This window comes from Alligator mississippiensis, chromosome 12 (genome assembly GCF_030867095.1).
Source record: "Alligator mississippiensis isolate rAllMis1 chromosome 12, rAllMis1, whole genome shotgun sequence".
Lineage (NCBI taxonomy): Eukaryota > Metazoa > Chordata > Crocodylia > Alligatoridae > Alligator > Alligator mississippiensis.
Genome location: NC_081835.1, coordinates 26,511,675 through 26,638,996, shown reverse-complemented (window position 1 = coordinate 26,638,996; position 127,322 = coordinate 26,511,675). Strand labels below are relative to the sequence as shown.

The 127,322-nt window shown below is 41.6% G+C and overlaps 1 protein-coding gene across 3 annotated transcripts; it reads right to left on the bottom strand.

Moving 5' to 3' along the window:
- Positions 1-5,680: 5,680 nt before the first annotated feature.
- On the bottom strand, positions 5,681-76,445 carry FAM120A (family with sequence similarity 120 member A). 3 transcript variants are annotated; one of them, XM_006271520.4, is made up of 18 exons: positions 75,559-76,443; positions 68,806-69,052; positions 61,543-61,625; positions 49,727-49,855; positions 47,518-47,614; positions 45,022-45,119; positions 44,445-44,728; positions 43,039-43,126; positions 39,152-39,376; positions 35,677-35,851; positions 25,748-25,997; positions 24,397-24,511; positions 18,214-18,423; positions 16,974-17,157; positions 15,889-16,026; positions 13,946-14,087; positions 10,647-10,743; positions 5,681-7,573 (listed from the first exon to the last, which is right to left on the bottom strand). In XM_006271520.4, the coding sequence occupies exons 1-18, from the start codon at positions 76,030-76,032 to the stop codon at positions 7,262-7,264; spliced, it is 3,348 nt and encodes a 1,115-aa protein (XP_006271582.1). In that variant the 5' UTR covers positions 76,033-76,443; the 3' UTR covers positions 5,681-7,261. The 3 variants fall into 3 exon arrangements, with proteins under 3 accessions (XP_006271582.1, XP_006271583.1, XP_059571497.1); XM_006271521.4 differs by lacking the exon at positions 15,889-16,026 and having other exon boundaries at positions 75,559-76,445; XM_059715514.1 differs by lacking the exons at positions 43,039-43,126; positions 44,445-44,728 and having other exon boundaries at positions 39,152-39,372; positions 45,018-45,119; positions 75,559-76,444.
- Positions 76,446-127,322: the final 50,877 nt, after the last annotated feature.

Genomic DNA, 127,322 nt, shown 5'->3' with positions numbered 1-127,322 from the left:
ACAATGATGCCCTTATTACAGGGGAACAAAGCCCTGAAGTAGAGCGGGTACTGTGGACTCCACTGGCATGATGTTCCCTGGCTGATGAAAACAGAAGGCTGCCTCTGGTAGAAAAGCTCTTTCCCTTCTGCCTCATTAAATTCTCCTTTCAACCTTTTTCTTGAACTTCCTTCCCAGCTGTCGCACCTTCTGCAATGATGTCGCCACATTGATTTAATCAGGATTTAGTTCTTATAGCAGATTAAGACACATCACATATCAGATATGGAGGCCAAAAAAGAAGACACAGGACTCTAGGGAGCCAGACTACATTCAGAGAGCAGAGGTGCAAAATATACAATAAAGATGCAGAGTAAGGAGGGAGCACTCCCAGGGCAAATACGGCTGCCAGTGTGTCCATTGAGGTTATTAGACTGATTTAGCAACAAAATGTTTCTTTGAAGAATGGTATTGCTAAAATCATATTGTGTATGTTTAATGCAAACTCCCCTCCCTCTTTTTTGTTATTAATTTGAATTAGAGTGACAGCTGCAGGATGAAGCTTGGACCATGGCCTGATGTGCTGTGCTTTTAAAGCATTCCCAACAGTAAGGGTGCAAAACTTAACTGTGAAAGCAGAGCTTCAAAAATGGCCAAAACATTTCAAAATTACCTTAAAAAAAGAGAGGATCATCTTCCTGAAGCATGTGTACCCTTCAATGGAGCATGACAGGGGGTTGCCCAGTATTTTGGTATCCCATAGTGCTCTGTTCCTGCTCCCGCTCCCCACTTCAGGCAGAATGGTAGAAGAGCAGGACAGACAACCAGTGACTGTTCTCCTGTGTGTCTGGCTGTCCTCAGAAGCTGAGGCATGTAGGGAATCCTGCTCTCTAGCTCCTTGGCTGGAGATACCCATCACTGCTTGCCTTTGTGACTATTTTGCCATGCTTGGAGTGGGAGGAGGGCACATCTGAACAGCGCTAGAACACAGAGCTTGGAATTTATATATGGTAAAAACACAGTAAGAGACAGCCCTGGTCATAAAAAAGCTTACATTCAAAAGGCAAATGAGAGAACAGAATGCAAAAAAATTAGAAATTGCTGAAAAGATGCAGCCAGTCATGCAACAGTTCAGCAGTAGTCAGGAAGAGAATTCAGGGGTAAATCCTCAGGTTTCAATAGGGCCAGTGTTTAATTGCAGGTCCCTTGACAGTCCAGAGCTCTATTCAGCAGATTATGTTGTCCGTCAATCACACATTGTTCAAGTGTCAGCAGGAACCATTCGTGGACAAGCATACAGGTATTTGTGATGCAGTGCTCATTGCTTCAACATCAAGGCTTCCCTGACACCCAAAAGTCAAAGACTAACCCTAGCACGGCTCCTAGGTATTGTCAAATGCATATCCATAAAGATGAAAATATACTCCTAAGACTCCAAAGATTTGAGGGTCACCAACCCTGTCCTTCAGGGGAAACCTGTTCTATAGCCTAGGGCATTCTGCTTATAAAACACTAAAGATGGTGGTATAGTTATCTGAGGACCGATTACTTAGTGTTTCCTGTTTTCTACTTTAATAGCAGCTACAACCTTAACACACTGCAAACTGCTACAAAAATCAATGTAGGTTGGGGGTTAGTTACACCACTACAGTTAAAGCTGAAACAAACTTGTAGCTTCACAATTTAATCAAGTGATGCCAATCTCTGGTTAAATGCAACTATGTTCAGTGAAAACAAAATAAAGGATTTTCCTAAATCCCAGTGTACAATCCACATGTACCCATGGGTGAGGAGGATATGTACAAATTATTCACTCATGTTCTATGTCACTTCTCAAGTCACTTAAGCCCTCTGGTCCTGAACCTCCTCACTATAAAATAGAAATAATAAAGATTAGCTATTACCTATGAAAGGACTGCTTGAAATCTTTGATGAAAATGCTGCAGCTTACAAGAGCTAGGTACTATCATTGTAGCTAGCAGCATTTTTTGCAAAAATCTGGTTGGTCTAATAAAAGATATCACCTCTGTCCACGAGCCCTGATTGCTTTTTCCTCTACACCAATACAGCTACTACCTAGCTATCAGGTACTATCATCATAATCTGTTCTCTTCAGAAATTTCCAATCTGTGTTCCCAAACTCCATTCCCTTCAGGAAGGGAGTCAGTGTATTGAAGACCCTAAATCCCAGCTGTCAGAAATTACTTAACTGTCTGCTTTTAAAGATATAGGATGTACAAAACAAACAAACAAACAAACAACCCCCCCCCCACCACGAAGGTGACAAATTCTTGCATGAATGGGCAGGCTGTCATTAAACAGTTAACAACATTGTTAAAAACAAATAGTAACTAATTATAAAAAACCTAAAGAGCGGGGAGGGGCAATTCAGGCAACAAAGTTCATTCCAACCAGATAATTTGAGGACTCCTGTTGCTTTATTGCTTCTAGTTGGGAATTGTTTCTTGCTTCTGCTTAGCACTTCCAAAGACACTTAGATTTTTAGCTGCTTGAAAAGCAGAAGACTCAGCAGAGCTCTATCTTCACTGAAAAGTGTATTCACATGAAACCTGATCTAAAATTCTAGTGGAGACCAAATACATTTTTTTCTCTTTACTTAACAGTAATGTAGCTAGTTGACGTCAACCCTACGTGGGGTAAAAGGCACAGGTTTAGCCCTCAGATAGTTATATCAACCTAAAAAGCTAGAGGGTTTGTAGAGAGCAAACTCCATAAAGCTACCTCGACATAGAAGTTAGCCTTCACTGAAAAAAGCAGTCTAGAACATTTTCAATCCAACTCGCATCTTAGAGATAGCAAGCAATCACAGCCCTTGAAGCAAGTGTTGTCAGGCTGACACAGCGCACAGATTCAAGCACGATGTCTACTTCAAAAAAAGGTCTTGGGTCTTCCCAATCTCCTCACCACTCACCATGGAGAGAGGGAAGGAAACAAAACACATGAACCAACCTCCAGTCTGGCCACATTCCCTAACGAGACCTACTATTGTTTATTATCCCACTGGGCTTTGTGTACTGTTCTCTGCAGGGTCTTAACAGGTCACACACCAGCAATGAAGACAAAACAGATCACAGTTGGCTTCAGCCTTTCCACAGTGCCTGAAGCAATCTTCCTGGGCATCAGTAATCTCAGAGGTGATGTTGGGTGGCCTGAATTGGTGATTAACATACTGCATCTCCCCACAAGGCACAATCTGTCTTCATAAGCTCAGGGAGATGCAGTCTGAGTATGGATCACCTCTGGCGAGGAGAACAGAATAGTAGGACAAGGAGAGGGGGAGGGGGCTGCCAAAAAAATCCAATAGTTAGCAGCCTGCATACCCCATGAGCCAGATACTATGCAGAGCTCTTAGTTAAGGTAAGTAGAAGATTGTGATACCATTCCAGGGTTTATATAGACTCTGAGGCTAGACAAATGGATCTTGTTTTAAAGCATCTTAAATGGTTTAACACATTTTCAAAATAGCAGGTAGTTCATCACCTTTAAAAAAAAGTCACCTATCACATGGGCTCATCGACACCGAAAATTATTCTGGTATAGCTATTTCCTATAATCTATGTGGATTAAACAATATGGAATAAAGTACTGTAACCCAGAAAAAGCTTTCATGGAAGGAATCAGTCAGGAAGAGTTAGTTTATCTGTTTTAAAAACCAACACCCTGATTTTCATCCTGTATTAATTTTCATGTCCTGACTTGGTACACACTTGAAATATTTTAATTATAGCGACTAGGAACATGGGGGGAAAAAAGTTATGTTCCAAAGATATTGTTATACCAACAAAAGATCTAAAGACAGCACAGGTGGGAAATCCTTTTTGTTGATACTTATTCCATACCAGACACTAGTTTAAGCCATACCAGGGAAACTTTTTTTTGACAATGTAAGATCTGCCAGTTACTTTCTGAAACACCATTGTATATACCAGTAAACTGAATTTAATGGAAATTTCAAAATAAAACCATTGTGTGTTTGCTGTTCATTTACTGAACTACAGCACTACTTTAAATAGACGTATACAATGACATTGGACAACGCTGCCAGCGTTCCCTGCTGCTGTGTAGTTTGCTGTTTTTAGCACACAAAATATTTATTTTAAAATTGATGCTACTTTCTGAAACACCCTCCTGTTTAGTAAAAGAGAATACTGGCAAAAGTGTAGACAAGTCCCAAAAATGTATCACCTGTTCAAAGCACAAGTATTAAGACCATGCCTACTCTTCAGGCTTCTACCATGTCAAAGATGGAAAGAGGCAATCAGCATAAGTCCCTGATGTAAATGCAGTTATATCAGCAAAACTGCTGATATATTTTTCCTGATATAACTGGTTTCATTGATAGGGGTGGGAAGGGGAGAAGCATTTTCCTGTTCATGTACAAAGCATAGCTGTTATGTTATACTTGTAATTCTAAAGAAGTTCGAGTAGACATAACCTAAAACTGACTCTTAGGGTCTTATAAGTTATCACGTTAACTTGCAACAGTTGCAAATTGTTGTAATGTAATAACCTATTAAAGCAGGGATCAAACACATCCAGCCCTGAAGACCTGATGAGGGTCACTGGACCCATCTGCAGGCCAGACTGGGACAACCCTCTGTACTGTGCATGCTCAGGGCCAGGGTCAGGATGTAGGGTCAATCCAGCAATCCATGACCCAGATCATATGGCTCCATGTGCCATCTGGCCCCTAGGCCATACGTCTGACACCCCCATATTAGTATGTTAGAAGATAACCCTTATCTGAAAGGTAACAACTTTGTGAAGCTACAAGGGCACTTAACATGTGCTGCACTGCTTGAATGTGCGTGTGCTTGCATTTCAACTGCACTAAGTCAAATATGACACCTCCTATAGATAGCCTAACCATGCAATTGGTGTATATCCCAAGTTTTGCCTTCTGGTCTAACCAGTACTAGTAGTGGCTGTTGATCATGAGTCTGAGATGCTTTGTGATTTTGCTTATTGAGATAAGAAAGTATGTCATCTTGAACTGATGGGGCCCCATACTTGTTCTGAGAGTAAAGAATGAGGAGGAATTCTGCCAGAGATGCCATGCAGAAATAACTTTTCCTTGGGTAGCAGCATTTTTTATTTGCAGAGATTCAGTACAAGGCACTGACCACAACTCCTTTTGAGAGTAAGAAAATGCTGAGAGTTGAGTCTGTTCTTCATAAGGCTGAGGGGGAAAAAAATTCAGCTGTGCCAATATTTCATCCATATTTCTCTCTATTACAGTAGTTTCTGAAATAAGCAAAGATTGTTTTGCTTTTCTATTATACGGTCTACTTCACTCTTATTGTGGCAGCCAGGATGGTTTTGGAGATGTGGGACTTGATGACCTCTATATTTCAGACAGTAGTGTGTTTAACGTCCCCCCCCGTCCCAGTCTCAGATTTATGTCCATTTTTTTTGTAACTTCTTTCAAGATTTAAAGTGAACATTTGTATGTTATTGATCATTTGGTATTTTATATTTCACAGTGAGAAACTTAGTAGTTTTACAATACAGACAGGATGAAGCACTGTTCTCAAAGGCAACAATTCACTTTGGGATTATGTTTAAGTTTTCTTTCCTGGTAAAGAGATCATGTTATCTGCTAACTCAATCAATTTATTTGGGCATAGGAAAACTTTTATTTTAAACATACTAAAATATTTGACAAAAAAAGCATACAGTATTTTATACTAAAAGAATAAAGATTTTTATTAAGCACTGTAAGTTGCATTCAATAGCCTTCAAATACACCACACCACAATCCATCTACAACCAATCAAACCCAACAGTAGTTCATTCTTGCACAATCCATGAGTTGGGGCAGAACTCCCTTCAACTTACATTAAGATACCTACTTAGCTCTTGCGGGCAGGGAATGGGGAATTACACCTCATTTCTGATCACTAATGTGTGATGAAGAGCATCAGGAGAATTATATGAAAACGAATATAAAGAAATGATTCTGATTTTGAAGTACATTAAGTTTGGAAACACTAACAAAAACATCAAAATGATACAGGTATATTTGCTTATACTAAATTCTTGATGGGAAAGTTCTCAAGAACAAGCCATTTGTTTCCTGCTACAGAAGGGGGGTATTTTTTTTTTGAAGATCAAAGCTTTTTTTTTGTTTTTCACAGATTTCATATTTGCTAATATGAAGGCATAAAACAGCAACAGAGAACAATAATGCATACAGCAATGAGTACACCAGGGTAACGTTGATATTCAAAACGGCTAGATAATTTTTTTTAAGTTTTAGAATAAATGCAACAGAGGTCAATAATCACAAAATTTTAAGGTTAGAGCAAGATCAGTCAATGACTAAACATAGTTAACATCTTTTATAGGACTATTACTGATTATTAGCTTTTCTTGTTTTGCAAATGGGCACAGTACTTGTAAGAATGGAAGAAAGAGGACAATAACATGCATAATATTAACTACACACTTTAAAAATTATGAACCATGCAGAAGTTTAGCTCAAATAGTAGTACTAATGGTCTACGTCTGATTCAAAACCACATAGTTCATTGATCACGGATGCATGGTATTAGTCACAAAAAGTTTCAGAACACATTGTGTTTATTTTGAAAGGTCATTTGTATCTTCTATGATTTCAAGTTTATCTCCATTTAACTTGCTTGTAAAGTATGTATGATGTATATTTAAAATCAGCAGAACTGCAATATTACTCTATAATTTTTAGTTTCGATAGTTTGCACATTTGAACACAAAAGAACCACATCAACAGTGATGAAATTTAAGAAAGAAAAACTGTGGTTGTGCCTTTTTCCCCCCATAATCATGAAATCAAAGCCTTAAAGAAAGCTTTATTGTGACACAGTAATGCAAAATCAAATATAATGGCATACATATGGTGCCAAGTACTAAAAATTATATTTTAAGCTATATATACTTAAAGACTGCCAAAATTTGTTTTCTTTATATTTCAAGAAACAAAACTACAAGCTTTTGTCATAACCAGTTTAAACTTTATGTATACTTCATTTTAAGTGCGGGAGTCAAATGCTCTTCATTCTCTTTCTTTTTTTGTTTTATTGTAGCATTTTGACTACAACTGGTTAAAACTAAAAAAAGTGTTGTTTAAATCTCTGACATCAAAGAGGGATCCGAATTTCCAAAGTCCTCATTTTTCTCTTACGGAAAGGAAAAAATGTACGTAACTGTAGGCTCTCTTTCTTTCCAGATATTCCTAATCCTGACCCTTCCCAACATCCTTCACCCTCTATAAAAAATAAGTTTACTCTTCTTTTTTTAAGACAGTGGCCTCAAGAGTATCATCTTTATGGCAAACACTGTCTGCATTTAGTGCATTTAAGTGAGGATTTGTATTGCACATTTTAGAGTCATTACTCAAGGCACTTTCAGACTGGTTGGAAGCCCTGATGTCTCCTGTATTCCCATTCATCTGGGAAGCTGGTTTTTCCTCATTCACTACTCCATTTTCAGCCAGGGATCCATCTGAAGACACAAGTGAGGATTTAGATTCCTCTGATTTTGACTTAAGTTCTTTGGCTACTTCTTCTGCTGAAGCAGCATAAGGAGGTTTGCCCTATTAAAAAAAAAAAAATTAGGACTCTACATTTGTGATTAAGGTGTCACTATTTCCAACAGCATGCAAAAAGTAACATTGAGCATTCCCAACAAATACTGGAATAACAAGAATTACCATATGAAACTAAAGTCCTAAATTAGCACAGATTTGGAATAATTATAGTCCTTAAGAGAGATTCACGTGAATGCCTTTTAGTCCAGTTTTCTGAAGTCCTCATTGTAAATTGCTCTTTTTGCCAGGTAGAAGAAAAGGTGGCATTCAGACTATACAGTTAAGTCAGGAAATTCCAATATTAAGATTCAGCACACAACCTTAACTCTGCCTCCTTGTTTACATGCAACAGTTAAAAGTCATTACATACTATTTCTCAAATACAGTACAAAATACTTCTCTAACACTTTGAGGTATGGGTAGAGTCAGGTAGCTACTACATACTATGCATAAAACAGATTATGACAGTGACACAGACTCATGTGAAGTGCACAGTAAACTTTCAAAACATACAGATGAATCAGAGAAAAGCTACAGTTTTGGGGGGTTTTGGAATAAAACAAAATATTTTTCAACAACTACAATAAATTTCATATCCAAAAAAGCATAAAAACCCCATCAGTTCTACAATGAGGTTGATAAAAGACACTAATGTACACTGTAACACATCAGATGAGTCATCAAGCCCAAGCACTTAAATGAAACAAAATGAAATAGTTCTATATACTTTAGGCAGGGGTGGGCAAAATGCGGCCCGGCCCACCAGGCCATTCTATCTGGCCTGCGGGCCCCCTAAAAAAATCTAGAAAATTAATATTAATCTGCCCTGGGCTGCCTGTCATGCAGCCCTTGATGGCTTATTGAAACTCAGTAAGTGGCCCTCTGCCCAAAATAATTGGTTCGTCTCACACACACACACACTTTCCCCCCCAAAATAAATCTTGAATCCAGGAAACAACTGTTAATATTTTCAATTCTGAACATAGGGGCTTTTTTTGATTTAAAAAACCCTATAATCACTGTATTACTACTATTATAATAGTAATAATATTACTATTATTTAGCTTGCTAGCAAAGTACATCGTAACAATCTGTAGTAAAACTAAATAAGTGGGTTTACATTTGAGTAATAACATTTCTATCAATTTTCTTTTCTGGTTGTATTTTGAGGATACTAAAGAGAAATACCTTTTATTTTTAATAACAGCATTTATTTTCCATTTTAATTTTACACATACATGCACTTCAGTTATGTCACTGGGACCCACAGAGTTAAAATGTTGCTTATTGTGAGTAAGGCTATCACAGAATCTGGCCCTACTTGAACAATGGAAGATTTACCCTAGGGCAGTTAAAAACCACTGTAAATGATGTTGTAGCTGTAACGCTCCAGAAATTATGTGAGGAGGTGAGGGTATCTTAGGATGATATCTTTTATTGGCTCAATAAAGAAATCACTCCAAAAAATCGTTAATTATCCTTGTATTTCCATGCTTCAGGTATTCAGCTTTATAAAGGATACAACTGATAAGCATATTGTCACTATTTACTGGAACTAGAATAAGGTCCTTTGTCTATGGAATCTATCTCTTGCATACTCCTCTTTTAAAACTTTTTTTTCCTCTAAAGAAATTGAGACATTGTTTTAAAAAATCTATTAATAAATGACAGGACAGTAAACACAATAGCTCAGCAGATAGTTTACAGGAACAGCCATCTTTCCTCCTTGATCTCTAAAGCAAAGGCACAATTCTAGCTCAAGATGTTTGTAACACCAAGTGTTTACCATCTTCACTTTCCACATCATTTATAGAAATCAATGGCAAACTGGCAGAAAGCCCAAGTAGTGCAACAGCATGGAGGCTGATCTAGCCTCTTGCTTCTAAAAGTTACTGTCTCTGAAAGCATCTTATGAAACCAGCAAGCTTGGACAGCTGCTGCATGTACTTTATTGTTTCTATGGGTAAACACAGACCTGCCATCACTAGGCTTGTTGATTTTGTAACTTTCCTGAGAGCTACAACTGCTGTGAATTAAAATAATAAATACAGACTGTGACTCAACCAATTTATTGAATAGAAATTGAGAGGGAAAATTAAGAAAACTGAAGCTAACCCCCCCCCCCCCCAATTAATATGCAGCCACCATATACAGTGAAATTTAAATCAGTCTAATTCAATGGAATTTAATGAGAAGACAGATAGTTTTATTTAAAATTAGGAGTTCCCTCATCACCCACAAGAGAGCACTCCTCTTCCATTTGAGGTGTGTACACACCACCTACTAACCTTCCTATACTGATATCCATCTGATAACTTTCAGAGCCATGTGATAACTTTTATCAGGCACTTCTGTCCATCTCATCTACTGACTAATGTATCTCCCTGGGAAACTGGTGAGCAACTGGAATGAAAAACTTAGCAAAAAACAGGGGAAGTGTCAAGCTACAGCAAACTGCAATTGTATGTGTAACACTAATTTGCTCTAGCCAATTTGGTTTAAAAAAAATCAAGGGAAAAATGAAGTGGACTTTTCAGTGGACACCTCCCCACCCAATCCTTCATCTCTGATTATGGACTCTTAATGTCACTACCAAACAATACAGCAGCACACTTGCATATGAGGCAAAGATTATTCCATAATTTCTCAGAAGTATTCAGAGCATATATTCCAAGGTGAAACTCTGTAGAGGGACCAGGATCCCACAGTGAAAGTTACAAGGGGGAGGCAACAGAATACAAATTGACAATTTACTTCAGCTTTGTTTCCACCTCTTTTATGCTTTTTTATGTTCTTTTCATTTCAGACTCTATATCACTTTCCTTCTCAGCCTAACCTTCATATGAAAGAACATTTTTCTCCTCTAATTCCATCATCAAATTTGTTTATGAATAAGATGTACCATGGGCCATATCACCATCTATCTATACAGCTTACAGTTTCAGTGAACAGCAAGTACTATGGTACCTAAAGGTAGTGCTGTAATTCAGCCTTCTCCCCAAGAGCTATGATCACAAACACCTGTTGGCTTAGGAAGCTTGTAAACTACTGTCTTGGAAGTAATTCACACCACTATTACCTGCATTGCTCCCTGGCTTTTGTAACCTCTCCCATAGTACCTTCCACCTCTTCCAAATGTTCTTATCACTGGAGTGGAAATAATTCCTCTGGGACGCCTAGGAGCGGTAAAAGGAAAATGGGGAAAAGAAAAATACATGTGACCTTTGTGGTAAAATACCTTAAACCAAATAAAATAAAGGTTTTGTTAAAACAATTTATTCCTAAGAAAAGTAGAACATTCTATAGTAACAACCAGTTCAATATCAATCAATTCAGTATTTTAGGAATGTATTTCCTGTGAAAGTATAAATCACCATTTTTGTTTTCTTAAAAAATAGCTACTACTCTGATTCACTTCAAGTCAAGCAATGATGAAGTACTTTTAAGCTCTGCAAAAGTGCCTTAAAATGAATATAAAATGGTCATTAAAACCCATAGAAATACCATATATAAATCAGCCTGGCAACAAGTTATTATGAACTATATTTATAAGACTATCTTTTCCATTTACTGAAATGCAAGGCCTATAAACAAAGATAAAAATATTATTTTTAAAATGTGAAACAGCTCAAGCACTGGATTAAGTACTATCATTGCTGAATGGCTATGGAAAGAAGGGGACAGGCTTGAACCAACCCTGGTACAGGTTTAATGACAGTACCATTACACTCCAAGTTACATCCAGCTTTGGGTTGCTCTCAAGTGAAGACCTCCCATCTTACAGGGCATTCTATCTAGCCATATACACATACATGTATGTGACATACAAATGGCAACAGGTTGCTCCACCTTCACTCCAAGCATGTAGATCAGTGATTCTCAGTAAGGATGCCATAACACCCTGAGGTGCCTTTTAAGTGGTGATGCTTTCAAGGGTGCTACAAAATATTAGCACTGTTAGGTTTACAAACATAATTCACAAGATAGACCCAACCATTTCAAATAGAAAACCACAGTTGTGGTCTTTTGAGTTCTTTGTAACAAAATCTCTATTATTTTTCTGTAGACAAAAAGAGTGAAAACTAAGAGCTGGCATTTTCCAAGGGGTGCCTCGAATCTATCCAGGAGGGTCTTGAGTCTAAAAAAGTTGAAAACCACTGGTGTAGATCTAAAACCAAGGGGGCGTGAGTTTAGGACTGGCCCCTTTAAACCTAGCGGAGAATGGAAAACAGGACTTCCACACCTGACCAGGTAGAGAAAACGACTTGGAACCACCTTAATGCTATTTCAAGTTTCACTAGCTGCAGCTGCCACCAGTGAACCATTCTGACAGCTGGCTATCACTGCAGCACTCCAACAATAGTTACTTTCTTGCACAAGCAAGCTCTATGCCAGGAAAGTCTCTGGACCAGTGATTCTCCACCAGGATTCCACAGCACCTTGGTGTAACACAAGATCTTTCTGAGTGTGGTACAGGGTGCTATGCACTATTAACACGGTTACGTGTTCTAACACTTACTTATGATCCAGAAGATAAACCCAGGGATTTCAAATAGGAATCGACTGTGTCAAAAACATTCTGATCTGCTGTGGTTTGAGATCTTTGCAACAGAAGTGATCTACTTTTTGTATTCAAGAAAGGAGTGAAAACTAAGAGCTGGGGATTTTCTAAGAGGTACCTTAAGTCTGAAGAAGGGTTACTAGAGCCTAAAAAAGGTTGAAGAATCACTGCTCTAGATAGCTGATTTTGCCAGCTTAAAAGATCACTTTGTATTGCTGAGGGGCACAAAACTGCTTGAGCAGGAAGCAAAATCTGGTCCAATGATTCCAGTTAACCACGTTTTTACAAACTGTGATCATTCTTGGTATCTTATAAAGATCTAAATGATAACTACCACAACAGTTTTGATTATTCATTGCCATACCAGTCTTTGTGCTCCCCCACATTCTTCATCCAAAAAATAATAAATAATGGAATTAGAAAGAAAAAGGGAAGTGGCGGTTTTTTTCCTTTTTTATTTTAAAGTAATATCTGACTCTTCCTATTGTATTCTGGTATGCATCATTCTTTTGGATTTTAAAGATTACAAAACAAACCAGTCTCATTTAATAATTGTAATTAAGCTGGTATGTACGCGCTCCAGACAGCTAAGAGGAAGATTTTTGTAAGTCACATTCATAGCTCACTGGATACTGATGGATCACAATTAATCAAACGCAAGTCAAACTTAATATAAATGGAGAAGACAGAAAATTAGGCTGCAGAGAACAAAGAGAAAAGGTGAAGGTGACTTAATCCACTCCACTAAAATAGTACTGAAGAGAGTTCTAAATACATGGGACAAAGCAATGAGGCTTGGGGTCACTATCTCTGAACATCAGCTGAAGGATAACTATTCCCTCTCACTAGGAATCAAGCTCAAAGATGAGGTTGCCAATCATTCATTTTTTTTGTTAAAGAAAGCACTGAAAACAGTGTTTACTTTCTTTTGGCCCTTTCTATGGGCTGCTACGGTGAATTGGTGACCTCTCCGCAAACAGCATTTTCCCCATTCTAAATGAACCATTTTTTGTAACTCTAGATGTAAAGAGGTTAGCATCAATTATGATCTGACTGATGAAGGCAGGCCTGGCACTGTAAAAAGTTACATCCCATCCAAAAAGTTGAATCTCTGATGTAGGGCAGATGGAAATCATGCATCGCCCTTCTTCATACCACTTGGATGGTATATCTGCATTTCTCTGCCATGTACAGGTAGGTGTGATTATATCCTTGCAGTTATTTCCCCAGTACTTCCAAGGATAAGCAGTGAAACTAAGCGTTAGCCTTAAGCTGTAGTTTATGTTTTGACTATATCAGGGGCATCAAAGTCTCTTGGGCCTTGAGGCTGAATCTAGAGGTGGAGGCCTCCTTGCAAGACAGCAGCAGGGGCTATTGCTTGCCCCCTCACTACGGTTCTATATATGGGAATTCAGTTACAGGCCCTTCTGCTCATCCTGCCCTCAAACTCCAGGCCCATCCACAAGCCCTGTGGGTCAGGTGATACAGATCTGTGGGCCATAGATTTGATACTCCAGACTTATTCCTCCAACAGACGTTCAGTTTTAAGTGTGATGGGATCTAAGCTACAATCCCAATAATTGTGCCCCCTAGTATGCCACATGTGCATGGCAGGACGCACAATTTTTGGATTGGGGATTAGATCCCTATCATGCCTTAGTTGTCATTGCAGAGGGAGCCTGAGATAGAGATAAGTATTAAAAAGTCCAGACATACCATGTGATCTCTATTGCTGTTTCTGTCTGCCTTTGAAGAAATAAAAGAATCCAGAAATCACTGAATTACATGAAGAATAAATTTCAGGGTATTGCACTTACCCTCTTGCTGGTCCTCCAACAGAAACTACCTGTAGAGGAAATGGCCCTCTACCTCCTCGTCCACGCCTGCTTCCAGCCCAGTGGCCGACTACAGTGCCGGCAATTTCAAGTTTCCCTCCCTGAGAAGGAATAGGTTGGACGCCTGTACATAAAAGCAAAATCAAAATTTGTTCTTTATAATCATAAAACTAAAGTTACTAATGAGTGGAAAACATGCTCCAGCAACCTCCAGTACAAAAACTGTACTGAACTGCTATAAGAATTGCTTTCTCTTTGGATAGTAGATATCCAATTTTCATGGTATGATTGTTTAAAGGAATTAAAACTAAGATTCAATTTTAGGGGGCCTTCATCTAAATAAATACATTCTGAACTAAAAGAAAAATACTATGATATTATTACTTTAGGTTTAGGAATTTCAAACATGCATAGGTGACAAGAAATTTAAGTGCAATTTTTCAAAATACACAGACCATTTCCCCTTCATGTTTACAAGATGGGGGAATTGGGTAATACAGGAGGAATTGTTTTTATATTTTGTTGTCCCAAATACAGTTCTATATGTAATTCCAGATATCAGCATAAAAGACACAAAGGTCATTTACTATATTTAAACTTCTTATGCTGAATTGTCTTTACAAATTCTAGAGTACAGTAATATAGAAAAACTGTATTTAAGTTTACTAGATTATAAATTCTATATTTACCTTTAAAAATATAGGAAACAAATAACTTAATTATCCCAATAGCTGAGAAAGTATCAGTTTCATGCATGTTTTAAATGTGCATTTTATATCCCTCTAATGTCCTTAAAACTCATGCTGGATCAGGGCATAACAGATATTTCCAGAAAACCAGATAAGCATATTAGAGCCAGATGTCATTGGTTATGAACCATCAGCAATGAAAGGGTTAAAAACGAGCATTTATGCAGCTATAATTAGTCATCAAAAGGTTAATCCACTAAAAACTATATTACTGGTTAAATTCAGAAAGGATCATACTTCTCTGTGCAATTTTTACCTTTTACTGCATATAGTTTATGCTGGTTATTTTTACCATGAAGCACTAGAAGTATTTTTTTTTTAAACTAGAAGCTTAGAGAGTAGTAACTATATCTAACTCAGTGGAAAACAACTCAAATTAGAAATTGGAACTCAATAAAATATCTATTTTCCCATTTTATACGAGGAGAAAATGGGCAATGGTATCTAAAAAAAGTGATATAAACTGACATGAGGCACGAGATAAGGGATATATTAGTAGTAACACAAACCTCGCAACTGTTTCACTTTCTCAAGATGCCTTATTCTCTCCTTCAATTTTAGAAGGTTTTGACAAATCCAAAGTTGAACTTATACTGCCCATCCTAGGACCAGATCCTATGCCACCTACACCAAGTAGCCTTGGAGACTGGAACGTCACTTAAAATGTCACCAGATTCCACTCAGTCCCTGAAAAACCATGAACACAAGATGTAAGTGGGTCCCCCTCCTCCTCCTCCTTGCTGTTTCTTTTCCCTTGATCTTAAAGCGAAGATGATGGCACGTTAAAAAAAGTGGCTGTATTAATAGTTTTTCAGGGACTGGAGCTGGGTGGAATAGGATTTCTGGAACCTACCAGGTGGAATAGGATCTGACCCCTGACGTTTTGAAGGGAGAAGCTCAAATTAAAATCGAAAGGTATTTTACACTTGAAGAAAAGATTTAAGTTAATGTAAGGAGCAGCCTGGCCCTGAGACCAGTTTGCCACCGGGAGAAGACTCGAGTAGAGCAGAGCAGGCAGTGAGCGACTCCACCGCACCCTGAGAAGGTTCTAGACGAGCGATAGCTGGAGACAGTTAGGTAGAGAGGAAAACTGGCAGTCAGTGAAAAGCCTCAGACCAGACTGGAGTGAAGGACGCTGTTGCCAGAAGCTCTAAGAAAAGGGTTTGGTATAATTACCGCCCTGAAACTTGCTAGTCCTGTTGCTGTCATTGCCAGAGAAGGCTCCGGAGTGTCCTGCTGCTGCTGCCACCCGGAAGGCCCGGTAAGCGCCTGTTGCTACTGTTTCCCCATAAGGGCCTCCAAAGCCATAGACTCCTGTTAGACCCAGGGTAAAGAAAGACAGGGGAAAAGCTGTGAGGGGGCCAGGCATACGGGAGTTCCCCTGAAAAAGAAGCTGCTGCCATGTTGCTTTTAGAGTCACAGCATTTCTGAACACTTTAAAGATTATCGTTTAGCAGCCACGGGGATTACAGCACCATTGGGGCCCAAATGCCCAGGCAGATCAGAGGCTGATGAAATGTTGAAGCAGCTCAGCACCAGGTTAGAGGGTCCTGCCAAAAGAGTAACTGCAACCTTGGTCTACATGTCCTCTAACCACTAAGTGCAGTCCTTTGCTTGGAACAGGATTTGCAAATTTGGAGAGCTGAACTTCCAACGCATAAGTAGCGTCAACACCCTCATAACAATTTGGGAGGCTACAAAGCTTCAGTGATTGCATTTTCTGCATTTAAAAAAAAGCTATTCATCTTTCTGTTTGTCCAATATAAGTACAAGTAGAGCACTCTGGGGCTACTGTTACAAAGAAGGAGATTCAATTTAGAAATGGGTGAAAAGGTACACTCAGCTCTCTGGGACTTGCTCTAAGAGGTGCCACTGGTTAAGTAACTGTAGAAAAATGGGAAGCAGCGTTCTCCATTCTTTTAATGACAGTATTCTCAGTCTAGATTTATAAACGTAAACCAGTTTAAAAGGCAGTCTTATAATTGTACCTTTCATTATTTTTGTGCAGATTCATTCCTTTTTTTTTTTTCCTCTTTACATTCGAAAAATATCCATCAAGGTATTTTAGGATTGCTATAGCTACATCCATATTTACTAGGGCATAACTAATAAAAATAACAGGCATGCTGGACCACATTCAGACCGTTTATTTTACTGTATTATTAAATTGATGGATTAACAACTTTGGAAGGGAATTGACATGACAATATTTCATACCAGTCTGATTCTGTGACTGTGGACATGGTCTTCCACATACTTACCAGCAAAGCCTCTCCCCCTGCCCTGAGGTGGTGGGACTGGCCCAAAGTGTCGAGGATACATAGAAGCTGGATAGAAAGGCATGGCAGGTGGAGGTGGGAAAGGAAGTGGATGGTTCTGCCTGGAGAAATTTAATCCTTCTAGGATGCTCTGACGCATCTTTTCCACCTTGGCAGCCTGCTCAGCCTACAAGTAAAGAAAGAGACAGACATGCATGTTAAAATCCTCCACACAAACTAGACAAGTTATAGCTTTTTTGTAAAACCAACCTGAAGAATGCATAAGGATAGATATCTACTGCAACACACCTATTTTTCCCTCAGTAGAGTTAATTTACAGTAGACAAATAAGAATTTTCTACAGTGTAGAATTGCCTATATATTTCCTTGGTGCAAAAGAAATGCCCCCACGTTCCCAAATCTACAATCTTTTTCAATAACATCAAAAACAAACAAAGCCAAATGGTGGCTCTTCCTTCTCTAGGTTTCTAATGCTGTCAAAAATAGGCTATTACTATTCACTTTATTATAGTATCCATTATTTCTAAAAACAGAGGTAAACTTAATTATCACGGGCAATACAGAGATTTTTCAGGTACCTACCTATCATGCGTCAAAAGTTCTGTTAAAAACAAACCAAACAAACAAATGAAAAAAAAACCCTCTTAAGGAGAATTTTTGTGCAAAGGTGCTTTAAAACTGATTTCAATTCCCTGTTGAGTAAATTAGGGACAGTATCTTGTTTCTTTTTAAAACAATATTGGGTTCACTTTTTTTTGACAGCATTGCCATCTTGATGCAAAACAAGATGCTGTTGCTATAAAGAATGAAGACAGCTGCCAGCTCTACTTTATTTCCTCCTTACTTCTGGAATATACACAGATTTCAATTTCCAGTTAATATTACATACGTGTATTTATGACAATCTTTGATAAACTGAATTTAGGTACACCCTCAAAGTAATCAGTGCAGGCTCAAGGTATATACAGTGAAATGATGATAATGTTAAAAAATGAACTCATTCTATTTCTTCCAAAAAATCTATTACAATTTAAAATGTCATCTCCCTTCCCTAAAAAGAGATGAATGAGACAGACTTGCACAGAGTGCAAATAATTAAGAGCCATCCCCACCCTAATAGTCACATTCTAGATAGGAAGTATACACAATGACTGATTCAATATATAACAATTACAAAAGCTCAGTATTTGCCTCTTAACACCACATCTCTTAAACTACATACCTGACCATCACAGAGGTCAATAAGAGGAACTTTCTCCCGGCTTGCTTTAATCAGCTTGGTCTGGAACAGCTTTCCATCAAAATACATCCATGGACAGCAGTGCTCCCATGGGATTGGCTGTCCACAAGCATCGTTTGCAAAGAGTGCCATATCCACACCACTCATAAACAAAGCAGACAGCTGAATTCCCCGGGGATCTAGATTCTCAATCTGTAAGAGAAGATGAATTTTCAAAGGATGAAACTGGGGAAGTACCAGGTAGAATTCCAAGTTTTTCAATATGCCAATTATTTTGAAAATAAAATGATTAGGGGGAGAGAGAGAGAGACAGAGATTTAATTAAGTGGACTTTTGTGAGAAACTTATACATACACTTAATTACCTTTGTACTCAGTTTCTGGTGTCTGACCCATGCTTGCAAACCTACAAGGATCAAGGAGCCTCTAATCCTAAACTGAACCCTCCCATCCTCCCACTCCCCCACCCACACAAAATTTAAGCACAAAAACAATCAAACTGTGTTTCTAGACATCTACAAAGAAAGAAAAGGAAAAAAATTGTGAGCTGTTGCTCAAGAAAGCTTGTGTGTATCTGATTCAGTCCATAAGGTGTACCTCTCCCCTGCATTTTTTGCCTGACTTCAGACTACTTCTTTCTTGATATTTTTGTTCCTGAACCAACGCCAAGAATTTACTGCAAGATCAAGGAGCCAGTGCAAGTTTAAAGGGATACTGCATGAATCACTCCACTTAGAAACTAATATTTTTCCATTGCTGTAAAGTGGAGAATATTTTACCTTTTTAATGGGATACAGAAACTACCTTTCTATCTAGTACGGTAAATGCTATCAAATTTTAAAAAAAGTTCTGATCACCAGAGTTCTTTCCCATCTTACATTTAGCTTTATTTTTAGCTGCCGTTACTTTAAGAACTGCTAGTTAAAAAAACTGCTCGGCCATTTATTTTTAAAAGTTTGAAATCTTGCTTCTTAGTTGTAGACAAAAAGAAAAACTTTAGTGAGATAATTTTCACTAAAAGCACGTTGAGAACGGATTGAAAGAGATAAAAAACGAGAGGAGCAATAACATTTTCAGTATGTCGTACCATACCTAATATCAAAGTAAAAATATCAACAGACCAATACAAACTTTCCAAGTCAAGTCAAAGTTCTAAGGATTACTCCTGGACCAGTACTCCAAAAGGGGTAGGAGGGGGTAAGATCTCTTATATTGCAAATTTATATTTCAGATTTTAATATTCAGTCTTAAGTCATGACAGGTAGAAGAGCTGTAGAATGTAAGAATGAGAGAAAATTCATATCAGAGTAAAACTCAAATGATAACAGCAGAGGAAAGAAATTATGACTGGACTAAGAAGAATGCTTTACTAAATAATACATTAAATAATATGTTTTGCATTGATAACAGTTTACCTTTAGGTAGCCACCATTAAAAAAAAAAACAACACTTAGACTAATTTACACATGTTGTCCAACTGGACCCATTAGGAGATTTAAAGTCATATTTGCAATCTACCAACTGAAAACTAAAAAGCTGTTGTTTGGCTTTACCACAAGACTACTATAAAAACAACATCTTCAAACAAAATTGGACTAGAAATATTTAAAAAAGCTGGAGTTTTGGTTAAGAAGTCTCAATAATCTACTTCCACCGTCTCTCCAAAGATCCTTACAATGAATATTTTTATTTCATGCTATAAACTGTAATTCATTGAAAAGTCAAGGAGCTACTCCACTTAAAATTCTTTTTTTTTTTTTGTTTAGAGAATACAATTTTGAAATCAGTACATCCACCAAAATCCAGCTTTAACTTATCCACATTCATTCTGAAAGAAGGTGCATTCAATTACAGCAGTCCCTAATGAAACTCTCAAATTTCCTTGGGGCTGAAATAAATTACAAGAGGTAAACCTGCCCTGAACTGAGGATGCAAGAATGAAGTCACTGTTGTCTCTCAGCTACCCAGGTCCGTCACTGGAAGCTGTAGGACCCAAGTTTTGTGGCCTGATGTACAAGCAATGTCTGATGCACACTAACTTGGTGCTGTATTAAGACCAAATACACTTTGGTATGCTGTAGATTACACAATTTTTCAAGTTCTGTGTTATAGCATAGAGAAGTTACTATGGCCATGTACAGACATTCAGTTTTTCCTGTGAGAGTTGTTGCTCTCCCAGGACCAACTATGAATGTACAGAAACTTGAGATTTTCTTCCCACAACAAAAATAGTTACTCCAGAAGAAAAGTATCTTGGGAACAACCAGGGTAAAAATCACTTTTGGGAGAGTTTCTCCTAGAAGAGCAAAAGTCTGTATACTTTCTCTTCCGAGAGAATCCACACCACAGTTCTCCCAGCATCCCAGGGTGCTTTGTCCCTTCCCTCCAAACAATGTATTGCTCACTGGATTCTACTGCTACAGTCAAACAGGTGCAGAACACACCCTCTTCAAAATCCCTGCTTTGTACTTCAGGCTGACACTGATCAATCTAGGTCAGTCATTCAGGACTGTCCTGGTGCACTGCTGCTACTTGTCTTCAGGCACACTGAGGGAGCCTGCAGAGCACGCTGAGATGTGTGCACAGGGGGCTCCCTGGCTGCACAGCGACAGCATTACATGCTCTCTACTCTTCAGGGACTCCGCATTTGAGTGTCTGTTCAGGCATATCTGTGTAAGGTTTTCTACGAAGAGAACAAACCCAGGAGAATTCTCTCAGATTAGCTGAATGTGATTGAAGAGACTTCAATCTTATTTTGACAGAAAATTTAATGGACTTGTAAACCTGATGGTTTTAGTGCATTGTGCTTCTGTAATTTTCTCCTAGAAGGTTGTATTAGTGGTCAACTTTAGCTTGCCGAGTTGTATCATGTTCTGAAATATTCTACCCCCCACTCCCCCAATTCATTTTCACTATAAGTGAACTTTTATTAGTTCTAGGCTATCATCTTTGAAAAACTCTCTCTCAGAATGCTTACAAAGTTAGGAGAAGTCAGTAAAAATCCCTAAATTATTACAAATACATGAAGGCCTGTGGTTAAAGAAATGCTGAATGGATATATGGCATTAGAAGAATTATGAAATGAAACGAAAAAAAAATTGCTTGCAGCGTATGTTTTTAGTGTGGAAACAAAATGTCATTGTCTCTAATTTCCACCCCCCACCCTTTCAGCATGTGAAGATGTCAATCCTTTGTGGGAAACATTTTTAAAAGGAAGACTTTGCCATTAAATTTCAAAAGTAATTAAACTGCATTACCTGTCTTATGCATAAGAAATCTGCAAGATCAAAAAGACAATCCAAATCACTTTGTAGATATGCAGTTGTGTTAAAACTCAGCTGCTCCTTCTGTGTCTGACTTCAACAGAAAGAGAAGCAGCAGCTGCATATGAAGACACTAACAACATAGCAAGAAATATAACATTTGCAGTTACTAACATGTAGTATGGAAATCATCTGTATTAATCCCATTCACAATCCAAAATAAAAAAAAGTGGGAGAAAATTTTTCATAAAGAAAATAAAGATAAAAGCTTTAAAGATAAAATATCCTATCAGTCCTCATGTCCCTGATGCTCATTTCCCTGCAGAAGTGGAAACAGTTATCTGAGAATTCTTTTCCTAAATCCTTCACTTTTCACAGTAGGTTTTCCTCCTCTCTGCCAAAATTGGAGGCAAAGGCAAAACTTTTTTCTTTGATAATACTTATAAGCATTTTTGTTAAAATATGTACCCAGAGAAGATATTATGTCCACACTTGTGGATTATGAGACCAGGTAAAATAAAGACCACGTTACTGTCTTGCAAGTTTCCTAGTATAGGATATCCAACCTTTTTGCTCATAAAATTGCTATTTTGGTATTCAGCGATAGCCATTAGCAAAGTTGCCCAACCAACCGAGAGCCAGATAAATACAACTTTATCCATCCTGCCATGAAGGATTTCTTCCTACTGCTCTGCTGGAGTACTCGTGTCGCCTTTTTGTAGGTCCCGAACAAGAGCTTCCTTAACATGTCAGGTGACACATTTAAGTCACATTAATGATTAGAACAGAAACTGGCATTTTTAAAAATAAAGTACAACTATGTCGGTCCTCCGATCACAATTAAAGTTTGGCTAAATGATAGACACACTTATATCGGCTGCTTTCCTGTTGGACTCGGTTCAGGCTCCATGTAGGTAATTGTAAGTGGCAAGACGTTTTAAATTATATTATTTTTAGGAATCTGGCCCATTTGTTTAGGCTTCCTGCAGCCTGATCACTCCTCCCACAATGAAACAGGATTCTTGGGAGCTTTTGGTTTAAGTCACATATGAGCAATCTTGCAGAAGCCAGCTCATGCTCATTTTATCTGCCTGTGCTCCGTCCCAACTCCAGTATTGAAAAGTTGGAAGAGGAAGATGACAATGAAAAAATATTTTACTTTCCTTTTTTTTGGATTTTGAGGCATCAACACCTTAATGACTTTAGTGACTTAAAATTAATGATTTTTTTTTGTTTAAACTGATCTCACTTCTCTTGACCTTTGAGAATTCTGTAAAATGCACTTCTCTACTTGGTGAGTGAAAATTCCAGAAAAGGATTATCTTCTTACCCTTTATTGAATATTTTTTCCTTTTTCTAAACCAAAACCAATTTATTTGGTTTGCTTGGACTATTCACCTGGTTAAATTTATTTTCATGCCTCGATATGAGCCCAAGGAACCTTCCTGCTGCGAGGATCTCTCTCTACTTGCTTACATGTTGACAGTGAGAAAACCCTGCTGAAATGCTAACAGTAAATGTAAGGCAGGTAAGGCTCTGGCAAGTCTGTTTGCCAACCCAAATAACAAGCAACTAATTTGTGGCCCACAGAGCACTCTTGTTGACTGCATCAAGGGGACTCAGTTTTCTGAAATTAGAGAACTGACGTTTATGCAAGCTGACTCTATTATTAGCAATGCTAGGATAGCTGTTTTTCTCTGTGCCTCTTCCTCCAAATGCGAATGTGAAACTGGAAAAACAAAAGAACTTCTGGTGTCTGCCCATCTACCTCAGGTACAGCACTATCTATGTACTGGCTTGTAGGAAGACCAATCTCCTTTCAAATCATTACAAGAGAACACAGGCCTTCTTGCCTGGCTACAAGATCCACTACAAAAGAGTATTCCTTTAGGACAAGGCTGCAGCAGCTGAATATCTGCTCTTCACTTTCTTCTCCTCTCAGATGGCCATCTTCCAAGCCACATAGAGGAGCTGTTAAATGTCATCCAGTCTCTGTTCCTCATGAAAAATCCTTCATAGCTTCCAGTTGAGAGAGAGTTGACTCAGATTTCAGGTGTGGAGAATGAAAGAGAATAACTTCAGATCTCAAAGAAAAACTGTGCTACAAATGGAGGACTGCCTCTGTTCTACGGCAGATTAATTCTGGATAGGTTTTCCAAGAGGATGTCTAAAGCCAAGAAAGATCAAAAAATACCTCATGCCTCCAAACTCCAAGGCAAGAAGAGGAAACTTCACTATGAAGTTGAAGGTCTAGGGAAAAATTCTACGCAGAAACCCCAAGATGTTGCACTAGGAGATTAGCATTCTATATTGTACAGTATCCCACTGATTATCTAACAACTATATTTATTTCATATAGTGTAATTGCATCTAAAAAGATGAGCATCTTAACTAAATTCCTTTGTAATGATGTAAATTCATATTTATATAAAACGATCAGTGCTGAAAGAATGTTTCCCTGACCCTCTTTATGTTAATGGGTATGAAATTGTCTCTGCATTTTGTCCACATGAAACATCTGTTACAAGGTTCTACTGACCCTTAAAATCTATTTACTCAGAGTTAACCAAGATCAGCATTTCAGAGAAGTCTCAAAAAATTCTATATGGAAACAGATTTATTTTAAAGCTTCCAAAGGGTCACTATAAAAATAGAAATAAGAAAACCTCACAATGCACATTTTATTTATGTAAATGTAAACAAAAACAGTTAAATATAACTGAGCATTAACCTCTGACTAATGAAAATGTTGGCATTTTACATACTGATTTATATCATTGTAAGGAACTGTAAATACTTAACGATGTTAGAGAAAAGATAAAATTTTTGCATGACTTACGTTAACGTTATGGATGTCCTGGGGTTAGATATGTTTAACGAAAGAAGTTAGGGTTAAGAATTACCTTAAGTTCTTGTAGCTGGTCAGGTTCATAGAGCTTTGGAGACAATGCTTGAGCAAGGAAAGCATCAAGTTCCTGGCGACGAAGTATACGAACCCCTGGCCACTGCACCATGTACCTAAAACAAAAGCAAAGAACCTCTGTTCATTTTACTAATAAGCTAAAGGAAATGGCATTATTAGTATTATTCAACAGACTAGTTACCAAATAGTATTAAAGCCTTTTCTTTAAAAAAAAAAAAGAAAGCCTGAAAAAGTAGCTTAAATTTTTAAACAGATTTTAAGCGTACTGCCAAATTTTTATTTTGGTAAGGCCGATAAATACAAATGAAAAAAGTTATCTGCTATAGTTGGTCCTATTTCAAATATTTGAAGCACGGCATAAAATATGTATTTTGTCAAAATTAATTACTTAAGAAAAAGTAGAAAAATAATTTCAAATGACATTTATTAAATTGTATCTTCTGAGCTAGCGACTAACAGGAAAAATATTCATTAGCTGATGCAGTGTCCAAACAAAACACCCTGCATGTAAACTCATTCAACGGCATGCATCATTAAATTACTATACCCCCTTTACACAAGGCAAGAACCAGCCATAACAACAGTCTAAGACTGGAATGAATTCTAATCCATATAAAAGTTATAATGATGTGGTTCTAACCTTTCATCAATGCGAGTTTGAGATGAACATGCTCCTCCAAAGTCACAAGGGGTTTTTATGGAAGTAATAATTCTAAGCGTGTGCTAATCAAACTTCTTTGCTTCACGTCTGTCTACATATCTATATCCACACCCTCCCATGTCAACCCCCCCCCAGGCATATATGTATTTTTTTTTAAATGTGGGAACAATATTCTTGTAAGTCTAATTTATGCATATCAGCTTTACTTCTAATTTAGCTCTTAAAAAGCAAGAGCTATTAAAACAAAATACAAAGCAAATTCCCATTCTCACAAGCTGCTAAACACCCATCTTCTGCACCCTTTTCCTTTTGGAATTTGAAGACCCAAACTTTTTCTTTCTCGTTAGAGACTTTAGGTATTACAAGTCTGAGCCCATTCAAATGGAAAGCAGAAGTTATAACAAAAAAACAACAAAACAGGCATTTTTTCTTCTTTCATCTCTCTATGGAATTGAGCAAGAAACTGAAGGGTAGCCAGGATGATTTTCAGAATCACAGAAATGAGGAAGTCTTAAACAAACCTTGTAAATATGACCAATTTTTTTTTTCCAAGTCATGGTGTGATGCAGGAATAAAATGAAATGCTGGATAAATATTATACTCTACATTAAAACACACATTTGTTTCATGCTATTTTAATCTGCAGTAACGTGAGTGAAGGAACACTCACCTTAGTACACAACAGAGCACCATAAGATGAGTGGGCACATTAGTTGGATTGAGCATTGCTGGTGTATCTGATCTCATACAAGCCAAAAATGCCCTCATTCTTCGGTTCTTGTCTTCTACTGCTTTTCCCAGCCACAGCTTCTTCAGATTGGGACAGGTCCATTCTCTGAATGCAAGTGCTTCCACCAGTTCAGGGGTTTGAGGAGATTTTCCTTTGTAAGCAGCCCATTCTTTTATTATCACTGGTGAAACTAAAGAAAGAGGAGAAAAGAATTCTGAGGTAAAACAATCTGTGCAATTTTAACTCTGCATGCAGATTAAAAATGTATATCTATATCGAGGCTATACTTTAACCTAAAAGGCATGGTTTAAAGGTTGTACTGACTATGGATATTGTGTATCACATTTGCTAATTTGCATGATTACTAACCACTATGCAAAGTCCCAAAGGATGATCTTTCACTTGCATTCTCTTCAGTACATATTTTAATATGCAAGAGTAATTACAATAGTACAATTGGAGTGTTAATGTCAATCTATTTTAAATCAAACTACTATATTTTGGACATAAGAAAAGTGATGGCTGATGCAGTGTGTGATGACAGGGGGAGCAGCCCTAGTTTGGACTACAATTCCCAGAAACCCAGGGGACTGGGGGCAGAAGAGGAAGATGTAACAAAGCAGACAGAGGGAGTTTCAGAACAGTGGAGCTAGGACTGATGCATATTGCCACTCAGCTGTCAGCAGTCCTACAGTAGTTACATTTGTCACAGTGGGCAGTTAAGCTGCACTATAATAATGGCATGCTGTCATTAATAAATTGTCTTCCTCCCACAGCCCTAATTTCCTGCAACCCTGAAAACTTAAATTTATAAAAAACTAATTCTGCTAAGCCTAAATTTGTTAGTTTTTCTTCAAATTGGGATTTACAATTTTGGGCAAGAATGTAGGAGAGGGAAAAAACAGATTATTTTTCTATACCTACATTTTCTGTCATATCACCATCATACTTTTCTATTCTGCACTATAACAACTTTAATGCAGAAAGGTAATTTTACTCAGTTCCATTATGCACTATCATCCTATCTTTAAAAAGTCAAGATTAGTTCATCATGAGCTCTCAATCTTTGAGATGCCAATTGCCAAGTCCCAGAAAATAACTACATTTCTACTAGAAAAGATAACTCTCTGTAGAAAGCATTCAGGTGGGGTGATTGTGCCTAGAGGTAGCAGCAATTCATCTCTCAGCAAAGATGGCAGGTAAGTGGCTCATATGCGAGAACAAGGTTTGGTTTTCTTTTGGGAAATAAATTCCCTAACCAATGATTTGTACTGCATGATTCATGACCAGTACAAATAATTCTGAAACATTCTTAATGTACTACACTAACTAACCTTCTAATGGCAAGACATTGAGGAGTTTTTCAAATTAAAAAAAAAAAAAATGCCTGAAGTGCAAGATGTTGCTAAGAAGCTGGCAAGTATAAAAACCAACTTGTAACAAGACAAGTTTCTGTTTCTTCACTGGATTCAAAAAGTCTTCAACTTGTCTTCCTTACATATCTAGAGAAGGCCAGGACAACTGATTTCTGTCCCAAAAACCTATTTTTCTCCTCTGGTGTCAAGGATTTTCTTGGCATCCCTGAACAGACAATGAAGCCTAATGTAGGAAGGAGAATGAACATCTTTCTTGGCAGAGCAGATATATGAACCAGCATGACAGGAAACAAACTGAGGACAGCATATGCCCTTTATTCTGGTTTGCACTTTACTCTCAAGCTGTAAATATGTCAAGCAATATTACATTTTTAAAGACAAAAGGTAAAATTCTCTTTGGAAAATCTGCCATTAGGGCTGTCTGTGCAAAGCTTCGGTCCATGGATTCAATTCGGCGGCGATTCCACCCGATTCAGTGGCTGAATCTCTGAATCCGAGGACCCTTTAATCTCTCCAAATTGAATTGGAACCCTTCAAATAGATTCAGACATAGACACAGCTTTATCTGTTTTTTCTACATACCTCTAGGTACCAGGTGGCTCATGAATGCTACAATGCTGGGCTAGATGGAGCATCCCACAGGAGTATGGTGGGGGGTCCCCAGCATGCTCAGCAGCAGACCCAGAAATGGACCAGAAGCACTTCCGGTCCACTTCCAGGTCCATCAGGGAGTGCACTTGCCCGGGGGTGGGGGGGGAAGGGGGGGCAGCAGCAGTGCTCCCCCTGACCCCCCTGGTGACTGGTGCCTCCTGGGTCGGGGGGGGGGGGGGGGGCACCCACAGCTGATCGCTGAGCCAGGGGGGCCTCCTCACATGTTCCTGGAAGTACTTCCAGTCCACTTCTGGGTTCGCCGCTAAGCACAGGGAGGGGGCCCTCCCGCACTCCTGTGGGACGCTCCATCTGCCCCAGCATCACAGTGTTCAAAAGCTATGCTGTTACTTTGAGGTATGTAGAAAAAAATTTTTAAAGCTGTGTCTGTGTCCAAATCGCTGATTCTCTGAATCAGCATCAAATCTTCAGATTCGTATTAACCCAAATCAAACCAGGGACAGCAATCTGAATCAATGAATCAAATCACTGTCCCTGATTTGGGCTGAATCTGAACCCAAATCGAATACAGCCTGCCCCACACACACAAACTCAGAGCTGTAATAATGGGAGTGTCTGTCATAAATACCTTTGCCATCTCATGCTCCCATAAAACCGTGTAAAATGGATAAAATGGAAATTGCACCCCCCTCCCACCTGGCTGGAGCCACACCCCTCACCTGCTGCTGCTGTGGACACAGACAGACCAGAAGCGTGGCTCCAGCCCAAAATGCCGTCTAGCATGCCAAACCTCCCCGTCAGTGGCCACGCACCCCCGCCCCTCCCCCCTGCATCCGGTGTGCCACAGTACTTTTTTATTTAGGCGTGTCATGGGGCAAAAAGTTGGGAAATACTGCTCGAAGGTGCCCCAAAGGATTCTTTTGCCCAGGGCCCCAACATCCCTAACCACTATCATCAGTTTAACAGTGATTTTAGTATTGTTCTCCCAAATGTCGCATTGGTTTAGCTGCTAAGACCAGGGTATATATAGTCAGCAGTATTAAAGCCTGCATTTCTCAAACACTTGGCTTCATCATAGTCACTAGTATCTGGACTAATGCTAGATATGGTTTTCCTCAATTGCTTAGGAACAACGTTCAGCTGTCCTTTTTCCAAGACTTCATTTTAGGCATGTCTACACTGCAGACCCCAGTTGTCAGTGATCCAGCATGGGTACTGAAAGCTGCTACGTTGCGTACTGAGATCCATAGTGCCACAATTAGACTGCTTCCAAAGTCAGGCTAGCTTGCTGACAATCTTCAGTTCAGGTAATTCTGCACTACATGGCAGAGCAGCGACTCTGAAAATGTCCGAGTTATGTCTGACTATACACACTCTGTTTATGTTCCCTCTGTGGTGGCAGGTGACTGCTTTAGTGCTTGAGGTGCAAGTACTGGGACAGCTAGAACAGGTTCCAAGGTCAATGTTGGGGACTCTCAAAGCGTTGAGCCTATCCTGTTCCAAAGTTCTAGCCAGAAGGTTAAGCACCACTGGTTTAGATGGTCGGTGGCATCCACTGTCAGCATCCTTTGTCTTCCTTCCATTGTCTAATCCCAGTATACGAATGCACTCAAGGGAACAATGAGAATACCAGTTCACTAGCCCCCAAAGTAACCTGTGTGAACTATAGATGTGGCTTAACCTAAGAATCCCTGGAGCCATAGATCCCAAAATAAAAGGACTTATACAGAGAGCAACTATCTGCTGTACGGCTCTCCCAGAAGCAAGAGGCATTAGCTGCAGCCATCACTGACAGGGAGTAGCCCACTGCACAAAGAACATTTTTGTGCACACTCATTTATGTGTAGTATATGCCATATACATGAATGTGAATGTCAAACACTATATTTACTATTGTATACGAGACTACACAGCTGGCTAGGAGTTGCCACAAACTATGCTCTAGAACCTCAGTGTTAAACTAATCTTTAGGTTTGTGAAGGAAAACTTTAAAATGTTACCCAATACATTTCAGAGTCTGGAGTAACTGCTAAAATTTGCTCTTCTTGGTTAAGTGACTTGAAAGGATTATGAGAATAATCATAAATTACATTAGATCTCCCCAGGCCTGGTCAATTTGGATGCAACGCAGGAAGGACCCCTACAAGCAGTGAATAGTGATTAGATGCCTATGCTGACATTAGATGTATCAACTGCTTTCAGTACCAGCGAGCATTAAGTGCACTGACTTGCATCAAGTTAAACACAGATTATGAGCACTGTGACTTGTATGGCTTTGCTCTTTCCTGGCCAAGGTCCCAGAATGCTGTACTGGAAAGTGCTCAACAACTCAGAGAATATTCTTATGTGTAATATTTTTTGATGTGCATGCAAGCCTAGGACTTACAATATTGCTTGCTTTCCAACCGTCTGACCTCAGTGTTTTAGTGGGCACTGCAATAAGGAAATCTGTCTCTGGCACAAAACATTTCAAGAAATAACGGTTGAGGTATGATTTATAATTTACTTCTATCTACCTCATTTTAACAGTAAATAATCTCTGGCCAAACCCACTTCAGATATTTAAAGGAAGACAACTTAAATACTTGTGTAATTACACTTGAACTGGCAAGATCTGGTGGGACCTGAAGATCTTGCCACTGACCGAAGACAAATGAGGTTCAGAACCAAATCTGTGAAGCACTAAACTTCAAATGATGTCCAAATAAAGGAGAAACATCTTTGTAAGAGATTACATGACTGTGGTTTAACTCTAACTTCAGAATAAACAGGAAATAGTATCATCATCTTGGTAAATTAAATGTAAGGGAGAATTAGTCCACTTGGAAATTCTATATGCACAAATTAAAGGTAATTACCAAAAGGAAAATAGCTGCATATTATTTTTCATCATAACTTTCAAGTAGATCTATTTTGCCTCCAAAGGCTCTCTTTCCTATCAAAATAGGTCCTTCTGACTACAATACCACAATAAATTAATAATTAACTGCAAATTTAGAAATATGCTACAAATCTCAGCCACCTGTAAAAAAAAAAAAAAAAAGATGCTGTCAACTGAAAGCACACACATCTGTCTGAAAAAAATCCTCCATTTCCTTTCTATTACTGTAATTGAAAGCTCTTAGGGGTGAAAAAAAAAACCACATTCTTTTCCAGTTTTCAACTTACTGGCCCAATTTCAAAATGTTCCTGTTTGTTTGGGTTTTTTACACTACAAGAGACAGTGTGCAAGAGCACACACACTTAAAAGCATGCACGACTGTAACACAATAAAATTATCAGCAAGATTCAGAGACAAATATACTTTTAACTTTTTTTCTTTTTGGAACCAGAATAAAGTCTGAGTGCAGAGTCCCAGATGACTAAAATTGTTTGTCTATAAGGAAATCTGGAAAGCAGAGCTTCGTGTTTTTTGTACTGCCACACTGGTGGCATTCTGGCAATTCTTTTTCCTCATATATTGTTTTAGTACTTTCAAGTTTAAATCGATGCCTAGCAAAACATTATGTCAAATACTGAACATATACTATATTTTTTAGAAGCTAAACAAAATAAAAGGATAAAGATTAGGGGTGTACCAATAAAGATTTTCTTGGCCGATACCAATAGCAGATTACTAACCAGTCATGTCAAAGAACAGACATTAAGAAGTGATGACAAATTTTCAGGTGTCTATTCTTAGCAAAAAGAAACATGCACTGGTGGAAGATGTAGAAATGTCAATGCCAATGACAGCAATTGGAAATAAAACAGAATCTGCAGTTACCTCTATATAAAGTCTTACCAACAATACAAATGTTAATTTCGTTAGCAATATTCATATCAGTGCCAGTCTCAGACACTTACAAGATGTTCAGGCTTGGCACCAAAAGAGAATTGTGCTTCTTTGACATTGAGCAGAAGACAGGGTTAATATTTGTTACTACTAAGTGAACGTGCTTAGTGCCTTAAACTCTGGAAATCAATGATATGAGCCTCTCCACATGGGAAGAAACTTCTAAGAATTATGCTCATCTTGGTGGTCAGAATTCCTGCCCTTGGTGAGAGGGCAGCCCTGATCTTCAACAGCAGACACTTTCCTGACACTGAAGAGATGTTGTCAGTATTGACACTAAAATTATGTGCGTTGGCAAGTAAAATGCCTCACCCAGGCTTAGCTATGGTCTTGGAAATCTAGTCTCTCTCTTCAGGGTTTGTCATGCCAGAATATGCCATTTCAGGGGTTACAACAGCAGATGGGAGACCCTGTACTTTCATGTTCTTATTGGGAATGAATGAAACAGCAGAATATCACATAACTTTCCCTGAAGCAAAACAGAAAATAGGTGGGCTGGTCAGTGAATGGAATTAGAAAGGAAACCTGAAGGCTTTGACATCCTCATTTTGCCATGAAGAAAGGTGCCCAATAAGAAATTAAAAGGGTAAGATTGGATTAAAATTAAATAAAAATAGATTTCCATAATTATACAAAAGTAGTAGATTTTGCTGCCATGAGCAGGAGCATGGTACTGAGCTCATTCTGCTCTTACTGTCCTCAGGTACATTGTATGAGAATACACATGGCACAAGAACAACCCAATCATTACCATTATTCAAAAGATTAGTCTCGTGGTAGGGCAGGGGTGGGCAAAATATGGCCCTCGGACCAGATCAGGCCCACCAGGCCATTTTATCTGGCCTGTGAGGCACCTAAAAAGTTTAGAAAATTAAATATTTATCTGCTCTTGGCTGCCTGTCAAAGATGACAGGAGCCAGGGCCAGTAGGACCCAGGGGAAGCTGGCAGGACCTAGGAACCCCACCACCCCCAGCTCCCTCCTACTCCTGCCCCCCCCAACCAGAAGCCTCTGCCTGCCACAGCTTTCACTGCTTCCCTGCACGCTTGCTCCTGTACCACGTGGCCACGGGCAGCACCGCCAGACCACAGGAGCACAGGGCTGCACCAGTACCCTGGGGCCAGGAGCGGGAGGAAGTGTGTGCATGTGGCACACATGTGCCTATAGGGCAGTCTCACAAGGACACCCCGCCATACATATGCACCTACACCCCCTCACACTGCCATACACGGAGATCCCCACACCCCCAGCCACCCTCCCCCCAACAGCCTCCACAAACACCATACTTACTCACACCCCACATAATCATACCCACACCTATCCATCCCTCCACAAAACCCCCCATACCCTCCCCACACTCCACATACCCACAGCCCCCCACAAACCTATACCCACCTCCATGCCCCCCACAGTATACAAGAGTAAGACTTCATTTTAAACTATTGTGCATCACCTCTGTACACTACACAAACACATGTAAATCAAGACAAAAATATTTTTTGACATCAAATTACTGAACACTGTAGATGTCTGATTTTTAGAATATAATTTGGTATTTTTCTGGCTCTGAGATGGAAAAACCCCTTGCTGAAAGAAGTATTTCTGCGGGCAAGGGGAGGGACTTCTGGTGGCAAAGTTCAAGGGTTAGGGGGTGGGATTTCTGGTCCCAAGATGGCAACCAGGGGGCGGGGCACCTGTCAAGGGGCGAGGCTACCCATGCGGCCCTCAACAGCTTGCCAAAACTCAGTAAGTGCCCCTCTGGCTGAAATAATTGCTCTCTGCCTGAAATAATTGCTCTAGGGTGTGTGAATATGATACAGTGGGATCCATACAAGCACTTAGTCAAAAACGCTACTTGGGTTTGTTGGGTGTGTTAGATGAATTGCATCAAACAGAATTTTTTGGCCTTGTCAACATCATATTTAAAAATACCACCATTTAAAAAGCATGGCAGTCAGTCAGAAGTTTCATTATTCTACAGTTTGTATATTATGACAATAACAAATGGTAAATGCTTCATGTCAGATTTCACAACTGAGACTCCTCACATACTCGCAAACTCCTAAATATACATACAATTTCTATATATGTACTTGACTAAACAAAACTTAATTGAAAGAAAGCATATTTTGACAGTTCAACTTTGTATATTATGTCAGAATTAGGGTTGGTAGAACAAAGATGTCTTTTTTTTTTTTTTTTAAACACATCAACAGTCATTAATTTAATTTATGAACTCTAATAGTAATGATTATTTCATAAAAGTTGCCTTAGCTCTTCATTTGTATGCTTTTTAATAATTCATTTTTTTAAACACTGAATGTTCTAAATTTGTAGGGCATCTTAAACAGGTTAACAATCTCTGGTTACCAATTTTTTCCTCACCCCTTTCTTCCCTCTTCTCCTAAACAACCCTCTCTCAAAATATAGACTGTTTATCTTTATTCACCCTCTTGTGCCATGCAACTGTTATTGGGACAGAGGGACCTTACCCTTTAAGTTCCAACATAATATACTGAACCTAGTAGATCAGGATTTAAAATGACTCTACCTCAAAATTGCCTAATGCTCTTATCAATACCTTGAGCATTTCGCAATATGGTATATTTTTTTATCTACACTTTGGCTTTCTGACTAGCAGATCTTTGGTGCGGGGACCACAAATTCATATAATTTCTTACTGATATTACAGTAGTGTCAAGGCAGAGCTGCAAACAAGACTTCTCTTGACCATAAGGTTCTTTCCTTAATTACAACTACTTTTAGTATGTGCTGTTACTTCACCTAATACAGTAATAGTTCCAACCACAATTGGGGAACTGGAGTATTACTGTCATAAACTTAGTATGCGCAACTTTATTGCATTAGAATTCCTCACATTTTTTAAAAGATAGAGAAATGACTACATTACTTGAAGAATCTTATATTTTATGCTGGTAGAAGCAAAAAGGCTATGGTTTATAGCTGAGCTAATAAAAACATTGAAAATACTACACTTAAAGTCCATTTCAATTTACCTCCCCAGAGTTGGAACAGAAAGGTAGCACAATTTAAGTGAAGAAAAGGAGGGAACTAAGTGGCTCAAAAACCACTCTATGGAGCAACTTGTTCAACACCAAATACTCTATTTTTCTCTTATATTCTTTAGGTTATAGACAACTGATCAAATTAAAGCAAGTTAACTAAAGGAGGGTATTTACAACAGAACAGCTGGCACATGCTAGCTGTGTGGTGCCCTACAATTAAACTTCGGTAAGCAAAAGCTAAACTAGAGCAATTTAGCTCAACTTCATTTGGGCAAAGTTGCCCCAGCTTAGCTTTCACTTGCTTTTAACAGTTTCATAGCAAATCCCCACCCTCTAAAAGTTAAAAGTGATAGTCTGTCCATACTTGAATTCTACCCCTTGTAGAATTCAATCATTTTTTATTGTGTTTCACATTAAGAAAAACAATCCTCATGCAATGACCCTGGGGTGCCAGGAGCTAGAATTTTTTGGAATGAAATGAATCACTGGCAGCTACAGACACAAAAATGTGAATACTTAATTAATGACAGGACTGACATTCATTTTTCTTGATTTTAATAAAACACAGACCCTGAAGCACATTCACTCAAAAGAAATTTTCATTTACTAATTCTATCCCTGAATCAGTATGCCTGATCAATGTAGTATAATCAAAACTAAATTTTCACAGATTCACATTTGAAAGGTAAAAGAACAGATCTGTCTATTTAATCAGTATTTATCAGACTACAGTTTTTGGATGAGTACAGGAAAAAATACAGGAAATGTGAGAGGGGGATCTCTTACCCTTTAAGTTATAACATAGACTGAACCTAGCACATCAGGATTTAAAATGACACACAACACTCAAAAAAAAGCTGGGAAGTCTAAAATCTACCACTTGTATCTTGCCAAAACATTAAAATGTTGTTATATTTTCATTAATGAAAATCTAATAATTACTCTCACTTTCAGTTATATTAAAATATGTACGTAGGATTATGGATGTCTAAAGAAAATAAAGAATGGATCATATAGTACATACATTCTGGTGGAAGTCTGTTCTTTCTAAAAGCAAGTCTTTCAGTTTTCTTTCTGCTTTCTGCCAAACTAAACAGGACTCCGTAAACATACTGACGAACTGGCCTATAAAGCAGAGCAGCAGGAGGCAGGTCTTTGTTGGCTTCATCTTCTATAGAAACAGCAATTTTGATTTCACCCTTTGCATGGAAGCAAGCAGAATATTGTACATTTTTATTTGGAATGAAAAACATGCATGGCAAGTACCCTTACACAATTATTTAATCAACATTCATGATTATATTTGAAGAACAAATGCTAAGAACTGATACTGAATTTTAGGGGGAATGTTTTCAAAAGCACCCAAGTGATATCAGAGCGTATATTTGATGGAATTTATCATCCTGAATACATTAAGGACTTTTGAATATGTTATTATTATTATCCAAAATCAAAAATAAAGTCATGCACTTCAGTCACTGAGCTGACAGTCTTAAAAATATTATTTGAAAACAGCTGTGAAACAGTAATAATGCACAGAATAATAGTAATAACGTATGGAATTAGCAAAAGTAAGAGTTATGTGTTTTATAAGTAAAGAAACAATAAATAACACAATAAATGTGTTCTTTCCTTGGGAAAACAAAGTAAAAAAAATTGGTAAAAAAAATATTAGCCAGTAATAAGCAAAAGCTCAATATGGGGGTGGGGGAGGGGTTGAGTCAGATCCCCTGATATTTTGAAAGTCAAAACAAATTATTTTGTAACAATTATTTGAACTTAAAATGTGTTATAAGGTATGTCAAAATAGATTTAACACTTAAGTACAAACTATGCAAAAGTAATTTTAAGCATACAACTTCAAACGCTTGCTGTAGAAAACTAAATTTTCATTGCATGTATATGATTATTCTAAAATACAAAGCTGTTTATTTTTTGGTTCATTAAGGAAAGATTTATAGTAATATTCCAACAGTACTTCTTATTGACAAAAATAATTTCTTGTTAGGAAAAGGTAGGATGGTCTTTTTCCACTGAATCCTGGGCTAAGCGCCAAGACCTTCTGACTTCCAAATCCAAATTGGTCCTAACAACAAAGTTCTTGTACTATCACTTAACATATCTAAATCAGTCCATATTTAAGGTGCACAATTTTTCTATTACGAGATGCTTTAATATTAACATATGTTCAGTAACCTGAAAATGGAGTGTGTTATATTGATGCTATTAAAAGTAGAAGAAAGAGTTATTCTGCCCAGTTACAGATATTCCACCATGAATGTCTGGAAAATGCAGTCTGCCATCTAAATCTGCAACATTGTTCAATGATGGCATCTTCATCCTAGCCAGGTATCATCTTTCTTGCAACAGGGTGGCTGGTATTCAAAAATGCCTTTGTGATTTGACAAAGTTGGAGTCCAACTAAAAAAAAAAAGGCTTCCAATCAAGCTGTTCAAGGTTCTGCACAAACATGTTGAACAACAGCTCTGCCCAAACACGTTGAATGAGATGCAGATTTTTAGACAAATAACTTTAGATACCTGTGCGCTGCAGAAGCTAAATATTATACACAGTAACTCCCAGAACCCAACAACAGAAAAAAAAATACTTTTTTCCTTCTCATGAAGGATGGATCCATTCTTCCTTAAAATAAAAATAAGACTTATTTTCATTTCAGTGTCACTGTTATAAAAGCAGGAGAAAGGAGCCATGGTTGAGATAAAGGGCCTTGGCAGATGTTACTTTTTTACTGTTACAAACTTTGTGGCACTAAAAAGCTTAAAGCGCTATGGACAGGCACTCATGCAGACCCCCCCTCAGCTGAAGCATGATAAAAATTGCCAAAATGGCATGCTCTCCAATTAGGCAGCTATTCTTTAGCTCCTGTTCAGGGCTTAACCTCTTGCTTAGGACTAAATCAGCAATGATAACTATAGTCTGGAACACAAAAACAATTTATTAAACAACAAAAGGAAGTTAAAAGATTGAAGTGAATAGATGCCATTCTGCCTAACCTTGGAATCAGAAAGTGTGGAGGGACAGGTTCAAAAAACACCAGACTGTAGAAATGCATATCAGGAACAGCAGAAGAAAATACAAGTGGTTTTGGAACCAAAACAGTGGCAGTAGGGGTTTCTGCCACTCAAAGTCATGAAAGAGCTTATGGCACCCAAGAAGAGGGCAAGGTTTCTTATAGCCTGGAAGGGGATGAATTACTCTCCTTCCACTTCTCTATTTATTTAAGGGAGTAGCAAAGGTATTTTAAAAATTTAACGCTGGAATTAGGAGGGGGAACATGACTTTGCAGCATACAACTGCTCTGTTTGCCACTACGTCACAAACAATAAATAAGTATATTAGTTTGCTGTTTCCACTAAAACGATCATTTAAACTGTCAGACTTCAGTGTTTATCCCACACACAAAAAAAGTCAGTTGACAGCTCTCAAAGTTACTGTTTCAGGCTGTCGGAAGATTCAAACTGGCAACACCATATTAGCTACACGATCCATGTTTTCAAGTTTTGTTTTTTCTCCTTCTGTTCCAAACAAGTGGTCTTCAGGCCTTTAACATGCTGGCTATCAAGCCACCCAGAACTGGGTGTCTTTTGAACTGCCAGCATGTCAACCCCACTGTATTGGTACTTTAAAGGGCACTCAAACTGCTCAGCACCAGCTTTCCAGTGACAGGCTGCTTGGGTGGCCAGGGGAACCCAAGCTTCCCCAACCAGGCAGCCACTGTCCCGGCAGCCCTATCTGCATTACTATTGGGTGGCAACAAGGACAGCACAGCTGCAAGTCTCTCTGATGGCTCATATTGAGAGCACTGGGAGGGATGCAGTTGTGCTCTCCATCCCTCCCTTCCATGAGTGGAGTGAGGGGAAAGGAGAGCTGTTAGACCTGGCTAGATATTAAATTTGTCCCAACACAACAAAGCAGTTGCTTGAACTATCTATCAACTTTTTTATTGTGAATCTATCATTTTCTTTCTTGGGACAAATCTCTTTAATGCCTGGCATGTACCATTTGTTGAAGGAAATCTGCATATATCTGACAACAAACATAACACCTGGGGTGCAGACAGAAGTGCAGCTTCCACCTGAAACTCAGAATGATTTCTGCAAAGTGTTCCGAGTTTGATTACCCCAAACCAAAAAGATCACTGTTGGTCCCAGAAGGGAGGGAAACCTAGCTGGGGGTTGGGAGCCTGCAGTCAGGTTCCCACAGCAATGGCTAGGGCTCTCTGCAAGTGGTCTCTGGTTTCAGAATGGGGGAAGGCAGCAGAGGGACCTATATGCTATGAAATATGGTAATTTTGCAAGCAATGCAGTTTTAACACCATGGGCCAGATAATTATTTTTCTTTTGTTTAAAAAAATACTTTTAGAAATACTAGTGAGGGATCAGCACTCCTGACAAAAGCATATGCCCATCTCCCTTATGAAAATGCCTGGTCGGTGATTCAGAATTGGTATTTCATAGTACATGATTTTAGTACCATACCTTAGTTAGGACATGAAAGATGTAGGGATACATTAACCCCTTTTTATGCCTATGTTCAGCCACTCTTAATACTTCAGGTGCTACAGGAGGTAATGGAGGAGTGGTAATATCCATGTGATTCCTGGTGGGCATCGACAACAGACATGGTATTTGTGGGCTGCCAGCTTGATTCCCTTTGACATCAGCTGCCTGACTTCCTGAAGAAGCAGTAGAGGAACCTTCTGCCTGTAATTAAATGTACAAAAGAAATTTTTTTTTTTACTGAGTGTGCAGAAAAGTACAGAACAGAAGCAGATTTTCTCCCTCTACCCTGTAACAAAGACACTAACCCTTTTTTTTATTTTATATACATATGAAGATACAGAATTAATTGCTCAAAGGTAGCTGAACAAGCTGCACACACAAAACTATTTGTAAGTGATAACTGTGATGATAAACATAAAGGAATATCAAGAATGGAGTCTTGCTGTCCTGCTGGTGGAGAACAAGCAAGAGAGGCAGAGCGAGCCAGCACAGATTGGGAGCTGCAGGGCCAGGCTGGGAACAGGCACCAAGGGCCACGCCTGCACTGGGCAGCTCCCACAGTCTGTTTTATGCCTATCCTGCTCAGGCGAAGCATACACCTACTGCCCCAGCTTCCTAAGTAGTTTTCAGCAGACAGCCCCTGCATCCAACCTGCAGGAAGGAAAAGGGGGTTTGCTTGGGGTCTTGCAGCAAGTGTCTCCATTCTTGATTTGTTTGTGAGAGAGACTGCTGCTCCCATACTGAGAGAGAAAAGCGGCTCTGCTGGTAAGGAAAGGGAATTTCACTCTCTCACAAGTGTGTAGCAAACCTTGGTTCCTGGCCTGTAGTCAGACCATTCCATTATGTGACTGAGGCTGTGACCCAGAAATGTGTTTTTTTTCTGACTTGCCGTGTTCGCATAACTTCTTGACTGTAGTATTGCCTTAAAAGTAGCTTTTCAGCTTTATTTCCATGGTCTTAATTAAAAAAAACCCAAGTCTAAAGCATTTTTTTTTCTTTTAAAGAGAGCTCAAAGGTAAAGGGAATTCAGAAAAAAAAAAGTTTTAAATGACTATTTATAAACTTGTCACTACTTATTTTTATGAAGTTTTTGAAATGGGTTGCCACTGAATTCAGAAAACTTATGGTGGGGTACCTTGAACCTAAATCAGTGGTTCTCAAACTTTTTATCTGAGAACACTTAATGAATGGACAGTTTCACAGTTCTCTGCATTGTACACACTCTTTAAAATGTAAGCTCAAACAAACTGAAGAGATAACAAGGAACAGTACACTGAGAAAGCGCAAGGCAAAAAACAGGTGGGACAAAGCACATTTAGCATTGCTCACTGTAGGCAGATCTGTAAGATCCTTCTAAATATGAAAAGCAGACAAATTCACAAAGAAAAGACATTTTCTTTCAAAAAACAGGCATACTAATCAAAAAGATTATCTACCAACACTTTCAAGCATACCCAGATTTTTAAAGAGTTAGATAAAAGAGGAATGTTTAGAAAAACAGAAAAAAAATGCATGTCCTTTAAGCAAACAGGTGTCAGATATAAAATATTTTCCTAAGTGCACCAGCCACAACTTAATCACATTTATTTATTTTTGTTCAGGTTTCAATTTCAAAGCTATTTATTTTAAGGATTCCTATTCACAGTTCTATGTGCCCTAACAATTTAAGATGCCAACAAGTGCTACAGATGGTTTACAACCGGGATGTAAAACTTCTAAGCAGCCAGGGGCAAAATCCCCATGGGCTGCACCAATAGGGTGCAGACAGCTTCAGGGTGAGCCAGGTCTGGTCCTCCCAGGCCACATTCCACAGGGATGCCTCCCATCCACCCCACCAGGGGTGTCCTCCACCAGTGTATTCCCATCCACCCCAGGCTCACCCTCAGATCCCTCCACCCTGCCATGCTGCACTGCCCCACACCCTGAGGTGGGGGCAAGCAGTGAAAAACAGGAGGGAGAGAGCCCAGAAACTCTGGATGCTATTGAAGTTGAAGTGATAAGGGGAAAAGTGGCCAAGCAGGAAGCTGGGAGCCACAGCTTAGCTCCTCACTGGCCCCTTAGCCACCAGTTAGACAAGCTGGTTTACAAAAGCATTCTTCTGCTACTGACAGGGAAACGAACTAATTACAGAAGAATACTATTCCAAGGCTCTTGTGAAATGCCACATCCAGATCTTTTCATTGTAGCCAGCACAATGGCATCTGAGTGCCTACACTGAGGGACCAATAACACCACCACAATTAAGAATATTTATTTTTAGGATATATTTTTATTACAGTAATATATAAAGGCCCAACTCTTCTGAACAAACATACAGAGAGACAGCTGCTGCCCAAAGAGCTTGCATCTAAATGAATGAGACAAAGAATAAAAGAACATCAAGGTTGGCTCACTTTGCGTTAAGTCAAATGTTAAACTAACTGCTCTCCCCCTAAAATGCATATGACATCACATTCGGAAGTGGAATTCTATTAAAAAACATGGGCAATTCACCAAAAACTTCAGAGACAATGAAGTTTAGAAATTTCCTTTCACCTTTCAAAAAGCCCTTCTAAATTGTTGGTTGCCTTTTTATGAAGGAACCTCACACCTATGAACATCAAACCTCATTTTTCCTGTCACACTAAGCAAATACAACAGACTTCCACTACTGTAGAGGAAGCTGAAAAAGCACACAGACATTTATAAAGAACGTTAACTAAATAAAAAAATCATTTAAAAAAAGTATATGTGCATTACAAACACCTATCCATTTAATTATTTACACATAATTTTTCTAGAAGTAGCATAATCTGCAAACCACCCAGTGTGCATAGTGCAAATGATGCATGCCAGAATCAAACAGCTATTGCATGGGGGGAGTAGATTGCAAGGATAAATATAGATAGGGTCATGAGGTTCTGGCAGTTATCAGGCTGATGCCACAGTCAGAGCTAAAAGTATTTTACTGGGATTTGAGGGATTTTATTTATTTTTGAGGATAAAAACATATCTTCATAGACCCTTTGACTAAGTTTTGTTTAGACTGACTTTTTCTGTGGTTTTCTTTTTCAAAGAACAATTTAAAAGATTCATCTTTTATTTCTGGCATGTATATTCTTAAAATTGGAACTACAAAATTTGAACACTCACTGAAATAGGGTTGAAACTTGGCATATCTGCCATGATGTCATTCAGTTTGACAAGGGGTAGGAACTGAGCTTCAGGTTTCCACATCTCCCCCTCCCCCCCAAACGGCTGCCACAATCCCAGACATTGCAGGCCAGATAAAACTACTTGATGGGCCAAATCTAGTCCACATGTCGTAGTTTGCTGACCCCTGGCCATGAGCGAGTACCTAATACCATATCTTGAAGAAGCCATACTAGAACTGCTCTTAAGAAGGTTACGGGCTTAAAAAGCAGGCTATAAATACTAAGTTTAGGCCAGTCATTGTTTTTTTATTAAAATCCAAAACAAGACATTACTATATAAACTACAACAATATCCAAAGAAGGGCATGGCAAGCTAGGGGTGTAATATATCTTTAGGCTTGCTTCTAGTACATTGTTATATTGAATATTTTTCATTACAATATATTTTGGCATCTTATTGTACATTTTAAGGTTGGATAGGCATCTGGCTGGGGTCATCTGACTCCAGCACTCTTTCTTGCCAAGGTAGGAAATAGATGATTGGTGAGGTCCCTTCTGACCTTAGCATCTATGACATTTACTCTTAAAAACCCCCCACAACACAAGTACTTTTGAAAGTTTAAGGTAAAGTCTCTTTTTTAAAGTAATTCTCAAATTTAACTCATGAGCTAACAGAAAGCCATGAAATAAAACAAAAATATGTGCAGGTTCAAAATACAAAAGAATTACCTTTGTTTGGTCTCCTAGATCTCCACGTGTTTGATTTTCTGACTGGGTTCCTGTTTTCTCCCAGCCTATTTTGTTCCCACTGACATGACTGAATGAATACACAAAGAAAAGGATAGAAGTTAATGTAAAGTACAAGATACAATTCACTAGCATTATTAACAAGTGTCATGTATTTTGTTTTATTAGCAAATGAGCACCCTAATATCAAGAGCCACCATAAATTAGAAATGCCAATATGCAGAAGAGCCTAGAAGGCATTCTAATATTGCTCAGTTTGTTCACTTAAATTATATCAATATTTGGATTATAATTTAAAATATTTCCTGGGATCCTTTTAAAATGATCAAATAATGTTAACATAGAAAAAACTTCAATGATTTTCAATGCCTGTCAATCTACTAAGAAATTTCCCCAGTAAAGAGTTCAGACTTCTAAGTTATTCAAGTATTAAATTACATTTGTCTGGACTCCTATTTTTTTAAATCAGAGCTTGTTATTCTGAAAGAGATTATTGTCAAAGATAAAAATTTCAACAGTAGGTTGCTTTTCCCTCATACTTTTATAAACTTGAAAACTTTCATTGTGAAAATAAGTTATTAAAAAAAAACAAACAAACAATGTGATCCACTTAAGATAAAACAAAATTAGATTATTATCCATAAGCTGGGGGTGGTCACAGATATACATTTATGATTGTATACAAAGTGACAAGGACCTGGCACTTCTTTTTAATTCATTTATTAGTAGACTAAGCAAGGTGACAGGAACGGGCAGTAAAGCACCAGGGCTACTTAGGAGATCAGAATGAAGTAAGCATATCAAAGGTTACATGACCATCTTGCCAAAACAGACATAATGGAGCTTACATTTGAACTACCCCTGCACTCCCAAGCCAGGGCACACTAGTAAAGGCAAAACAAAGAAGCATTCAGTGCTATTCTAGGATGAACCTGGTTCTGTGGATATGAGCCCTCATTTACCAGGTTTGTTAATCGTCTCATAAACAACAGAATTCATTGCAAAATTTGTTTTCCAAAAATTACAGAAGTGCAAAAAAAAATACAAGTGGGATCTCACACTTGCAGCTATTAGAACTAAGGCATTTTGTGCAGAGGCATTTTTTTTAACATATAGTTCAAAACAGGAGATTCTTATAAAATACTGAGTCTGGGATCTTTTCTTCTTAAAGTAAACGGAAAGGGAGTGTGAAAAAAATGTTTCTTTAGCAAGACAGCTGCAGTGCACATAGATATGCTGATAATTACAGCACCCCTCAAAAAAAATCTGAAGTCCTATTTACTGTTAGTGACTTAACCTTTTTTCTGTATTTGGAGAAAACTGACAAAAACCATCCTTATAAATTAACAGAACAAACAACTGTGTAGGACAACTCAAACATTACTTACTTCACTGCACCTCCATTGCCTTCATCATTGTCGGAGGAAGATGATGTAGAAGAGGCAGGAAAGTAGGTTGAATCCACATGATTGGGGCTCCCACTCTGAGCTGGATTTATTGGAGAGGATCGTTCATACAATGGAGTATGTTTTCCTTCATGAGGAATGTTACTGTAGTTGTTCTGCTCAGAAAGACTTTTTCCACCTGTTTCCAAGGTGATGGTTGGCTCAGAGAGACTATATGGGTATGGACCCTGACCTTGGGCACCACCCTGACTGGACATCTGCTGGGCCTAAAATAAAGTGATGTTTTCTTAACCAAAAGTAACAAAAAGGATACTGTTACTGTATGAAGTGTGCTATTTACCTATTTTTTTAATGTACAGAATTAAGTTGTTGGTTTCTAAACTATTTGTAAGAAATGCTTTCCTTGGAGTTTAGAGTCTTTACAGTAACAAGACAAGTTCTGTCAGTCAACGTTGGTTGTGAAAAATAAGTTAAGATTTACATCCTTACCTAAGATTTTTTGTGCATCTAGTAACTTATACATGAAAAGCAAAAAAAAAAAAGAAAAAAATATACTTGCCACAGGTTTTGCTTGTAGTGAGGTCTGTGGAATGTTAAGCATCTGAGAAGGAACATACGGTGGCACTATACCAGGCATTCCAAACTGATTTGGTCTGGCTGTTTTATTAGTAAGGAAGAAGAGAGAAAAATGGGGAAATCATTATATAGAAAATACATGAAATGATGTGAAGATATCTATTATGTCTTATTCTTTTTATTTTACATACTAATCTTCAACATGCTATCCACATACAACTGACATAAAAACATAAGAATTGCCATTGCGTCAAACCATAGGTCCATCTTGGCCAGTATCCTGTGTCCAGTGGCAGAGTTTGTGATCAGTGGCAGTGTCCAGTTTGGGTTTTAAGTAATCTACAGTTAAAAAGGAATTGTATACATAAATCACCCTGGTTTTTGTCCTGGTTTTGCTGTTGTTTCTTGTTTTGTTTTGCCCTTATTATTTATTTGTTCTTTTTCTACTGGTGTGTATTTTCTATCATGTCTTCCACATTCCAACTGTACTATTTCTGTCTTCTACTATACATATACTTCCCTCTCCTGTAGTTTGTTGCCATTTTTCTTTTTTCCAGCTACTGCCTGCTTTTTCTGTCTCTGGGCCCCACTACACATTACATTTATGAAACAATTAATATGAGAGTAGGGACCAATGGGCAGGGAGCTTCTTCACAGAAGTCCTGGACATGGCAGACTGAATGCAAACATGCTCCCATGAAGCATAAAGAAAATTGTGGAAGACTAACAGAATAAGAGGTAAAAGTGAAGTCGAGAGTGGGGAGGCCACTGGCTTGTGGGCTCAGGATCCCCGAAGGAAATAGAAGTTCCCAAGGGTCAGTATTCTTCTGGTGTCAGGAAACTCCTACAAAGCACACTACTAAAATGCAGAAGACATCATCCAGTACACTGACTGACCCACTGAAATAAAAACCGACAACCCTAATAAAATGAAAATGCAATTTTCTGTTTGCTCAATCAATGTCTGTGCTGTGAATCTAGACGCTCCAACAGCATTGATGACCTATGAGAAAGTCAACATAATCCCACAGGTTGGAATTATTTTTAATTTTTTTTTTTTAAATACAATCTCTGCAGTTTCTCTCATATATATCTCATCTCAAGGGAGCGAGTGACCGACCAGCCTAGATTAAGGTTGATTGTGCAACTTTACTTTAGCCCCCTGCAAGTAGCTAGGATATATATATATTTAATTATTATATATCCCATAATGACATACAATTTTGAATTTTATCATACAGCACTGCTAAAAGCTCTCATTTAAGAGTGAGTTCCCCCCCCCCCCCTATGCAGAGGATAGTATATAAGAGAAACTTGTAGGAGAGGGGGCAGAAAAGACTCTACTCAACCTGACATTGTCTCAGGGACTCTCAAAACAGAGTGAGCTAGGGGAGGATCTGTCTCAGGAGTCATTTTCAAAAACCTGTTACTCCTAAAACCTTAGAAGCTAAGGTTAAAAGGATATTCCTTTGCTAAGCATGAACCTTTGCTTTCCTGCCACGTTGACCCAGAAGTGGTTAAATAAAAACCCCAAGTGCTCCCAGCCTACATGGAAGTAGTAGACTGTGGAAGGTCACAGACACTTGCTGCAGGTCTGCTAGCTACACAGCACTGTCATTTGTCTGGAGAAGTAGTGTCAAATGAGATCTGACCCCAGGAACATAATCAAGTGTGTCAGAACTAGAAACTGACCATAGACTTTACCCAGACCTAGCTGGCTTGCACAGACAATCATAAACAATTCTGGCATTTCTTAACTTGTGAACACTGGGCTTTGCAACCTTTAATTTTTTTTTTTTTAAACATAGCTCTTTGCAGGTAGCACACGTGTACTATCAGATGAAAAGAATATATTGCCCAAGTCACTTTAACAGTACGGTAACATTACATACTGCAGCTAAAAATAGCTTTTTTTGGAAACAGTTAAACACCTGTGGTTGTTGATGGCTGAAGTTAAAAGAACAATTCGTAATACCTATATAATTTCTATGTTTTTAAATTTCTCAAGTATACTATGACAATAGAAAAATATATAGAAAAGAAAAGATTTTGGTAGAGTCCAGAAAAAAAGAAGCGATGAGAAACAGAGAATTTACTTTATTAAAAATGAACAGTAGAATTGCCTTCCTACTGAAGATGACCAAATTTCACTTGGTACTGTTTCCATAATTCCCCATGCAGGAATTAAACAAACACTGCTTTAGCTAAACCCAATTAATGCTAATATAATGGAAAGAATCTGGAGAATGAACACCATCTTCTCCACTCACCCCACTTTAACTGAAATGAAATTAAATGAAATGAAGCAAAACAAAACCAAAAATAAGGCTGGGATATGGAAGATAAAAATCTCACTAAATCAGATAATGACTACAAAAAAAGTCTCCCCACTTTGCCATCTTTGATTTAGGATTACTTTTTTTTTTTTTTTTTTTTTTTTTTTTTTTTTTTTTTTTTAAGACTAAACACTTTTACTTACCTAGGTAGTGAGGTGGATGAAATGGCATAGGTTTACTAGTTGCTGAGTAATATGCAACTGCTCTCTTAAACCGAGTAACTTTGTCATCTGTTCTAGACTGAAATAAAAAGCAAAAAGTAAACCCCTTTACTAGCAGGTATATGAATATGACCTGCACACCATGGCACAGACTTTTAATATTACAGATCTATTAAATAATTACTTTGTATAGTATTGTACCATTACAGAAGTTTTTTTGGCCAGGGTAAGAGGGAAGAGTTGGACTGGAGTGTGATAGTAACTCCTAATAGTTAAGAGGTGCACTAATATATGCAGGGTTTCCCAACCGGTGTGCCATGGCACACTGGTGTGCTGTCAGGCACATCCAGGTGTGCCATGGCATTTTGGGCTGTAGCCACAACACCCCAGCCTGCGGCTACTGCAGACACAGACGGACAGGGAGCGTGGCTCCTTCCCAAAATGCCGTCTGGTTGGCCACACACCACCTTCCCACCCCCCGCTTTCTTATTAGGTAAGTGTGCCATGAGGCGAAAAAGGTTGGGAAACGCTGATGTATCAGTCCACATGATATCGGCACTGATAAAAGGAAAATTGACGTTATCAGCAATAGGCTTTCTGTGGCTGATGTGGCCAATCACGTCACTGATAAATGCTGTGTGCATGCATACAGCCACAACATGCATGTGGCCAGGAATGCTGCCCAGCAGCTTGGAGAGCAGCGTCTTATTGGTAAGTCTGAGGGGCAAAGGAGCATGGGGGTGCAGATTGAGGCCACCATGGTGAGGGATGGAGTGAGGCTAGGGCTGGGGCAGGCGCTGCCCAGCTGGGGTGGGGCACAGGACAGAGCTGTGGGTAGCTCCTCCAGAGGGACGGGCTCCTTCTGCCACTGTGCACACCTCCGGGGGAGGCATGTGCCTCCTGGATCTGTGCATGGGGCTAGGGTGAGCTGCCCACTGCAGGCTTGGGGGCACAGCCACCTCTTCCCAGTAGAGGGCTTGGGCCAGGGCTGCACTCAAAGCGGGTGGTGGCAGGGCGGGTGGTGGCAGTGGCACTGGGAGGGGGGCTACAGCAAATTTTGGGGTGGCTGTAGCCCCCCCCCCCATAGACCTGTTGTCACCCGCCCACCCCCAGCACAGCCCCCCTCCTGGGAAGAGACTGGCGCAGCCCCTGGCCCCAAGCCCACAGTGGGCAGCCCGTCCTCCCCCCATGGACGGATCCAGGGGTACATGTCCTCCATACCTCCCCCAGGGTGCATACAGTGGTGGGAGCCACTTCTGCCTCTGAAGAGCAGCCCATGGCTGTCCCACACCCTGCCCACCCTGGCTGTTCAGTGCCTGCCACTGCCCCAGACCCACTCCCTCTTTCACCAAAGGGGCCTTGATCTGCCCCACCCCCTACACCCCTCCCAACCTCCCACATCCCTTCCTCTTAACAGGCTTACCAGCCGGATGCTACTCACCAAGCTGCTGGGCTCCATATCAGCAATTAGATTGGTATTGGCTGATATGGCCGATTAATAATCGGCCACTGGTATCAGCCCAAAAAACCTCTTTATCAGTGCACCCCTACTAACAGTATTGGGAAACACCTGCACTGTATGTAACCAGGTCTGGATCTGGCAATAAGGAGCATAACACTTCAGATGCAGCCCACAGGGATGATTTTGGTAGCTACCTAGTAAGCTAACCATGTTCCTTCAAGAATGTTATGCTGCTCTAAACAGGCTGCTTCCTAAACCTTAATGTAAATGCAGGTTTTCAAGTGGGCAAATTAGAACTGTCAAGTAACAACACAAATCTGTCCCCCCTTGCTAATAGTTCACTAATGGCACAGCAAAGATGCAGCTACCTGGCCTGCGGTTTCTGAAAAATACCGCTTGAAGAAGCACACCGCGCATAATCAGCTTATTGTGTAGCCAGTGCCTAAATTAATTGTGGGGTGTTTTGTGGCTGTAGTGTGCAAGACAGGCCAGTGCAGATGTTCTTTTGGATAAGTATTTGCAGGGGATTAGACTCGAGGACCCAGGACATCCATTCCAGGTCTATGCTCCTATGTTTCCTATTTGTTGTAGGAACTCGTGTTCGCAGGAACTGAATTCATATACCACTGAATAAAAAGATCAATTTTTACTGGCAATTACCAGGAGGTATAAAACATAAGACTTAAAAACAAATCTTTATAAACAACAGGTTATTAGTATTTACTATACCTGTGAATGTTGAAAAACATCTTTAGCTATGGCATCCAAATCAGTGGTATCCTGAATATTGCGGACGTAGTCAGCTACAGCTTTGATCACTACATCACATGGTGGTAAAACTAACTGGTGAGCACGTACCTATGAAAATAAACACACATTAACACCCAGGATATTTCAGTTACATAGTTAAAAAAAATAAAATGGAAATTCCACACTGTGGGGGTAGATCCAGTCTTTGGATTTTTGTATTTTCCTCTCTCTCCTGCAGAATTTTGCTGTTGTTTTTAGTTAAGATTGAATGCCCTTTTTTGTAAAGAAAATATTCCAAATAGTAACTGGTACCCTGCTTAATTTCAGGTCTACAGAGAGACTGAAACCTCATTTCTAAGTAGGTACTGGTTGTCCCATATAGCTCAATTAAATAAAGGCTTCAGCTCATAATGGATATTTTAAATGTCAACCAACTAATTATTTCACTGCTTGCTGTATTAAAGAAACTCACAAGTAAAGGGCTTTATACCATGTAGTTACATTAATTTGGAACAAACAGGTGTCAGTTTGTTAAACCCTAGCTATGTGATTTTTTTGTCCCGTTTGGCCCTCAGTTTAAGAGAGTAAGAGAAACTAAAAGTGAAACTCCATGGGGAGAAGAAAAATATCAATGGGAACAGGAATTTAAAACATAAGGACGGATTGAACAACCTAAGGAAAAAAGAAAGATCTTGGGGGGAGGGGGGAATATTTCTTTCTTTAAGGCAACACTGAAATAGAAACATTATTTGAAGTTTCTCAGTCTTTACTCATGTACTGGACTTTAAACACAGGGGTAAAGTGGGTTTTTGGGGGGGGGGTTTGTTTGCTTGTTTTTGTTTTGTTTTTTTACAGGATCAGGCTCTAATTTATCAACCCTGTGTATTTTGACAACATCTGTTTGCCACTAAGCATTTACCTTTAAGGAAACAAATATCTTATAGTCAAATATTAATCCTTTTAAAAAGCAGCCAGATTTTTACAAACCTAAAAAGGATCCTGTAATTTAATACAGCATGCATCCTGATACAATTCATGCAGCCTAATGTAATACATCGGATCCTAAACAATGGTAAAGACAAGGGTTTTTTTAAAAAGAAAAAAGAAAAGAGGAAAAAAAAAAGATGAGTGGGGATGGGGAGAAGAGGAAAAGAGGTATTTGACTAGCTTTCTCATTCGTAAATATGTATGCCTAGGAACCTGACACTACGTAAACATATTGGGTTAATATTTCATTTAAATCCAAATTCAGCACAAAGTTCCATGCTTAGAATTAAAAACATACTTAAATTTTAAAAAATGTAACCGGTGAAAGGACTTTTGAGCCAACCTGAGCTGTTGTTAGAAGACTATTACAGCAGATGTAATGCATACCAGTTTTTGTATATACTCAAAGAACAAGCTAGATATTACCCTTAAGAAACAGTACTTGAGTACTATTAACTTCAAATGCTTCATTGTAGCATAAGCATAAACACGCTAAAAGGCTGTATAACAGATCTGCTCAAGGGTAAAAGAAAAATAGTTCAGACCTCATACTATACAGGAGTGTCTAACACATTGAGACATTTTGGAATACGAGTGAACCATGACAAGGAAAAAACGTATTAAACAGCATTTGTAGCACACTGATACCATCTACTGGATAAGGAAGGGAAAGCAGTTCAAATACCTAAGAACTAGACACTTAAAAATATAATTTGGTGGCACAACCAAGACAGAAGATAGTCCTTGACAGTCAAAATAAAAACCTCTAAAAGTCTGAACCCCAGCAGAGGCATAATTCAAAAAGCTACATGAATCACCTACAGCTTTCCAACAGGATTCCTCTCTCTTGTGATTCCAAAAATCACAACCCAAACAAGACTTGTGAACCAACCACAATACTTACCTTTTACGGAACCAACTGAGCTAATCCTCTTAAATTGGACATCTTGTTTATTTTATTCTAATAGCTTGAATTCAACTCATCTGTCCCAAATTTCATGGGAAAAGATAGAGGAAATAGTACATTTTACCTAAAGAGTATATACTGAATCACAGAAATTTAGGGCAATGTATAGTTATGGCTGGAGAGGGCAGGTGGTCAAACTCAGACTGTAACCCAGACCCAGGGGTGCATTGGAGGACCTACCTCCAGCAGTGGGGTGAGCAGCAGTGGCATTAATCCCCATGCCAAACCAACTGTCAGCACCACCAGCACCTAGGGTGGTTAATGCGCTGCAGGGAGCCTTATAGTCCACAGCTTGCCTATGGACCAAAAATGTTTGATGCCCCCAGTGTAAGACATAACAGTTGGCATCTATTGTGCACTACCCAACTTTAAACCATATCCATAATTACTGCCTGCCTAGCCTTTTCTTTATACCAATTTCTCTCAAACACAAAATACTAAGCATAAATAGATAAAATTAATATGACCGATCACAAGTTTTGATTACTTTTGTATAGCTGTCTTAAACCTATGTTGCCTAAGGATAATGTATATTTATCACCAGAACATAGCTTTTCCTAAGAGAAGAAAATGCAGTCTTGAGCAAAATGATTTCTGACTAGATTAAAATGTAGACAACAAACACTGTAGACAAACAAACACTGCTAGATTGGTATAAACCACATTTACAGTGAGCGCAGACATGCAATGTACAGCTTTACACCACAATCCAGTGTGAAGTTATGACATAATGGGCATGTCTACACATTGCCTTACAGCGACGTTGTTACTATGCCGTGCCTTAGTACTTCCTTTTGGAAGCATCACATGTATATATGCCCACAGAGCAGTAAAACTTGCACCAGTGTAAGTTACACTGGTACTGATGTAATGTGTCTGCAGTTGCTCAGGGGTGGTAGTTTACTTAGTGTAAACAAGCTTTAAATCTGGTGGCAAGGCACTATAATAAAGCCTAACAGAGCAGTTACCTGGGTTAACTGGTCATGTGACCCTACTGGATCTTGGTATAAATGTGCAGTAATTACTGCACATTTATTTTAGTATTTGTATAATCAAGTCCTAAATAAACACATAGTAACTAGAGTTACTGTGCAGTAGCGCCAATGAACACCTTTTTAGTGACACTACTGCACAGTAGCCCAATAATACTGCACAGTAGCATATTAGCGCAGTTTGTGCTGTGACGTGCTACTGAGCACTGTTATTAAGCTACTGTGCATTAAGTGTCTTGTGTAGATGCACCCACTGCATACAAAATCAACACAAATTACAACCATGTTAACATGCTGTGGTGTTAGATTATGGCCATATTCTAGCCCTTTGTAGTCTCTGAAGTTAATCAAAATTAGGCAGTTACTAATTCACATTGCTGAATTAAGGCCTTAATCTTCTCCTCAAACCTACTTCTTTAAAAAATAGATTTCATACTGGTTGATTTCCCAGGACAGAGGATCTGTTTCAACAATATTTAGGAAAAAGGGTTGCTGATCAGTAAAAAGTAGATCTTTCAGTTGCCTTTAAGTCCAAAATAATGTTCTCTGATAAATTTTGCTTTTTTCAGGGAGCATGTTGGATTCTGAGGAAATGAAAAGAACTGAGGGAATAAAGAAGTTATGCCCCCTTGAGAAGTTCTGTACCTAAAGAATGAATCTGTGAGAGCTCAAAGATACAAAGCTTTCTGGAAGGTACACTTGTGCATCTTTCAAAATATGGATCTATCCTTACAAGCTCACATGCATACCTTTGAAACTTATTTGGATTTACAATTATAACCACAGAATTAACAACTCTGCAAGTCATTCAAACTTCTGTAAATTCCAGTTTTTTCTTACTTTTATGTATTTTTTTTCCTTTTTAAAGAAATAGTCTCTTTCTAGGTACCTCAAGGCAAGAGAGAACTCCCTTAGGTTACTATCCAAGATCTCTGTACACTGACTGTTCAGTGGCGTTTTGTATGCAGAAAGTTTCTAGTCTTGACAGTGAATGCAGATAAATGATCCAAGATTTCAGAAAAACCTAGTGACTGGCCAGCCCTTCAACTATTCTTCACATTTCATGTAAAATTCTTAGATTATTATATTCTTTAGTGATTGTCTTTTCCTTGAAGTAATACTCCACTGTGCTTTTACATCTACTTTAAGAAAGGAAACTCTAAATGACAGTTCAAAACAGGATAACCAGTGCTTAGGTGTATTCACCCTGCTGGTATTTATTGTTGTGCAAATATCAAAGTATGTCAAAACTCTTGACTTTAAATGCGCAATGTACCTTTGATAAATTATGTTCTCCTCTGCCCTGCTGTTATAGAATATTTGACTAAGCAGCTAGCATTGTCTTGGCTTACAGAACATAGGAGCTGTGTATGTCAGAAAATGGTGTAGTTAAATTTTGATTTTTATGTTTCCTTCCTTAATTTCTAACTCTTCGTAAAAATGCAATGCATGCTAACTGGAAATTCTGTACTGCTCAAGACAAAGCCAGGCTGTGCCACACCACAACAGCCTTGTGAGCACTTGGTCCCAAACTAGAAGCAGCGTAGTCATGGTGCAGTACAGTAGGCCCGTGTAAAGCAGCTAGTATTCGCTTCAGATTCGGCTGATTTGGGGGACAGTGATTTGGAATCACTGTCCCGAACTGATTCGGCTGAATCCAATTCGGAGATTCGGCTGCTGCCTAACTGACCGAATCTCCAAATCGAATAGGCCCTATTCCCCACCTGCATTCCCAGCCCTGTCAATGGCTGCCCCGCCTGGCCCCAGTGTCCCGGCACTTTAAATAAATAAATAAATAAACAAATAAATAAAAGGGCCGCACTCACCAGCTCCTGCCAGGCGGGGATCGATCCCCACTGCCCTGCCCCGCATGAGACGGCTCTGCCACAAGCCCCCAGAAGCCCCGACGGCCGGTGCAGCAGTCAGTGAGTGCAGGGGTTTTTTTGTTTTGTTTTGTTTTGAAGCGTCAGGAAGCTACATGGGCAAATGGGCTCGGCTATAGTACTTCTTGTTTAACAGGCAGTGGGGACAAATCTGTCAGGATGCATCTTAGCATAGCACTACACTGTACTATACAGATATACCAGAGATAATCAAACCTACATTTCACAGACTTAAGAGTAAATCAAGCTTCTTGTAATAGTTTCTGGGTATGTCTACAGGAGACATTTACTGCAGAGCGGCCTACACAGCACCACAGTAAACATCTCAGATTTACACATGCAACGGTATGAGGCACGAATAAACCTATTAAGTCTGCAGCACCACACATGTAGACACTAATGTGGCTGACTGAGGCATGACGGTGCTGCAGTGAGGGGGGCTACCTGCCGGCTAGCCCTGCAATAAAGCATCCTCATGCCCTAGACAACCCCTCCACAGCAGTGAGCTGCATCGAGCATCCCTGGGCTAGCAGGCTGACCCCTACAGTCTCCCACCAGTCGAACCAACTCAGAATGCTGCGGTCTTGGCACATGTGCAAACAGCACACCCAGGAGCAAAAAACTCCAAACTCTGGAGCGCACTGAGCTATTTCTCCGTATTAATTGCACGTGAAGACATGCCCTGTCTTTAATAACTACGTTGTATTCCATGTGAGCCTTTAGCTAACAAGTAATACAGCATCCTAAATTCACATTCAGCCTACCCACTCAGTCTCACATACCCACACCTGCTCTGGATTACTAGATAAAATGTTATGCCTATTTAGAAGTTTTCCCACCATGATCTAATTAAGCTATTCCCTCCCCAACAACTCTTTGGATTATAAACTATAATACTTGAGCTATAAGTAGTACATTTTAAACATGGAAACATCAAAATCTTTAATAAATGGCAATAAATGAAAACAACTTAAAGAGGCTTAACACTAAAAAAAAGGTAAAGATACTCAAATAATTTTAAAACAGACTCATATTTTACTCCTTAGAAGACAGCCATTGATTAAAAATCAGTAATTTCTTCTTTTCTGCAAAGGCCTTTCAGGGAAGTGAAAATATGGAAAAGGTTTCCCAAAAGCAAAATAACTGGAAGGAATCTGACCTTATATCTACTGGGTTAGTGTCTGGCATTATCCTGAAATTGCAGGGTTTCCTTTCTAGTTGAAAATTAGATATGTATGCACATTTTATGAAAGCTGATTGGCAGACAAAAGGAAAATGCCCCACTGATGCATTTTGAAATGATAAAATAGAGCCATTTTGTAGAGCTATTTGACAAAAAGTAAGAATTCCCCATGACAAGTCCTGCAGCTGTAAAAAAAAAATTTTTTAAAAAAGCCTTATCAGTTTTTGACAGCCTAAGAGTCATCAAGATACATTTTACCCAAAAAAGGGCACTATAATATTTGCTGTAACTGGATGACACTACCTCCTCTACTACTGGGAAGGGTAGGAACATCACACCTGAAAAACTGTAACATGGAAACTACCATCCTAGAACAAATTTAAATTTCTACCTAGCATCTATAACCTATACAAATCCACAAAAGCAATGGTAAGGTTTTGTTTTTGTTGCTGCATAAGAAAGAAGTTAAACCTGAGTTTTATTTTAACATTATTGAGAGAAAGGACCTCAAACACTTGCCAGGACACTGGAACTAGAAAATAACCTGATCTTAAACCCAAGTTACTTTCTAGTTCCAGTGTCCTGACAAGTGTTCAAGGTTCTCTCTCTCAATAGTGTTAGAATAAAACTTTATTTTAACACCAGTCAAGCAGGCACAGGCCAAGCAACTGCAAGGTAGGCAGGGCTGCACTAACACAGCCTGTGCCCACCCGCCACCACAACCATGTACCATGAAGCCACAGATTCTGTGGCAGGCACAGTCCCTGTTAGCCATATCCCCAAATTCCCTGGCCCACTGGTAGCCAGACAGACTCAATGAAGCAGCTCTGTGCATCAAATTTGGTTTGGGGACTGTCTGTTACAGTCACAGCTTCTTAACTTTCTATGCCTCTTTAGGAGAGTTGCTTCATTTTCCTCCTCTTCCCCCCACTAATACTCCAGCACACAAGAACAATAAAAGTAGCATTTATTTGATGGGATAAACACTTTTTTCTTCCACAATCCATAGCTGATTAAAAGCAAACTCTTTCCTTTCATGTAAATCACTACTCCGCTTATGTACACAAACAAGAAGAGAGAGAATACCACAGAAAGACAATACCTGCATGCTAAGTTACCAGGTCCTCCTTTTCCAGCTAAACTGTGAGGTCCAAGTTCCCAGAATTCTGAGGTGCTCCAACTCCAATCAAATCAGAGCTGAAAGTTACCAACACCTTTAAAAAGACAATACTATCTAACAGTCTTACAGCACCTCAAAGATTTACATGGCATGGTTTTGTTTTCTCCACATCTAGAGTGAGCCAAAAAGTCACTATAGCCAGATTTACAATGACATAATTTATGAAATTATGCCAAAAAGCAAATAAAAACACCTCAGAGAGGCAATATCTGACACACAGAAAAGTGCAAGTCAAGAAAAAACATTCATTTTAGTCTAGAAACAATTGTTTAAGCTGAAAAGCAAAGAAAAAAAAACAAACCCTCAAGGTAAAGGCTAACAAGGCAAAATGAATTTTAAAATATTTTAATTTTCATAATGCCAAGTAATTTCCTACAAATGTTACAAGTTCCTTATTAGATATGGCTGTTGCCATGTTGTCCAAGGAATATTTTGATCTTTGGGTTATATTACACATGCAAACAAAGTTCATAATGGTGGGGATCTGGGATCTCAAAATGAAAATGTTTAGGATGCATTAAATTAAACACACACAAATTTATCAAATAAATATATTTACTAATTTAAAGTTAAATATACATTAACTTAATAATCTAATGCATGTGTGCGCATGGGTGCACACGTACAGACAAATACATTCTTACTCCTTTACAGATTTCTCTGCCACTTGTGTACAATGCAGCACAAGAAAGCAAAAATTGTACTTGTTTTTATTTAGGCAGACAAGATTGTTTGGGTGAATCTGATCTCTTTTATTAGACCAACATAAAAATAGTTGGAAAAATTTTTTTAGCAAGCTTTCAGGTTTAAAAACCCTTCGTCAGGCCGAGGAAGTCTCTGCAGTTGGTGTGTGCTCTTCCTGGATGGAATGAATAGTAAAGAAGTCAGAGGCTGGGCTGGTATGCATACAAGGTAGGCAGTCAGTGAAGATATAAACTGAGGAGTCAGTGGGTGAGAGGGGTGGGGAGGAGGGGGGAAAAGGGGGATGAATGTAGCAGTTGAATAGTGGAGAGGTACCTGGGGAGTCAGATGTCAGGCAGGTTATAACGTGTCATAAATCCAATGTCTACATTTAGCCCATGACTTTTTGTATCCAGGAGGCTGATGAAGTGAAGTTCATAGGTTCGTCTCTGAGAAGTGTTTTGTAAGTTTCCTTTGAGGATTAGAACAGAGAGATTGGAGAGAGAATGATTTTCTTGTGAGAAATGTGCCCCCACAGGTAATTGGGTGTTCTCGTCTTTGACAGATTTCCGACATGCATTCATTCTGGTGTGCAGTTGTTGTTTGGGGTCTCCTACGATTTTCCATCATGGCATTTGGTGCATTGGATGAGATGTATTATATTTCTGGAGGTGCAGCTGTAAGATGCAAGGATGCTGATGGCTCTGTTGTGGGGTGTAGTAATTGTGGGGGTGGTGGAGATGTGTTGGCGGGTTTTGCATTTCTTGTCCTGGCACGGTCTGGATCCCTTTGGTGTGTTCTGGGCCTGAGGAAGTTTGTTTCTGGTGAGGAGGTTAGTGAGGTTTGGTGCTTCTTTGAAGGCTAAGATGGGTGGTTCTGGGAAGATCTCTTTAAGATTAGGGTCTCTTTCTAGTATGGGTTGCAACTGTTTGAGGACTTTCCATATGGGTTCAAGGGGTGATAAGTCATAACCAGTGGTGTGAGATTCGTGGGGGATTTTCTTCTGTACTGCAGCAATTCTTCATGTGGTATCCAGGTGGCTCTTTCAAATGTGCAATTTATCTCTCTGGAGGAGTGTCTTTGTTGGGTGAGAGCCCTTTTAAGACTGGTGAGGTGGTAATCCCAGGTGTTCTCCTCAGTGTAAATTTGGTGGTATCCTAGGGCTTGGCTGTATATCACAGCTTTCTTGGTATGCTTAGGGTGATTGCTGGTTCTGTGCAGATATGTATGTTGGTCTGTGGGTTTCTTGTATAACATGGTCTGTATTTTACCCTTCTGGATACTGATCATCATGTCTAAACAGGAGATGTTGGTACTGGAGTATTCAAGAGATAGTCGGATGGAGGGATGATGATTGCTGAATTTCTGATGGAACTCAATCAGTGATTGCAGGTTTTCAGTCCAAATGATGACGATGTCACCGATATATCTCAAGTATAGCAAGGATTTGACGGTGTAGTCCTTGAGGAATTCTTCTTCCAGGTGGCTCATAAAACCCTTTGAGGATTAGTCCATGATTTTTTGTATCCAGGAGAAACTTACAAAATTCAGGAGAAACTTGAAGAAAACCACTCTCTCTCTCCAATCTCTCAGTTCTAATCTTCAAAGGAAACTTAAAAAACTTCTCAGAGATGAGCCTATGAACTTCACTTCATCAACCTCCTGGATACAAACAATCACAGACTAAATATAGACAGTAGATTTATGACACATAACCTGCCTGACATCTGACTCCCCAGGTACCTCTCCACTATTCAACTGCTACATTCATCCCCGTCCCTCCCCCCAGCCTCTCTCTCACCCACTGACTCCTCAGTTTACATCTTCACTGACTGCCTGTCTCACATGCGTATGAGCCCAGCCTCTGGCTTCTTTACTAGTCATTCCATCCAGGAAGAGCACACACCAACTGCAAAGACTTCCTAAGCCTGCCGAAGGGCTTTTAAACCCGAAAGCTTGCTAAAAGTAATTTTCCAAAAATTTTTTTTTCAACTATTTAAGTTGGTCTAATAAAAGACATCAGGTTCACCCAAAGAACCTTGCCTGCCTATGTCCTTAGACCACCACAGCTACAACCTACAGCCCTGTTTTATTTAGTACACTTTATTTTTGAGTTTCTCTTTCATGGATCAGAGAACCTTCCCAATGTCTCAGTCCAAAATACCAAAAAGGGTGCTGTGGATGCGACTAGTAGTTCACCCACTATTCTAAGAACCAGTGGATGGTTCTTCTTCCTCCTCCTCAGAATTTCTCATGTGCTTAAACCTACCTCCAAATTCAACTTTTAAACTAACTGTAAATTAAACTGGTCTTCAATTCAGACATAACTGGAGCAGGAGAGGAGGGGACCACTTCTCCTTTACAAGTACTATAACTACCTCTCCTACATTGACAACCCAAAGAATAGGTTTGGCGTTGCTGCTCACCTACAGTTTAAGCAGCAGCACAACTTAACATGCATGTCAGCAAGCTGAATAGCTTGATATGTCAAGTTTAAGGGAAGTGGAAAGTGGTAATTTTAAAGACACCATCATCATCCTATCCTTGTAGTAGTTCAGTTACTCCTGGGTGGCTTTTGGCTTATTGACCACTTTTAACTTTCAATATAAAAAGGGGAACCAGTAGAATAAGAGTTTAGTTTGTCACTACCACCTGAAATACTACTCACAGGCCAAGCCAGTTAATGGGGAAACAATGGAGAGAAACCATATGTGCCTTTAAAAAGGATGCAACAAATGCATGAAAAATTTCTAGATTTTTCAGATTTTTTCCAGATTTTTTCACTGGAAAAAAAAAAAAAAAGTATTTTGATTATCTTGGTAAAGGATTGTGATTTTTCAATTTGGCCAGCGATTATCTACACAACTCTCTCCTGCCCTTCTATGGTGCCTGGTACAAACACGAACAAAATAATAATCTTACACCTCCTCAGTACCGTTTAGGCACGGAAAGCTTTTTTCAAAACTAGGTGTAGATTCTCCGGTGTCATAAAGGACCATCATCCCACAGACATCACCAGAAAACAAAGTTACATCAGCTGAAGATGTGTCCTAACTGAAACTGTGAGAGAAACAGAGGAATTAATTGTGCCTATTTTATTAATGGAGGAAATAAAGGCAGAGAGAATTTAGAAGATAAAATCCTCTCCAGCCATTAGGTTACACTTAAATCTCCTCACATGGGCATGGTATTGTTGAGGGGCTTCAAGGAGCAGTCTCACATCTTTTAGCACCCCACTCTATCTTCAGGTTTTAAAAAATTCAGAATTATAAATATACATTATTACAGATAAGAAACTAATTTTAGCAGCCATGTAAATGACAAAGTAAAAAACGCATGGGACCAATAAAGAACAGTACTTCATATCCATGTAACGTTCAAATACACAAGTGTACTTTACAGAAGAGACAGAAGAAGAATGCACAGCAATAGAGGCAACTTCATGATATAAAATAAACTCCTTTACTATGGAAGCTACACGCTTTGCACATCCATTGAAGGCCATATCCGTATAAATTATACTGCTCTCCTATGTATTCCATTCTCTGGTTTACTGACACCATCATTTCAGGTCACAAATGATTAACTGCATAGGGACTGCATGTAGCTGCACCAGTCTTGATACAGGCTGACTTTTCCTTGCTGTTTTCTCTTACTCTTTTACTATGAACAAGTTTTCATGTATTAACAACAACCAATTCCTTCTCCTAGGAAAAAATAACACCATGAAAAGTTACATCATAAACTAAGGTGTGCCTTAGTAACTATTTGTGCAGTTCTCATGTAGCTGAAAGACACCCAATGTTCAGTGTCATAAGTGACAAAGCACCTTAAGCGTTAATCTAGTGCTGTTAAGTACAACTATGGTTTATGCTACAATGGATTATTAGTTTAATTGCTAATAATTAGATTAAGTTGGTACCTTAAGTGAGGCTAGTGGATGTTCTGGACCAAGTAAACTCCAATGAAAGGAAGCCAAATCTTCATCAGGTAGAATGTGATTACCTAGAATATAATATTCAGAACTTTTTTTAAAAGTACACCTTAAAAAAAAAGTCACTTTTTTGCACACTGATTCTATATGCAGCAACACAAATTTACAGTCAAATCCTAATTAAGGTGTTTACCCAAGGAAGTGGTGGAATTAAGTTTGTAAATTCTTATCAATGACTTCAGCAAAAAACATTATTGCACTTATAAAAGAGTAAGTGTTCAAAAGACTGTAAATCCTATTAACAGCATAAGTTTAACGTACTTCCACACTTTTAAAGCCCAACTTTAGTTCTTAACTTTCCAAAGTATATATATTTGAATAGCTAAGTTTTTCTTCCAAATAATTATATTCTGATTTTTTTTTCCTATGGGGGGCAGGAAGAGGTTTAAATAAATACCTGTTTGGGATTATTTAGACAGAGATGATCCTGACTGAGTAGTAGGTTGGATTACATCAAGGGTGACCAACAAGTGGCATGGACAGCCTGTGTATGGCATGTGGCAGGTAGGGACTAGAAAGGAGCATCAGAAGATTGGACAAGGTAAAGGGACCAAAATAGCATTTGAAGATTGTACAGGGCTAATTTGTGGCATGCCCACCAAAATGGTTGGACCCCACTGGGCTAAATGATGGAAGCCAATGGAACAAAAGATATTTGAAGCAGTTAGGTTTTTGAGACAAGGTTGCAAAAAATAAGGAAAAAAACCTTTTGAAATAAATAAGGAACGCTCATTTTTAAATCGTGTATGTGGTTTCCCAACTGGCCTATTCCACTAAGCCTTAAAATGATTAAAAAAGATTTACCCTAGAAAGACCGTTATGCACGAGAGGTATAAAGACAAACTGGCTTAATATGGCAACGTTGGGTTAAAGAAGGGTTAGCATAAAATGCTACTTCAATAGAAAGTTGAGTTCCAAGCTAAAGCTACTGTTTCTCTACATTTTTCCCTAGAAATGCCATGTTCCACTCATCCTTACACATTTTTTTCAGTTTAATATGAACACTTTTAAAACAGGTTATCAAGTTGCATGGTTCTACTAATTACTTATACTGAATACAACTTAGAGTCAGCTTGTTAACTGGGGAATGAACAGCACTAGCAGTTTAACTACTTGATCATTACCCTTAAATGATTTTAGCAAAGTGGAAAGTCATTTAAGATTTTTTTTCCAAAGCACGGTAACATTACAATCTGAGAAGGGATTTAAAAAACAGGAGGAGATCTTCAGAGAGGGGAAGAAAGCAAAGAAAAAAAAAATCACTAATAAAAACAGCAAGAGAACACAGCATATCCGAAACTAGATTTTCAAAACAGCTAGATAAAATCTTTACCCTTTTCGACAGAAAATTTAATATGGGAGGAGGGGGGGTGTTTCTGAAAAGTGAAAACAGTCTAAGTTTTCAGTGCCTATTTAAAAAGCAGGATTTCTCAAACTTTCCACAAACCCATCTTCTTCCTGAACAATATTTTCACATACACAACATACTATTGCTGTGGTTGTCACAGAAATTATTTACAAGATACATTAGAAATGTAGTATAGTTTAGCTGACTTTTAATGCTGTTCACCATGCAAAAATAAGAAGAAAAAAATCAGCACCTTACTATCAGTCACCCCTTGCCAGTTGAGCAACAGATGCTTTTAGGGCAATGGTTAGTATAAAAACAACCAACCAATATTCCACAATCCTTACATGAAAGGAAATTTTAAAAAATGGAACTTTATCTCCATGCCCATTCAGTCCTTTAGCTCCTTCTGCAACTGCCAAGGAGAATAAGTTATTATATTTTTCCTGAGAACATGCAGCAATTAACTGGAATAAGATTATAAATATATTTCATGCAGGCATTCAAATGCTTTTCACATACCAACTGTAGAACAGCACTACCAACCGCTGTATCACTGGAGGTCATGTAAGATAACACTCCATTGTCCTCTACTAAGGCTGAAAAATTCACCAAACCCAAGGAAGTCAGAAACTTTCCTGAACAAGTTCCATCAACATCTATAAAAGCTAAGATTTGGTTGTAAAATATTTAGGCTTTCAGTCTCTAGGTCACAAAATCAACTCTTGTGTAATCTTAATGCATCTCCCCAGTTAAGCCTCTGTCTATATTTGTAACAGTCTGATCAGAGTGGATAAAATGAATGATTTTAAATCAACCAATCAATCAGATTTTTTATTGGTTTTTTTTTTTTTTGTTAAGATGCTTCTTTAAAAAATAAACCTATATATAGTTTTAATTTAAATTGGGTTAGAGCTCAAAGATATCATCATGGAATAGGGATTATAACTTCCAATTATATATTATTTGAGACAATATATTCATGTACCATTTTTAGGAAAGTTTTATAAATAGGTCACAACAGGCCAGGGACTATATTAGGGGCCCAATCTTATGGGGTTCGCAGAGGCTCCTCTATAGATTACTAAATATTAAAGAAAACCACTCTACCCAATGGGGCTCAGTCTACTCTAGAAGATCCCATTAAGTATCTCTGTGACGCTTAGTTTCAGTTCTCAAACTGTAGATTTGTCTCTCCAGAGATAACATCTTTGTTAACAGTAGTGTATGGAGATGAGAGAACAGACCTGATTACCTACCCATCAGCCCTATTGTCCCTCTGCAAGTTTGTGTACACAGAGTCAAGCCCTTACCTCTCTCTAAAAAGTGCAGTTTCAAAATGTTAAATGAACAGAGGATTGTTGGGGGTGAAGTAGATCTGGGCAAGGAGGAGGAGTCTGGAGATAAATGCAAGGAGGGAGGGGCAGTAAAAACAAAAGAAAAACATTTTGAATAGACTATTCCAGAAGTGTTGAGTGATAAGTGTCTGTGTATAACCTCTCCATTGATGGTAGCAGGCTTGCAAGGTCATAAAAGAGACCCTGCTTGGGAATATTTTAATGAACATTATATCAAACAACAAAAATGCACTTTTTGTAGAAGCCTTGATTTAATCACTGTTTTCTTGATCAGCGATTTAAATCTATTTGATTTAATTCAAACCCACCCTGAGACTGATTATTTGATAATTCTTCAGAAACTAAAGACACACAAGTGCAGCAGCCTCTTCTGTGTACTGTTAGGTATTCTAAATATTAAGAAGTATGTGTGTGTATATATATGTATGAAGTGTATGTCCTTCAAAAACTCTGCAAAAGAGCACAAATAAGTGCACACTACATCTCAAACAAAACAAGTACCTCTTATATAGTATAGTCATGACAGGGAAGAGATTAACATTGAACAAGCAACCTTAGCACTAAACTTTTCCAACTCCTTTTCATTGCAAAAGTCCTTTTTGTATTACCCCCATATCATTAGTTTTTTTTAAAGAAAAATGATATGCAAATTGAAGCAACATCCCCATAAAAAGATTACTGAACTCCCTACATCAAAACATGCTTAGCTTTCCATTAGCCAAGATTCACACAAATGTGTTCAAGTCAATCAATACTTAATGAAGAGTTCAACCAAAGAAAAGAGGAATTTGGCTGGGAAACATTAAGTACCCACTCTAGTCAGAATAGGGCAGTGATTCCCAAAGCGGGTACTGCGGCATGCGAGTAGCTAACATCCCCTAATGTGAGGAGGTAAATGCTCTCCTCCCCTGTCTGGCACCCTGTACCTGCCCCAGCTGTTCCTCTAAAGACCGCTACCACCACTGCAGTAGCACACTTTGCTGTGACTGGAAAGACACAAAGCTGCACTTTGCATCCTGGCTCTGGCAGGAGTGAGAGACCCTGCAGGAGCAGCCTCAGCAGCCAGGGCTGCCCTTGCCCCCTCAGGTACAGCCCAGGAGTCAGGAGGGGGAAGACAGTGGGAATAGCAGGGCAAAGCTTTTTTTCTGCTGTCATTTTTAACAGTAGATCTCAGCACTAGTATGACTTCCTCTGGCAGAAGAATAGAATTTTGGGGGGGGGGGGGGGGGGGGGGAGGGGAAGTGGGGGAGCAGTGGAAATTATAATTTATATATGTATACTATACAACCTTTTTCAGGTATAAGAGCAAAGTATGCCACTAATTTTAATTCAGAAAAAAAGTTCATATCACATATCAAAAGTTTGGGAAACACTGGAATAGGGTATTTTGGCACCATCTTAACTGCTCACTGGGTAAGGCACTCCTTCTATACTACACTATTAAGTTATACCTGCACAGTACAAAGACTTTCTTCTCTAGTTACAGAGCACTGTGGGAGAGAGAGGGAAAGACTTATAACCTACACCCACCATCTTCAGGATGTGATTTTTAAATCCTCAAACTTGCAAAATAACTAACAATACATATTCATTGAAATACTCAAATGCTAAGACTATTTCACTGCCAAGTTTCAGTTCCTTAGTCCAAAACACATTAATACTAAACTTCCAAAAAAAAAAAAAAATCAGTCTTTGTTTCACTTGCACTAAATAGCACAGCTTTCTTTCCCTCAAATGTAAAGAATAACACCCAGAAAATGAATCATCAGCTCTAGAAAAATTTCATGAAAGGTTAACCTTTTGGGCTGAAGTTAACCTCTGGAACTAAAATCCAAAAGAGAAATAGAAACGAATCCATCCAAGAAGATTGTTCCATATAGCCAAAGCAGATTGATTATTCAATTACTGTTATGCAAGTATCACTCCCCATATAGGCACTCCATTTTGGAATAAGAATGACTCCCCCCTGGAAATACCATAAAAATTATTAAGATAGCAACCTATTTACACTTGTTCTAGAATAATGTCACTCATTTCAGAAAAGTGTCCACAAGGATGAATTACATAGCTATAACAAAGTAAATATTTCCCTCTGACTATGCCAGCCAATTTCTCCATGTAGACAAGCTCTTCATAATCCTCTCTCATGATGGTTATCTTCACTCATCAATAAGGTTCACAGAATACTATAGGGACCTAAAGGAAGATAATTTGAGGCTTGTAGAGCCAAACAAGCCAAGATGTCTTAACTTAGATTCTATGAACTGAACTGCTTTAACACATATTCCAGGTTACAGAAACACTGGACTTGTACATTTTAAAATTTGATTAGAATTACTGAAATATTACTCTCTCTTTTCTGAGAATTTTGAGCTAGTAGTTAGTTTTGAAGACCTTGGCAATACTTTAATCCCAAAAACAGTTTTATAAAGTTCGTACTACCATAGCGCCTCAATTCAGCAACATGCATTATAACAACATTAAACATACAGCACAGCATTGATAAGCCTGAATAAATATACCTTTTAAGTCTATTTTCCATAAATATCCAGAGTTCCTAAAGAACCTTCCCTACAGTTCCATCTGTCACTCTACAAAAATCATAAAAACCAGCTATGCTGCTGCTTTGATATGTACACAAGATTTGAACCAACTTGAGAAGATGCAAAAACAACCAACTTCTGATCCTTTGAGGAAAAAACTGTCTATAGGTTTACAAAAAATTTTCAGTGGAATATAATCAGCTTTCAGGCAATTCAAAGCACAATATCAGCACCTTTAAACATAAAAAAAGACTTGCCTTTATCTGTTAAATACAAATTAAGGTATATTTGCCTGGCAGGGGCCAACTGAGGTAGGTTATCAATCACCACCAACATAAAACTCCAAGCATGACTACCTGTTTATCAGTGCTTTGTAAAAATATTGCACTAGTTTCATTTGTCAAGATCAAACTGATGAATACTGAACACCGCAGATAGCTATAATTCTATGGTGGATAAAGAAAATGCTATTTGTGTATAATTCATCATTTTGTACACTACTGGTTAGGAGAATTACCACAAATTGTAATAATTATGCTTTCCACAACTTTAATAAAAATGCATTGCAAGACCCACCAATACTACAAGTCCCTTAATCTCAAAGCCACACGGTTAACTCAAAATCTGTTTCAATTCCAAAACGTAAATAGTCATTTTTCACCGACACCATTACCCAAGTCGGTAACTATTTCAACATGGAAAGAAAATGTGGACTGGGAGGATCAGAAATATTGTCTCCTTAATGTAGAGACTCATTGCGGTTTCTTTTTTAATTACCCTATACATGGTTCTCTCTTTTCTTGCTAGGGAAAATACATACTTGGATTTTGTTAAAGTCAGTAAATTGACATAAACACTGGCATACAGAAGGAGCAATGTATGGAACCTTTTATCTGCAGGTTTCAAAACACTTTAAAATGATTCCCATTTTATGGAGCATGATTTGCCCAAAGTCATGTAGCAAGTCAATGGGAGACATGGGAATAAAACAGGTCTCCTAACCTAGTCTGGCATTCTATCCAACATATCATGATCAAAAACATGCGTAGTCAGGTGTTTTTTTTTTTGTTTTTTACAGTTTTTCTTTTATTTTCTTTTTAAAGAAAGTATACTAATCTACGTAAGTCTTATTATTTTCAAAACTCTCATAGAAAACCTCAGTACCATAGGAAATGGGACTAGCAATTAATTAAGAGGCATTATTTCATCAGGCAAAAGTCAAACAGCAGTCTTGTAGCCAAACACTATCCACCTATACTTTCCCAGCAGTTTCACTCAAATATATTTTTCTTCAGTTTTGGTCTTACATTGTTCTGTAATAAAATGGCTGTTGAGCTTCACCTCACTGATGGAGACATGAGCTCAGGCAACTGTAGTTCTAGCAGTTTACAGCTCTACAACACTTTTATGCTACTGTACCAAAGAGGGGGAAGAGAAGTGATCAAATTAAAAATACACTACACAATTGTGGGGGGGGGGGGGGGGTGTAGCATAACACACAACAGAAAGAGTACACAAGTACATATGCCTAAGTGAAAATGTAAGATTAATAAGGTCAAAGTAGAGCTTAAATGTTTACCATTACCAATTAACACTGCCCAAAAACTGATTCTCTTCACAAACTCTGAAGTTATTTCAAACGCTTCTTTGAAATGACCTTCACAGATGTTCACAAGACATCTCTGCAGACTGAAAAGTTGGCTGCCCTCATAAATGTGTAGTGTCCAGAGAATCCTAACACCACTACAGCATAGAACGAAAGACTTAAAACAGCTCAGACACAAAGGGTAGGAAAATGGGTGGTGCAATGGAGAAGTTTTGCCCGAGTCCTTCCACTTGGCTAAAATTATACGGTTAAAAACAATAATTTATTGTTAAAGCAATTTAAGTTGTGAGTCTTGCTAGTCATGTAATGCAAGACTTCTTGAATTATTTCACTTACCTAAGAGAGCAGCAAAAATAGGAAAGCGATTTGGATTCAGGTCCAGTTGCTTGGCAACTTCATGCATCAGATATTGGCTTGTTGTGAGACTTTTCCCATTACGGCTCAGTTTTAGGGCATGGGCACTGAAATAGTAAGGGATGTTGCACAATGCATAATCGGAGTCATATGCAACCAAACCATGGAAACCTTTTTCTCTGCAGAAGGCAATTACTTCTTGATGGTGATCTTCAATGCTCTGTGCAACCTATATAAGAGAAAAAGTAATTAGAGGGAGTGTTAAATTGCAACAAACTTTTTCTGTATTTACTATCATAGATTAACATCTATAATTATACTTGAAGAACCTCAACATTTGCAGCATATTTCAAATCAACAAGGACCTTAGTAACACATTCTAACACTATATCTCATACAAGAAAATAAGTAGCGCGATGTGAAAAGACTAAGGTATACAGACTGAAGTGATATTACTTTATGGTAGTTCAGTAATATCGAACTAGGTTTAAGAAAATTTCTCATATGGAACTACTTCACCAGTGTCAGTAAATCCACTGAAGAGTCTAAAGTATACACTTTTCTAGCCACTGAAATGGCTAGAAGAAATAGGTTCCCAAGGAAGGTATAGTTAGAGGTCTCAACTGATTCAAAAAGAGACCAGTGCCTGACCCTGCCAATCAGTGAATTATCAGACCAGAAAAGGAGGGACTTCTGTAAAAAAAAAATCAAATAAGTATCCAGCCATCCTGCAATACATCCTTCTGAAAACCTAAATTTATCAACAACTCCAAAAATTACACAAGCTAAAAATCACAGTGCAATTTTCAGGGGAAAAAAAAATAAATCAGTAGTATATTTCTGAAAATGCACTTCTTTACCAACACCTGTTACCTACCCCACAAATCTTTAGTCAATTATTTGGAAACCCCCGAAGACTGGAACAGCCAACCCTCAACAAGTTCCTGATTTTAAAGACCAAAGGTAGCAAGACACCGTACCAAAAAAAGGATAAGCACAGGACAAAAAAAGTTCCTTTTACCACAATCTTTTAATATAACTAGAAACATAGACATGGCCATAAAATAGTATTTCCACTAGGGCCAAAGCTCTGTAGAGTTTAAGTGTGTATTATACAACTGTGTAATCAACTCAGGACTGTTTAAGCTAATATTTACTCCACTACTGACTAAGAAAGTTGCTTTATTCTGATAGTAAATTTAAGGAGTTGTTAAAATGGCCCCTTTTCTCTGAAAGTTATTCCTTTTTCTCAGCATGTCTTACAGACATTATATTGATCTTTGGTTGATTTTTAGTGGGACCTATAAACAGAACAGCATTCCATAAACACTTCAAAAATGGAAGCAAGACTTGTTGTGAATGGTATCTTTTACTGGACAAACTGCATAGTTGGGATAGATTCTGAAGCTTCCAAATGCTACGCATTCATTCTTCATCAGGTCACCAACATTCAGAATCTTTTCTAGACTATCCCTACCACATTAGTTGGTCCAATAAAAGATATCATCCACAACAAACCTTGCCTCTTGCATAATTCCTGAACCATCATGCCTAAATCACTCCAACACTACCATTAAGAACAGACTCCAAAAAAAAAAAATAAATAAATAAAATAAAATAAAAAAAAAAAAAATCAAGGCTTGAGTTGTTCTACAGTCAGTACTTTACTCAGCAACCTATTTACATAGTCAATTTAAACCTTACTAGAACAAGTAAAAATGTCTTAATTTTTTTATCTAGTATGAGGGAAATTATGCTTACTGTATTAATTAAACATCAAATGCCTTTTAACTGTATCCTGTGATCAGGATTAACATTGACAATCTGCATTTAAGGCACATGGTAAGTTTCTAAATACAGTCACTTCCTTCTCCAAATAAAGCATTACCTCTGGAATGATTCCAAAGTAATTGTACACATAACCAAATAGTTTAACACCACTTGGTGTGATATTCACTATAGTTCTGTCTGTGTGTGTGATAGATTGAAAACTTTGGGGCAGGTATCATGTTATCACAGACGTATGCAGCATGAAAGTAGTAAAAAGGTGCTTTAAATGTTGGGATATGGTTTATTTTAGGAAGGTCAGTGGCAGTTCTCTCTTGAAAATTCTGCAGAATCAAAATGCAGTATTAGCACAATCCTATGTACATGTATCATACTTTTGTACTACAAAGCCACTGTGTTTAAATATACATAACTGTTCTCAGATTATTAAAAATCATCAGGGTACACCTAACCTGCAACGTCTCTAAAATCCAAAAGGACAGGAGACCAATAGAAATAAGTATAACTGCTAGAATTATTGCTTTTGGAACTCTTACGAATTCATAACTAAGAGATACTTATTATTCCAAAGTAAAATGCTTGGATTAACAGAAATAATCTGAAAAGGGCAGCACCAGAAGTTTGTAACTGCAATTTTCAATGTGAAAAAACCCAACATTTTGGTCTTAAATCACATCTTGTGCAGACACTTTAATGATGCTAATATAGCAAGAAAATAATTCAGATTTACTATGTGACATACAGAAAAGAATATGAGAATCTGTTAAAGCACTAATAATGCTAGGATCAAGCACTGTGCAAGCATTTATATTTAACAAACATACTTGGCATTAACAAAAGTTTCTGCTTCCAGAATTGCACTTTTTTGTCAAAGGGACAATAAATAGCAGATCAAAACAAAACCCAGGAACTGCAGAATATTTTATATTCCCTGAAAGAAACCGGTTGGTTACAAGATAAATTGCACTAAACAGAAACGTTTTATAATTGCTTTTGTTGGAAAGCAGTTATTTTTCTCCCCCAGTTAGCACTATAGATTAAAAGCAAATGGATCATTTGTAGGGTTACAGAAGTCCGAAGTCATAAATGTTTCCAGTAATATTTGTAAAAATTAGTTCATTCTAAGAACTGGGTACCACTCTTCTCAGAAATAGCTCTCTTAGTGAAGAAAAAAAAAATCCATTCCACCACAAGGTTTTATTGCTTTATACATATGCAAATAAAATTAGACATGCAAGTTCCATTTGCTCTTGCCCACTGGGAACATTGCTAGAAAGCATGTGGGAGGGAGAATATGAAGTGGATTTGGGTAAGGTTTGAAGGAGAAAAATATACTCATGAACTCCAAACTGAAACTATGAAGAGCTGATCTACTTATATAAACAAAACAACAAAAAGGCAAAAAAAGTAACTTCTCTGAGAGTAGAAAATACAGGATTACTTGAAGACATTACTAAAAAGTAAATGATCTTAAAAATACATATACGTCATCTTATATATATATATATATATATATATATATATATATATAGGATATCCCGGGCCACCCTCCCCCACATATCCAAGGCTGCTGTAGAGTAAAATCTATTCAATCTGCCTATGGGATAACTCACTGCTAGGGCTTAATTCATCATGTTTCCAAATCCCCACCTGTAGGTCTAATATCAACTATTGATAAATGGTCATTTCTGTATATTCCAGCATTATTTACATGTTTCTTGAGGTGGCAAATTAACCAGAGTTTATTGTAAAAACTGATTATCCACTGGGGCTATGCAGAAATTCTTGCTGGTTTCAAAGAGCCAATACGATATAAATCTAAATCAGCAATCTGAACGTTGATCGAGATAGAGGGGGGTAAAAAGTAAAGAAATGAAAGATTACTGTTGAGTACCTTCAAGTTCTTTGGCACTTTAAATAAAATTCAGAAAAAAATCTGTCTCCAGAAAATAATCTCAGTAAAAAAGCCAAATATTCATGAATATGACCAACACTTGGTTTCATTTTTGTTGAGGGTCTCAGAAAAGTATGTGAGAAAACTTGAGAACTGTGACTACGATGCAAAAATATCCAACACCCTTAATCTACTGATTATCCAATTTCATATAACATTAAAAGAAAAGTACATATTAAAAATTTTACTAAGAAGTACACAAAGGCTTTCCAAAATTAAAAGTTTAGCAAATCTCAAAGTAAAGGGAAGACAACATTAAAATGATGCTATAGCCAGAATTTCAGACTTAATTCTTCCAGTAGGCAATCTGCAATGACTTTTTATTTAGGAATAAAAATATTCTTCTAGTTGCAAAAAGCAGCTAGTTTTATTGCACTGAATACACTCACACTCTCCGACTTGGAATAATCATGTAAGCACCGGCACCTACCACTCAAAACCAACACTGCTCCCCTCAACAAAACCAACAACAAAGTCCGTCATTCTGGCCAGATACTGAATAAGAGAAAAACGGAGTAGCTACCTTTAGTATAGAAGTAGCCATACCACCTTTTAACTTTAAATAAATCAGGGCCAAGTGTTTCAGATTAAGCATCCAACTGATGTAAAAAAAAAAAAAAAAGAGGGCTTCTAGGCTTGACAGATTTCTAGTTTATTCTAGATGCACATCACATCTGATTAACTTGCACAAGAAGGGTGCAGTTTCACTTCTTACTAGCCTCAGGCTCTCGCACAAAACATTTAAACATACATACAGGAACAGAATGATTATTCACACTAACTTGTCAATAGTAGTAGCACACGGTGTCTGTCATTCCTGTTAGCCAATCATTTTCTAGCTACATCAACCCCATGGACTTATAAAATTTCTCATCAGTTACAACAGGAGCGAGGGGTGGGACTTCCACTATCACTGTAGGCTGAACTACAGCTGCCTCCAGAATGCAGGATGACTTCTAATGTGGGGCCTGGCAAACAAAATAGACCATTTCCCCCTGTAAAAACGAAGGTCTCATTGAGCCACACACAACTCCAAAAATTAGTTAACATGGTTGTTTCCCCTCTTCTGCTGAACAGTGAAAAAAACCCTTAACCTCAAATTCATCTTTTAGACACTATTTTCAAAAAATGCAATCTTTACAGAAACGCACCCCATCCTCAACGTTCTCCTTTGGCCCAGTTTCAGCACTGTGGTATAATCTGCCAAAAGGACAGTACAAAAGCCTGATAATGTTAAGCTCCAGTTACCGAGCACTGCACGACTCTGAAGGTCAGGTAATATTTACTACGCAGCAGAAGTAACAGGCAACAACTCTTGCAACTAGTGAGTATGTGCTCAACTGCTGCGCCCCTTTTCCTTAGGAGTTTAAGGAAACAGCTCCTGGAATTACACATTTTTGTTAAAAAATTATTTTTACAGTGAAAAGTATGTGTACAGTACCACTTTTGTTTTACTTCCTTTTCAAATCAGCAATACAGAAAGAGATTACCAAGTGGTCTGTTAAATGTAAAATGTTTTGTGGCCCTCAGAGCCATCTTTTCAATACTGGGGCAAACAGACTGTAGCAGACATATAAGTGCAGTCAAAACTACCAGCAAGTTGAGCCTTTTCCTTAAAATAAAAACATGTTAAAGTAAAATGGCTTAGACACATCTGTTAAGTAGTCTTTGGTTTATAAAAAAAGAGAGAGGGGGAGATAGTTAGGACAAGACTGTGATAGTTATGTAGATTAATCAAGTGTCATGCTACCTTTCATCCTTTATGAAAGTTGACTTTTTTTTTCCAGGGGAAGGAGGTGCTTTGTTTTCTTTTTTAATTCTTTATGTCTGACATGGTTATTCTGAGCATTTTATTGTAGATTCAGAACCTGTGCACTTCCTCCTCCATTAAGGCATGCACCTGGCTTCAATCTGGAGTCTGCCTCCACCTGGAACCTGTTGCTGACCTCTAAGGGAGACACTCACTTAACTGAACTCTTTTTAATCCTTAGATTGTAACGCCAGTTTAAATGCTGGCAAACAATGTAGGTCTTCATTTGCATAGGCAGATACAGAAGTGGAAGTATATTGTTACCTGTAGAGTTACTACTTAACCTGGTATCTCAGTCAAGAGACCTCTGAGAAACAAGTACAGGTCACAGAAATGAATGGAACAAAGCACCGAGATCATGGAGGCAGAGGGTCTAGCCTAACACCGTGAGCCCAACTTTTGAGGTAGAAACTACAGAAGCAGAAGAGAGGAGCAACTAACTCCTCAGCATCTGGAGGCCCTCCACAGCAGTGAGCCGCCACGTGCGAGAGGCAGCCAGGGCCCAGGGCGGATGCTCCGGGCTCCAGGCAAGGGGACACGGTGCTGAGAGGGGAGGAAAGAAAACGGAAGAGGCAGAAACTCGGCGCGAAAGGAGGGAGGTGGATGGAAGTTGCTGATGAAGACGTGATGGGGGAGAGGCCGATGGAGAGAAGCGAAGAGAAGGAAGAGGCGGACGAAGGAAATGAGGCGGCAAGTTTTCTCGGCCGGGCGAAGTTTTCCCCGGGCCGCGCCGCCAGCGCCGTGCCCGGCCCTAATCCGCGCCGACAGGTCGGGCCGGGGAGGGGCTGCTGCAGCCCCGCCACGGCCTGACAGCCCGGTATAAATAGAAAATCCCGGCGGAGATTGAGGCCATCAGGGTGCCCGCTAAACCCTTCCCGCCGCCGCGAAGGGCGCCCCGCCGCTTCTCGGCCGGCCTGGCCAGGGGGGCCCGCAGCAGCGGCGGCACAAACTTCGGCCGCGGCGGCAAGGCCTCTCCCAGGCCGCTCCGCTCCGCTCCCACCCGCCCGCCCGGGCTCGGCGACATTTTGCGGATGCGGGCTCCCCCGGGCCCGACATTACCGGGAGGGCAGCCCCGCTCGCTGCCATCTTAGAGCCTGGTGGCGGGGGCGCAGGGGCGCGCGGCGGCAGGGGGCGCCGCGGGGCGCAGGGCGGGAGCCGGGCCGGGCCGGGCCGGGCCGCTCACCTTGATGTGGAAGCGGATGAGGGCCAGGCGGATGCAGTGCGCCATGCAGACGGGCGGCAGGAACCAGACCTTGGGCGGCGGCGTGCCCTTGTTCTGGACGTGGCTGACGATCTGCTGCGCCGTCTGGCGCTCGTTGCCCTGGCGCTTCACCCACTCGTGCAGCCGGGCCTTCTCCAGCGCGCCGTTGAAGAAGACGAAGAGCTCGATGTTGCCGTTGAAGCAGGCCTTGGCCAGCGCCGCCAGGTAGCCCAGCATGTGGTTCCACTGCCCGCCGCTCACCCAGTCCGTGTAGAAGCCGCCGTAGAGCCGGTGCAGGCAGTTGTCGGCGTCGATGAGGAGGCGCAGGGGGGTCTGGGGGGGCCTCTGGCGGCCCCCCCCCACCAGGCTGCCCCGGGCCAGCTTCTGCAGCTCCACGGGCACCACGGCGCTGGGGCAGTGCTTCTCGATGTAGTCCTGGAAGCCCTGCACTCCCATGGCGAGGCGAGGCGAGGCGGGCGGCGGCCCGAGGCGGCAGCGGCGGGAGGGAGGGAGGCGGGCGGGCTTCGGGGCCGGCCGGCGAGGCGGTGGTTGCAGGGGAGCGGGAGCGGTGGAGCCGGCTGGGAGCGCGGGCGGGCGGCGGCTGTTCAGGGGGGAGTCGTGTGGATGAGTGGGGGGCTCATGGCTGCTGCGGCCGCCATGTGCTGCTCTCACAGAGCCATGGCTCGGGGATCCGGGCTGTGCTGCCGCTGCGGCTCCTACTGCCGGGGGGAGGGGGAGCGGCAGAGCGCGCAGGAAGCCAACCCGCCGCCGCCGCCGCCTGCAGCAGCCGCGCGAGCGGAACAGGCGGGACTTGGCCGCCGCCGCCGCTGCCACTCACAGCGGCCCGCGCACACGCGCCTCGGCCCGGCCACCGGCCCGCCCGCGGCCGCCCGCCCCGCCCCGCCCCGCCCCGGCCCCCTGCGCGGCCCCGCGGCCCTGCCCTGCCCTGCGGCTGCGGCACTGGGGCGGCGGGCCCGGGCGGCCTGGCGCGCGGCGCTGTTGCATAACCCGGGCATGCGCCCTGCGAGCGGCCGGCGCGGAGCGGAGCGGAGCGGAGCTGGCGCGTAGGCGGAAGTGGGGGCGGGGGGAGGGGCCCGGCCGGGCAGCGGCGGGGGGGGCACCTAAACCCCTCTCCCCCCCCGCCGGCCGGGGCGCTGCTCCCGCCCGAGCTGCGCGGCAGCGGCGGCGGCTGTGGCACGAGGAGGCTCTGCCGCAACTCGCTGTTACGTCAGCGCTGAGGGGAAAGCGATGCTTTTCCCCCCAGGAATAAATCCCCGCCGCCCCCCCGCGCTGTCATGGCAGAGGCCTACGTGCGACTCGTCCATTGGGGCCGAGGGCTCCGCTCCTCGCTCCCCGCCGCTCGCACTCGGCCTGGAGCAGTGCGGGGCCCAGCTCGGATCGGAGCCAAACTGGCCCAGAATCCGTTTCTGGCGGGTTTGGTTTTTCGGGGTTTTTTTCCCCCAGTTCGGCCACGCCGGGAGGAGCGAGCATGTGTTCCCGCCTCTGTAGGTAGAAATGCAGCAGCCGCAGTCACTCAGAAGTGAAGGCGGCAGTAAGGGATTAGGCTTATCCCGCCTGCGGCTGCAGGCTGAGCGCTGCCGGGGAAAGCAGCTGGAGGAAACTTGGTCGGCTGCAAATGTAGGCCCGACAAGCCCCGCTAGTCCAGCCCATGCCTCTGTCAGCAGCCTGCAGTTCGGAGCGCTTGGGCTCTCCAAAGTACGACCTGTTGTCCTTTTTTTTCAGAAGTGCTGCCAACGTTACGTTGGATAATTTTCTTATTCCAGCTTCAGATACTGAAATGGTTTAGAGGCCCACATTTTGGCTTCAGATGTTTCCTGGCATAGCAAGCTGCACAGTTTCTTTTAATATCAACATGGTGCCTTAATATTCCTCTGCAACTGTCAAGTAGGGCAGATACCTTATACTGACTTTAATATTATATTGGCAAAAATAACATTTATTTTAACAAGATTTCAGTTAGATTGGCACCTAAAATAAACATTCCCTTGTGACTCACTCGTAAGCAACTGGTTCCTAGGGAGTGGGCTGGTTTGCTCTTCAGCAGTATTATCACAAATCTGGAGGACATTTGTAGCCCAGAGTGACTGATGTAGCCAGTACAGACGGTGAAATACCCAAAAGTATAGAAGTCCTTAATGAAAAAGTGTTGTGTGGAACAGGTGTTTTTCTTTTAATACTTTGATAGCACAGACCTCCTTTACAAATATCTTTCTGCAAAGGTTTTCATGAGTACCTGGCAAGAGCTTTTATCCAAGTTAGCTTAATAGAAAGCTTAGTAGATTCTCCCTATAAAGTGTAATCATCTAATTTTGTTACAATATTAAGGATAATACGACAAAGCATCTTAGAAGAGTTTAAAATTGTACAAAATATGATGTGGAATAAGACACTAATTGGTTAGAAGCACAATTAAAGATTTAAGGGGTCTTTTAAAAAGTGTCCAAAGCTTCAGCAGAGAAACACTAAATGCAGTGCATGAGACAAAAAAAGGTCTGCGTTCAGTTAGTCAACAGTCCAGCCAAGGAAGAATGTAGTGTTCAGATCATTAATGTGACTTTGTGATAAACCATTCAGAATCGCAGACAGTGAATGAAAAGATTACAATCAACTTTCCTTCTTCAAAATAGTGTCTGTGAAGACATGTCTTTCCCCTTTCCGTCTCAGTCTGACATCTCTTGCACATAGTGCAGGCTTTTCTCAAATGAATCCGAAACATCACACAAAACAGCTGACTCAAAAAAGTAATCTATAGTTTATCATTAAGCAAGAGTTACCAGAGTACATTTACATTTAATATGCTGAGGGAAGAAATCAGACAAATAAAAACATGACACCAAAAAATCTGGAGATTTTTTAAAAGAGGAAACACTAGGCAAAAAGGACCTAAAACGTGAGGATATTAAAATCTTTACTCTTGGCACAGAGCTATTTAAGCATAACATAACTAAGTGACAGATGGCACATGTATCCCTAAACAAAAAAGGAAATAGGATGGAATTACAAAACAGTATGTTTCAAATGGTTATTTGGCCCAAATAGGTATTTTTCAATAATTAGAAATCTGACCAGAAGTGAAAGCAATAAAAAAGCAACATAAATTATGGTAGACAAAATTAAATTGGAAACTAGACAGGCTAGAAAGATTTAGGATCAAATAACCAAAGACATAAGATATTTTTTATATTTATCAGAAGCAGAAAGCCTGTGAAAGAATTGGTGGATCATTTGGCATGATCTGCTAAGTTAGGAAAGCATTTGTGGAGAGGCTAAATGATTTATTTTTTTCTCCATCACTGAGGATGAAGTAAGGACCTAAAGCTTTTCACCCAGTTAACAGGTATAGATCAGTGACTTATTAAAGATCAATGACTCATTATCCAACCTGCATATCAGAAAACTTGGGAGTGGCTTTTTTGGAAAGAACTGAGCAGGCATAGGGAGGAACTTGAAGTAACCAAGCCAGGGTTGAAGGTGTGAGATGAACTTTATTGTTTTTTATTTTTTTAGTTCATGAAATGAGGGTGAGTTTCAAATCTACTGCATTTGTACAGTAAAATAAGAAAGGCATTCACTTTTGCTGCATTTCCTCTTGGTCTCTGCTTTCTGTGGGTGTGAGAGAGTCTATGTCACTGGACTGCCACAGAACCCTCTCTTCTGTCCCTTCTTTAGAGAAATCTCTAAACCTTTCCTTGCTGCTGCTTTGCCCACATCACACAGAGTAGAAGTATATTCCAGGCCTGGGCAGTTCTATCCACTGGAGGGCCTCTTAGTGAGTTTTGGTAAGCTCTGCCCCATGACCGATGCCCCGCTCCCTGGTTGCCATCTTGGGACCGGAAGGCCTGCCCCCTAACCTTTGCCACCAGAAGTCCCTCCTCCCCTTGCCCCCACAAGTCATCCTTTGGGGAAGGGGATTTGCCACCTTGGAACCTGAAACTATATACTAAAAATAAAAAATGAACAGTAACATATGTTACTTTTATAGTAAAAAAATATGTTTGTCCTGATTTGTGTGGTGTATATAGAGGTGATTGTATAACAGCTCAAGATGAGGTCTTACTCTTGTATATTGGCAGGGGGGAGCGGAGGGTATGGATGGGTGGGTATGGGGTTTGTGGGGAGCTGTGGGTGGGTGTGGATGTGTGTGTGGGGGTGTGTGTGGATGTGAGTGGGTGGATATGGGGGCTCGGGGGTGTTTGTGGGGAGCTGTGGGTGTGTGTGTGTGGATGTGTGTATAGGTGGGGTGTGGGGGTGTGTGGATGTGTATGGGGGGTCAGGGGTGTTTGTGGAGATGTGTGGGTATGGAGTTTGTGGGGTGTGTGGAGAGGGAGAGTGTGGGTGCATGTGTGTGTGTGCAGGGGTGCATGCGGGGTTTGTGAGGGGATAGTCTAGGTAGGTGCAGTGTTCATGGGGTATGTGATTGTGTGTGGGGTTGGGTGTGGTTGTGGGGATTGACAGGGGGGCATGTGGTGGCGTGTGCATGAGGGAACCCCCAAGCCAGTCAGCATCTGCCCCCGCTCTGCAACAGCTCGGAGCCCATGTGCCCTGCAGTGCTTCCCCACCACCACCAGCAGCACGCAGCCCCAGCTCACCCCATGCCTGTTCTGGACTCACCCCTGCCAGAGCAGATCAGCAGAAACCTGGGCACAGTCCCAACCTGGCCCATCCCATATTGCCTGCCCGTTGCACATCCTTCTGTACCCCGGACATGCAGCAGGGCTAGGGTAGCTCCATGGCTGGTCTGCCTTTCTAGACAGCCCAGGTGGCAGTGACTTCTGGCTGCCACTACCGCTGGCCCCAGCCCCATGGTACCAGCAGGGACCTGCATGCAAAGCCCACAACCTGCGCACCACACCTGCTCTGGACTCACCCGCCCAGGCTCATTAGTGGTAGCACAGGACAGAAGCTGATTACTCAGTGTGAGGGGAAAAGCAGCCTCTCCCTCTTGCCACCGCTGGTCCATTCCTACTGCAGCCACCCAGAGCATGCACCGCACCATGTCAGGCTGCCCTGAGTTGGGCTGCCCACTGGGGTAGTGGTGGCAGTGCAGAGCAGACGCAGGGCAGCCCAGCATGGTGCGGACTATAGGTGGCTGCAGCAGGAATGGCTTGGTGGTGGTGAGGGGGAGGAGTCGCTTTTCCCTCCACGCTGAGTAACAGCTTCTATCCTGCACGCACCACTGCTGAGCCTGGATGGGGGAGTCTGGAGCAGGTGCAGGACGCGCAGGGTTGGGGCTGTGCAGGTGGGTCTCTGCTGGTACCATGGGGCTGAAGCCGGTAGCGGTGGCAGCCAGGAGGAGCAGCCGCCACCTGGGCTGCCTAGAAAGGCAGCTCAGCCGTGGGGCCGCCACTGTGTGCCTAGGGGTCCGCAGGTCCACGGCTGGACTGTGCCTGCGCCAGGCGGGACCGAGGGACCTGCAGTGGGCTGGACAAAGACCTGCCGTGGACTGTATTTTGCCCACCCCTGGTATATTCTGTGGATGGCTATCATTTAATTGTTTATTTATCTTCTACTTCTTTCTACTATATAACCAATTCTTTCCATGTTTATTTTAATGCAGGGACTTTCAGTAAATATCATTAAAGATACCATGTAATTACCAAGCTTTGATTTTAATCATAGTTTTTCCCTCTATAGTGTCTGGAGCACTTGACTCTAGTATTGATATGGAAGTACAACATGCAAGGGATTCTGTAAACTGAGGCCAGGGCACCCATTATGTTCCTGCTAACTGTTGCTTTCTCCTGTAGTTGACTTGGATAAGGATTTTTGCCATATTATTTAAGTATGCTGTCAAGTAAATAAGTTTTTCAGTAGGTTCTTGTGTTGAATTCTGTGCCTTTTTCTGCCTCTGAACACAAACTACAGCAGTGTTTCTCAGCTCATGGGTCACGAACCAAAAGTGGGCCCCAAGAATATTTCAAAGGGTCTTGAGCTGTAGCAGGGCATAGGGGTGGTAGGAAGACACCTGTGGGGGGAGGGCAGGGCAGGGAGCTGTGACCTGCTGGCAGGGGTGGGGCAGCCAAAAGATGCTGCTTGAAGGGGCGGGTAGGGCTGTGACCAGGCTTCCTGGCATGAAGTGGCAGCTCCAGCCCAGGGGAGGAGGGGCGGGGGGCCACAAGCCTCTCCTCCTTCCTCCAGCCCGTGCCCTGAACTCAGTCCACTGCTGCCTGCATGAGCGGGGGCTGCCATAAGTACCATGCTCTGGCCTGAGTGGGACGGAGGCAGCTAGAGGCCCTGTCCAGTAGGACTGGGGGTAGGGGGCTGTGGGTTGGGAGTGAGGGACACCAGCATGGCCGGGGGGGGCAGGAGATTAGGGGTCAGGCACCCGAAGGCCCAGGAGGGTGTGGGTCAGGACAGGCCTTGGATCCTTGCAAATGGGTCCCAGTAGGAAAAAGGTTGAGAACCACTCAACTAGATCATATAAAATTTGGCTCCTGACCACTGTGCAAGCACTTGCACCCCATTTAGTAGGGTCCTTGCTATTCTTTTCAGTGCTAATACCAGGCCTGTAGGTAGCAATTAAATTCGGTCTTTAATTTCTTATCATACAGCTTCCTCTGTTTTTGTAGTAGCATGTCTATATAGTTCCCAATGATACACATTTCATCACTACTGTGGCTTCTTTTTAAAACCATTGTATAATTAAAAAAAAATCAAAACCAACCAGATATTACTTACGCATCTTTTCCATTGACTTATCACAATTCTCATTATTAAAGAAAAGAAAAAAAAAAGTTGCTTGTAGCTAAAATAAATGCCCATTATTTGTTCTGCTGTAGTTAATTCATGTTTTTCCTTTTTTTTCTTACCTGATCTCTAGATTTCCATTCAGTGAGATTTGTCAGTTCCTGTAGCCTTTGTTCTGACTCTGTGACGGCTGTTCCTACCTGATGAACCTTCCTTGCATCTTAATAGTATAAATGTATATGGCTATATCATACACATGTATCGCAGAAAAAAAAGAGTTACACAATTACAGGGCTTCTTATTAATACATCTCAATTAGAAAAAAATGAAAGAGCTTTGAACTTTTTTCCTCAAAAAGATTCCTAGACAGTATCTTGTTTTAGTATGCAACAGTTTCTTTCAAATATCTGTTATACATTATGATTAAATATTTTCCTCTTGGAAAGGAAAACATTTGTGTGTGAGGGGGTATTCAACTAATTTGTGTTGTACTTCTCAGTCTCTCCATCAGCATTATCTCCTAGATAAGTTTCACAATCTATTTTTGGAGCTTCTTGCTTTTACCAGATTGCTGCAACAAGTAAGACTGCAAGACATGATTGGTTAACCCAAATGGATTTATCAGGGCTGGAGGCTAAATGTTTCTGCAGTATACATGGAGGAATATTATTGTTCAACAATCATTTACAGTTATTTATTGTTTCTTTTATAAAATCCTTACTCTCTCCTGTAATGTATCTTGCTGAAGTTTCCATTTTCTACTTATCTACCCTTGCCTATCAAGCATTTCTACATTCCAGCTTTCTTCATCTTAATTTAAAATAATGAGAAATCTTGTCTGATGAATCTGGCTGAGTGTTCTGGGATTGCTTCTTTATTAACTCTTGCTCAGCAGCTTGTGGTCTCTATCTCCTTCACTCAAACCCTGAAATTCCTGTAGGAGACGCTTACTAGAGAGGTAGAATATTCTTTTGCGGTTTCTCATGGACCTGGACAATGTAATAAATTTGAACTTAGATAACCTTGATCACTTTGCAATGTATTAACTTGCTTTTGAGTCTCAGCTATAATCTTATTGTGGTAGCTGTACTGATTTGTGCCTGTCAAGTTCTTCATCTTCCTTGGCCTCAGGCATGTGCCTCTGCACTAAAAAGTGTTGCTAGCTAAGTTTGCATTGCTCCACTTGGATAACTCAGTTTCTTCTTCTTCTTCTTCTTTTTTTTATTTCACAGGTTGCAGTCCATGGTGATCAGTTCTACTTCATTCTTACCCGCAATAGGAAATAGAAAGGAAATCAGACCTCCTGATACTAAGGATATTCAAGTTATCCCCTACACAAGTGGGAACTGTGATGAATTCACAGTATCACGTTGTTGTTTTTTTTTTCCCAGCTGACATTCACTTTCCTGTAATCTTTAAAGAATGCAGCTCAGTTCAAAGTATATACTTTTGAACCATGTTTTCTAGCCTTGGTAAGCAACCAGTTTTTATTGGTAAGCTTTTTTAGTTTATGCTTCTTCCTTTACTCTCAAGAGTAAATGATGGTTACTTCTAACCTAGTGTGAACACAGAAGATAGGGCAAGGTAGCATTCTCCCTGACTTCAGACTACCTACCTCTCTCTACCTAGTTTTAACAGACCCTCAGACTGATTTCTGTCCCTTAATTCTGAAGTAAATTACTCATCCAACAAATTTTCAATCTTTCACAAGCCTGCTAAACTCCTCTGATTTTGCAGCTTCAGAGCATTATCCATGTGCTCTTAAAGTTATCCTTGTATGAGTTATATAGTTAACCAAACCGGGCAACAGTTAGTGGGAGTCCAGCTCACAGTGTAACAGAATGAAGACTGCTTATTTGGTATGTACATATTGTCTGGGGGATCCAGCTTCTCTTTATTCATAAAGATGACAAATACCTGAAGATTTTGACATACTGATGATATTGCTCATGGGACCCTTGTGATACTTGCCCCCATTACAACCATTCCACTTGTTTCACTCTGTGGATTATTGTCCCCAAGGCAAAGACTGTGGTATAAATCCTTTTACTTATGTCAGATGTAGCTCACAATGCAGAAGTTCCAGATCATTTATTCTGAAATACATCTGTGACAAATCCCACATCATGTTCTGTGGTATTTTCATTCCATTCAATCCATTGCTCTTCCATAGACAAGATGCTCAAGCTGTTGGGCTTTTTCTTTTTAAAAGGTGATTGATTGGGAGACCTATAATAGTAGGTATATTTGTATAGGATGGGTCTGATGATAACCATTTATATTTCTTTTACACTGTCAATTAAGTTAATGGAAAAAAAGGGGAGGGGGCAAAGGAGGGAGCTGAGAAAGAGACCACAGGGAGCTCACTTATGTTTCCAGGTGAATTTCTCAGTCTGTTTCTTGATCTTCCCCCATCTCTGTTCACTCTCAGTTGTTCTCCCAACGTGTTCCTTCCCCCCTTCAGAGACCTGCTTACTTTACATTTTCTTCAGGCCTCCCAAAATCCCAATGTGCCATGGACTCTGGAGTCCAGCATTCTAAGTCTTTATCTGTAAAAGGGATCTCACCCAAATACTCCACCTGCCACATGAATGCTGGAAAAAAGGACAGAAGCACCTGCGTATATCCAGTTGCACTGTAAGTTTTGAGGCGGTAAAGTCTACTGCGAAATACAGATCTCAAATACAGAACTGGAAAACTGAGGGGAACTATGTAATCAGATACTCTTACTACGGGCATTTAGCTTTTGTATTGAGCCTAGTGGCTAAGTGATAGGTGCTAGATACTCTACACACACACATTGTAAATGCCCCGGTAAGCTGACTCAAAGCAAGAAAAGCTTTGCCTTGTACCCCACATGGTCCTTTGTGGAGGATGGAATGACTGTTTTCACTACAGGTAGAAACAACCAGGGCGCACAGAATCAGATTAAATCAGGTCAGTCTGCCCTCTTTAAAAAAAAAAAAAAGAACAGAAAAGGATGGGGTTCACAAAAAGTTCTAAAGGCACCAAATTTGCCTCTATGCTCAATTTCTCCACAGCAAAGCATGAATAATATGAAGAGTATAAAATAAATAACAATAGCTAATGGAAACAACAGTACTTATGAAATACAGAACACCTGTGTGCTGTGCAATTGTTATTAATTAGTAGTTATGTAATGCATGCCAGTGCATGCTGTGTTTTAGAGCAGGTCTGTCCAAAAGTGGCTGGGGCTTCAGGCCCAACAGCCATAGACCCTGTGGGCCACACACTCCACATAAGCCCCCACTGCACTGTGTGGCCCTTGACACACCACACAAGTCCTTCACTCGGCACTGTCACAATGTAACAGCCTCTGATGTGGAACGTGAGGCCCCCACAGCACTGTGCAGGTCCCCAGTGCGTGCCAATATACAAACACACCTCACCATGCAGGGAGGGAGGGACAACAGCAGCAAGAGAGCAAAGCGGGAAACAGCATCTGGACAAGGAGCCCAGGGGACCACAGGTTAACTCAGGGTGGGCAAAATATGGCCCATGGGCTGGATCTGGTCTGCCAACTAATTGGATCTGGTCTGTGAATGGGCACTTGCCAATTGGTTGTAACCAGCCTGGGGCAGCCTGCACTGCACTCCCACCCCTGGCCTCAGCCAGTATGCACAGCTTCCTAGCAAGGCTGCTCCCAGTGCAGCTGCAGCTGCTCAGATACTGCTCAGATTCCTCTGCCTCCAACAGCCCCTCTTCCCCCTGCCCCTGCTGAACTGCTCCGGGCAGCATGTAGTGTGGGGAAGAAATGGCAGCTGTGGGGACGTGTGCTGGGCACCATATGCCCAACCAGATGGGGGAGAAATTGCAGCCAAGTGGCTCCTGCCCCAACAAGCAGGGCTTCAGCTCCCAGCTGTCATTCACCCACTCAGCATAATGAGCAGCTGAGTGGGTGGAAGGTATCTGGGAGCTGAAGGTGGAGCCCCACATGCTGGGGCAGAAGCCACCTGGTGGCAGCTTAACCCCCACCTGGCTGGGTGTGTGGTGCCTGGCACATGTCCCCACAGCCGCCATCGCTTCCTCCTGCTGCCTGCTGCTGAGTGGTGCAGTAGAGGCAGGAAGAGGAGGAGGAACTGCTGGAGGCAGAGGGAGCCAAGTAGTACTCAAGTGGCTGCAGCCACACTAGGAGCAGCCCTGCCAGAAAAGCAGTCACAGGCCGGATGGGGGGCAGTGCACAGACTGCATCTGCACTGCACCACCCAGGCAAGCTTTGCTGCACGCTCCCCCTACACCTTCTCCCTCCCTCCCTTCACCCCTGGCCCGCTCCCAGGACCTAGTGCCCAGGCAGACCCTCACACATACACATACACACACACACACACACTCCACATCTCCAATGCCCACACACTATACAAAAGTAAGACTTTATTTTGAACTATTATGCAATCACCTCTATATACACATTCAGAAACACATGAATCAGGACAAAAATATTTAAAAAAATAAAATACATTACAGTAGATGTTTAAATGTTAGTATATGATTTGGTTTTTTATATATATTTTGTCAAAATGATATCTTCTGAAAGATTTTGTGTGCGTGTCCCTCGACAGCTCACCAAAACTTATGAAGTGGCCTGACAGCCAAAATAATTGCCCACCCCTGACTTAACCTGTTGGGGGCCACATGTGGCCTGCATGCTGCCAGATGGACAGCCTGGTTTTAAAGTATGGCATGTTTTCTGCAAGTGCTTCTCACCAGCAAAGCTGTAATCTTCCCAACATTACTGACAAACATGTTGACCAAATTGAAATGTACAGGTGATCATGTAGTAATTGGCAAATATATAGGACCAGCAATGGAACCTGGGGACCCCTAAAATTAAAAATGATCCTTCCAGGAAAGTTATCCAGAAACTTGCACTTAATATACCATGTCAAAATATATTTTTGTGTTTATATTATTGACATAGGTATTTTAATGCCAAATCTCAGTGTCAGATTTGTTCAGCCATAGATGGGTTGTTTAGGCATTCCATTTTGATTAGACTTTAATTGTATTTTCTATGGTAACTCAGTTACTTATTACAGCCATAGATATTCTAAGCACATACCAAAGTGACCTGATAGTATATCACTTACCATTGCCAAAAGATACGAACAGCACAGGGCAAGGCCAAAATACTCCATAATTTCATGGCCATGGAACTTGTCATAAGATCATATCTTATTGCAAAACTGTGCTCCATAATTTATACTTGAAAAACATATTTCTATCTCTTTTATTTGCAAACATATAAGCTGATGCAGAGAAGTCTTCTTCAGTTAGTAAACAGACTGAAATAGTAGCTCTGAAATGAAAGCATTATACCATTTCTTTCAATGGGCTGCTGGTTTTGGAGTATAATTAAATCCAAATAATATGCTGATCATTTCAGCAAGCAACTAATGTTAACCATCTGAAAGGTGCTTTAAACCTGCAGGCTAGGGACAGACATTCAAAAAGCCTGAGCCTGAATTAATTCAAATCTTTGCAGGTTCATCTAACCTGGCTAAGCTAAATCAGTTTGTAACTTTGCAGACACCCCAGACATGCAGGCACATGCCTGCAGTGGCTCAAGCTAGAAGCTGGGGATTGCTAGAGCAGCCCTCCCTTCCCTTCTACAGTGCTGAGATGAGGGGGGCATGCCTAGGCCCCAGCAGGATGGTCAAGGAATTGATAGCTCAGTGTTTATCACCCCATTAAGAAGACAACAAAGGGACATTACCAGCTACCTGTTGATTCTGCCTTTTTTCTGTCTGCCACAGCATGGACTGTAGCCAGCATGCGGTCTAGCTAATACACAGACACTTCTCAGCAAGGGGTCTGGAACAGATATTGCATAAGCCGGTTTGACCCAAATCAGTTAAGTCTGATACTACATGCAACCAGGTTTCTCTCAAACTGGTTTCAGCTATTTTAAAACTGGTTTATGTGCACTGAACATCTGTTCTGTTCCTGACCACTTAAGCTGGTTTACGTGTAATGTCTGTCCCTAGCCACAAAGTGTTATAAAAGTGCTAAGTATAGTTATGAATACTTTTATCCAAAACTGCTGTAATAGTTGTATTCAGTATGCAAATTAAGTATTAATTAAAATACTTAGGAAATGCCCATCAAGCTGCCACTATCTTAAGTTTGCTGCACTAGAGTGCTACATTATCCAGCCACCATCTTGTAAAATTAGAGTCAAGTTTACTCTGTGTTCATGGTGGCTTGCTTAGAAGAATTCTTTCAAGTCACTGCTAAAGCTAGCAACACGTAAATTCTCCAACACATACTTCTGAACTGGAGTTCAGCTCAAAAAGAGAAACATCTGAATGGTGCTGATCTGTTACCTGAACTGTAACAATAGTTCCTATTTTTCTTCGTGTACTCTTGGGAGTTTCTGGCTCTTGGTGCATTTATTTGATTTTTTTTTTTTTTTGGTATATTTTTCCATCAGTGGCCTAGTAGTCTTGCTCCACCTCTTTTGTCATTTGGCAGTAACCTTTTTGGGGTGCAAAATTCATCTTTAAGGTAAACTCCGGTAGGCCTCCTTACCTCAATTAGCCCACCACTAGAACAGCTAATGGGCACTCTTTCGTTATAACAAGACAGAAATTCTGCTGAGTCCTGCTCCCAGGAAGGATTACACAGCCAAGCTGCCCGCTAAAGGAGTGGAAAGCAGGACTCGCAGGCCAACCACTGAAAACAGGACATATACCTGTCTCCAAGCCATGTGCCCAGGTGGCTGAAAGGAAAAGTCTAATCAAAATCATACAGGGTAGATTTGAGGAGCATCTATGACATTCTGAAATGTAAAAATGCATAAAGGTTATATGCATTTGTAGTGGATATTACCTTTTCTATCCAGTCCAACCACGGGCAAGTTGTGTTCTTGTGATGTAATTGTTTTGCAGGTTACTGATACTGTAGTTATCAGGGCTGGTAAGTCAGCATCTCTGGAAGCATTAAATCTGTTTTTAGAATGTTTACTTCAAATAATAGTCTTCAAATACCTGAAAGGTAATTATAAAGAGGATGTTGGGCTTTTTCTGACTATAGGGGACAGGATTAAGAGCACCAAACTGAAGCTGCAGCAGAGGAAATCTAGATTCATAGATGTTTGGGTCAGAAGGGACCTCAGTAGAACATCAGATCCAACCCCCTGCCTTGGGCAGGAAAGAGTGCTGGGGTCAGATGACCCCAGCCAGGTGCCTGTCTAGCTTCCTCTTAAAGACCCCCAAGGTAGGGGAGAGCACCACCTCCCTTGGAAGACCATTCCAGATTCTGGCAACCCTTACCATAAAGAAGTTCTTCCTGATGTCTAACCTAAATCTGCTCTCCATCAGTGTGTGGCCACTGTTCCTAGTTACTCCAAGGGGTGCCCTGGTAAACAGAGCATCTCCTATTCCTTGCTGCCCCAGTTCCACCCCCCACCTCCAGCCCTCCGATGAATTTGTAGACAGCCACAAGATCACCTCTCAGCCTTCCCTTGCAGAAGCTGAAGAGATCTAGGGCCCTCAATCTCTCCTCATAGGGCTTTGCCTGCAGGCCCCTAATCACATGAGTGGCCCTCCTCTGAACCCTCTTGAGGTTGTCCACATCCCTGTTGAAGTGTGGGGCCGAAAACTAGACACTGTACTCTAACTGCGACTTGACCATTGCCTCATATAGGGGAAGTATCACCTCCCTGGATCTGTTTGTCATGCACCTGCTAATGCATGATAAAGTGAGGATAGCTTTACTGATCGCTTCGTCACATTGATGATTCATGTTCATCTTGGTGTTAGCAATGATTCCGAGATACCTTTCCACTGCTTTGCTGCTGAGAGAGCCTGTAAGTGTGCTGGTGATTCCTTCTCCCTAGGTGCAGCACTTTTCACTTGTCCTTCTTGAACTGCATCCTATTCTGTTCTGCCCACTTTTCCAAGCTGTCCAAATCTTTCTGGATTTGTTCCCTACCCTCTAGTGCAGGGGCAGACAATTATTTCAGGTGGAGGGCTGCTTACCGAGTTTTGGCAAGCTATTGAGGGCTGCATTTCCCTCTCCGGCACAGGGAAGCAGGAATAACCCTATCATCCCAGGCCAGAAGCCTGTGCTAGGCAGGGGTTTCTGGTTGGGGGGCAGGGCAGGGCAAGCCTTGCTGCTGGGTCCTGCCACCAGCTTCCTCTGGGTCCTACTGCCCTTGGCTCCTGTCATCTTTGACAGGCAGCTAGGAGCAAATAAATATAAATTTTTTACATTTTTTAGGGGCCCCATGGGCTGGATCCAGCTCCTGGGTCATATTTTGCCCACCCCTGCTCTAGTGCGTTAACTTTACCTCATAATGTGATATCATCTGCAAATTTGGACAGAGTGCTTTCCATGCCCTTATCCAAGTCACTGATGAAGACATTGAACAGCATAGGTCCAAGGACTGAGCCTTGTGGGACTCCACTGCCCACATCTTTCCAGGTCGATACTAACCCATCCATCACCACTCTCTGGGTGCGTCCCCTAAGCCAATTTGCCACCCACTTCACTGTGTAATCATTTATGTCACAGTCGCTCAGTTTATCTAGAGAATAGGGTGAGATAACATATTGAAGGCCTTCTTTAAAGGCCTAGGCTAAAAATCTAGACTGAAGATTAAAAGGAATTTTCTGACTATGAGGGTATTCAAGCATTGGAACAGGCTAGTTAGAGAAATTCGAAAATCTCCATCCCTGGAAATTTTCAAGAGCAAGGTTGGGCAGGAGCTTGGATGGCATGGTTTTGTCAGGAATGATCCTGCCTTGAGCAGGGGACTAAACTAGATAGCTTTGTGAAGTCCCTTTGGCCCTACTTTCCTATGATTCTGTGAGCTTACTTATATTTTATACAAGGTGCCCATACACCATTGACAAATCCATTCTCCAAATATATAGTGAAGGTCACTGTTCTTCACAGTAGAAATTCAGCTGAAAGATACCAGATCTGTTAACCACTAAAAGCATAGCAGCAGTCAAGTTTATGTATTATATATATATATATATATATATATATATGAAACACCTACTGCATGTACTACTCAGCCTTGTAATTGATATCTTGGAATGGAATGGTTGGTTAAGCTCCTGTTTGTTTACATATATGCTTTTAGTAATTTACTTCAGTTCAAGAATATACTTAAACAGTAGCACAATACTCCTTAAACGCAGGACATGATTAGAATTTTGAAGAGGATTTTTTTCTAATAACCGCAAGGGAATAATTAAAGATTTGGTGTTTGCTTTCTCATTGAAAGATTGGAAGAATGCAAGTTAATTCCCTACTTTTGTTGGTGTTAACTGTTTGTGCAGATTTAAGCATGCAAGAATAAACCCTCTCAAATCTTAAAGCATATTAATAGTTAATCCTCAGAATATCATTGTAGTTTGCAATAGGCACATCTACACAAGATGCTTTACTGCACAGTAGAGCAAATTACTGCGTAGTAAGCGTCAGAGTCTACACTTGCAGACTTCATTTATTCATTCATTGGCAGCCACTGGTCTCAGGACACCATGGGGATTGTGCCCTTGGTAGTTTACCATGTACCACCATAGCTTCTTGAGTGGCTGAGGAGTCCATTGCATGACAAGCAGACCCTCTGGCAAGTTGCACATACAAACTCACTTGAGGTTGCACTGGCATGCTGAGTACCATTTTGTCTTGCCTGCCTTTGGCGCCCCTTCTCTAGCTCATCGTTGACCCTCTGCATCTCAAAGTGATGAGCTAGAGAAGAGAGGAATCCCCATCCATCCAGGAGCTCACTGCTAGCTGCTCCACCAGCAGATCGGGGCAGGGGGCTGGGATCTGACCCTGCCCCCTGCAGCTCTTTCCAAGACCTGTGCCCCAACTGGGGAGCCAAGGCCCGGAGCTCCCTGCTGCTTGGGCAGCGGGACATTGCCCCGCCCAGGCTCTGCCACCAGAGCCCACCCTAGCAGTACACAGCTCCCAGGGACAGCTGTCTCCTGGCCCCATGCTCCCTGCCAGCCCTACGGCTAGCACCTGGGGGAGCCTAGAGCTCCCCCTGCCTGCTGCACCAAGCCAGTGCAGGACCAGAGGGGGTGGGACTAGACTGCTGCCAGGGGCAGCAAAAGTGCTCCCAAATGGGTGCATGTGTAGACGCCTACCCAGGGTGGGTTTTCTCCAGAGTAATTTACTCTGGAGTAAACTCATCCAACAGCATTTGCACATGTAGATATGTCCAATGTGTCCTTAGTTTCAAATGCAGAATCACTTAAATAAAAGCAAAGCTAAAAGCAACTGCTGGGCACAAGGAGGGATCATGTGGGAAGTGATCAAAGATGTAAACTTAACATTTGAGGGCAAGTTTCCTAAAGAGACCTCTGACTTTGTCTGTAGGATTGCTAAAGCATCTGTTTCCAGTAGAGGTGCACCAATATAGTTCAATATGATCAGCACCAATAAGAGGAAAATTGGCATTATTGGCAATTGGCTTTTTTTTGGCCTGTGTAGCCAATAATGTCACCAATAAATGCTACATGAATGCAGGCAGCTGCAGCATGCATGCAGGCAGGAATGCAGTCCGGCAGCTTGGAGAGCAACATCTGGCTGGTAAGTCTGTAGGGGGAAGGGACGTGGGGGAGGGTCAGATCCCGACCCCCATGGTAAGGAAGGGAGTGGGGCTGGAGCAGGAGCAGGGGCAGGGTGGGGGCATGAGACAGAGCCATGGGCCACTTGCCTGGGGAGCATGGGAAAAGGGGCAGCTTCCACCACTGCACACACCCCCAGGGGCTGTGCCCCCCAGATTTGTGTGCAGGGTGAAGGCAAGCTGCCCACTGTGGGCTCAGCCGCCTGCCCCAAGCTCAGCCCCAGCCCAGTCCCCCCTTCTGGGAAGAGGGCGGCAGAGCCTCTGGCCCCAAGCCTGCAGTGGGCAGCTCACCTTCACCCCACACACAAATCTGGGGGCCACATGCCCCCATGCCTCTCCTAGAGTTGCACGCAGTGGTGGGAGCCACCCCCCCCCCCCGTGGCCCCCGAACAAGCCGCCCATGGCTCTGTCCCATGCCCTACTCTGGCTGAGCAGCCCCTGCCTCTGCCTCTGACCCAGCCTCACTCACTGTAGGGCCTCAGTCTGCCCCTTCCATGCCCCTTCCCTCCCCCCACAGACTTACCAGCCTGATGTTGCTCTCCAAGCTGTGGGGCTACATATCGGCTATCAGATGGATATTAGCCAATATGGCTGGTTAATAATTGGCTTTTTTTTTTTAAGAAGAGTACCCCTTCTGGTGGATACTCCTCCTGGTGGGTACCCCCTTCTAGATGTGGAGCATGGGGTGGGGACCCCCCGGTGGCCAAATGCAAAGTGGTGACACTGCGCAGCAGCAGTGACAACAGCAGCGTGGTAGCGCGCAGGTGCGCAGCAGTGGTGTGCAGCAGCACTTCCCAAGTATGCCCACTTCTCCGTGCCGCCACCACATACCCCCTGGGGCCTTCCCAAGTACCTCCAGGTATTTGATAGCCCCTGGCCTACAACTTTCCAGATACAGTTTCTACAGCCATTTAGCCTGTGAGGTTTGTATTTAAGCTGTCTTTTTCAGCTGTTTGGATACTCCTTTAAGTATGTCGTAAGTGTCCCCTTATTTTTTCTTTAAGAAGTTGCAAAAATGATATTTTCTGAGGGGAAAAATAATTGAGATTCTTATTCTTTACAATTAAACAGTTTGTTTTTTTCTACTTTGCTGCTGTTATAAACTGATTAAACAGAAGAAAAAATAAATCCCACCTCCTTCTCTTTCAGGAAATACTAACTTCTGATGTCTGCATGCTCTTAAAAAAAACTCACAACTTGTACCGAAAAGTAAACTTGAACAAATTATTAGACAGAAGCTAGTGTGGTAAGAGTATCTTAATTAAAATATTACTGTATTACACTGTGTTATATTTAAAAACTTTTACAAGAGAGGTTTTTATTTTTCTGTTTTGCACCTGACAGTTGCCAGAACAGATTCAGACTGGCATTGGCCAATTTTTCATCTTAATTTTATTTTTGTAAAAACATGGTGCTATTATTTGGAATTTTTTTGGTCACGTGTAATATTTTATTTAACATGAAAGCCACATGTAGTTTAGAAAATAATATGTTCAAATGGTGGTAGTATATTTTTGTTGCAACAAGTGAAAGGTATTTAAAAATCTTTCAGTTAAATAAAACTCGTGTTATTCACAGTATTACAAGTGGGCCATCTAGACCTACATTTAAATTACTGATATTAAAAGATGGCCATAAAGTCATGGACCGTTTCTGAAAATAGAGTCATAAAAATGTAAATATTACACAGGTTTCAATAAGGAATTTTTGTGTGTTTTGGAAGGGCTCATTTCCTTTTTTTCTGACACTTCCAGGATACAGACTAACTTATGCTATCCCCATAAGTAAAACAGCATTGGAAAGTGTCTCTTTAAATTAATTTATAAAATAAGTCAGAACTGTGGGTGTCTTTGATCTGTTCCTCTCTGGTAAAGTACAGAAGAGAAGAACATGTTGCTAAGCAACACTGTGCGGTAGAATGGAACTTGTGGAAATCGGGAAGTGCGGGGGGAGGCGAGGAGGGGATGAAAGGTCCAAAATTACAAAGGGAAAAAAGAAGCAATGTATGAAAAAAAATAAAGCTGTAGATAATGTATCTGGAAAAAACAGAGATGTTTAGAGGATTATATAATCTTACTCATATATATTATTTTTTATTTTAATAAGGGAAAAAAATACTTGACAACTAGCCAGGAAAAAGGCATGGGGCAGCAAACCATTTTAAAATAGTTTCAAAACAGGTTTGCACCAAAGGGAACCTGTATTTTAAAGCAGACAAATACAGTCAAGACTAATCTAATCATACTTAATGTAATGCGTGTTACACTTTTCATCTGAAGACTTCAAATAATTTCTAAGAGGAGATTAAGAGTACCAATTTTACACATTGGGAAGTTGGAGTAGGATGAGGTTAAGTAACTTGGCCAGGGTCACATAGCAAGTCAGTGACAGAATTGTGCAGTTTTCTAACTGATGCTTTGTGTGTTTAAGCATCCAACAAGATTAGCTAGTCAGTAAATGTATGAATTAGGAAACAGATAGATAGATACTCATGGTTAGTCACACTGTGCCATGGATCGGGATGGCCAACCTGTGGCATGCAGCAGACGGGGCAGGAGCAGACAGCAGAAGAATGAGATTCAAATGGCACTTGGGATGGGCACAGGATTAATTAGTGGCACACCTGCAAAAAAGTTTGTCCCCCACCAAGTCAATCCACACTAAGATTATGGCTATTTACTGATTAGTCCTGAGAGGGTTGAGTCAACTACACTGGGCTTTAGAGGGGCCTTACACTGTTACAGGATAAGACATTTATTTAGATTCAGATGTCTTGGGTTCACTGTCTGTCCCCATCTGGGGCATTATACATGCATGGGATAAGAAAGTAATTAAATAATGAGAATCAAACAGACATTGATTCCTGGCCAATACTTCCTGCTAATAATAGGCATGATCCCTATGACAAACTGAACAGAGCTTAAAGTAAGTGGTGTTAAAACATCTCATCTGGACTGCTGTGAACCTGGTGATTCTTTCCACATACCATTGCCTCAGTGTTTTGCTAGGCCAGCTGTAAGGCTGCTCTAAGTTATATTAACTTCTAACAACTATATGACACTATAACCATGGCTGAGAGGTCCTTCTCTGTAGTTATGCTCCTGTGCCACTCTTCACCAATCAGCAAGGAGTGCGTGTGTCCCCATGTTGGCTCTCTCTGACTAACCAAAAGGTAATCCTCACCGCACCTACTAAATCAGGCTTGCAACCAAGTTATGCTGGCAGTGCAAGGCACAACAGCTGTACTTCAGCTGTAGGATCTAGCCCTATGTAAAGATGAAAACTGCTGCAAAAATTTTCTGTGTGGAGGATGACAGCTAGAATTAGTTAATTTAACAGAAGGCACTAATGGGAAGAATAATTAAACAAAAATGGAAATTGCTGAGTCTGTGTGTTTTGTATAATGATCATAAAAATGAACTTTGAATTTTCTTAATTCTTATGTTTCTTTAATGTCCAGTTTGTTTATAATTTAAAATTTAACAGATCGTTCAAGAAGTTCCCCAAGTACTTTATAAAGGATACTTATGTTATCTGGTCTGCCTGTTCAGTCAGTTGTAGGATGAAATGCAGTCACTGAATAGAACACTTACCAGAACTCGTACTACAAGTTGAAAAACACCTTATCTGCCTGTAATTTATCTTTTCCATTTCATCGCTAATATATTCAAACTATTATGAACATTACCTTATTATTCAAAACCAGGGGATAATGGGGAAGGAATGATCATTTTTGCTTATGCAGTAATAGAAATGAAACTATTAAGACTTCTTTGAAACCTGATTGATACCAAGTTTCCTGGGAAACTGCACTTTAGGAATACTGCATATACACTAAGGACTTTAATACTCTGGTAGTAGAAGAATTTCTTATTGCTCACAAATGTGGAAACACTGAGTGCAACTTTACAGTTGACTTCAGAGAGCCTGCATTTTACCCAGAACTGTAAGGCTGTGTTTTTTCTATACTGTCAAATCTTATGTAATATGACTTTTTAGAGATATTTAATTAAAGTATTATATACATACATTTGTTATAATAAAAGTGATTTTATGGAAGAAACTTGTGTGGGTTTTCTCTTTATACAGCTGTTCTCTGCATATTTTTAATCAGATGGATTTTATGAACCAGTTTGTTTGAAGTATTGCAAATGAAGGTACACGATATGTTCTCTGGTTTATCATAGCTTGCTATAGTTTAATTCAGGAGAAGCGGTTTTGTTGGCTGCTAACATTTGGGGAAAATGAGTCCAGCAATATAGTCCACATGGAGTAGATGCTCTCTTTCTAACGGTGCATTTATAATATAGCTTTCTCAAAACTTTGTGATTTTTGTTAGGTGAGTTGATTAACAAGGTATCTGTGAGCTTGAGAAGGTTATCCTGAGAAAATAGTTAAGAATTTTAAGTAAAAAAAAATAATTAAAAAAAATATAATATGATTTCCATTAAAGAAAATCAAGATAACTTTGTAATCTAGTGGTTCAAAGTGTCCCTTGTGCATTAGAGTTCTCTTGTTTTCTTGCTTGATATTTATTTGCTAAAGATCCAGTGGATAGTGTCACTATCAGGGTCACTGCACAGAGAGGGAGGGTTTTCATGTCCTCTAACACTAATTATACTGATAATCCTACTCTGTAACAGGCTGTGTTCTTGAGGAAGAATCTCTAATCTACTCTAAAGTAGATGAGACTATTTCTCTTGACTATAATCTTATCCTAAATTAAAATAGGATTATTCAGACTCCTTCACTACTGCCTGGAAAAATTTGAATTGAAGTGAAAGATAAAACTGCTCATACTGGCCATCCCTCTGCTCTCTACAAAGCACTCTCTCAGTAAGTCTCAATTTGTTGTGAGAAAAAAGGCCTAGTTTTTCTCTGAACCTGAACATTTTCTTTGACCAGTTTGCCTTACAGTACTGGGTGGCCAGTAGAAGGATCATCTGATATTTAAGGTCCTGTCCACAGTAGGAAAAACATGAATACCTCATCATGGATATAGTTCCTTGGCTGATACAAGTTGCAACAGTAAAAACTGTAATATATTCAGGAGTCAGGAGCAAATTCAGGAGTCTGTTACTGCTAGCAAAACTGCATTAGCAGAGAAATGGATGCCTGGATCCATCAGTACATAACAATCTATAAATAGTATAAAAGTTCATTTGTAATTTATATGCAGAGCTTGAAAAAAATGGGACTGCTTACTTTAGAAAAAAATGAACAACAGGAGAAATAAGGCAGGGCAGGTTGGCACCTTATTAACACAGGAGGCATGGCAAAGAGCAAAATAGTGGATGACACAGAGAAGGCAGACCAGAAAGTTCCTGTCACCTTTTTCACAAAACAAGAATGCGGGGACTTCCTCAGTGAGAGATGTACACTCCTCAGGAACAAAAGGGAACCCATTCCCTACTTGATTTAAGTGCCCCCAGCCAGAAGTCTGCCACCTTAGAGCTGGAGACTGCTGGGCAACTGGTCCCTTGTTATCAGTTGGGAGATACAAATGCCAGCCAGGGAAGCCTCCAAGAGGAACTTCCATGAAGTGTGATGGTGTTGGAAATATGGATGGTGCCAGTGGTTGGAATGGATGGATTTGTGGGAGAACAGAATAGGTGACAGTTCTCCTTTACATTGGAGGGTGTAATATTTTACTTGGGGAGTTTACATGTACCATTCACTATGGGGGAATATTTTTGAGGGAGCCCCCCGTCAATATTTTGTCAGCATATGATTGCCCCCCCATTACAAATGTCACTCCATCTGCCACAGACCGTTTGGGTGTGTCCAGACAAGCATGCTGTTTGACATTCTGCAAGAGGCACGATGGGAGCAAAAAAATTTTCCCTACATTGCATATTTGGAGTGCAGACTCTAAATTTGATACCTGGAAATCCGTGGAAAAAAATCAGGGCAAGTCACACTCCTGTAGCATGCCTTGAGACAACTGGAGGCTGAGTCCAGGCTGAGCGTCTCTATGGCTGCCCCCTTCCCCTGCTAGGAGTGGGACAAGGCTGCAGCATGACCCAGACTGAGGTGCCTTCCTAGGTAAGTAGGCATGTGAGGGTGAGGGGGATGGTGGGTGTGGGGGGACTATGGTGGGGGGGAATTGTGTGTGGCGGGACTGTGGGGCGTGGGGAGACTGCTCAGGAGGGGTGGGTCCCCCACTCACTCTCCTCAGGGCACACAGCCCCTCCTGCAGCAGCAGCGGCTGTCAGGTGCTCGGGTCCCTCTGCTGGCAGAGCCTCACTGTGGTACAATGCATCCCCAGCTGTCTGAGACCCAGCACTGCCTATGCCACATGTTTCGGGCCCAGCCTGGGGCGATGCGTCTTTGGGCAGCACCGGGCCACTCTGGCTGTCACCTGTAGTTCCGGCACCACATGCAGAGGCTGTGCATTGGACCGGCTCAGCCTCACCGTGAGCGGGGCACTTGGAGGCAGGACCTAGCCCAGCCCAACATGCAAACCCCGCATGTGGTGCCAGGAGTCCGGGAGAAGGCACATGGCCCAGAGCCGGGCCTGGCCTGGCCAGGCCCATGACATGTGGCATAGATGGCACTGAGTCTGAGGCGGCCAGGGTCATGCTCTGCCAGCAGCGGGCCCTGAGTGCCCAACAGCTGCTGCTACAGGGGAGCTGTGCGTCCTGTGGGGGGGGGCAGGCAGGCAACCCACCCCTCCTAAACAGTCCCCCCACAATCCCCTAACACCCACAGTCCCCCCCATAATCCACACACAAACCCCACATCCCCAAGCAACTCCCACAAACCCCTCACCACATAACCAGCCACAAATCCCAAAACCCCACACAAGCCCCATACTCCCCACAAACCCTACACTAGGGCTCTGCAAAACAGCACCGTTCTGTTTCGATGTCCATTTCGCCATTTTGAAGGGACAGTGTTTCGTTTCAAGTTTTGTTGCACTGTTCTGTTTAGTTTCATCAAACTATTTCACTGTTTCAATGCGTTTCGCCCATAGGCTATAATGGGGAATCATGAAAATGCCTAAAACTTTGTAATTTCTTGCTCAATTTGGATGAAAATCACAGGGATGGTAGCCCCTTCTGATGGGCATGAAGCCTGCAGGTTTCAAGGAGATAGGTGAAGAGGTTTCTGGGAAACTGCACCTCAAACTGTCCAAAGCAAAACGTGACAGTTGCTGGCAGCAACAGCCTCCTATCATTCGGCACGCAGATCTGGGGTCCCACACCCCCTGGAGGGCTGTGGGGCTGTGCCAGACTCCTCCCGGGGGTGCAGGCTCCCAGATCTGCCTGCTGGATGACAGGAGGCTGCCGCTGCCACCTGGGATGGTGCTGGGTGCCAGGGCTGCACTGTGCCTTCCTCCACCAGGCTGAGCTCTATGGGGCTGGCAGAGCCAGTCAGGAGTGCAGCCCAGCAGCAGGGCACAAGGAGAGCTAGGGCTGTGCTCCACCTCCCACCATCAGGCTGAGCTTCATGAGGCTGGCAGAGCCCAGTGGTGGGAGGCAGGGGAGAGCCAGGGCTGTGCTCTGACCAGCTCTACCAGTCCCACGGAGCTCAGCTTAGCAGCAGGAGGCAGGGGAGAGCCAGGGCTGCGCTTTGCCTCCCGCTGCCAAGCTGAGCTCCATGGGGATGGTAGAGCCACTCAGAGCACAGCCCTGGCTCTCCCCTGCCTCCTGCCACTGGGCTGCTTCGAGACTCGAAATGTTTCGAGTTCCCTCATTTCATTTTGAAGCTGTTTTGAAGCTTTTTGTTCTGTTTCAATTTCTCTGTTTTGAGCTCGAAACGCATCAAAACAGCTTCAAAATGAAAGACTTGGTAACATTTGCACAGCCCTACCCTACACCCCCCCACAACCCCCCCCCACTCACACACCATTTCCCCCCACAAATCTCACACCCTGGCTACATAGGATGGGATGGGATGGGACTGGCTGGCAGGAGCTGTGGCTGCAGGGACAACTGCCACATTGTGGCCCTGCCCTGTGCCCACACCAGTACTGGGACATGCTTCCCCAGCCTGGGGGGCTCCTGGTACCAAGAACCACTTGTGGGGTGTGATGGGCTCGGGGGAGGGGTGGAGGTGGCAGCAGGGGTGTGTGTGAAAGAGAGAGAGAGATGGTGGTGGGTGGGAAAGCATTCTGGATAGGAAAAGCCACCAGAGCCAGGCTTAGAGCCCCGCCACCCTCCAACCCCCTAGAGCAGCCTGTGCAGGGGGAGGCTGGCTTGGAAGGGAACGGCCTTGACCAGCCCAGTTCCTGAACCCCAGTTGAGGTCTTCCCAGGAACAGCATGGGGATCGCTGGGTCCTGGGCTAAGGCACAGGGAGCAGAATAGCAAGGGCTGACACTGCTCACAGCTACAAAGCAGCAGGTGGGACAGCTGCAGCTAGACCCGTGTCCTGGTGGCCGAATGGAACTGCTGCCAGGACGGAGCTAATGGGAGCAGGCAAGGGCTGCAGGTCAGAAGTGAGGGGACTGGGGGGCTGTGGGTTGAAAGTGAGGGGCAATGGCAGGAGCAGGGCACTGGTATATCAGTACTGCTCAGTGCTCCATATCCTGGTGAGTGAAGGGATCAGGGTTAGCTCTGATTTTTCTATGTTAAAGAACCAAAAGCAAACACCAAAGTGTATAGATATTTAGAATTTTTATTATGATGATAGAGGCACTGGTAGGCTTCCAAATTGTTTTAAGATTGTAAATATATCAATAAAACACTGCCCAGAGAGAAAACTGATTTCTCTCCATATAGTGGTGTTTCATTTTAAACATGGTAAAGAAACATGTTTTGATTTGGGTTTCTTATCAGAGAATTTGGGTTTCTTATCAGAGAACTTGCAATTTTAAACTGGAAACACCAGGATGTCTGCTGGTGAGACAAGTGGCAAGACCCAGGCAGAGAAGCCTGCCCTGGGCCAGCACCAGGGACTCAGCTGGAGGGTAGACAAGGTGACTGGCTTCGACAGGAAGTCAGGAGGACATGCTTCGACAGTTCAAAGCAGGCCCCTGCAACAAGCACATCTGGTCGATAGTTGCCCAGATGGCAGGGTGGTGGCACCAGAAGACATGGCAGCACTGCTGCAAAAAGGCCAACTGTGCAGACATGGCCCACTGGCAGCTGGCCCAGAGGTGCAGGAGGCTCTGCTGCAGTGCCCATACCACAGCCCAGGTGGCCATGCAGTCCCCATCCATGTCTGGCAGGTGCACAGCCATGGGGCTGCATGCTTTTGCAGGTGGCAGCAGGTCACAGCCACGCAGCAGCCCCCACTGCCAGACTGCTGCAGTGGGTAGAGGGGGCAGGGGCCACTCTAGGTTAGGGCTAATTCAGCAGTCCAGCTAGCACAAGGGGCTAGTGTCCCCAGATACCAACTGGCTGAGCCTCAGAAGCTCCTGAGGTCAAGTAGCCCTGAGCTGCTCACCAGGACAGCTTTTTATACTACTGGGGCCAGCACAGGTGCTGGCCCCAGCCTCTAGCTCCCCCTGGCTGAAGATCTGGGAGGAGCTTGGCAGAGTCAGTTTGCCCCAAGTGGTACAATTTGCCCCACACCAAGGTGCATGTTCAGGCACATGTGCTAAGGCACAAATCTCTGACACAAATTTGTGCTGCTGCTATTTGAGTTGCTGCAAGTGCACATGCCTGCATGTGTAGATACACACCCTTTGGTTCCAACATTTTGTCCTTTTTCCTGCTAAAGGGGCATCACCCAAAATATTGCTGCTTGAGGAAAGCAGTATTAGCAAGTAGATCATTACAGGAGCATACCCTTTTGTTTAACATTTGTCTTGTTAATTAGTAGAACCCATCAAAGCTTCGATCTTCCCCAGGAAATGCCTAGTTTAATTTGATTGTGTTCACCATTGCTTAGACAAGTCTTTGATAATGGTATGGTCTCTACTCATTAGAGTCACTAATATTAAACTGAGTCACTAATATTAAACTACATTGGTACAGACATGCAACTTGAAACTTTGTTTGAACAGTTGTCTATTGATGAAGTAAAACATTCCTTGAACCCAACTGAACTCTACAAATTTCACCTCACAAAATGCTCATCTTAAACATAGTAAGTGTGAGAGCACCTCCTTATGCAGCTAGGTTGCACCTAAGTACCAGGAAACCTTCCAAAGCTGTGCGTCAGATGAACTCCCATTCAGCATTCGCCCACACACAAAATGCTATTTTCAGTGGGTCCCAATTCAGACAAAGTAAATCCAGTTTTCACTAGAACACTCAAAAAAGGTTGGTTTGGTTTTTTTTATCATGGAGCCCAGCTTCCTACATTAAGCCATTTAGCTGCTTTAGTTAATAAAACCATTCTGAGTGTTGATGTTCATATGCACATGAAGCGAGGAGAGATTCATTTCCAGTTTCCTCACTCCAAACCACATCTGAAACCAATGTCTTAAAATTATCTGAGAGAAGGGTTAGCCTCCAGTTTACAGCACCAGACTATGAATCATAAGATCTTGTTTCACTTTTTAGCATGTTCATAGACTTCATGTTCAAGTTGGACAAATAAGCCAATCTACGCGTCTCAAGACCTGTAAAATGAAGCTAACGATGCCTTTCTCTTTCTCAGGTCTTGTCTATTTAGACTTTAAATTCTCTAGGATGGAGACCATCTTATTGTGTTGTGCATACAGTTCATACTATAAATGTGGTGGCCTTGATGCTGTTCTCATGCAACTCAATAACTTATCTTAAAGGAAGGAACAGACTTTTAAAAAATGTACTGACCTAAGAGGTTCATCTTTCAGAAAGCTTGAGCACATATAGATGTGGAATCAGAAAAGAGATGATCAAGCAGCTGCAGAAGTTGCTTGCACTTCATTTGTGGAATGGAAACAGTGGACAGATGCACCAAGACAATACAGAATAAAAAGAGTTACAAAAGAAATAGCAAAAGAGATGAATAACAGATTCTAGCAAAGTCAAGCATCTGAGTGTTCTGAAGAGGTAATAATATTACTGTAAGGGTAACTGGAATACACTTTAATGGAAAGGAGGCAGAGTACACTAATATTAGCAGTTACAACAAGGAACATTACTGGAAAACAACAATTTCAGTTTGCAAAGAAGTTTAAGATTTTGAAATACGTTTCAATTAAAATGTGCAACTAAACAGACCTTTCAATTTTTTTTTGGAGGGTAGCACAGGGGTGACTATCCATCTACCTCAGAATAGGCAGTAGCCTTAAGTTGTGGTGCACACCAAATCCTAGATGAGGGCCCTAGGGTCACCTGGAGTAGTAGCTATGTCTCTCTCTTCAAAACCTGCATAATCACCCAACAACACTTTTACCAAAACAGATACATCTCCACTAAATATTTCAGCTTTGATAGAACCAAATTTTTTAACAAACTCTAATTACAATGAGAGTAAAATATACTCAGTCCATTAAACAATGAAAAAAGCATCCTAGATAAACAGCAAAACTATATTTCAGGAAAGACAAATTCAAAGATTACTTGTAATCTATGCTCTTGCAGCCACTTGATGCTACCCAGCCTTGTGATAGATCTAAAAAAATAAGAATGAAATGAGAAAAATATTTCCTTTGATATATATTAAATTATTCAGTTAATAAATTAGTGAATCCTAGTCTCAGCATTATTAGCTATTAGCATGTTACACTTCTTGATACTTCTCATGAAGAGTGCATATGAGAGTGAGAAAGAGTCCCTCTTTGAAGTTATTGCCACTGAGTTGTTGACATTTCCTTTAATTGGCAGCTGTCCTGCTTTTGAATGCAGAGTTCTGTCTATTATTGAGATTCCTGATTTTTTAATTTGTTCCCCCCTTGATGAGACTTTTGAAAGAGCAACTCTCGAAACAAAGCTACAGAAGAACAGCATCCTCCAAAATAGTTAAAGCTCCTTTCAATATGCACAACTCCAATTTCCATTAAAGGAATTATAAACTTATATAAGGAACACTAGAGCCTAATTCTTCTACCACTAAAGTCAGTTGGAGTCGTACTGTAGGCTTCAACAGGAGCAAGATCAAGCCTCCAGATGTGAAGGTAATCTGCACTTCAGTCTATAATAACAGGACAATTCTTCACTAGACAAACCTGTATGGATTTTTGCCACTTTCTTCATTTCTTTGTGGGAATAAGGAAGGAATAGGGAATTAAACAGCTCTAAAAATAGGTAAGTGAGGAATAAGATAACCTCAGCCAAACAAATATAGGCTTGAACAATAATAGTAACACTAACTATTGCACCAGTCTGCCTCCATCTGTGCTGTTTATGCTGTATAGTGTAGAGTAGAGAGCGTACAGCATTTTTTGTTCTAAGTTCATATAATAGTTACATAACAATAATTTTAATGTTAAAATAAATATGATTTAATTATGTGCATGATGAAACTTGTCTTATTTAAGAAGGAAGTAACCTCTTAAAAAATAACCTTTAATACATAATTTAATAAAAAATGTGATATGATGTTATGGAATAAGGGCCTTCAGTTTACCTTGGGCATGTCTACACATGCATTTAAGCACACATAAATTTAATGAGAATTATCTTAATGCGCATGTAAGCAGGTTTAGTTAGGCGTCTACACATTCAGGCATTAAAGCACCTTAACGCTGTGTGTGGACTGACTTGGGACTGAAGCTAGTCCCAAGTCAGTCCACATGCACAGCATTAACGAGTTCAATGCATCTACGTGTGCATTAATGCACTTCAACTATTTGCACCTAAATTTGATACAGATATCAAATTAAGGTGTGAATAACCTAAATTCACCATTTTTAACGCACATTATGGGCACGCACTTGTAGACACACACCCTTAATGCACATTAATTTAGTCTAATGTTCATTAAAGCGTCACGTGTAGACATGCCCCTTATGGTTGAATCTGTTCTCTCCTCCTTCCTAACTAAACAACTTTATTTCTCCAACTTACTTTTGTTCCATGCCCACTCACTCGCTCACAGATACACAGACAATCTTGCTAATTTCTTCCAAGAGAAAATTGACAAAAATAAGATGATGTGAACTTTTCTCTCCACTCAGTTTGCCTTCCCTTCTTACAACTCTCTTCTCTTTCGCCTCCTATCATGGATGCAGAATTCCTTTCCTGCCATTCCTCCTAGTAACCCCATCTCATTCTGTCTTCTATTCAACCCTTTTGGTTCCACTCATGCCTTCGCTCACTTTTCTTTTTAACTGGTCTCTTCTGGCTTCTTTCTTTCCCAACACTACATTGTTTTATTTTCTTCCATCTTAAAAAAATAAAATAAAATCTTAACCCCATTTACCTCTCCAATCACTGCTCCATCTTCCTTCTGATCTTGTTTATTATATAGTTTACAATCACTATGGGTGTGTCTACATGAGATGCTTTACTGCACAGTAGAAAAATCTAATGCACAGTAAAGCATCACCATCTACACATACACATCAATTATTGTGTATTAAATTACTCTAATGTGCTGTTTGCTAGTACCAATACATACAGGTACTGGAAAAACGTCTCATTAACTTATGCACTGAAGTGCACATGTTGATCCTGACTGGGAGCAATTTGTAGGGCTGGAAGAGATGTCCGAGCTCCAGGGCAGCTCCCTCCCAGCTGTACGTTGATTGGGCCCAATCCTGATCTCTCCGGGGTGGGAACAGCTGTCCGGGCTCTGGAGGCAGCTCCTTGCTTTCAGCCGTGCGGCAATCAGGCCTGGCCCCAATCTCTGCAGGGCAGGGGAGAACTGTCCCTGCTGCAGGGCAGTTGCCTCCCAGCCACATGGAGATTGGCACTGGTCCCAATCTCCATGTACCTGGGAGGAGCCAGGACAGCTCCCTCTGCTCCACAGAGATTGGGACCAGCTTCCCTGCACTCTGCCAGCTTGGAGCTGGCACCCAGAAGAGCCTAGAGCTCCATCTGAATGCTGCAGGGCAAAGCAGGGCAGGAGCAGCCCTGAACTGAACTGCTCCCATTGGGAGCAAATTTTCTCCCAATAGGTGCATGTTCAGATGCATGCCTGGGCAGAGTTTAATACACCTGAATTTTCCAGGAAGAAAATTCAGGTGTATTAATTGCACATGTAGATGCACTCTGTCTGTAGTTCTTATTCTTCCGTTCCATCCTAGATCCTCTCCAATACAATTTCTTCCCTTTACACTCTTTTGAAACTTCTTTCCAAATTCTCTATTGGTCTTTTCTTGGACAAAGTGCAGAACGTGTACTCCATCCTCATCCTCCTTGACCTGCCTTTGATACTCTCTACCATGATCACCACTACATTTTGTCATCCTTTAGCTTGCAACACTGTCATCTCCTAGTTCTCCTTTTGCCTCTCTGATCTCTCTTTCAGTATGTCAGAAGGATTCTCCTCATCTTCATTAATTTTTATGGAGTTTCTACAGGGCTCTGTCTTTGACTTTAATATCTTCTCCCTGTTTCTTATCTCTGGGTAATCTCATCAACATAAAATCAATTATCCTTTCTGTCCTAATGAGTCTCCATACCAATCTTCTCTCCTTCTGTCTAAACTAAAATCTTGGTCTGTTTTTCTGACATCTCTTCATTAATGTCCAGTTGTTCATTCAATCTCAACACAGCTAAATGACTCTTAATTGCACCTAAGCCTTCTTCGCCTTCTCCTTTTCTGATCCATGTTGACAACATCATCATCTACCTTCATTAGGCACATAACATTTGTCCTCTTCATCTTATAGTTTTTCTTATTTCTTCCATCCAGATGATGTCTACATTTTTAATTCTTTCTGCAATAACATCTTTAAAATGTGGTCTTTCTTATCCACACCCACATCTTAAACTTTTATCATCAAAAAGTTTATCAATTACTGTGTGACAAAAATGGAACCCCAAAAGGGAATTTACCTGGGGGAGAAGACAAGCAGAGCCAGCGCGAAGCTGCACCAAGCCTAAGGAGCAGTGGGTGTGGAGTTGCGGCCAGAGAGAATGCCACAATAGAAGAAAAAACAAAAAACAAAAAGCAGCTGACCTGGGAGGAGCCGGGACTGGCTCCTGCACCACTGTGAGCACATTTTATGGCCATGTGCTGGTGCCGATTCACCAGCTGGCCCATGGAAAGGGAAATAAAAACCCTGCTGGATGGGAAGCCTGGGGGACCAGAAGTGGGTTCCCCTGGGAGCAGCCAGCAGCCTGGAGCAGAGCAGAACCCCATTGAGGGAAAGTGGTGGCAGTCCCGAGAGGGGGCTTTTGGAGATATTTCAAGCCCAGAAGGGCTGTATTACTTACCTAAGATAAAGCCACGGACTCCTGATGTCTCCCGAAGCGATTGGACCACACAGGAAACCTGTGGAGAGAAGGAGAGACAGCTGGCCACACCACAGCAACTGCACACCAAGGAAAGTGAAACTGACACTGAGAGTCAAGGTAACCCGGGGTCAGGAAGAGGCCAGGTCATTCCCACTATGTCCAAAGCAGAGTGAGGAGGGGGTGACCCTGGAGGCCGATGTACAAATGGAGGTAAATTTAACACGACAGATAGAATTGTTAGGTCAAACATTGCACACAGGAACCTAGGTGTTTGAAGTCCAGCAACAGCAAACGTTGGAACAGCAAGAATGGATGAGGTGAAATTGGACCTCTTTCTGGATGCATAGAATGATTCATGAAGATGATGCGGAAGCATACACTGAGTCATTTGAGCGGATGGCCATACGAATGGGTCTGGACAGGCTGCAATGGGTGAGTCAGCTGGGGTCACTGGTGGTAAGAAAGTCTGAAGCAGCATATCGGGCTTTCCCCACGGAGAAGGCCTATGATTATGAAAAAGTAAAAGCAGCTGTCGCGGTGCACCTCGCTGCCCCGCTCCTAGAGAGGGGAAAACTGGCAGGAGACAAGCTCTGGCAGTGCCTAAGGAGCCCTGGTGGTGAGTAAGGAGCACAGCTGTGGGTTGCCGGGGCAACTAATGTGAATCAGCTGCCTGTAGGAGGCAGGGCCTAGCCTTATAAAACCCAGGGTGGAAGCCAGGCTGGCAGTTCCCTGCCAGCAGCCACAGAGGCAGGAGCTCCTGGAGCTAGGAGGCGAGCACTGTAGGAACTGCTCTAGCCGAGTGAAGGAGAGCAGCTCAAAGAGGTTTGAGCACCATGGTTTAGCTAGGCGACGTTGAGTTAAGTTGTGGCCAAGAGGCTTGTGTTTGGTTGTGGTTGTTTATTACACCGGTGGTTTGGGTGAGGCTATAGGGGTTGGAGGAGTCCTCATTGGGGACTCACAACAGAGGGTGAGGACCCCAGTGCCCGAGTGGGCACAGCATACTAATAGGGACCCACAGTGGTGTGGGGGCCCTAGCGCCAGAGTGGGCGCAGCATACTTAGGGGGAACCCACAGCGGCAGGTGGACCCCGGGACCAGTGAGGGCGCAGCTTACAGGGTGCTTAGACCCCAGCCCCAGCAGGGGGCGTTTGAGAAGCCCAAGTTGGGCACAACGAGCCCCAGGAAGGGGCAGCCTTTTTTACGAAGCCCCGTGCGGGTGTAGCAAGCCCCAGAGCGGGGCAACAGTTGAGAGGCCCCAGTGCGGGCGCGATGGCCCCAGGAAGGGGGCAATATTTTAGAAGCCCAAGTGTGGGTACAATGAGCCCCAGAGAGGGGGCACTATTGAGAAGACCCCGAGAGAAGGTGACAGCATGGAGAAGCCCAGTGCGGGCATGATGAGCCCCAGGAAGGGGGCAATACTTTAGAAGCCCAGGTGTGGGCGTGGAAAGCCCCAAGGAAGGGGGCGGCATTTTAGAAGCCCGAGTGGAGGGGCGCAGAGAGAGCCCCAGAAAGGGGGGGCATTATCGAGAAGCCCCAGTAAGGGCATAGCAGGCCCCAGAAGGGGGCACTATTGAAAAGGCCCAGACAGGGGACAACAGCACAGAGAAGGCCCCGAGAGACGGCGACGGTGCAGCGAAAGCCCAGAGTGGGCAAGGAGAGCCCCAGGAGGGGCATCAGTTTACAGAGAAAGACAAACCAATGTCTATCCCATCTGCGAGGCTTAGGGTGTGGTATCAGGGGAGGTTGGAGCCACGCGTAGCCCATAAGGCTAGGGTGCCCCGAAGCACCCATTTGTGCTGGACAAGATCCATGAGGGGTCTAGGAGTCTACGTGTCCAAGAGGGTATAAGGCAGCCTCCCAACTTAACTTAAGAGCAAAGACGTGGTGGGCGAGAATAGAGGGTGCCCTTGGGCTGACTTGACACGGAGAGGGGGCCTCAAGGAGATCACGGCCCTCCTGTAGGACCCCGCCGTGACAGCAGCAATCTTGCATCACTTAGAACTCATATCTAAACATTACTGTAGGATGTTTTGAGCTCAGAAGGGAAAGGAAGATCAAAAACCTAGAAATTTGATGCAACTCTTAAAGGACCTCATGAATAAATGTGTTCCACCAGAGCAGGTGGACTGGGCTGCTTTAGCTGACCAAATTCTTCTGGAGCAATTCATGAGAGATTTGGAAGGTAAGACCCAATTGTGGGTATGACGGCATCTACCTAGGACAGCCGAAGAAGCTTTAATAGTTGCAGAGGCTTTTGCGGCATCTGAAGTAGAACACCTTCAAGAAAAAGGGTATTAGAATATGGAAGCTAGTACTAAGAGGGATGAGGATCCTCAGCAGGCACCATCAAGGTTCCAGAAGTGAGGAGTAATATGTTACCAGTGTGGGAAATCTGGTCATGTTTCCCAAGAATGTCTGCTGAGCCAACAGAAAAGGTGAAGGCCAACAGGGAATAGTTCAGGACCAAAGGAACAACCTGAGATGAATGAAGCCATTGAAGAAATGGATTGCAGCTTCAGACATAGCAAAGAAATAGCAGTCTGGGATAGGCCTATGTTGACGCCATGGATAGCAGGTACAGCAATTCAAGCTACCCTGGATACAGGCTGCTCCCAAACCCTAGTGAGGTCTGGATTGGTACCAAAAAACATTGTAGACTGGTGCAAACCTGTAAGGATATGCTGTATTCATGGGGAAGCAGACCAGTATGAAAGAAGCTATGTTGACTTAAGGATAGCCAACCAAAAAGGTAAGATGAGTGTGGGATTCGCACCCAAATTGGATGGCCAGATGATTGTAGGATGGGATTGGCCATCCTGCATGAAGTTTTAGAAGAAGTCTTTAAAGATGAATTAAGATGGAAAAGTTGGCCCAAAGTTGAGGGCTGAATAGCCAAAGAAGCGTCTGCCTCAGGGGAAGTGGACCTGATGACCTTAGGGATAAGAGCTATGGAGTTCAGGATGGCGCAGGAAGAGGATGATGAGTTTCAGAGGATTCAGGAAGAAGAGGTGGCTTGTGTCAAAGACAAAGTGACCTGACCAGACTTTAGCGTAAGTGACCCACATTTTGAAATACATAATGGTTTGTTATATAAAGAGGTGCCCAGTCAGAGGAGGCTGGACTTGACAATTAACAGTACTGCGTCCATGCCATTGACAAATATGGCAATTAGCACACTGCTCTCCCTTGGGAGGTCATTTTGGGAAAGATAAAACTCTGTCCAAAATTGAGCGATGGTTTTTTGGCCAGGGATGAGGTAGGACATCGCCTGGCAGTGTGAGGCTTGCGCAGAATGCCAAAGGGTGTGAGAGGCAGCCACCAAGAGCACCGTTACAAGTGATGCCTCTTATTGATACACCTTTCGATAGAATAGCCCTAGATATTGTGGGCCCTTTAACAAAAAGCAGTACGGGATACCAGCATATACTGGTTATAATAGACTATGCAACCCGCTATCCGGAGGCAGTGCCTTTACAATCAGCAGCTGCACCTTGAATTGCTGAAGAACTCCTAAAATGATTATCCAGAGTGGGAGTCACTAGAGAAATAATTAAAGACCAAGGTATTAATTTCATGACAGGGGTTATCAAGGCCACGTGTCAAGTGCTGGGGATCCGGCAGTTACATACGTCCATTTATCACCCACAGACCAATGGTCTGGTGGAATGCTTAAATGGGACCATTAAACGCTTATTGCGACGTTGTATACAGGAAGAACCACGAAGGTGGGACCTAATTTTAATAACCCTGCTTTTTGCATTGTGGGACACACCCCAGGCATCCCCAAAATTGTCCCTGTTTGAGTTAATATTCAGCCATAAGCCTAGGGGCTTGCTGCAAGAAGTAAGAGAGGAATGGGAAAGCACAGGCCAACAGGAGGTCAGAATACAACGACACAGGCAAGAGATGCTGGACAGGCTCAACAAAGCCAAGCAGTTAGCCCAGGAAAACCTGGTGGAGGCCCAAAAAAGGCAGAAATAGGAATATGATAAGTGGACACGAGCCAAGGAGTTCCACACAGGGGATAAGGTTCTTGTGTTGCTCCCTACGATAGTGGATAAATTGTTGATGCACTGGCAAGGGCCGTTTGAGATTATAAAACAGGCCGACCCCATAGATTATGAAGTCTATCGCCCAGGGTACCAGAGGGAGTGTCAGATTTATCATCTGAACTTGTTAAAGGCCTGGCGGGAACGAGAGGGCTGGATGGTTAGTCCAGAAGGACCCGCCTGAGGAGCTGGGGCTGGAAGCGGAATACCAGCCAAGAGGGGCAGTACAACTGAGGGGAAACCAGCACAGGTTTGTGGCGGGCAGATCGTGCCTGACCAATCTAGTCTCTTTCTATGACCAGGTTACGAAACGCCTGGACACAGGAGGAGGGGTGGATGTCGTATGCTTAGACTTCAGGAAGGCCTTCGATACGGTATCCCACCCCATACTGGTGAACTAGTTAAGAGGCTGTGACGTGGATGTCTACACAGTCTGGTGGGTGGCGAATTGGCTAGAGGGTCGCACCCAGAGAGTCGTAGTGGATGGGTCAGTCTCGACCTGGAAGGGTGTGGGCAGTGGGGTCCCGCAGGGCTCGGTCCTTGGACTGATACTCTTTAATGTCTTCATCAGTGACTTGGACGAGGGAGTGAAGTGTACTCTGTCCAAGTTTGCAGATGACACAAAGCTATGGGGAGATGTGGACATGCCGGGGGGCAGGGAACAGCTGCAGGCAGACCTGGATAGGTTGGACAAGTGGGCAGAAAACAACAGGATGCAGTTCAACAAGGAGAAATGCAAAGTGCTGCACCTAGGGAGGAAAAATGTCCAGCACACCTACAGCCTAGGGAATGACCTGCTGGGTGGCACAGAGGTGGAAAGGGATCTTGGAGTCCTAGTGGACTCCAAGATGAACATGAGTCGGCAGTGTGACGAAGCCATCAAAAAAGCCAATGGCACTTTATCGTGCATCAGCAGATGCATGACTAATAGGTCCAAGGAGGTGATACTTCCCCTCTATCGGGCGCTGGTCAGACTGCAGTTGGAGTACCGCGTGCAATTCTGGGCGCCACACTTCAAGAAGGATGCGGATAACCTGGAGAGGGTCCAGAGAAGGGCAACTCGTATGGTCAAGGGCCTGCAGACCAAGCCCTACGAGGAGAGACTAGAGAAACTGGACCTTTTCAGCCTCCACAAGAGAAGGCTGAGAGGCGACCTTGTGGCTGCCTATAAGTTCATCACAGGGGCACAGAAGGGAATTGGTGAGTATTTATTCACCAAGGCGCCCCCGGGGGTTACAAGAAACAATGGCCACAAGCTAGCAGAGAGCAGATTTAGATTGGACATTAGGAAGAACTTCTTTGCAGTTAGAGTGGCCAAGGACTGGAATGGGCTCCCAAGGGAGGTGGTGCTCTCCCCTACCCTGGGGGTCTTCAAGAGGAGGTTAGATGAGTATCTAGCTGGGGTCATCTAGACCCAGCACTCTTTCCTGCTTATGCAGGGGGTCGGACTCGATGATCTATTGAGGTCCCTTCCGACCCTAACATCTATGAATCTATGAACATAGGAATGTAGAACAGGGGCCTGAACTTAGTATGTAATGACAGGGGCAGTTGCAAGTTCTAATAGAAGAATTTAGTGACATATTTGATGAAAGACCTGGAAGGGCACAGGGGGCAAAGCACAAAATTAACACCCCAGCAGGAGTAATTGTACAAGAAAGATGGAGACCCATTCTGCACCATTTGCAGGCTGGTGTGCGTCAGGAAATATGAAAAATGTTGGCCCAAGGGGTCATCATACCCTCCGGCAGTCCTTGGCAAAGCCCTATGGTAGCGGTACCCAAGGCTGACAGGTCATTAAGAATTTGCACAGGATTCAGGAAGGTGAACGAACTTGCCAAGTTCTATGCATTTCCAATACCCCATGTAGAAGAGCTTCTAGAAAGGATAGGCCGAGCTGGTTATATACCCACCATCGATCTGTCCAAGGGGTATTGGCAGATACCTATAGCCACCAAAGATCAACAGAAGGCGGCCTTTGGCACACCGTGGGGTCTATTTGAATTCATGAGAATGCCGTTTGGCCTTCATGGAGTGCTGCTACCTTTCAGCACATCATGGACCACATCCTCATCCCACACACGAGGTATGCCACCGCTTATATTGATGATATTATTATATATTCACAATCTTGGTCCCAACATCTGCGTCATTTAAGTATTGGGAGCCATATGACCTTTCACCAGCAAGGTAGCCACAATAGAAAATTACCTACCTCCTCAAACCAAGAGGCAAATGAGGTCATTTTGGGGTCTAGCCAACTACTAACAAAAGATTCATCCCACATTTTGCTGAAAAAGCAGCGGCATTGACATATGCAATAAAAGGAAAGGTCCACAGTTCAATACAATGGACACTCCCATCAAAAAGGCTCTGTGCAACGGCGTGCTAGTTATGGCACCTGATTTGTCTAAAGTTTTTACTCTACAGACAGATGCCTCGGAAACAGCCATAGAAGCAGTGTTGTGTCAGGACCATGAAGATGTGGAGCAACCAATTGCTTTTGCCAGTAAAGAGTTAAGCACTGCAGAGACAAAGGTATTCCACCATAGGAAGGGAATGTATAGCAATAAAACAGGCAATAAATTATTTTCAATATTATTTAATGGAAAGCAAATTTAAATTAAATTGGTGATGGATCATGCCCCATTGCAATGGTTAAATAAAACCAAAACTGATAATGCTCAAATAATGCAATAGTTTCTATCCCTACAGCCTTTTACGTTTGTTGTTAGTTACAGGCCTGAGATTACTAATAAGGTTGCGGACTTTTTATCAAGGTGGAACAAGATTAATGTGACAGATCCAGTCAAGACCATTTCTGGAGCTGTTGAGGATGAAAATCGGAAGATTTCCCTGCCACAAGGCAACTTAAGTGAGGGGATGTATGACAAAAATGGAACCCCAGAAGGGAACTGGGGGAGAAGACAAGCAGAGCCGGTGCGAAGCTGCACTGAACAGAAGTAGTGGCGGGCACAGAGCCATGGCCGGAGAGAAGGCTGCAGCAGAAGAAAAAAACCCCCAAAAGCAGCTGACCTGGGAGGAGCTGGGACCAGCTCCTGCATCAGCCTGGGCTTGTTTTATGGCCATATGCCGGTGCCAATTTGCCAGCCAGCCCATGGAAAAGGGAATAAAAACCCTGCCAGATGGGAAGCCTGGGGGACCGGGAGTGGGTTTCCCTGTGGGCAGCCAGCAGCCTGGAGCAGAGCAGAACCCCACTGAGGGAAAGTGGTGGCAGCCCCGAGAGGGGGCTTTTGGAGATATTTCAAGTCCAGAAGGGCTGTATTACTCACCTGAGATAAAGCTGTGGACTCCTGACGTCTCCCAAAGGGACTGGACCACACAGGAAACCTGCAGAGAGAAGGAGAGACAGCTGACCATGCCACGGCAACTGCACACCAAGGAAAGTGGACCTGACACTGGGGAGTCAAAGTAACCTGGGGTCAGGAAGAGGCTAGGTCAGTCCCACTATGGCTAAAGCAGAGTAAGGAGGGGGTGACCCTGGAGGCCGATGTACAAATGGAGGTAAATTTAATACCACAGATAGAATTGTTAGGTCTACTTTTAGGTCTGACATCCGCACACATTTATACTGATCTGAAAGGCCAAGACACATGTACCAACACCATGACCAAACCCAGAAGACCAGGATTCAATATCATTGGTTGGCGTTAGGTGGAGTGTAGGGGAAGCAGAGCCCCAAAACAGGAAGACTGTTTGAAGAAAGGGATCAGGAGGGACAGAACATACATCTTCCTCCCTACTAAATATATTTATTACAGCAAAGACATGGCAGGCGAGAACCTCTGAGGACCCTTGGAATCTGACTCAATAATACACCATCTTTTTTTCAGCCAATGGCGATGTCTGACAAACTTGTACAAACCAGATGCTCTAGTGAACAGCATAGCTGATTACATACTGCAACATCTTTTCTTCTGGCCTTGACATAAAGCATTACTCTGCTGAGATTCATACAGAATGCTGGGATCCATACAGAAGCCGTACTGTCACTGGTAGGTGTTGTAAGGCTTCGGCCCCTTTCTGGTCAATGCTTCATTCCCTAGTGATGTCAGGGTGAGACTGCGCCCTGGGACCACCTAGATGGTTTTGAGCACTGCCCCATCTCACCTGCCATGTCTTTGCTGTTAATTGATGGGGAGGCAGTTCCCTGTTGGTGGTCCCAAAGGGGTCTTGACCCTGGTCTTTCTTCTTGGGGCTCCAAGCCTCCCCTTTACCCCACCCTTACCACATACATGGCCTGGGAAGACGCTGCTCCCTGTAGTCTTTCCTGGGATGATCTCTGCTCATCCACGGTCAGGTCTTTCTGGCTGTCAGTCTCTCCCAAGTTGATCCCTGGTCTTCAGATCAACTTTTGGGCAACTAAACCTGCCCCAGCCCAGGGTAACTGTAACTTAGGATAATTCTCAACTGAAAAAGGTGTTCGGCATCTGCCAACAGGCACCTGGGATTCTGGCTCCCAGGACTCCTCTGTCCCCTGGGATGGGAGAGGAAATCTTTCCATCTTCTGTAAGTTTTCCCCAGTGCCCAGCTGACTAGAAGCTAATCACTCTTGGTCCCACCACCTGGTGGTACTTGCCACTTCCCCAATCCTTCAATCCTCCCATCAGTCTTCCCATTTTGGGCTCTGCCTCCCCTACACCCCACCTAATGCCAACCAATGATATTGAATCCTTGTCTCCTGGGTTTGGTCACGGTGTTGGTACATGTGTCTTGGCCTTTCAGATCAGTATAAATGTGTGCGGATGTCAGACCTAACAACTGACCTTACAATTCTATCTGTGGTGTTAAATTTACCTCCATTTGTACATCAGCCTCCAGGGTCACCCCCTCCTCACTCTGCTTTAGCCATAGTGGGAATGACCTAGCCTCTTCCTCACCCCAGGTTACCTTGACTCCCAGTGGGAAGGGCTCCAATGCAGCCGCCACCTGCTCCTCCCTCTTCAGCGGGCTGCTCATGGGGCTTAGCCATCGCTTGTTGCTACTCCCCACCACAGTTCTCCGACGTGGCTGCAGCTTTGCCCAGACTTGTGATGGAGAACTGCTTCTTCCTGCTGTGGCTCTCCAGTGATCCTCAGGTCCCAGAGCCCAGACTCCTTGTTCCTGCAGCCGGGCTTGCCTGGCTGACGCTTGAGCTTCCTTCCCTGCACTCGGGGCTGCCGCCACCTGGCTCCGCTGCCTGCATCTCCTGGTCGGCATGCTACTACTCTCTCCCTGGCCAGCTGATTCTTTCCCCAGCTGCTCTTTGAGCATCCCACACTTCTCTGAGGCCCCACCCCTGGGGCTCACCGATTCACAGGTTAAGGCAGCTGTGGAACTGCCGGGCCTGCGTCAGCATTTCCCCACAGCTGCCACTTGTCTCCTTCCCTGCGATACATACTGGGACGCGTCAGGAGGGGTCCTGGGACATATCGGAGGGGCTTTTGCCTCCCCTCTCACATGTACAGAAAAATTATTTTCTTATCCTGATGTTTCCTGTTCCTTTACATTTTTCTGATTGTTTCCCCTTCTCTACCACATTAAACAGACAACTGCTTTTGTCTTTAAAGATTTTTCCCAGCTATTCCCCTCCACCTATCATTTCTCATTCCTGAGTCTAGCCTCTCTTTGGCTCATGATCTCATCAACCATGCAACTGTCACCCACTTGATACATTTTTAAATGAGCACTTCTACGCTTTCTCTTGTGCTACCATTCACAGAAGGGAGGAGCTCCCAATGAGCATAAATCTGCACTGTGACATCCATTGATACACTCTTCCAGCCCTCCTTTCCTGAGATGCTTACAAAAACTTAATGCCATTATTATTAAAATCCTAAACCATAAATGACTTGTCATTCCAATTAACATTACATATTTTAAAAATAACATTTGAAGCAAGAAGGACCTTTCTTTTTTGCAATACTTTAAGATAGTTCTGGAAAAAGTGTGTTACTGATAAATATGCAGCTAGCTTAAAACTAATTCTACAGCATAAATAATAAAAACTTTAGTACCTGTGGCAGTATTTCAAGCTATTCCAAGTTGAAGATGGTCATGTGAACTATAATCAGATAGAAAAAGAAAAGCATTGGCCCTATAAAGGAGGATAAGGTAGCTGATCAAGCAATTACAAAGTCATAACTCAGAGTCTTTATCTTGGAGAAGAGCAATATTTCTATAAAAGCCAATCTTCTTTAGTTGAAAAATTCCATTAAAAGATTCAATTCTAAAATTGTAAGCTATTGTCTAGAAGTGGTGAAATACTGCAGTGTTGCTCATGAAGTGAAGCTGAGGTGGACCTCATAGAGATTTTTGTACCTTACTATATTTCCTTTGCATTTAAAAATGGGTTGTTTAAAGCAGGGCTGTTTAAACTGCCAGCCTGCATGCAGTTGCTTAAGTGTTAAGCTGTAGCCCCTGGTCTGGATGCCACTCCCCTCTTCACTCTTTTGCTGCTGCTACCAAAGTGCTGGGGCTCCCCCACCCTCTTCTAGCTTCCACTGTCAGTCCCCACCCCTGGAAGCAGGGTGGAGGTGTGGTCCATGGGTCTAAGGGAGCCTGTGACCAGAAAGCTTTGGGGGTCTCAGGGACTCTGTACAGCATCTGCACTGGTGCGATGCAGCAGGAGTCACTCTCTGCATGGTAGGACCAGACTGCATCGTATCCATGCACACAAAGGGCCTGCACAGTGATGCACATCTTTACATCAGGGTCATGGGATACATAGGGGGCCAGCACAGGGCAGCAGATAGGGGTGATCCCATGACACATCAGGGGCCATTCAGTGGGGGAGGGAAGGGACTTTCATGCCATGACACTTGGCCTGCACAACATGCAGCCATGGGGGTGGCCTGTGTGCGGTATGGCTGGGGATGGGGGCAGGGTTGCAAGCCCAAGCTGCTTAGAAGTTGGTCAGCCCCAGTTTAAAAAAATTTTATAAGTAAATTGCTTGAGTGAAATCCTGGCCTTGCTGTAGTAGTAGTTTAAATATTGTCTTCATCTGTAGTAGTTTAAATATTGACTTCAATGAGACCAGGATTTCTTTACAAGTAGCGCCTGCATCTGGAAACACAACTCTACCAATGTTGAGTAGGGTGGAAACATGGGTTCCTGGATCTGTTTGTACATTCAGTTTGGATGGTTGCTCATACCACAATAGTATGTCATAGTTTAATCCTGTTCAGTTTGTGATGCATTTTAACCCCCAGATCCTTTTCTGCACAAGTGCTGTCCAGCCAGCCATTTCCCATTTTGTATTTATGCATTGGATTTTTCCTACCTACCACAGTTTTTTGCACTTATTGAATTGCATCCTATTTATTTCAGACCTTTGCTACAATTTGATCCGGGTCATTTTGAATGCTTCCAAAATGCCAAAGCCAACCTCTACCAGTATGGTATCATTGATAAATTTAAATAACTAACTTAATACTGGTTTTCTGTTTGTGCCATCATCCAAGTCAAAACATGAATATAGTTAGTACTGGGCTTAAGGCAGACCTCTGTGGACTCCCCCTTGATATATCCTTCTGATTTGACAGTGATTTATTGATAACTTCTCTGAATATGGTTTTCAAAACTGTTATGCCCCCAATTTACAGGAGTTTCATCTAGCCCATCATTGCCTAGTTTTCTTATAAGAATGTCACCAGATACTGCCAGAAACCTTATTACGCCAATATATATCACATCACCTATATCCACAAAGCCTATTATTCAGTTATAGAAGGACATTTTTTGGTTTGAGATTTTTTTTTTCTTGAAAAAGCCATGTTGGCTCTTATTTGCCATCCTGTTATTTTCTAGGTGATCATAAATATTTTATTATTTGTTCCAGCATCTTTCAGCGAACTGAAATTAGGCTGATTGGTGTATAATATCATTAGACTACCTTTTTCCTCTTTTAAAAAAATAAGCACTATGTTTGTCCCTTTTCCAGACTTGTGGAACCTCATTCATTCTCCATAGGTTCTCAAAGATAATGGCTAACAGCTCTGAGATTATTTCAGTCACTTCCTTAAGTTCTTTGAGTAGATTTCATTAGGCTACTGGAAAACATCTAACTTACATAAATAGTCTCTAATCCACGGGTAGGCAACCCCCGGCACGAGTGTAGCATGCCAATGAATTTTGTTGGGCATACGTGCCTCGAAGCAAATTGCAGGGAAGGGGCTGGAGCTGCTCAGCCACAACAAGGATTGGAGCCCTCGCAGGTCCCCCAGCATCCACCCTGGCATGCCAACAGCTTAGAAGTCGAGGTTGCAGGTGTTTTTGGCAATCTGCCCAAAAACGTTGCCAACTCCTGCTCTAGTCAGTTCTTTCCCTCTTTAGTTCTTTGCTTCTGGTCACCAGTATTAATTCTGGTAGCCACCTGATCGCCATTTACTTATTTGGTGCAGACTGAAGCAAAAAGGGCTTTGGTTGTCTCATTATCATCTATTAACTATTCCTTCCCACTGAGTGGTGGACCAACTCTTTCCTTGGTTTTACTCTTTCTACTAATGTTTTCATAGAATGCTTATGTTCTTTGCGAGTTGTATTATTTGGTGCCTTGGCCCTTCTAATTTTATACCTATATGCTTGAGCTCTTCTATTACCATATTTACGTGAATCCAAGACAAGGTTTTTTCCATGCATTTTCCATGTATGGAATCTAATTGGTAGGAGGAAATCATCTTAAATTCAGTCATTTTGGATTTGGGTAAGTGCAATATATTTAGACTTAGTAATATTCTCTAGTTTTTCTTTTCTATAATTCCTTCTTATGTTTCCAGTCAATGAGGAACATGTGGTTTAGCCAACTGGTTTCTTACTGCGCTTCCAGTCTTTTCTTCACATTGGAATAGTTTGCACTTGTACCTTTAACAGGGTTACTTTTAAGAAGCTCTTCTGAATCTTTTTTCCCCTAGGGATATTACCTACCAGCCACAGGCAGATCCATGGGGTAATACAGCGGTGTAGTTGCAACTCCTTTGAAATCTGGTCCACACAAAGTTTAAAACTAACTGCCTAGTAGTGGCCACAGAATTTCTATTCAGACAGTGATGAAGGACTCAGCTGACTTCATGCCTTATTATAATCTATCCAATAAACTCTTTATTCCATAGGTAATGATGACCCTTTCTCCCTTTTAATGGTCTTGATGTTCCATTAACCAAGCTTCTGTTGTCTGTTACCTGATCCTGGTAATGTAGCTCCTATTTCGCAGCCCTGCACACTATGTTTAACTCTAGCTAGAAACGTTAACTTGGATGTGGAAACATTAACTCGGGTGTGGCAATATCTTTCAGTGAAGTACTAGATCAGGGGCGGGCAATTATTTGGGCAGAGGGCTGCTTACCGAGTTTTGGGGAGCTGTTGAGTGCTGTATGGGTAGCCCTGCCCCTTGGCAGTTGCCCCACCCTGGTTGCCATATTGGGACCATAAGTCCTGCCTCCAACCCCTGACCTTTGGCACTGGAAGTCCCTCCCCTTGCCCCAGAAGTACTTTTGGGAAGAAGGATGTTGCAATCTTGAAACTGGAAAAAAAACACATTATATACAAAAAAAATAAAACATCTACTATAACTTATTTTAATTTTATTTAACAATATTTTTTACTAATTTGTGTTTACAGACTGTATCTAGAGGTGACTGCATAATAGCTCAAAATACTATCGTACTGTATATTGTGTATGGGCAGTAAGGGGATGTATGTGATGGGGTGTGGTTGGGGAGTGTGTATGTGTGTGTCTGGTGGGGTATGTATACAGTGGGTGGGTGTGGAGGGGTGTAGGGTATGTGGCTGGTGTGGGAGAGAGAGTGAGAGAGATGGAGCCAGGCTGCCAGCCCCATCGCATGCGGCTCTAGAAGACTGCATGTAAGCCTCACACGATGCAGCCAGGCAGAGCCCATGCCCAGACTCTGTGCTCCTGCTGCCCCACCCTGGGTCCCTGCTGATCCTAGATGGCTACCACCATTTCCCTGCATTCTCTCCTGCACGCTTGCCTGCTGCTCCCTGCATCCTGCCCCCCCCATGTCACTTGTTGCAGCTGCTGCCACTGCCTGCACCATTCCCTGTGGCCCACGCCACTTCCCACACCGCTCCCCGTGGCCCCTGCTGCTCCCCACAGACCCCGTGTCTCTCTGTACCACTCCCTGTGGCCCCTGTCGCTCCCCACAGCCAACACCACTTCCTGTGCTGCTCCCCATGGCACCTGCTGCTCGTCACACTGCTCCCCTCCTTCCAGCCAGTCGTCCCCCCCTGCCCAGGTAAATCTCCAGGCTTGAGGCCGGAAGGTGCAGAGGCTTCCGGTTGGGGGCTGAGGGGATGGGGGGGATGGGGTCTGATGGAGCTAGGCCGGCTTTGCTGCTCAGCCACTGGGTCCTGGTACAGGCTCCTGCTGCTGGTGGCTGCCTGTTATCTAGACAAGCAGCCAGGGGCAGATAAAAATTAATTTTCTAAGATTTTTAGAGGCCCTACAGGCCAGATAGAATGGGCTAGTAGGCTGGATCCAGCCTGCATGCCATATTTTGCCTGCCCCTGTACTAGATGCATTGTGAAGGTACTCAAGAAGGCTAGATTCTACATAAGAATTGATGCTTACTGGACATGTCTACATGTGCCCCCCACAACACGCTACCACGCCGTCATTTAGTACTTGCTGTCATTTAGTACACTGGGTCAGACCATAGGTCCATCTTGCCCAGTATCCTCTGTCATGCACCAGTAGAGAATAGATGTTGAAAGGGAGAGTGAACTGGGTATGATCAGGATTTTTTTCCAGGGTTTTATGAATCTGAAAGAGATGCATTTAATTCAAATGACTACAAGAGTAATGAAACAACATCTTAAGATTATTTTGTCTAGTTTGTTGTGATTTTTAATACATAATATATGATATAGCAAATGAATGCACATTCCAATAGAGAGAAACTTGTTTTTTCTTTGATCTTAAACTGAAGAATAAACCCCTAGGCCCCTAGCATATTAGTAAAACTTTAGTTTCTTTTTAGCTACAGAAAAAATGTGCGTTGTGTTATATTTGTGATGATGCACCACAGCATCTACACCACCCTTTTTAAAATCCTAATCCACCCATGCCACCAGTTCTCGTTTTATTTCAGTTCAGATAAGAATCATATATTCCATGTATTCTACAATTGCATGATCACTGTAATCTAAATTGCCTTTCACCTTCACATTTTCAACAAGATCTTTCCTATTGGTCAGAATCAAATAAAAAAGAACCTCCTAGTTGCTTTTCCACCCTTTTTATAATTTTCCCCCCCCCAGCATATTCCAAGAACTTGGGCAGTCTGTGTCCTCTTTTATTTCTCTCTCAACAGATGTCTGGGTTTAATATCTCCCATTATAAGTAGGTTCCAGGTGTTGGATGACTCTGTTTGATGATCTACCTAGTCTTCCTGGTTTGGTGTTCCACCATAGCCCCATGACTGCTCCCACTAGGAATGCACTTTTTCTTTGCCCATTTTATTTTTACCCAAATAGTTTCAGCAGAATTGATTTGTATCAAATATACTAGTCCTATGCCATGAAATCTGTTGTGCCACATAAGCCATACCATCAATTATATACTAATGCTTCCAGTTCCTGATTGTTCCCTATACCTTTTGCATTAGTACCTCCTGCACAACCATGCATTCAGCTCCAGAATGTGTCATTTGCTGCCTAGGCACTTACCCTCAACTGGAAAGACTGAAGAGACCCCAACACTCCGGCACCCTCATTTCAACAATCTTGTCATCCCTTTCAGAATGGTTAGAGGTTCCTAATAAAGTATACACACTTAATATCTGATGCTTTGAGAGAGATAAGGTGGACTATTTCCCTTCTTCATTCCCATTGAGAATTGAAAAAAGCAACAATTTAGCTGTAGGAACTACCTTATTATACAGATTTCTAAAGTTAGGAGCCTTGAAAACAACTAAAAGCTACAAGTTCAACTCAAATTTATTTTTGAACTACTTAGTAACAAAGAATAATTAACAAGCAAGCAGAAAGAACATGCAATTACTGTGTATTTACAAGGTATTTGCCATGTGGTTATAGTATAATTACAGGGATTATATCTGCCCTGTAGAATAAGGGTACATGATGTACAGCTTGCTTTATTTTGTGCTACTGGCTTGATCCAGCAAAGCATTGTACAGTGCAATGTTATTTAAACAAAGCAATTCTTTCTGCTGTAGGTAAGTGAGCCACAGGTAGGAAACTGCATATGAATCTACAGACAATGCTTTTCTTTAAATTATCTCCACAGATTCTCGGTAATCAAGCTGAAAACGTTGCTTTTTGAGCCAATGCTGTTCCTATTTTGGACTGCAGCCTTCAAAGTAGTATTAATGAAGCTGGAGATGTAGAGTTGATACATGAAAAGTTAGAAAATAGATTCACATGCAGTAGATGTAATTATTTTTAGTACAGGTAATTTTTCCCCTCCTGTGTGTGAAAGAAAATAGGCTACTTATTGTGTTTTCTTTTGGACCAGTAATATATTTTCTCTTTGCTATATTATTACTGCTTACCTATGCTATTGTTTACACTTTGAATGCTTACTATATTTATAGTACATAAAGACAAATTTGGGGAACAAAAGGAAAATCAAGTCTCTACCCAAGACTTAAAATACTACAAGTACCAGTTTCTGTCATTTATAACTTTATAAGTATCAGAATGTAAAAGGAGATATATTTCATAATTTAATCATCGTGAAAAAAATTCAACTAAATATAGCAAGTGTAAAAAAAAAAATTGTTCCTTTGAATTCTTTGCATTCTCATTTAATTAGGTGTTACGAACTAGGAGTAAAACCAATGAACAAGATGTTATTATGTTTACGGTCAACTTCTAGCAGAAAGAGGAAAACATTTTTTAAAAAAGGAGTGGAGATTAATTTTCCAAAGTGACTGTACCTTTAAACATGCACATGTCAACAAGGCTGCACTATATGGGCATGGCAGCGATGGGAGTAACAATGGAGACTGACAGCTTTTGAACTCGTGGCCCAGAACAATTGAGTGATTCATGACTTAAAAATAATTCTATAGTTTATTTATATGTTTCACAAAACTACCTCAGCTACAAGGGAGTATACTGTAATGGACTATTTTGGATTATTACTTTTCTGTATACATTCAGGATGTCATTTAACTTTAAAATAAGCATCATAGGTATGGCGACCCAAACCAACATGTAGTAAGCTGGGAGAGAGAAAATACTTCAAATATAGCCCAAAATGGACATGGAGCCTGATCCAAAGCCCAAAGTCAGTGGAAGTCTCTAAATGCCTTCACTGGGCTTTGGATTACGCCTATGGACAATTTTAAATACGTACAATTAGTAGTGCTGATTAACATCTGTAAAATGAGACTGGCTTCATATAGGTAACAAGATTTTAAGTTTAGCCCTTTATGTATAGTTATACTGGTTATTTGAAGATGGATACTATACTGCTTTGGGAAACTAAATAATTGAACATGTGTGTGGATTTCATTTAGATCTGCCAAACAGAAAATGTTCAGCATAGAAGAGTATGGTCTAAGGGCAGACTCATCTGATTAGTATGGAGAAAAAAGGTGGGCAGCTCTCCTAAATATAAGCTATTACTGTATTACAATAATTTTCTTGTCTAGAGGGACATGATTTATGAGTAAAGTGATAACAAAGTTTGCGAGAAAGACCAGCAATATGACATAAGGCATGACTTGCATTGTATTAATTCCCACTTAAGTGTTGGCTGAGTGCTACCACATCACCAAATTAAATGCAAATCAATACAATATAATTCTCATGCTAGAATGCCTCACAGTGATTTTAAATATTATTATATGTATTATACAAATTATGCACTAACTAGATCAGGAGCAGAACCAAATTTCTCTTTGCCAATCAGATCACTTGGATTAACCTGCTGGTATTATGTTAATAAGACTTAAATTCTGAGGTCTTATAAATTACTAGCAAGTTGCCCATCAAGAATGACCGGGTGGGGGGGTTGTTTTATTAACCAATCAGAGTGCTCCAAGAGTGTGACAGACAGACAGACAGACAGACAGACACAGCCCTTTATTATATAAGAATACTGCAGTCACAATGGTTGGAATTCTCACTGATGAACAGTAAAATTCACAGTCAAGCCATGAATTTGATGACAACTCTTATGACTTGGTATCATCTGCTAACTCATTTGGCCCTACATATTTTATAATTTTTATAGGTTAAGAATCCTGTTCTGGCTGGCTGAGGATCACTTAGGCCCCTAGCACATGTTCATTTAATAGCACCATGAGATACGATCCCCGATAACAACAACTGTGCCTCCTGTCATGCCACATGTATATGGCAGGAGTTGCAGTTTTGGGATTGGGGAAGAGATCCTATTCATGCCCTTCATGGTCACCACTGCACAGGAAACACAGAATCAGGATCCCAGGCTCCCCCTGCACCAGCAAATTCAAAGCTGGATGCCCACTGGTCTATGGCCAGGGGTGATAATCAGCTGATAGTCAGCCCTGAGGCCACAGCTATTTTGAGACCCTGGTGTGGTCCTGTGGCCAGAGCCAACAATCAGCCCCTGCCACATTTTCACGTTAAGGCACCATACAAACAAGCCCTAAAAATGTTCCATGTTATATGTAGAATATTTAAATGATGTTGGTTTGCCATTTCATGTTGCCTAAAATTGGGTGCACATGTAGCACCCTTGCCATTTATGTTGCAATTAGCATGTTAATCATGGCTTAAATGTAATGTGTAGAGAAAACTTAGGCACAAATTGCATCTGGGAAAACTAAAAGATGCAGCTTGTCACAATAAGTTAAATTACTGCTTGCACTTGTGAATTTCTTGTTCTACAGGCTAAGTATAGACAATCAAAAATCCCAAGACTGAATCGACTCAATCTTCACAGGTTAGTTTAAACTGCATAGATTGAGCCAATAAGCAAGTGAACAGACTTTCACTTTTGATTCTGGAAATGCAGCCACCTGCCTGCAGTGGCCCAGGTCAGAAGCTGGAAGGGAGGGGGGTGCTAAAGCATGCCTCCCTGCTCAGCTGGAGCAGACACCATGGGCCAAGGCTAGCCCACCCACCCTGCAAAAGGGAGTTTGCAGGCGAAGTGTAAAGCATCCTGGGATGCTCTGAGTTAACTT

What these genes read in the sequence shown, in the direction of transcription:
- FAM120A (XM_006271520.4), bottom strand. Translation starts at nt 76,032, where the DNA reads ATGGGAGTGCAGGGCTTCCAGGACTACATCGAGAAGCACTGCCCCAGC. An exon ending in CACTACAAGCAAAACCTGTG is followed by an intron (nt 44,729 to 45,021) that starts GCAAGTATATTT and finishes ACTTTATTTTAG; the next exon opens with GCCCAGCAGATGTCCAGTCA. An exon ending in AAAGCCAGGGAGCAATGCAG is followed by an intron (nt 7,574 to 10,646) that starts GTAATAGTGGTG and finishes TTTTTTTAATAG; the next exon opens with GGCAAACCTCCTTATGCTGC.